The sequence below is a fragment of the Nilaparvata lugens genome, chromosome 5 (assembly GCF_014356525.2).
Source record: "Nilaparvata lugens isolate BPH chromosome 5, ASM1435652v1, whole genome shotgun sequence".
NCBI lineage: Eukaryota > Metazoa > Arthropoda > Insecta > Hemiptera > Delphacidae > Nilaparvata > Nilaparvata lugens.
The window spans coordinates 67,207,179-67,351,357 of record NC_052508.1 but is presented as its reverse complement, the minus strand read 5'-3'; the positions used below and the strand labels follow the sequence as shown (position 1 = coordinate 67,351,357).

Here is a 144,179-nt window from a genome sequence, read left to right as displayed (position 1 = left end):
TTTTTTTACTATAAGAGAGTTTCTAGGGTCTGCAGCAACTCCTCATGCGTACAGGGAAGCTTCCCTTGCATGAGAGTATTATTGTCAAGACAATTAAATGTATATAATATTCATAATTGTATTATTTTTATTATTATTAGTTTATGCTCTAGATGATTAAGTATTATTTGTATGCATTGTTTTGACAATAAAATTTATTATTATTATTATTAATCACTTAAAACTGTAAAATTTGAAAACATTATCAACTTTGAAAATTATTATATACTTTTATTTAGAATGATATACCATGTCATGTCAACAAATCAGATTATTTTCATCAAATCGATTAAAATGTCGAGATTAATATTTCTCGTGAATAAGCTGATTAATTGCAAATAGTTGAACAGCTGAACATAATTCTGTCTTTCTCCCACACAGGCACTCACATCTTTTGTTATCTACAACGACAAAATTATCATCTGTTTTTCCAATGATGGATAATTATTATCCTTTTCATGTCCTTCAGCGAGTTCTCCCTGGGATGGGACCTAGGGCAATCGAATTTTTATATCATAAGCTACTATGTTTCAAATTTCGTGAAAATCGTTAGAGCCGTTTTCGAGATCGGTTGGACATACATAACCAGATAACCAGATAACCAGATATCCAGATAACCAGATAACCATATACAGAAATTGCTCGCTTAATGATAATAGGATATGAGAGCACAAAGAATGATATCCCATAATAATATTTATGTTGAACACACAATCATTCAAGTTCAAGTTCAAGTTCAAGTTCAAGTTCAAGTTCAAGTTCAAGTTCAAGTTCAAGTTCAAGTTCAAGTTCAAGTGCTCAGTAACTCTTTGGAAATAACAACTTGTATATAGAATGCTGACTTTATATTTCAGAATACTATATTTTATAGACAAAGGATGCAAGAGACATACTTCATGTGAAAACTTGGAGGGCGGAGGCCAGGGATCGAGATATTTGTAGAGGCAGGATTGAGGAGGCCAGGGCTCGATTTGGGCTGTAGGGCCATCGAAGAAGATACTTTATAGACGCTGCTGTGACTTACGAACTAATCCCGAGTCTAAGAATAGTTCTGAGTTCAACCTCCATTCAAAAAATCTTAACTTGATGAATGAAAATATAACGGGCGATAGATTTAAGTCTACTTCAAGGTATGTGTGCTTCGAGTGAGAGAAATAGAGAAGGAGAGAAGCTCTGTGATGGCAACATAAATATATAGGAGCTGCCCGACTGGTCTGTCTTGTCGTATTCATCATTATCAACGAATCTTAACAGATTAGAACAGCCGAAATCTTTCCGTAACGAATTTCAATTCTAGAATTTACGTGACACCCGATCGCCGCGAGGAGAAATATTATGAACGTGTTGCAACCCTTATGTGTCATGAGGGGGGGGGGTGTTCAGAGAAGATTTGTGTTGGTTTCGGAAAGTTGATGATCTTGATTTAGAGCCATGATGATGACACTGACAACTTTCCAGGACCACGGAGCGTATAAATCAGTCGAGAAAGCATTTCGCTCTTTTACTTAACGTGTTTATCATCGCGGTAATGCAAGCCAACTAGGAAGAGGTTTAGTGTTGAGGTGCAGGCGAAGAGCGAGAAGGTAGATAGGAAACAAAGTGCAACAGAGAGAGATGGAACGGTGGAGAGGTCAAAGCGACGGGAAATGGCTTGATTTATTCTCTGCCGATACTGTTCCCATCTCAGCCCAGATTATGTACGGGATCTACTTCGGCGCATTTTTTATCTGTCCCACAAATACGCATCATTAGTTTAATTGAAGAGTGTTGGATTGTACTGTGCACTTGAGAGAAACAAGTGAAACCCTGCAAATCTGTATTTCCATACACTTGAAAGGAACAAGAGTGAGACCCCGCAAATCTGTATTTCCATACACTTGAAAGAAAGAAGTGCTGAATCCCTCCCAGCCTCAAAGCCCGCTCTCGCCGTATTTCAGTTTATCCGAGTCTCCACTTCAAAAGGCAGTTACATCATGTTCCATTCAGCTAGATAACTCAGGAATTTCTAGAGTTCAACTCAAAGATTTATGGCGTCCAGTAATGTAACGTTTGATCGCAAGGTGTGGGTAACTCAGCGAAATACACTTATCAATAAACTAGCCGTCAGGCTCGCCATATCCGTCTAGCCAGGGGGCTCCGCCCCCTGGACCCCCGACTGGATCGTCCAAGAATGAGATCAGCAGGCTCGCTTCGCTCGCCTGCATTTTTCATTTGAGCATTTTTATCATATTATGTTAGGACATCCAGTCGGGGGTCCAGACTAAACGTCTGGCTAAACGGATATGGCCAGCGAAGCGAGCTAGTAATATAATATTCCCAGAATTGAAGTAGCAGTGCCCAATCAATTTTTCTGCGATAAATGCATTCAAATCTTCAACTTGATGCCAACCTAACAAAGTCAACTCAACTTGATGCCAACCTGACAAAATTATTAATTTAGTTGCCAGTTAACTGTTTCGAAGAGGTACTCTATCTAGATTATAGTTCTATAGTAACATATGATATGGAAATTTCAATTATAATTTAGAGATTGGGAGAAGAAGAATATACATGCTAAAAGACAAACTTTAAACCCTTGAAAACAACCCTTAGAGTTAAAATATTGCCAAAAGATTTCTTTGTGCGCCTCTAAAGGGCCAACTGAACATACCTACCAAATTTGAACGTTTTTGGTCCGGTAGATTTTTAGTTCTGCGAGTGAGTGAGTGAGTGAGTCAGTCAGTCAGTCAGTCAGTGAGTGAGTGCCATTTCGCTTTTATATATATAGATTGGCAAGATTATCTTAGGAGAATTATTCTTCTATGCATAAAATTACATTCGCAAGTGACTCAAGTTTTTCGTGGATTGAAGGAAACTTGTTTGTTTTTCTTTTGAAAATTCAGATCACTTATCAAGAAATTGACAATCCTTGTCAATCATTGTAATGTTCAACCATTATGTTTAATGCATGTATTTGTATTACCAATTATTGTAAAAATGCAGTTAAATAAACTAATTATTATTATTATTATTATTCAACAAAGCAGATAGCGCTATCCTTTTCTAGCTCCGCCACGTTGCCCGATCATTTTTTATAAACGTGGAAGTATAATAAAATTAATTAACGAATATTTCTATCTCAATAATTGAGATAAAATGTATTTTATAATCATTGAATAATATGTTTTTTACGTTTAAAATACTAGTAGCTCTGTAAACAGTAGACCTCGCATAGTTATAAACCACAGCCTCCTCTTATACCGTCAGAGTAAATCCTGTCTGTATGTCGTGTCGGCGAGATATCGGTGTGAAAACGGCTAATGGCTGTTGGGGTTGATGTATCAGAAATGCTAACATCAAAAGCTAATTTTCTACGAGACATACTGGCAACAGGTCAGCCCGGGTTGAAAGCGGAGAAAAGTCCAGAGACAACTCTATGTTATTTTAGTTATTAATTGCATGCGTTATTGCATGGAATCAATTAGTAGTGCATTTAAAGTGCATAAAAATTGCATGCGATGAGGCATGCAATTAATAGTACACACAATATTTGATTTTTTACCAAGTTACATTGAGATATTAATTGCATGCAATAACGAATGACGCATGCAATTAACAATCCACTCGACAGCTAAATTATTATAAATAATTCTATAGTCTGCTTTTTACGGTAATATTGGCGTTAGAAGGAGACTCATTTTCTTTCTTTATTATCTTTAAAATGCAAAATTTCAAAAAAACCTTAGATATACGTCGAAGCGAAATTCAAAAAAGAGCAGACCTGTCAAATTTCATGGAAATCTATGGCTACGTTCCGCTGTGAATGCGAAACATAAATATAAACATATAAACATAAAAATATAAAAACAAATAAACATAAAGAGAAATGCAAAACCGTCGACTCGAATCTCAGACCTCACTTCGCTCGGTCAATAATAGAATAGTTTTTAACAAGAATGAACAGTTAATATAAAATCAGACATGCCGACATCAGCTATCCTCTATAGAAGGCAGTGGCAACACTGTTCTCCTGTCTTTATCCACTGCCATTATAGCATGAACCTCACTCTTGTTGGCCCGCGCTCATGGGTGCAAGCTCCCAGAGGGTGCACGATCAGAGAAAGAACAAACTCACTTAAAATAAAAATTAATAACCATAGCTCGAACTTAAGTTTCGAATTAACTGGGAAAAAGTAGGCTTAAATAAGACATTCTAAATTCAGAGCTCATTGGACCAATAATTTATTTTTGAAAACTATTTTTCTACATTCATTTAGCAATAATTTATTACGTTTTCAATAAGTCTTTTGCAATCAACAATGGTCAATGTGAGTAATTTTGAGTCAAACTCTCAAAAATAGAGAGACAGTTACAACAGTAGCCTAGTTATATAGGTAGAGGTTTCAATTTAGTTATTTCTTGCAAAATATATTCACTTCGATAGGTTAATATGGTGTTTCCCAATCATACAATTCGTCTCAAAATGAAAGAAAAATAAAAATCTTAGTACCCTTTTTGAAATATTTAATCACAACATGTTTTGGAAATTGATGTCATTTTCAAGTGATATGAAGTAAATAAATAAATACTGCTAGAAGATTCTTATTTTGATCATATGCTAGTGTATTCATATGATTTTATGAACTAAAACTATAAATATTGTGGATTTAAATTCGCATGATTCTATCAAAAATGGGGTTATTGGTGTCTGATTGGATTAAGTTTATTATTTTATCTCTGTTTAGTGTTGCCGCTTTATAAATATGAAATTCTTCTTTAACCTTCAGTTTACCACTTTTATTACCATAATTTAGTATATTGGAATTTATATCTGTAAAATTATGGCCTGAATCTATTTTAAGATTTTGATTTTTCTTTCTATTTCTGTAAAAGTAGCCCTATACAGAAAATAGATAAATTCGTCTCAACTTATAACTCTTACTATAATCCATGAACTATGATTATTCCATGATTATTCTATGATTATCCTTTAGGTACTATTAAACGAGCAATTTCTGTTTAGATGTTTATATGTCTGTATTTTACCGGATCTCGAAAACGGCTCTAACGATTCTCACGAAATTCAGAACATAGTAGGTTGATAATATGAAAATTCGATTGCACTAGGTCTCATCCCTGGGGAAACTCGCTGAAGGACATTAAAAGTTATTATTATTCATCCATGGAAAAACATCTGATAATAATTATTTCGTCGTCTGTTGATGATGGAAGTGAGTGAGCGAGTTCATGTGTGTGGGACTGTGTCAAAATTATGACTCAGCAGTTGAACTTTTGTAAGCATTTAATCAGGTACTTAGTGCCGGTTGCAAAAAAGCGGGGTTATTTTTAATCCTGATTAATTCCAGTAGAACCATCTTTTTGATATGGTCTTCTCAGGTTTGGTTCATGTGAAATTATTCAGGATTAAAATTTAGCCGGATTTGTGCAACCGGGCCTTTGTGAGGGAAATTTTTGCATTCCTCTGGGAATTAATCGGAATTCATTGTGATTAGATAGAACATTTCTGTATGAACTATGCATATTATTATAATTTCTTCTTTCGTAATACATTTTTTATTTAGCAACACCAATGTAAATTTATTTGCATAAATACACACATGGAGACAACAGGTTATGATTTTGTACTTCAGAGTGAAGCTGTGTCCTCGATATTCTGGAATAAAAGAAGGAGAAATTCAAAATCACGTATTTTTCATTGCCCAAGGTTGCAATCGGTTTTCTCAGATTTTGTTCTTGTTTCCAGTACCCATCATAGAAGAGTAAATATTAACAAAATTGTAAACATTATTTTATGAAAACTGTTTTTCACATATTATTCTACATTCAACAAGCAGTCAGCATGACTCGACAAAGTTCCCTGTAGAACTTGGACCAATTTAGTGGAATGACACAAAGTCGCTCAGTCACATTTAATGTTTTCTCAGGAAAACATCCGAGCGTCCAGCGAGAGGATTATTGCTGTCTTCAGTGGCCTCGGGCTTCCAGTCCATCTTTTTATGTCTCTAAAAATAATGGAATTTCCGTCCACCTCGTGATAATTTCATGTTGTGTGGTTAAGGGGATAGGCCGGGGTGGAGGGGGGAGGAGTAGTGCAACCCGACGTAATCTAAGGAGACGCTAATGACACTCACAACTAGTCTCTCTCCTTTTCTATCTCAGGAGAAGGACGACGTCTTCCACCGTGGTGGTGAATGGAAGACAATCAGTGTGTGTAGGTATACCTTGAGGACTGGTTACTTCCCCCTCCCCTCTACACCTCTGCCGTCAGTAGGAGGAAATTGACTGAACGAAAAAGCCTTCTTAGCTTTGTCATCACATAAAGCTTTTCTCCAAATCCCTCGTGTTCACGAACAAACAGGGTGTCATTATATAATTACGCGCTTCCATCTCGCCTCTCATTCAGGTGACCGAGCCTGAAAAATGTCACTAAAGCCGAATTGAATTCCCAAGTAGCCACGACTGAACCAATCACAGTCTTTGTCTCAAAGTCTCAAGCAAATTATCTGGGCAATGAATCTTTGAGACAATTTCCTTTCGGCCTGGTTTTATCTTTGTGTGAAGCTATTGTTGGGAACAATAATTACTGTTTGAAATAAGAAGAGGGGAAGTATGACGACTTGTGATGCAATTGTAACTGGGGAAACTCTTAGAGAAATCTCACTTTGGTTATAAAAACAGTCAATTCGATTTATAAATTTTCTTCAAATCTCAAGGTGCATGTACAGACTAGTAAAGTAAATTTGTATGGCGTTTGAATCCTTTGAACTCAAATAATAATAATAATAATAAATGGCCTTTATTCAATTATCCCACAAAAAATCAGTACACAAAGCAAATCATTGCAGGCGTTTTCATCCCATGGCATAGTACCGTCTGGGGGAGTTGATTGTAAGTAACAAATAATCTTACAAATAAAGAAGAAATCAAGAATTATGCTTTCACAAAAATTTAATAAAAATTATTATTAAAAATTAGTTCATATAATTTAAACTCAAATATTTCTCATTCAGAAATTGGTAATAGTACCAGGAAAGACTTTATTTCAGTATTTCAAATGATTGATCAATAATACCATGAGTTTGATTTTGTTTATTGGCATCACTTTATTCAATATTAATTTGTCAATAAATTTCCAATTGTTTATTATCTTCACTTCTCTAAGTGTCTATCCGTTCCGGATGTTGGCTATTGGCATGGCTATCTTCATTTTGTTGGTTGAGATTCGGAAAAGTTCTACTGATGTTTTACCGAACCACTTCCTCACATTTGCCAACCAAGATATTCTTCTTCGACCCGGTTTTCTCTTGCTGTCTATCTTGCCTTGAAGAATCTCCTGGAGTAGCCCGTACCTTTCTGTATTCCTCATTATATGTCCGAGGTATTGGAGTTTCTGGCATTTTATGGTGTTTATCAACTCTGCTCCCTTTCTCATGCGCTGCAGTACTTCTGCATTTGTGACTTTTTGTGTCCAAGATATCCTTAAAATTCTTCTGTAAAGCCATAGTTCAAATGCTTCAAGTCTCCTGGTGATTTCTTTGTTCCGAGTACAGGTTTCCACACCATACAGCAAAACAGAGAAAATGTAGCAACGCATGAGTCGGAGCTTCATTTCTAAAGACAGATTGTGGGAATTGAAGAGTGAGCACTTTTTAACAAACACTGAACGGGCTTTTTCGATGCGACACCGGATTTCTTGAGAGTTATCCCACTTCTCATTTATAATCGTTTCTAGATAATTGTACTGTTTCACTCTTTCTACCCTAACTTGATCGATGTAAAGGCTGGCTCCAGCAATTATCTCTTTACTCACTATCAACTGTTTTTAATCAGTTGTTCTAAATTCCAATTCCTTGCTTGGAACTGTTACTATAAGTTACATTTCAGGTTCTTCAGCTTGCTTAATCAAGCTTAATTACAATATATCACCTACGGAAGAGCCTATTGCCCTCATTGGTGTATTCCACCTGTGGTGATCCTCGCAACTCAACAAAAGCCTACCTATTCAGGAGCAAAAAGAGATGGATCATTACAATGAGTATGCATCCAATATACAAAACCGAGCAGATTATCTGGGTCATAGATTTAGATTACAATCTAAAACAAGCCACCTCATACACTACTACTTTATGACGATGGTGAAAAATTAAAAACCATTCAATTGAGGTTTTATTCTGAGTATGAGAGTTAAGCTACGTTTAGCCAAAGTTGACACCAAAGTTGTCAACAGAATGTTTAAATATTATTATTAAACAAAAATTCCAAATTAAATGCTGTAAATCACCCCGAAGACTTCTGCTACGGTACTGCAAATATTGACAACAGGGTAAACAGCTAGATGGAAATTCGATGAGCGCTACTATTCAAAAATTATTTGTCAGCCCTGGAATCGAACCCAGTACCTCCTAATTGCCGGTCAGGAATGCTTACCCTTACACCAAACTGACATCTCTGGATAGCAGCGCTCATTTTATACAAAGCATTAGCGGCCAGCCAGTTTATAGATGGAAATTACTGAGATATTGCAATTATTCAAATGCTAATGAATTAATTATTATTAAACGAAAAATCCAAATCAAATGCTGTAATTCTGACCGGCAATTAGGAGGTACTGGGTTCGATTCCCGGGCTGACAAATAATTTTTGAATAGTAGCGCTCATCGAATTTCCATCTAGCTGTTTACCCTGTTGTCAATATTTGCAGTAGCAGAAGTCCTCGGGGTGAATTACAGCATTTAATTTGGATTTTTTGTTTAATAATGATAATTAATTCATTAGCATTTGAATAATTGCAATATCTCAGTAATTTCCATCTATAAACTGGCTGGCCGCTAATGCTTTGTATAAAATGAGCGCTGCTATCCAGAGATGTCAGTTTGGTGTAAGGGTACTGGGTTCGATTCCCGGGCTGACAAATAATTTTTGAATACTAGCGCTCATCGAATTTCCATCTAGCTGTTTACCCTGTTGTCAATATTTGCAGTATCAGAAGTCTTCGGGGTGAATTACAGTATTTAATTTGGATTTTTCGTTTAATAATGATAATTAATTCATTAGCATTTGAATAATTGCAATATCTCAGTAATTTCCATCTTTGACAATAAACAGAATGTTTATTTTTCCGTCCTTATAGATTCTATTAGATAGAACCATAGAGAAACAATAGCGTAAGTAGATATCCCATGGTATAGGGCGTTTATGTCGCAACTTTTACTGTTATCCCAAGTCGATTACTGTCGATTATTGTTGATTTTTACAGTTTTGACCGGGTAAGAGTGTATGAACGGCACAATATGAGAGCCTACCAGCGTCATAAAGCTTCACGGGAAAGAACTACGTGGGCTATCGGCTTGAGATAACAGTAGAAGTTGCAACATAAACGCCCTATGCCATGGGATATCTACTTATGCTATTGTTTCTCTATGATAGAACAGAACTCGACAAACCCATATGCACAACATGTGTATGCTAAGTTATGTAAACGTTAAGTTATGTATGCTGGTTAAGTAAACGCAGCTTTACTTCCACACTTGAATTAAAGCTCAATTACCTTGGTCTGTTTGTAAATTGAAAGTGTAAACTGACCTGAATGGTGGTTCAATCTTATAATGAATAAGATTAAAGCTACGCTAAAATACGTCCTATCTCCCAATGTTAAATCCAAGCTACGTATCAGCGTAGCGTAATGTGAAGAGACCTTTACAAACTAATCTAAATATTGATTCGATACAGTTTGGATTGAGATCGGATCAAACTGGCATAGTGAGAGCCCAGTAACAGTGTCATAATTCTGTGAAATTGATTTCTACTTACCTGATGATAACTTACTTGTCTTCAGGATAAATAATGTTATGCGCATGGCAAAATTTTTGGTTTGATTCCAATAAACTTATAATACAGTCGTTCTAGATTCTACAAGGAATTGATTTGAATAACCTGATCAATTTTATCAAAAGTGTAGAAGTCTATAGTGTTGTCCACATTACTAGTAGCTCTGTGAACAGTAGACCTCGCGCTCAGTGAGTTACATTGTTACAACCTGTTGTTATGTTTTCTAAAAAAATAATAAATAATTTATCAATGAAAAATGTCTAGAAAAAATCCTAAATAAACATAGAGCTTTCTGTCCTATATCGTACCGTGACGTGTCGTCCCGGAATGTGAGTGTGAGCGCTGTTATCAGGTCTGGTTGCAACTGTCTACAACGTTGATGGAAAGATAAAATTTTCAAGATGTTCGATGTTTTTGAACGGGTAGTATTATAGTCAACTGTCTACTAACGTTAATGGAAGGATACATTTTCAAGATGTTCAATGTTTTTGAACGGGTAGTAGCCTATTATAGTCCACTAGACAGCTGATTTATGATGAATAATTCTATAGTCTGATTTTTACGGTAATATTGGCGTATGAAGGAGGCTCCTTTTTCCTTTTATATTATCCTTGAAATTCAAAATTTCCAAAAACCTTGTATATACATCGACGCGCAATTTAAAAAGGAACATTCCTGTCAAATTTCATGAAAATCTATTACCGCGTTTCGCCGTAAATGCGCAACATAAAAACATAAACATTCAAACATTTAACATTAAGAGAAATGCCAAACCGTCGACTTGAATCTTAAACCTCACTTCGCTCGGTCAATAATGGCAGTGGAGAAAGATAGGAGAAAAGCGTTGCCGATCTTGTCAATGCCTTCTGCAGACGGTACCTAGCAGATACAGGTTTATTGATGTAATATCAACTGTTCATTCTCGTTTAAAATAATAATCAATTATGTTTTATCAGCAAGAAAGTATATTTTTCAATATTTTATAATGAATTTTCGTAATTGAGATGGAATATTTTGTTAATTAATAATTAATTCTACATTGTTAAAAGACGATCTGGCAACAGAGCTATGCGAGAAAGAGATAGGGTTATCTGCTTTGTTGAATGATAGACAATACAATGCTAATCAAACACTGCAATTATATAACGTGGAATTCACTGTAGAAGAAATTGATTTGAATAACCTAATCAATTTTATCAAAAATGTAGAAAGTGTAGTCTGGATGATTGTCGAGACAAAATTTTAACAGTCAATTACAAAACACTTATCCAGTGAATATCTTACTGAGAATGCAGTCTCATCACCAAGGGTTGTTTAAACCCAATACATAAACAAAACAAGTAGCTTCTCCCTGTTTCCAAACGAATGTTTCGTGATGGTAATTTAGATTAGGAAGTTCTCAGCCTTCAGAAGTTTCATCCAAGCTGTGGGTGACTTCATAATCGCCCTTTACTCCAGGTTCAAAGTGTAGGAAAACGTTGGGAATCATAGTAATTTTGTTGCCTAATAACTATAATTACAATGTTCCAAACAAAGCACCCACGTATATTTTTCTGAATTTCCGTTGAAAAGTAAAAAGACCAAGAGAAAATTGATTATCTTCATCCATCTAAAACTTGGAATAGCATAAAGTTAGATTGATGACCAACTAATTTGTTCAAGGTTTTGTTGAAACCATACTTTTAGGGCCGTTTGCACAGTCAAAGCTTAAACTAAGTTCAATCACCTGGTGGGTTAAACTGAAAATGAACCACATCATGAAGAACTAGACTTGATATGAATTTAATCCAGTTCAAAATGATATTTATTTTAACTGAAGATGTGTCAACATCATAACGAACAAGACTTGATATGAATTTAATCCAGTTTAAAATTATATTCGGTTTATAAAAACATGAAAACAAATTGCACTTAGGGGGTGAATATGCGGTTTATTAGAAGATAATCTTGATAGTGTTCAATTATTTCACGTGGGTTCCTAACAAGATATATACCGTACCAGGATAGTTTATAATATCCCGTACAATCCTGCGACTAGCCAGTCCCTATTTCATAGTAATCCTCCTGTAGTGGAGGTTAGTAAACACAAGATCTGTAAACATAGTAAACACAACATCTGGAAATAAGTGACACCTTTTGAGAACGAGCACAGAGAAACATAGAAAAGGAAAAAAAAATTTTTCCTACAGTTACGTTGAAAAGTGTCCATTGCTGCACTGTTTACAGAACGCAAAGAATCACTTTTCCGCTCTAGTGCGGGAAAAATTTTTCTGCACTCCAGATTTGCAACATGGCAACGCAAAATACTTAGTAGGTTATATGGAGCAACAGTGCAGCAAAATCAAAATGAAGTTGGTAACAGTGACTGCTGTGGCTGCTATAGTGAGCAGAGGTGCAACCAAGCACAACGCGCTAATTATTACATTATATATTATAACCAAGGACAACAGGACTTTAGGATTTTAGGATTAAGGTTTTTATCAATAATAAAATTACACAGAAAAACATTTGATGGATTTCAGGCAATTTTACCCATAATTACCCACTTTTCATATTCAATGGTAACTGTAGGAAAAACTTAATGTGAAATACGTGCGCAAAGTTCCTCTGCTGCACTCAACAAACATTCCGCCCTCGCCTACGGCTCGGGCGTAAACGTTTCTTTCGGTGCAGCAAACTGTCACTTTGCGCACTAGTTGCACAAATAACTATAGTGTCGGTTTCAAAGCTTGGGATTTAGCTAAGTTCTAGACTTTAAACAGCTGGGGTCAGAAAATTAGCTTTCCAAAACAGAGCGTAGTCGCAGTTTTTATTTTATCATTTCTATAATTGGAAACGTTTTTCCTTGACGAAATTAAACATTTCTAAATAATTCAAAACAGTTGAAACTTCACACTATTCTCTCTTTATTTTATTCTGGTTTAATTCAATTTTCTAGTTTTTTTAAATTTAATTCAAACGTGACTGTGACAATGACTACGACTACGCCCCGTTTCGGAAAGCCAATTTTCTGACGCCATCTGTTTAAAGTCTGGGACTTAGTCAAATCCCGAAGGGCCGGTTTCTGAGCTTGGGATTTAGCCAAGTTCTAGACTTTAAACAGCTGGAGTCTGAAAGTTGGCTATCACTTTCGAAAAACTAGAAAATTGAAAACAAAATAAAGAGAAAATAGTGTAAATTTACAGCTATTTTGAATTATTTAGAAATGTTTCATTTCGTCAAGGAAAAACTTTTCCAATTATAGAGATGAGAAAATAAAGATTATCATAAAAACTGCGACTGCCCCGTTTCGGAAAACCAATTTTCTGGCTCCAGCTGTTTGAAGTCTAGAACTTAGCTAAATCCCGAGCTCGGAAACCAGCCATATTTATTTATTTATTATTATTTCATCCACTGACCTCCTATAAAAGGGGTATTTGGACTTGTCATTGTCGTAAGTCAATAAAATACAGAACATAAATACATAAATGATAAGTCAATACATTTTTTTTCTCTCCAAACCCCATCTCAACGCTCGTAGTTTAGAACATAAATAGGTACATGAAAAGTCAATACTTTTTTTCTATTCTCTCTAAACCCCATCTAGACGCTCGTAGTTTAGAACATAAATAGGTACATGAAAAGTCAATACATTTTTTTCTATTCTCTCTAAACCCCATCTAGACGCTCGTAGTTTAGAACATAAATAGGTACATGAAAAGTCAATACATTTTTTTCTATTCTCTCTAAACCCCATCTCGACGCTCGTAGTTTAGAACATAAATAGGTACATGAAAAGTCAATACATTTTTTTCTATTCTCTCTAAACCCCATCTAGACGCTCGTAGTTTAGAACATAAATAGGTACATGAAAAGTCAATACATTTTTTTCTATTCTCTCTAAACCCCATCTCGACGCTCGTAGTTTAGAACATAAATAGGTACATGAAAAGTCAATACATTTTTTTCTATTCTCTCTAAACCCCATCTAGACGCTCGTAGTTTAGAACATAAATAGGTACATGAAAAGTCAATACATTTTTTTCTATTCTCTCTAAACCCCATCTAGACGCTCGTAGTTTAGAACATAAATAGGTACATGAAAAGTCAATACATTTTTTTCTATTCTCTCTAAACTCCATCTCGACGCTCGTAGTTTAGAACATAAATAGGTACATGAAAAGTCAATACATTTTTTTCATTCTCTCTAAACCCCATCTCGACGCTCGTAGTACTCTCTAAACTCTTCACTCTTGAGTACGCGCATATGGACAGCAGCTCCTTCTTTAATTGATCTATGAATCTATGATCTCTATTCATAAATTAAAGCTCTCCTGAATTTGTTGGAGATGATTATTGCTCAAATAGTATTATAATGAAATGCTTTAAACAGTTTTATGAGATTATTGTAGCATTATGCTACATTCAAAATTTTCTTTCAAAAATCGGGAACAAGATTTAAAAATTTCCTATTTCTCCAATCATCTCATATTCCTCTCAAGAGTATCTCTTGTTTGTTCATCGATATTATGGAAAGTTGTAATTGGAGTTAAATAGGGGCTAAAATAATTTTTTAATCAAAACCAGAATTTAGGAACTCAAGGGCCGGTCTCCGAGCTCGAGATTTAGCTAAGTTCAAGACTTTAAACAGCTAGAGACAGAAAATAGGCTTTCCGAAACGATGCGTAGTCTAAAGCTGTAATAAAAAAATGCTAATAACTTTATACTTATAGATTTTATTAGATTGAACATAACTTATCATACACATGATGAACATAATGTGTTTGTCAAGTTCCGTTCAATCTAATAGAATCTATAAGGATCAAGCTATCAATATTTTGTTAATAACTTTGGTGTAAACGCAGCTTCAGTTTTTATGCTAATCTTTATTCTCTCATTTCTATAACATTGGAACGTTTCACCTTGACGAAATGAAACATTCCTAAATAATTTAAAATAACTGAAACTTTATAATATTTTCTCTTTATTTTATTTTGTGTTCAATTTTCTAGTTTTTCGAAATTTAATTTAAAAGTGAACTACAACTACGCCCCGTTTCGGAAAGCCAATTTTTTGACTCCAGCTGTTTAAAGTCTAGGACTTTGTCAAATCCCGAGCTCGGAAACCGGCCCTAAAAGTTTAAATTTATAAAAAGCATTAGCTGAAGGCTAATGACATAATGTCATACAACATTCAAAATTCAATTTTGCTCTAGCATGTCAGTTAAAATTTATTGACTGCGAATGCTGCATGATTAGAATAATAACCAAGTATTGGAAGATTTCTATCATAATATTTTAAATCCAGTCCATTTGATATAATCAAGTATTGGAACCTTTCTATCAATGCTCAAATCATAACATTTAAAATTCAGTGCGTTGTATCCAGTGGCTATTAACTCGCTGTTTGCCGTGTAATTGAGTAGGGATTATAGTATAGTTTTATTTTATTTTTTTGAAATTAATAATTTTTGAAACGAAAGGAAAGTGACGAGTGGCCTTGAATGATAAATAATCGAGATTCTGATCACGTCGTAGCCAGTGACTCCTGTAATGATAGACTTCTTCCACTAATTGACTCGTCCGATCTTTACTTTTAAAAAATCTATTTGACTTGCGATGAAAAAGTTGTCGGACCTCGTGGTAATTTGGTACAAGAATAATCGGATCACTCGCTCTCACTTCATCACTCTCATAACCATATTTAATTTTTCCTCCCTCTCTCTCTCTTCTCAAATAAACTTTTGTTCATAATATTGTGAATTCTCTGAGTTAGTTTGTTTAATTCTTCCAATTATTGTAACTTTTTGTTCTTAATTAGTTAGTTTTAGTTTCTTCGCCCTCCAAGGCTTAAAATAAAGGCAACAATTCAATTTAATTCTATCTCTCTTTATCTCTATCGCTCACTCTTTCTCTCTGTCTCTCTTTGTTGGTAGAGAGTTAGTGGTAAGGATATTTTGAATATTCTTTCCGAAGAATGGACATTGATATGTCCAAAGCTCCCCCAATTTATGTAGATGCATAACAATATTACCTATATTATCACGAATTCCTTTTTTCATATCATATACAGTTCATAATAATTTTCTTAGTCTATATATTATGTAAATTCATCTATAATTTTGCTGTATTGTAAGCTATTGTATATGAATGTATAAGCCAGTATATATTGTTGTAATCTACATGAATAAAGTACTCTATCAATCAATCAATCTCTCTCTCTCAACCCGGTCGAGTGTTGATTGAAAGGTCCAAGAATCGACAATTATTTGTTGAAACACCGCCGATTTATGAATTTACATCACAATAGTATAGTAGTAATATTGTATAGTAGTGCTCATCGAATTTCCATCCAGCTGTAATTATTATTAAACGAAAATTCCAATTAAATTCTGTAAATCACCCCGAAGACTTCTGCTACTGCAAATATTGACAACAGGGTAATATTCAAATTCAAATTCAAATTTATTTCTCAAAAAACATACACAATTATAATAATATAATATTATAACATCTAAAAATAATACAAGAAATTACTATTAAATATATAAAATGATCCCAAAACTGCTGTATATTTTTTTATGTCCATCTATGTTCAAGGAGTAGCCTACAAGGTAAAACCTGTGCGTAGACCTAAGTTGCAGTAATATATTTATTCAATATAAACTAAGAAATTAAACCAAAATAAGAACACAGATTAGTGGGAATTACACACAAATATAATTTTGTAGATTAGTAGATGATGAAATATATAATTAGTTTAATAATAATTGCCCTGTTGTCAATATTTGCAGTAGCAGAAGTCTTCGGGGTGATTTATAGAATTTAATTGGGATTTTCGTTTGATAATAATTAGTCTACTTCATTATAAATTAATAAATAAGTATTTGCAGCATGAGAAATATAGCCTATTATCTTGGCAAGGAAGATAGTGTGAGTGTCCCACACCAGATTTTTTCGAGTTTGTTTCGCCATCATTGTATCCTCTTAGCTTAGCCTTAGTTGCAGTCAGTGGAAATTGCAGCGAGAGAGAGAGGGTGTGAGAGAGTGAGTGAGAGAGACCAGCCTACGTGTCGATGCTCGGTGGATGCAAGGAAATCGAAGGCGTTGAACTGTGGACATGCAGAGCAGTTTAGTTGCTAACCTGTCCGCTGGCCGCGCCACCATCTGGCTTGTTCTGCCACATTCCTGGACGTCCTCTGCCATTGGTGCTCATCACCGGAATGGTTGCTGCCAAGAGGGCGGTGTACTTTTCCCCCTGCCCCTCACCACACCCAAAGTGGTCTCCAGGATCATCTTTCCTCCACCCTCCTCCCGAAGAGTAATGCCTAGTTGTTCAATGCTCATCACTGCTCGGCCTTCTAGATCTGAAACTTGACACAGACGCACGCACGCACACAGTTGCACGTCACGTACAATAGGGGCCGATCGCTTCTCCGGAAATTAGTTTTGAAAGTACCTTCTGGTGCAGCCTAAGTAAGGTCCGGCACTGCCCGGCTTGTTTCGAAAAAACCGTCTGACCATTACACGTACTTGTCTGAGCTCTCAGGCTCGGCTCACAGCTCACAATCGTCTGGTTTTTCCACCATCATTATTATCTATATATAGCATCAATATAATATACATGCAGACGACCAGAATTGGATGCCTAATATTCTCATATTATTATTAATATTTGAGATGTGAACTCATAGAAGAATCCTGAAAATATCGTGGATGAACAAAGTATCTAACAACACAGTTTTTACAAGGTTAGATTGATTGATTATTTTATTTATGTAGATTACAATATATACTAGCTTTCACACTTATATACAATAGCTTACACTACAGCAAAATTATAGATGAATTTACATAATACAGACTAAGAAAATGATTTTTGAACTGCATATGATATGAAAAAAGCAATTGGTAATAGCTATAGATAATATTGTTATACATCTACATAAATTGGCGGAGCTTTGGACATATCAATGTCCATTCTTTGGAAGAATATTCAAAATAGCCTTCCCACTAACTCTCTACCAAAAAATAGACTGAGATATATAGCATCAATATGATATACATGCAGACGACTAGAATTATTGGATGCCTGATATTTTCATATTATTATTAATATTTGAAATGTGAAGCTATAGAAGAATCCTGAAAATATCGTGGATGAACAAAGTATCTAACAACACAGTTCTTTACAAGCTTAGGCTGAGATATATAGCATCATACATGTAGACGACCAGAATTGGATGCCTAATATTTTCATATAATTGACCGAGCGAAGTGAGGTCTAAGATTCAAGTCGACGGTTTGGCATTTCTCTCAATGTTTAAATGTTTATATTTTCATATGTTGCGCATTTACAGCGAAACGCGGTGATAGATTTTCATGAAATTTGACAGGTATGTTCCTTTTTTAATTGGGGGTCGACGTATATACAAGGTCTTCGGAAATTTAGAATTTCAAGAATAATATAAAAGGAAAAAGGAGCCTTTTTCATACGCCAATATTAGAGTAAAAATCAGACTACAGAATTAATAATCATAAATCAGCTGACAAGTGATTACACAGATGTGTGGAGAAGCCAGTCTATTGCTGTATTTCCATAAGGTCTATATTTTGAATCAGGTACTTGTGGATGAGAATACTGTGTGAGATCTACTGTTCACAGAACTACTAGTTAATTATATTTGAGATGTGAACCCATAGCAGAATCTTGAAAATATCGTGGATGAACAAAGTATCTAACAACACAGTTCAAGACTGTAACAACACAAGCTTAGACTGAGATATATAGCATCAATATAATATACATGCAGACGACCAGAATTGGATGCCTAATATTTTCATATTATTATTAATATTTCAGATATGAACCCATAGAAAAATCCTGAAAATATCGTAGATGAACAAAGTATCTAAAAACACTGTTCTTTACAAGCTTGATAAGAAGACTGAGATTAATAGGCTATACTATTAAAAATCCAAATTGTAGTATCTAGGATACATCTTGAGGAATAAAGCGAAATACAAACTGCTGAAATGTGTACTGCAGAGGAAAGTTGTTGGCTGGAGAGGCGTTTGTCGGAGGCGTATAACATAATTGGTTGATGAACTTGAGAGCGTTCTTTGGGTGTCCACCCCCGAAATCTTCAGAGCAGCTGCATACAAGATCATCATTGCCAGAATTATTGCCAACATTCGTTAACGGATAGGCATCCCAAAAAAAGGAGAATATTTTCATATAAATATATGAATATCGGGGCATCGAGCTTCGCTCGTCATTTTTATTCATTGTTAAACAGAACACAATTCTCTAAAATGATCGTGTTTATATTATTTTTACAGCTGGCTATACGTCAGCTTATGAATTTCGGGGATGCAATATTTTGATTTTCCACAGAATCACTCGCTCACTTTTCACTATCCACAGACGACGAAAGTCTCAGCTGTTCCAGCCAAGGATGAATTATCCTTTTAATGTCGTTCAGCGAGTTTTCACAAGGATGAGACCTAGTGCAATCGAATTTTTATATCATAAACCTACTATATGTTCCAAATTTCGTGAAAATCGTTAGAGCCGTTTTCGAGATCCGTTGATCATAAATAACCAGATATAAAAATATAAACACTCTTGAACATTCCTCTTTTGTAATATAGAGAGGTCCACGTTATAATGGCAGTGTTTGATTAGCAATGGTATTGCTATCCTTGTCTATCATTCAGCAAAGCGGATAGCGCTATCTCTTTCTCGCTTTACTCTGTTGCCAGATCGTCTTTTAACAATGTAGAAATAATAATTAATTAACAAAATAGTATCGGGGCACCGTGCTTCGCTCGTTCCTTTTATTTATCGATAAACAGAACACAATTCTCTAAAATGATCGTGTTTATATTTACAGCTTGCTTTATGTCAGCTTATGAATCTCGGGGATGCGATATTTCGATTTTTCACAGAATCACTCGCTCACTTTTTACTATCCACAGACGACGAAAGTCTCAGCTGTTTCAGCCACGGATGAATTATCCTTTTAATGTCGTTCAGTGAGTTTTCACAAGGATGAGACCTAGTGCAATCGAATTTTTATATCATAAACCTACTATATGTTCCAAATTTCGTGAAAATCGTTAGAGCCGTTTTCGAGATCCGTTGATCATAAATAACCAGATTTAAAAATATAAACAGAAATTTCTCGCTTAATATAATAGGATTTATATATCATGACTATATTTTGACAAAGTGCTAGCTGTACGTTGTTTGGGAGTTGTAAAAAATAAAATTGATGAATCATGTTTATTCCATGAACCATTTATTCATTGGACAAAAAATTATAACATCGGTATAAAAAAACAGGCCCTAGTTCAAAACTTCTTCTAGTTCTAAATTTTGTCAAGTGGAATGTTCAGGGTTTAAGGTAGAAAGATGTCTTTACTTTTGCACTTAAAAGCATTACAAGTGTTGTGGGCGAAGTTGAGACAATAAGAGCCCCCTCTTCAAGATAACCCGCAATGGTATATTGTATATTATATAATAATTCATTCATTGATTGATTCAAGATACACGATCATTCATTAAAATAACTGGGGGAGGATTAACAGACACAGCCCAAAACTATCCTTCCCTGAATTATGATTCATTCATAATATACTAGTCCAGAAAGAAAGTTATGTTTTCCCACATTATAACATTTTTGTCCAAATATACTGAGCAAATACTTACAAACAATAAATTTTGAATCTAGAAACATTGAAAACCAAATTACATCTACATATATATGATAATTTCTGGATTTTTTTGGTCCAATTTTAATTGGTCAAGGATCCATTCCATGAAATAATCAATTTAAAATGAATGAAATTCTGTGAATATTGTTGTGGTAATAGAACGAAAGTTGTGATGAAAATAGGTCAATGTCATTACATTTAACCTACTCTAGAAGATGGTACTCCATAGTGGAGTAGGACAATTTACACACAGAAAACACTTAATATGTAGAGGGCACATTATAAGAAATTTTTATTGTAACTAACTATTGCATGTAATTGTAATTTATGTCATATTTTCTGTAATTGATGTGGTAGTTTCAGTTTTTTGGGAAATAAACATTTATTTATTTTTTCATTCATTTATTTTTCAGCAATTTATATGAATCTCACTAATTATATTACAGGTTTTTCATCTGTCAAGCGATCTGAACCGTTGCAACTACACACAGGTATCCCCTTTCAACATTTATTTTAGAAAATAATAAATTTTGTAAAGATACTTTGATTATTTGTTAGTTTATGTAGATGTAGCCCTAAACAAGAAAGTGAACAAGCTATGCATTTAGATAATAAATGAATTTTGACTTTTGGACTATTCAATTACGGTTATCACAGTATTTCTATCTTAACAATAAATGAGTATTAAATTCATAATGAATTATAGTCAGTTATTGAAGAGAAAGTTTCCTATGTGCATTTAATTGTTGCAAACTAATGATAGATATAAAACTTGACTTGAATATTTAAAGATGACAGGAGAGAAATGCAAATTTATCGAGCTGTAAATTAAGTCAGAATGAATTTCACGATCCATGAATCAATTCTTCTATAAAGATCCTTTGTCAATGAATGGAGAAGTATTAAGGAAGATGCCATCGATTAAGGATTAAACTGTCTTTCTGCATCTTATGGCTCTATCAGCACTGGAGATTACTTTTTCGATTTTTTCTCCCTGTTTTTTTTCCATCATGTTTCACTTGTTGTTGAATATTTGAAGTGAATTGATTCAGCGGCTGTCATCGCGAAGGCGCCAACGATGCTTATCTATTATCTTTGAGTGGAACTTGTTAGGAAATAATTGGTGAGCAGTCGTTCCGAATCAGTGAAAGGTCTCCTGCGATCTAGAAGGCGTTGTCAACAGATCAAAGACATTTCACCTTTATCGGCGTAAACGGTACATTGGCTACCATTTACAGTCAACGAAATTGGTTTTAGTACCGAATCAAAATCGAATTGAAATGCTACTAATCTCACTCTTCCTATATCTATAATACTATATTATTGATGGGATGATGAACCATTATACTCTATAGTAACTACATTCAGTTAAATATATATTGTTAAACATTGTTCAAGTGAATTGAGAAGGTCAGCAGTTCTATAGTGAGGTCCACGTTGTTATGACAGTGGAACAACATTGCCGATCCTCTGTCTTGTCAATGCCTTCTATAGACGGTAGCTGATACAGGCTTATTGATATAATATTAACTGTTCATTCTCGTTTAAAATAATCAATTGTGTTTTATTAAGCAAGAAATTATATTTTTCAGTAATCTCATAATGAATTTTTATTGACCGAACGAAGTGAGGTCTAAGATTAAAGTCGACGGTTTGGCATTTCTCGGTAATAGATTTAATAGAAACGCGGTAATAGATTTTCATGAAATTTGACAGGTATGTTCCTTTTTAAATTGCGCGTCGACGTATAAACAAGGTTTTTGGAAATTTTGCATTTCAAGGATAATATAAAAGAAAAATGGAGCCTCCTTCATACGCCAATATTACCGTAAAAATCAGACTATAGAATTATTCATCATAAATCAGCTGACAGTGATTACACAGATGTGTGGAGAAGCCAGTCTATTACTGTATTTGTATAAGGTCTATAGTTTCAATCAAAGACATTGAAGAGGTATGCATCTTTAAGCTTGGTTTACACCAAAGTTATTAACAAAATTTTAATAACTTAATCCTTGTAGATTCTATTAGATTGAACGGAAGTTGACAAACACATATATATGTTCATCATGTTTATGATAAGTTATGTTCAATCTAATATAATCTAAAAGGATTGAGTTATCAACATTATTTTAATAAATTTGGTCTAATCTTTAAGGTCTTTGGTTTCAATATTTTGTTTTGCAGTCATGGTATTATTATGCGTGCCCATCAGTATCAATATTCTCACATTCGAAAAAACTACTTTAATAGGTGAATCAAAATAAACAAAATGAACTAAATAATGCTGAAGAAATTATAATATTTTTAATACTGAAAAAAATAATTTTCATCAGGTAGAAAGATCATCACGGAACTGGATGAATTAGGCTATATCATAATTATGAAATACAAATTCAAACGTGAACTGAGTTTGTTAACATTTAAAACAGTTGACATCTGGTACTTGTGGATGAGAATACTGCGTGAGGTCTACTGTTCACAGAATTACTAGTTATTAATTCTACAAGACGATCTGGCAACAGAACAAAGCGAGAAAGAGATAGTGCTTTCCTCTTTGTTGAATGATAGACAAGGATAGCAATACCATTGCTAAACAAACACTGCGTGGACCTCACTATAGAAGACAATATGGGGATACAGTAGGTACTTGCAATCCACAAAATGTATATACAGTAATGGAAAGCGTAAGTAATTAAAATTGAAATTATTGATTACAAATCAATTCTTAATATTTGAATATATCAATCAGTTTTCTGAATAAAAAGACTAGACTAGAATATTGTCCAACGACAGATTTTGAAAAAATCGGGATACCGGTTTCGGTTGTTACACCGTTATCAATATCTTGTGAGCTAAAACTAAAAGTTAAGAGCAGTAGTATTTAATATACTGATGGCCGAGCACTGTAAAGCCGCGTTTACACCAAAGTTAATAACAAAAAGTTAATAACTTAATCCTTATAGATTCTATTAGATTTAACATAACTTATGACTAACAGAACATATGTGTTTGTCAAGTTCCGTTCAACTTAATAGAATCTATAAGTATTAAGTTATTAAAATTTTGTTAATAACTTTGGTGTCAACCCAGCTTTATTGGTGGAAGCCGTAACCTGTCAAGGTGAACGTCTGCCATTGGTTATCAGAAGCCCCTCCCCAACTACGGTTCAAGCAAAACAAAATGGCGATTCGAACAGCAAACACAGCAATGAAAGGTTATTGAATAGTCACATTTCACGAAATAAATATACGAAATCAAAGACAAATGTTATAGAAATAAAGGAATAAATGAATACAGTATCAAATTACTGAAAATACATGATAAAAGAAGATAGTTGGTGTTGCATTTGTTGAAATGAATCTGTTCGGTCAAATTTAACTTTGTATTATCAATAATTTTCCTATTTGTATTCTGACGTGAATTCTCTCTGATTAAACCTAATCAATCACATTGTTATAGATCCTTCAAAGCTATCATGTACGATAACTGAAAAAGCGTTAATAAATAACATTATTTATTGATTCATACAATAAGTACATCATCGAAATGATAGGGAGAGAAAAAATAAGGGGTACGCTCCACCTTAGTCCTCCGACACACCCAGAACCTGACAGGAGTGGACAGCGACAATCTCATCCATCGACACCGTACGCCAGCGACAGGGAAAGACTGTTTTGAAAGAGTCTCGAATTGGCGTGTGCGTTAGGCGACAAAACCGGACACTTTTACATTCGTACAGAAACGACAAAGTCAGACACATCGAATCTCTGACACTTCCAAAAATAAGGTAACCTTGTGCTATGCCTCTCCCAAATTTAGATAAGGTTACACAAAGTCTGAAATAGTTTAGGTCTTGTAGTTGTTCACTCCAGAAAATTTTCATTTCTTAATTATTTTCACAAAGTAGATTTCTAAATTCAGTAATTTACATTACTTCTATCTATCCTGATGTAAAGTGATCAGAGTGATATTCCAGATTTTCTGTTTTTGGTCTAAAAATGGCATGTCCTCTCTGTTTATTTAAGATCTTATTTGAAATTTATTTTCAAGGTAAATTTTCAGTGATTAGGAACCCATCGAAGACTTCCGTTATTATCCTTCTCAATAAAATCATGTGTGTTGGCAACAAATCATTTGGAATTCTTATAATAGATGCATCATTCAAAGTCCTATTTCTGGACTACTGTATCAATAATTGGGAAAGGAACAGTTTTGGGTTTTGTTTCTCCCTTTGAAAGCCTGTTGCTCCTTCTCCAGCTCATAATGATTTGAGAAAAATATGGTATCTATGAAACTCCACTAAATTGTGTGGGGAGAAGCTGAGTATAAAGTATTGACGATGAGCATAATGCACATTTGTATTTATGTTGAACAAATTAATGCTCTTTCTTACTTTCCTTGCCCTATTACCATAGGTAAGGAAAGTATTGCTTTCCGAAAAAAATTAAGGGTCCTGACTAACTAACTGGCATGAGTCTCCTCCCTGGGAAACTAACAGGGGGTCCACCCCATCCTTGAGAAATTTACTTTGTAGCCTCCTTCTCGTGCGTGAGGTAGGTAGGTAAAGCAGTTTATTCAAAAGAACACTTGTCGATATTTTATTTGTAGAACAGCTGTTTTGATAACTTTTAAAAAATCCTCAAATTTCATAATTCAAACAAAGGAAAATGTACTCTAAAAACAATAACAATAGTATAATCATAGTATTAATTATTTAGACGCCAATCGGCATAATATTATTCCCCTAAATTATTCTCGTTTAAGAATGGTGCTTACAGTTCAATGAGCAAGGAAAGTTGTGTGAGTGTACCACACCAGATTTTTATTTGTTGAACAGCTTCAGCTAGGAATTTCCGATCACATCAATGAATGTAGATATTATTTTGCTTGATGACTGATGATGCTTTTTGAAATAATTGGAATAGGTGAGAACCTCTGAAAGAGAAAAAGGACTGAAGCGTTAAAAGAATCCAACCGAAGTGCATTGTTGTGAAAGCCAGCTGTCCTAATGTGGAGAGACATATTCACTCAAGCATTCACATGAAACGTGTACATTATTTCTTCCAAGTTTATCAGCAGATAGCATTCCAATTCCCAGGGACGAATTTTTTCCTCCGAGTCGTTCCTTATGACATAGATCTCTGAACGACTAAAAAGGAATTTTCGGATAAAGTCGTATTAAGGATGTCGCCTGTCAAAGCCCTTGTAGGGTTGGTTTCAGCCATTCCGACTCTTCGTCTCCCCGTCAGTTGATTTGTTCAGTTCAGGCCAAATGGACTATTTTAGTTACCTCAATTCGATATTGGGTTGCTTGGGAATTGGATTGTATTGACTTTTATGTTAACTAAAGACTGTGAAATTTGGCATTTTTATTAGAGTAGCCTCATTTCCGAATTGGGATGCACAGTGATCCTGCCCTTCAAGATTATGAATGAAGCCCTAGCTGTAGAAGTTTGAAACTTTCACAAATCTTTAGTTGTTCCTTACTTTGTACCATACTTAAAACATGTTATAAAACACTTATTGACATGGGCTACTTTTAAATTAATAAAACAAAATAAATCTTATAGCACCCTTTATTTAAAAAAAACTTTAAAATAGTTGAACAACTAGTTTCGGTTTACATCATCTTCAGGTTATAAAATAAAACCTATTTATTTATTATATTGGGTTAATTTTATAACCTGAAGATGGTGTAAACCGAAACTAGTTGGATTTATTTTATAACCTGAAGATGGTGTGAACCGAAACTAGTTGTTCAACTATTTTAAAGTTTTTTTAAAATAAAGGGTGCTATAAGATTTATTTTGTTTTATTAAAACATGTTGTATGGTAAGGTACTAGAATGTTATAATTCTAAATAAGAACTGGAAATTTTGTGAAGTGAACAACTACAAGACTTAAGGCTGTGCAAAGGCTAAAAATAAACTTTCCACTCGTGATATTTTTCCAAGTTTTACGATTTGTATATCATCAAGCTATCAAAATGAAAAAGTTTTCTGGGAAAACATTTTTTTCTCATCATTACTTTTCAAGATATGAGCGCCTTAAGTTTAAATTTTTGGGACAGAACATTTCAAATTCGGTAAGAGATAAATCCATGAGATTCAGAGGATAGATTCTTCATGGTATTGTTGATCTAGTAAAACAAAAATTTTCTGAAAATATCAATTTTTTATAAAGTTATTCAATTTAGCAAAAATAACTTTAAGTTGAGGTACTTTTAGTAATTAGAATAACTTTCTCAAAAATTAACATTTTACGAGAATTTTTTTTTTACTAGATCAAAAATACCATGAAGAATCTATCCTTCAAATCTCATAGGTTTATCGCTTACCGAATTTGAAATGTTCTGTCCCGAAAATTTAAACTTTAGCCGCTCATATCTCAAAAACTATGATCGGGAAAAAATGTTTTCCTGAGAAAACTTTTTCATTTTGATAGCTTGATGATATACAAATCGAAAAATATCACCAGTAGGAAGTTTATTTTTAGCCTTTGCACAGCCTTAAAGATTATGTATGAAGCCCTAGCTGTAGAAGTTTGGAATTTTCGCAAATCTTTAGTTGCTCCTAACTTTGTACCATACTAATAACATGATTGTAGTATGGTATGGTACTAGAATGTTATCATTCTAAATAAGGACTGAAGATTTTGTAAAGTGAATAACTACAAGACTCAACCTATTTTGGAGTATGTGTAACCTTATCTTAATTTGGGAGAGGAATAGCACAAGGTTACCTTATTTTTTCTCTTCCCATCATTTTGATGATGAACTTACTGTATAAATCAATAAAGAATAAAAAAAATAAAAACATGGAAAGGGAATCATGCTAATCTTCATTTATTTATTCTGGCAGCGACCTCATAAATTGTTAGCTATAGTGCGATAAAATTTATTGTTGTGGATATGACAAATAAATGAATTTTGAATTTGAATCACTCCCTGTGATTCAACTGCTTGCAATTTCTTTCGATGTAGATTCATGGCGATTAAGCTTCCCCAATCAGATCTACTTGACCTATAATTATGATTGAATAATAATATTCATGTTTGAAGCATTCAAACAAAGAATATTGTGAACAATTTCCTGTTGAGAAGCTGCAAGAAATCATGCGAAATTTGCAGGTCTTACTGCAAAAACTCCACAACTGCAATTAAATGAGGGTCACAAGCCTAAATGAGGGCCACAAGCAACACGAAGCGTTTTTCAGACGAGTCGGCAGGGCAGGAAGCTCTCTGATTGGCTAGTTAGGTTCGGGAATCAGCTGATAATCAGCCAATCTGAAAGCTTCCAGTCCTGTCTACTTGTCTGAAAAACGCTTTTGTGTGGCTAGGTCCTTAGCTTAACAATATTCAATTAGAATGCTTCTCCTTATTACATGTGAAGTGATACTTTCTGTTCTTTCAATGAGAGGTAGATAAATATTCAAAATATATTTCGACAAACTTTTTCTTAATCATTTAATATCATCTCATTTCCTTAGATAACGGAATATCAATTTTTATATTAGGAGGGTGATTTTGACCCGCAGTTGAACGAATCCCAACTGATCAGCACTTTTCGTAATTTACAGGTTTAGAAGGTTGCACAAAAGTCGGTTCAATTTTAACCGTGGTTAATTTCACGAAAACCAATCAGAGAAGCCGTCTTCTCTAAAAAGCCTCCTTTGATTGGTTCTCGTGAAACATCATGGTTAAGATATAACCGGCTTCTGTGCAACCGGCACTTAGTCTATTGGAGAAATTCAATTCCTCCATTATCTGAGAACATGATATTTAACCGGTCCACAAAATAACCTATCCATCAATAATTTAGTCACAATATCCAGAAATTCTGATCTATACAACATGACGTGGGACGAATATTGGATTTTGAATGGAGCAAACAAATGCAATATTTAGAAAAGAAAAGATTGGCTTTTGTACAAAACTTCTCTATTTCTTAATTTTGTCTCAAATATTATGTAGGTTATGTTTGATACACCTTCAGGGCAAGGCCTATAGGAAATCAGCTTATTCCTGGGTACAGTGTTCTGAAATATACAGAGTGTCCCACGAAGAGGTTCACACGTTTAATTTATATTACGTGCCCATTCATGCACCGAACTTTCTCAAATTTTACACAGTTCACAAAGTGGGCTCTTAAAATATTCTGGGAAAATTTCAGCTCCCTAACCTTCGTAGAAACAAAATGGCGGCATATTGAAAATTTTACCAATTCATTGAAATTTTCAATTTCTGGGGAATTGTAATGAATTGGTAAAATTCGTAGAAACAAAATGGCGGCATATTGAAAATTTTAAAAATTTTACACAGTTTACAAAGAGTGGGTTCTTGAAATATTCTGGGAAACTTTCAGCTCCCTAAGTAGGAGCGAAATGGCGGCATATTGGAAATTTTACCAATTAATTGAAATTTTAAATTTCTGGGGAATTGTAAGGAATTGTTAAAATTTTCTATTTCTGGGAAAAGAAATTCAATCTCTGGGAAATTGAATAATTTTAAATTTCACGCAGTTTTCAAAGTAGGTGCTAGAAATATTCTGGGAAATTCAGCTCCCTAACCTTTGTAGAAACAAAATGGTGGGATATTGAAAATTTTAGCAATTCATTAAAATTTTACACAGTTTACAAAGTGGGTTCTTAAAATATTCTGGGAAAATTTCAGCTCCCTAACCTTCGTAGAAACAAAATGGCGGCATATTGAAAATTTTAGCAATTCATTAAAATTTTTAATACGCCGCCATTTTGTTCCTACGAAGGTTAGGGAGCTGAAAGTTTCCCAGAATATTTTAAGAACCCACTTTGTAAACTCTGTAAAATTTTAAAACGTTCGGTGCATGAATGGGCACGTAATAAATGAAATTAAACGTATAAACCTCTTCATGGAACACTGTTTATATTTTGTAGAATAGAACAGAATAGAATCTGAGGTCTTCTGAAGCATTACCTTCCTCACAATATAAAATTAATGTCAAACATACACTAAACAATAATCGAGAATATTTTAAAAGCGATGTATCAACGATGTGGATTAGTAAAAAGTTAGGGATAATGTTATGATTGGAGGATGGAAACCTCTTCATCCATTTGTCGAAGTTCACAGTGAGTTAAATCATAAGATAAATTCCTCGCTGATAACTTTTGATTTGAATGAGGTCTCACGGTATAAGTGAGAAAAACGCATTTAATTATTTCACTGAGAACATTATTAGCAACTTTCTCACGATTCTATTCCGAGTAAAAGCTGAAATAAAACCACGACAGATAACAATGAATTTCATAGTCGTTATTTGAAAATATTATGAGAATGGCCAACGAAAGAAATAATAAATTTGATGAAACACGCACAGATGTAACAACTATAAGTTTTAATGTCTTCGTTTCAGAGCGGAAATTATAATGATCAAATATAATTACACGGTGAGGATATTATAAGGTATTGCATTCAATAATGGACGTCCATATCGTGTGTAATTTTGTTCTTTCAATAAAGTGTATTTGGCTGCGATCTTACAATGTAGAAGCCAGCAACTGAGGATAAAATTAAAGAGCTTTCGGTGGAGTCTATAGAAACGTTTTCCTCCCATTATCGTAATATCTCAACGGGAAACTATCAGCCGGAATGGATCGCATAAAAGAAATTGCCTGAGAGAGAGAGCAACAACTGAGTTCTAGTTGGGCAACTTTTCAAAATGGAGTTGGATTTTAAATGAGGAGCGCGCCGATATTGATAAGGACAAGAAACGCGACTAACAAAGGCGGAGTCTGCAGAGGAAGTGGGTTGGTTTGTAAGCCTTTACAGCAGCCAACCTGACAACATGGTAGCCACGGCAACCAGAGAGAGAGAGAAAAAGAGAAATAATGAGAGAGATAGAGTTTGAGAGAGAGAGAGAGAGAGAGAGAACATGACAGAGTGGGAGTCCTGGAAATTAAAAATCAGAGGCAAGTTGAGAAGAAGTCCTTCAGGGGACAGGAAATCGTCAACCGTCAACCAACATAGATCTCATCCATTGCCGTCTCCGCACAGAGAGCCTGTAGTATAGAGACGGCAGTGTCTCATGTTCACCATACACCTCCGTTCCATTCCACCACAGATAAAAAATAGATATTCTCTCATCTCTCACGTTCTAGTCTTGAACAAGAGTAAACACCAAGATTCACTACTTATCAGTTGTTGTTCACCATTCTTACATCCTATTATATTAAGGAAGCAATTTCTGTATATCTGTTTATATTTTTCTATTTTTATATCTGGTTATCTGGCTATCAGGTTAAATGATTATTTATGTTCAACGGATCTCGAAAACGGCTCTAACGATTTTCACGAAATTTGGAATATAGTAGGTTTATGATAAAAAAACTCAATTGCACTAGGTTTCATCCCTGGGAAAACTCGCTGAACTACATTAAAAGGATGATTCATCCATGGCTGAAACAGCTGAGACTTTCGTAGTCTGTGGATAGTAAAAAGTGAGCGAGTGATTCTGTGGAAAATCAAAATATGGCATCCACGAAATTCATAAGCTGATGTATAGCCAGCTGTAAAATATAAACACGATCATTTTAGAGAATTGTGTTCTGTTTATCAATGAATAAAAAGAACAAGAGTAAACACCAAGAGGCACTACTTATCAGTTGTTCATCATTCTTAAATCCTATTATATTAAGCGAGCAATTTCTGTATATCTGTTTATATTTTTATATCTGGTTATCTGGCCATCTGGTTATATGGTTAGTTATTTATGTTCAAAGGATCTCGAAAACGGCTTCAACGATTTTCACGAAATTTGAAATATAGTAGGTTTGTGATATCAAAATTCGATTGCACTAGGTCTCATCTCTGGGGAAACTCGCTGAAGGACATGAAAAGGATAATTCATCCTTTGAAAAACAGATGATGATTTCGTCGTCTGTCGATAACAGAAGATGTGTGGGAGAGAGACAGAATTATGTTCAGCTGTTCAACTATTTGCAATCAATCAGCTTATCTCACGAGAAATATTAATCTTGATTTTAATCGACTTTTAAGTGATTAGTGAGTGTTTTTTTGTTATTCACTTTGGTTTGTAAACAATCTAAATTAGAACTTTTATGTTTTCGATTGTTTGGACTGAAAATTGGATCTGAATTCAAGTGTATGGAACATAACCTACTTTTTGGATTATAGTATATAAATCAAAATTCGGGGAAGGAACAGTTTTGGGCTGTGCCTGTTAGTCCTTCCCCAATCATTTTAAAGAATTGTGTTCTGTTCATCAATAAATAAATAACGCGCGAAGCTCGGTGCACCGATATCATTTATTAGCAGAGATGAAATGTATTTTAAATATATCTCATATTTTCTCTTTGTTCCAGTCTTATAGAAGAGGAAACACAAGAAGCAGTCACATCTTAGTCCAGGTAATGGACGAATGCTTGAAAAAAGGTATAGAGGGAAAAGTTTGGAAAACTATTTTTGACCCCGCATCTCTCTCAAGGATAGTAAGGGGGTAAACATATCAAAAGTCCTCACTCCTTCCCCCTGTGCTAAGTGGGTGGGGGTGGTTTGAAAGTACCATATTTTGTTCTTTTACATATATCTCGAACAAAATGCGTCTTTCGGAAAGTTTTGTCCGATAGAAAATTAAAGCTTACAAATTAGCCTAAAAGTTTTATATGTGACATTTTTCCATATATCTCATAGTTTTCTAGATATGAGCTCTCGAAAGTGTCACAATTTCAAGAAAAACCCTTCGGGCTCCGATTTTTTCATCTTATAACCTTATAAATTCTCAACGATTGATTGAAGACATCCGTGCTAATCATGAGCTCATAGAGCATCATATTCTCTCCAATTTCATATAATTATTATTCTATTATTTTACGCATCTTCTTACGATTGTCGCAGCCGTTTTAGTGCTGAGTATAAAATCTTCAGTTTAACAACAATAGATCAATTGACAGATAAATTTGGAGGGAACACAATATTTGACTCGACAGCTTTATTTGGAGTACTTAGAAGGTAAACATATCAAAAGTCCTCATCCCTACCCCTTGTGCTTAAGGGATGAGAGTGGTTTAAAGGGTGCCTCTTTTTATTTCTGGTTTACACACATGTATCTTGGAAACAATGCATTTCAGAAACATTACTGAGTAAAAATGAAGCTAGATAAATTTCCTACAAGTTTTGTTCAGTAGAGTTTTGTGATATCTCCTTTAGTTTTCTAAATATTCTCTCTCAAAAGTGTAAAATCTTGAAAAGACAGTTTTTCTTGCAGCTTTTTGCACTTTCAGGGCTTATTACTCAACAAGAATGAATCGAAAAAATAAGTACTGAACGTTTAGTTGGGTTGTAGAGCAATCAATTCTCTTCCATTTGATGTATTATTCCACTATTTTATGCTTCCCATCAATTGTTATAGCTGTTTACGAAACCGGTCTTTCTAACTTTAAATAAAATCTGTGGTTTTTGACAATTTCTTAGAATTTTAATTCAATATGAATAATTACCACAATATCAACTTCAATAAACTATTAATAAAATCTGTGTTTTTTGACAATTTTATCTTTTTATTTAATATGAATAATTACCTCAATATCAACTTCTCAACTACACAAAAAGTTCTTAATTACCTTCACCTGTTAAATTAAAAAGTACCTGTTTTATTGATACCCGTGATAACAACTTGACATCACAAACAACTGAACAGTCCCAACTTCAAAGTACAAAGTAGATGTCAATCAATACTGTTTATTGTGGCTTGATTGACCGTCACAATAATTGAAGTGAGAAATAAAGCCGGCCTTTAAAATAGATAACAATAAATAACTGCACACTATATGCAGTCTGTGGCAAACCGTTTAGTTGTGATCACGCCCTAAATAACTGGACGATATCTCTTGATCTGATGGTGACTATAATAAATTATTACCAGCCAGCAGTGTAGTGTTTGGTTACTTGGCAAGTAGGAGTTTGATGTTACTAGTATAGCTCTAGTAACTACTAACTATAGGTAACTACTTATGGTATCATAGAAGGCTGTACGGCCAGTGAAACCCTGAACCTATACAAGTATCACTCCTACTCTAGGATAGTGAGGTCCACGTTATAATGGCAGTGTTTGATTAGCAATGGTATTGCTATCCTTGTCTATCATTCAACAAAGCGGATAGCGCTATCTCTTTCTCGCTTTGCGCTGTTGCCAGATGCAACGTTGGTCTATCTTTCTCGACTACCATTATAACGTGGACCTCACTATAGAACAAAATATGAGTGATCACAAAATTACTAAATAATACGACGTTGCGGTGTAGCATCTTGCATTGGGTAAAAATTTCGTTGTTAGTCATTCTAATTGATATTTGGCAACGAAATAATGTAGATATTTGTCTTTCAACAATGTAGAATTAATAATTAATTAACAGAATATTTCAAGACAAGACAAAGAACTGAAGTCCCTCAGCCCATTAGGTCACCTGAGAACATTGGGGCAGCGAGAGTTTCAATGTTGAGATCACCACAGCGTTCTGCGCGCAAACATGCGTCAGTTCTTGGACTTTTCGATCGTTCTGTAAGAACGATCTGTAAGACGAATTCTGTAAGTTCTGTAAGATGAATTCTTCATTATGATCTTCATTCCCATCCATAGAAGATGGCAATTGTGCAGGAACATTTTGAACGTGACTTCAATTGAGGGAGCACTTTCCAGGACGCCTCATCTCAATTAGGAGCGATTTGGAGTGGCCAGCCCGATCTCCCGATTTGAACCCTTGTTATTTTTTTCTATGGGTGTTTTTGAAATCCCTTGTCTATTTGAACCGTCCAAGGACCCTACAAGATTTGAAGACCAATATCAGGGAAGAAATTGCTAACATAACGCCTGCAATGCTGGCAGGAGTCATGACAAACGCCAGAAATCGGTTTACTCAGTGTATGGAGAATGGGGGATGTCATCTACCTGATTTGATACTCAAAACTAATTGAAACAAAACTTTATATATGTGTCTATACTACACTAGTAGTTCTGTGGACAGTAGACCTCGCGCTCAGTAAGTTACATTGTCCTGTTGTTATGTTTTCTCAAAAATTAATAAATAATTTATCAATTTAAAATGTCTAGAAAAAATCCTAAATAAACATAGAGCTTTCTGTCCTATCGTACCGTGACGTGTCGTCCCGGAATGTGAGTGTGAGCGCTGTTATCAGGTCTGGCTGCCGTCGATACGCCAATCCAATCAACCCATCAGAGAACATTCTGTGTTGGCGAAAAATCGGTGTTTTGAAATTAACAAAATAAACTACCATAATGCTGATTTCCTACAAACTTCATTTCTCACTTTTCAAGATTTTAGAAATCAATTTCTTTGCAATAATATTTTTTGCAATTTTAATCATCAGATTAAAAAAGAAAAATGTAAAAAAATGTTTTCTATCAATAACTCCAAACTCCAAACTAGAATCATGGCCTCAGCTTATGGAAAAACAAAGTTAGTAGACAACTGTCCACTAACATTGATGGAAAAATACATTTTCAAGATGTTCGATGTTTTTGAACGGGTAGTATTATATAGTCCACTAGACAGCTGATTTATGATGAATAATTCTAATGTCTGATTTTTACGGTAATATTGGCGTTCAAAGGAGACTCCTTTTCCTTTTGTATTATCCTTAAAATGCAAAATTTCAAAAAACCGTATGTATACGTTGACGCGAAATTCAGAAAGGAACATACCTGTCAAATTTCATGAAAATACTGCTGCGTTTCGCTGTAAATGCGGAACATAAATATAAACATAATCATAAAGAGAAATGCAAAACCGTCGACTTGAATCTTGAGGTGCGTACAGATTTACGCGTCGCGAACATGAGCAATTCACTTTTAATCAGCTGATGCCAAGCTTTTTATATCTGTATCTTACCGTTTCTGTAAAAATACAGATATAGTCAGCTGATTAAAAGTGAATTGCTCATGTTCGCGGCGCGTATATCTGTACGCACCTTTAGACCTCACTTCACTCGGTCAAAAAAAATAAAAACAAACTTTCTGATCCATATAAAGACTTTAATTTACTTAAAAAGAAGGAAGTTTCGCTACCGCACTCTACGCTCTTTGGATCCACATTATTCTATGCTTCTACCAGTTGCACTACATACAAGAGGCTAGGTACAGCACAAAGATATGAGTGCTCACTACATATATAAACCGAAAACAATGCCTGGTGTGGTATGTACCCGACGAACATGTCCGTTTTACAGCCGAATGTCATTACAGCCATAAAACCGTTCCACTACTTTCTTATCAGTTGGCCCCAATCTCTGAGCAAAAGTGTTTTGCCTCATTATACTTTGTTTCTACGAACCAGCCCCATTGATTTTATGTATGTTTGAAATAACAATTGCATACAAACGATGTTAATTGTTGTATTGACGACAATTACTGTCACTTCTATTCTATTATTGCAGTCGTTGCCTTGTGATCTATGAGATCGACAAGGAGTGATCCAGGTTCAGTATGAGGATACAGAACTCCAATCTGAAACTGTATGTACATGGAAATGGATATGGTTATTACAGCATAATCATGTGGGTGAGAGAAGTAGACATAGTCATAGTGAAACACAGTAATGCTTGAACATTGTTCTCAATACGTAAGTAGAAGTGTGTAGCTGACTTGAAATAGATTTTACAATAATATGTTTACAACATTTAATTTGGATGCGGGTTTTCAGCTTCTCATTAAATCTTGTATTTGAGATCTAATTGAAGCAAACAAAGTAAAGCATATCGAAGAGTATTGTACCTTTATACCTACTGGTTACATTTACATTCCTAGTTCCTAACAAAGTAAAGCATATTGAAGAATATTGTACCTTTATACCTACTGGTTACATTTACATTCCGACTATAGTGAGGTCCTGGTTATAATGGCAGTGGAGGAAGATAGGAGAACAACGTTGCCAATCCTCCTCCGTCTTTACAATGCCTTCTATAGACGGTAGCTGATACAGGTTTATTGATGTAATATTAACTGTTCATCCTTGCTTAAAATGATCAATTATTTTTTATCAAGCAAGAAATTAAATTTTTCAATAATTTCATAATTATTAAGATGACATATTTTGTTAATTAACTATGTATTCTACATTGTTAAAGGACGATCTGACAATACCATTGCTAAAAAATAAAAACAAACTTTCTGATCCATATAAAGACTTTGATTTACTTAAAAAGAAGGAAGTTTCGCTACCGCACTCTACGTTCTTGGAGCCACATTATTCTATGCTTCTACCAGTTGCACTACATACAAGAGGCTAGGTACAGCACAAAGATATGAGTGCTCACTACATATATAATCCGAAAACAATGCCTGGTGTGGTATGTACCCGACGAACATGTCCGTTTTACAGCCGAATGTCATTACAGCCATAAAACCGTTCCACTACTTTCTTATCAGTTGGCCCCAATCTCTGAGCAAAAGTGTTTTGCCTCATTATACTTTGTTTCTACGAACCAGCACCATTGATTTTATGTATGTATGAAATAACAATTGCATACAAACGATGTTAATTGTTGTATTGACGACAATTACTGTCACTTCTATTCTATTATTGCAGTCGTTGCCTTGTGATCTATGAGATCGACAAGGAGTGATCCAGGTTCAGTATGGGGATACAGAACTCCAATCTGAAACTGTATGTACATGGAAATGGATATGGTTATTACAGCATAATCATGTGGGTGAGGGGAGTAGACATAGTCATAGTAAAACACAGTAATATTTGAACATTGTTCTCAAGACGTAAGTAGAAGTGTGTAGCTGACTTGAAATAGATTTTACAATAAAATGTTTACAACATTTAATTTGGATGCGGGTTTTCAGCTTCTCATTAAATCTTGTATTTGAGATCTTATTAAAGTCAACAAAGTAAAGCATATTGAAGAATATTGTACCTTTATACCTACTGGTTACATTTACATTCCTAGTATAGTGAGGTCAACGTTATGATGACAGTGGAGGAAGATAGGAGAACAACGTTGCCAATCCTCCTCCGTCTTTACAATGCCTTCTATAGACGGTAGCTGATACAGGTTTATTGATGTAATATTAACTGTTCATCCTTGTTTAAAATAATCAATTATTTTTTATCAAGCAAGAATTAAATTTTTCAATAATTTCATAATTAAGATGAAATCCCATTATATTAAGCGAGCAATAACTGTATATATTTTTACTTTCCTTGCCCTATTACCATAGGTAAGGAAAGTATTGCTTTCCGAAAAAAATAAGTTACCTCAATTTCTAAATTTCCCTACGAGTGTATGTATGTATGTCTGTGTACACGATATCTCATCTGTCAATTAACGGAATGACTGGGAATTTGGAACTTGAGGTCCTTACGCTATAACGATCCGACACTAACAATTTCGATCAAATGCAATTCAAGATAGCGGCTAAAATGGCAAAAATGATGTCAAAAACAGGGTTTTTTGCGATTTTCTCAAAAACGGCCCCAACGATTTTGATCAAATTTATACCTGAAACAGTCATTGATCAGTTCTATCAACTGCCACAAGTCCCATATCTGTAAAAATTTCAGGAGATCCATGCAAAGTTTGATTGTAGATTTCCAATTATCAGGCTTCAGATACAATTCAAACGAAAATTTTAAGTGGAATAGATTGAACATGGAAATCTCTACAATAAATGTTCAGTAACATTCTCACCTTAAATTGAAAATAAGATTGAAATTCGAGAAAATGTGATTATTCAATTGCAAACTGTTGGCAACTGTTGATTCTATTGAATCATTCACTATGAATAGACAGCAGTCCTCGTATGTCTCCAGTGTTATTGGCCTGTCACCAGCTGGCTCAGATCTTTGAATAGTAGACTTTAGATGCGCGGGAACACTAGCGTCAGGTTATCAATTTTCATAACGGCAGGGGAAGTTGTGTGAATGCGCCACACCAGATTTTTGTATATTGCGTTCTGGAGTGAACATAGAAAATAATTTATCAGAGATTGACAATAGTGTAACAACCGATACCGGTCTTTCTAACTTGCAATTAAACCTGTTTTTTTGACAATTTATCAGTCTTTTTATTTAATTTGTGAATGATTACTTTATTTCTAAATAATTTTATTCAGAAAGTTTCAGTCGAACGCACCTAGCAACAGACGGACGGATGAAAACTCCCTCCCGATGTGTTCGACTGTTGTAAAGTAACATCTTTCTGTCTGCATACGTCTGCTCACGTCTGCACGCAGACGTCTAATATTTTCTCCATCTGTCTCCATAGATCTGACTGTTGATGTGCTAAACTAACGTTTGTGTGCGGGTACTTCATGATTGTCTTCAGGTACCGTAACGTTTCACAATCAGAAAGTTGCATCTGAAAGTATATAGATGATTAATCATAATCTTTGTATGGAAATAACAACATACAATAATATTGTCTTCACATAAAACTCCTCTTCCTTTTCTATAGTACTAAAGTTGGAGTCTATTCTTCCTTATTCTCCAGGGCAACAGGTCAAGGTTCCCGTACTAGACAATAAATCACACCCAGTTACCTCCTTTATACAATTGTCAATTCTGCAATTGTTCGCAAAATCTTGAATGACAAGATAGTAAAGTCAACTGGCACTAGAATTTTTTTTAAACTTTCTCTGCAATAAATCTCAACTCGATTCTGGAGGCAGTTGACTGCAGACAGATCGAATGTACTATTATATACTATCATGTACTTTATTATTATATACTATTTGATATATGGCTGCAAACAGCTTCACTATTATTATTGAATGCCCTTCACCTCCATCCTTGTTATTTCCTTACATCTCTATCCAGATGATTGATGGTTGAAGTCTATAGTGAGGTCCACGATTTGAAACTTGGCAATTGAATGAGTTCTATTTTAGTTTGGGCTTAGGTTAGGAGGTAGATGACAATTGGTGATGTCCACGTTATAATGGCAGTGGAGAAAGATAGGAGAACAAAGTTGCCGATCCTCTGTCTTGTCAATGCCTTCTACGGACAGGTGCTGGTAGCAACATGTCAGTTCCACTTCAGCGGACAGGTAGCTGATACAGGTTTATTGATGTAATTTTAACTGATCATTCTCGTTTAAAATAATCAATTATTTCATTAAGCAAGGAATTATATTTTTCAATAAATTCGTTATTAATTTTCATGATTAAGATGAAATATTTTGTTAATTAATTATCAATTCTACATTGTTAAAAGATTATCTGGCAACAGAGCAGAGCGAGAAAGAGATGGCGCTATCCGCATTGTTGAATTATAGACAAGGACAGCAGCAATACAATTGCTAATCAAACACAGACATTATAACGTGGACGTTACTATATCAATATTACCATTAATAAAATTAGTAAAACAATATTGAAACTTGAAGTACCCTTATTATTTTAAATGTTCTTATATTTTTTACAATATTACCAGTAATTTTGAAGTACGGTACCTATTCTTTTCTCTGTGGTAGTAGAGTTGACGGGTTGGCATAGATAAAAAAATATAAATATAAAAAATATTCCTTCAATGGATAATTGAGCATCATTGAGTGAAAAATTCTGCTTGGAAACGTTGATCCAGGAAATTCAGCTTGGATTTCTCTGTCTGTGCGTATCAGATTCTATAGTGATGTCCACGTTATAATGGCAGTGGAGGAAGAGAGGTGAACAACGTTGTTCTTGTCAATGCCTTCTATAGACGGTAGCTGATACAGGTTTATTGATGTAACATTAATTGTTCATTCTCGTTTAAAATAATCAATTTTGATTTATTTAGCAATAAATTATATTTCTAAATAATGAATTCTCGTAATGAATTATTAATTCCACATTGTTAAACGACGATCTGGCAACAAAGCAAAGCGAGAAAGAGATAGCGCTATCCGCTTTGTTGAATGATAGACAAGGATAGCAATACCATTGCTAATCAAAAACTGCCATTATAACGTGGATCTCACTATAGTTGTGAATAAGCGTTTCATAACCCACGTTATCGATTTTTAGTGTATAATGTGATTGCTCGTGAATTTTACAGTATCAATCTAATACCATGGGTTGAAAACTTTTAAAATAACACGTATGAAAGATAGCAAGTAAAAAGAGGTGTCTGTTGAAATGTACCGGTGACTCAATCATGTGCCATGATTTGTAATGATTGATAACTGGGTTAATGATTGTAATGAATGGGTTTTTGACGATGTTGCAACTTTTTCCAATATTTTTAACAATAAACAATCATGGATTTTGAATGTTTTACGAGTACATACCTTTCTTGAGCAGGTAGCCTACACTCCACTCATCAATATAAACAATCATAAAGTCCATTGAATTTTCACAAAAATGTCCTTGGAATCTCTGTGGTCCGAATTGGCTCAGTATAAATAAAGTCTGTGAAACAATACAGTTTTGTCGGATGCCAAGGTGAACCTACGTCGTATAGTAAGATCCACGTCAGCCGCCATCTTGAATTGCATTTGATCGAAATTGTTCGTGTCGGATCCTTATATTGTAAGGACCTTAAGTTCCAAATTTCAAGTCATTCCGTTAATTGGAGATGAGATTTCTTGTACACAGACGCACATACACTCATACACACACACACACACCACACACACACACACACACACCACACACACACACACACCACACACACACACACACACCACACACACACACACATACAGACCAATACCCAAAAACCACTTTTTTGGACTCAGGGGACCTTGAACGTATAGAAATTTGGAAATTGGGGTACCTTAATTTTTTTCGGAAAGCAATACTTTCCTTACCTATGGTAATAGGGCAAGGAAAGTAAAAAAATTCTGTGTAGGGAACGGGGGGAGGCTGGTTACGCCTCGTCAGCCGCCAGTGCAAAAATGCCTGAAAACACCTCATGTGGCTTGGCCCCCACTGTCATGACGGGGTGAGAGTCTATGGATTGCACAGTAACAGGATAAAAGTTAAATAGCTCGTAGGAAAGTCCTCGGTTGAATTCTGCTTTGTAGTAGTAGAGGTTAAATATTACTATAAGAGTCACTAAATAATGTAATATTGAACATTACTATAGTGAGGTCCGCGTTATAATGGCAGTGGAGAAAGATATGAGAACAACGTTGTCGAACCTCTGTCTTGTCAATGCCTTCTATGGACGGTAATTGATACAGGTTTAATGATGTTATATTAACTGTTCATTCTCGTTTAAAATAATCAATTATATTTCATTAAGCAAGAAATTATATTTTTTAATAAATTCATAATGAATTTTCATAATTAAGATGAAATATTCTGTTAATTAATTATCAATTCTACATTGTTAAAAGATTATCTGGCAACAGAGCAGAGAGAGAAAGAGATGGCGCTACGATTTGTTGAATTATAGACAAGGACAGCAATACTACTGCTAATTAAACATTTCCATTATAACGTGGACCTTACTATATCAATATTACCATTAATAAAACAATATTGAAACTTGAAGTACCCTTTATTATTTAAAATATTCTAATATTTTTTACAATATTACCATTAATTTTGAAGTACGGTACCTATTATCATAGAGAAACAGTAGCGTAAGTAGATATCCCATGGTATAGGGCGTTTATGTCGCAACTTTTACTATTATCTCAAGCCAATTACTGTTGATTATTGTTGATTTTTACTGTTTTGACCGGGTAAGAGTGTACGAACGGCACAATATGAGAGATTACCAGTGTCACACAGCTTCACGGGAAAGAACTACGTGAACTATCGTCTTAAGATAACAGTAAAAGTTGCGACATAAACGCCCTATACCATGGGATATCTACTTATGCTATTGTTTCTCTATGCTATTATTTTCTCTATGGTAGTAGAGTTGACGGGTTAGCATTGAAGTCCACCATATGCAAGTCCATCGAGGCTGAAAGGATATCGATTCAATTAGGTACCTAGTTGGACCGACTAGCGTTGTCAACTTAGGAATTGTCTTTTTCCAGAAGACTGGCTGTTACATGCTGGCTTGGAGAGAGGGGTGACACAGCCATGGGTGAGAGGAGCCTTACCTCATCTGCCTCTTGTCATTCGAAACAACCATCATTTCCAATATGCGACTCAAACTGAAAATGTCATTGGCTTCGGAGGACAGGCCTGTTGTTCGAGGCAGACTAACACTAACACAGAATTAACCAAGACCAACTAACACTAACATAGGACAAGCTCAATCGGGCTGAAGCACCTGACACAGGAAATAACTGGCAAATTGTAAGGAGGTGCCTTCACCAAATATGTAAGGAGGCGGTGACACTTGCACTAAATATGTGAAGGGGAATGAAAAAACTATATGTAATATGTTTTGGTGGTTATAAGATAAAACAAAAGGTGAACAATCTACTATATGATTTAATGAATCTTTAACATATATACATTTAAACAATCAAGATTACTTTATTATAGATTACTTTATTACAAGAAAACAATATTAAAATGAAATTAATGGGGAAGCTACTTGTTGCTGCTAAAGATAGGTACAATTTTTGTGGTTATGAAAAATTAAAGAAGAAAACTCAAAAATCTGGTGTGGTACACTCACACAACTTTCCTTGATCATATTTGAAACTACTATCAGACTTCTGTATGTGTATATAATTATAATTGTTTTCAGATAACTTTTTCTTTGTGTGAATTGTGAAATTCGATGATTTTTTTTAGTCGTCATTTTTTTAAAGTCGTAAAAACAGCTGTTCTACAGATGAAATATCTCTTTTTATGAACTGCGCTACCTACCTACCTCATGCACGAGAAGGAGGTTACTAAGTCAATTTCTCAAGGATGAGGTGGACCCCCCCTTGGTTTCCCAGAAAGGAGACTCATGCCAGATGATAGAGCTGATAAATAACTATACAGGGTATTAATTTGAAAAAAATCGGTCAAGCTATTTTTGAGAAAATCGTGAAAAACATGGTTTTTTAGTAATTATCCGCAATTTTTCTCAAGGATATTACGGAGCTCGTGCAATTTTCCCAGAAATGAGACTCATGTCAGTTGATAGGGCTTATAAATAGCTATCCATGATATGAATTTGAAGAAAGTCGTTAGAGCCATTTTCGAGAAAACCGTGAAAAACATGTTTTTTTAGTAATTATCCGCCATTTTTCTCAAGAATTTTACGGAGCTCCTGTAATTTTCCCAGAAATGAGTTTCATGTCAGTTGATAGGGCTTATGAATAGGTATCTAGGGTATAAATTTGAAGAAAATCGTTAGAGCCGTTTTCGAGAAAACCGTGAAAAACATGGTTTTTTAGTCATTATCCACCATTTTTTCCGCCATTTTGAATTGAATTTTATTGAATTTCTTATTGTCGGATCCTCATGGTATAAGGACCTCAAGTCAATCGGTTAATTGGGAATGGAGTTATCGCGTTCACAGACACACACACACACCCACACTCACACACACACACACACACACACACACACCACACACACACACACACACACACACACACACACACACACACACACACACACCACACACACACACACACACACACAACACACACACACACACACACACACACACACACACACACACAACACACAGATCAACACCCAAAAATCATGTTTTTGGACTCAGGGGACCTTGAAACGTATAGAAAACATGAAATTAGGGTACCTTAAATTTTTTTGGAAAGCAATACTTTCCTTACCTATGGTAATAGGGCAAGGGCAAGGAAAGTAAAATGAAATTAATGGGGAAGCTACTTGCTTGCTGCTAAAGATAGGTACAATTTTGTGGTTATGAAAAATTAAAAAAGAAAACTCAAAAAGGATAACACCTACCTTTTGAAGATGGCTTTCTCCTTTTACATTCACTGGTTGAAACGCGATGTTAATTATTAGTTAAAAATTAAAATAACTGATCTAGTGAAATGGGTTCAGATCCCGTCTTACAATTTTCTTTTAACTGCCCGAACTGCGACAGGAAAACTTTTTTATAAAACAAGAGCAAAATCTATCCTTTTCACCAGAACAGCCGGACTTTACTCACAGTCCTAACGAACGAACTCTGCCCAAAAGATAAATTTTGGGTATTAATACAAACTCAGTCAATGCCAAACATGAAAGCCATCTCAAGTACATATTTCTATCTGTCACACAAGCGCACGTTTTTTATTAAAAACAGAGAGAAGCTAACGTTAATATTGACAACAAATAAAATAAACAATCTTTCTGTCGATGACAAAAGATTGTTCAAAGACAAAATACTGTTCATTGAACTTTTAATTTAAAAACTCTAAAATCCTGATCAATATGAGATAAATATATGATTCATATATATATATATATATATATATATATATATATATAAATGTCCCATATGACCAGGTGACACATGGTGGTCCTTGTTTCATGGCTGATTGGTCCTAAAGGATAAAATAATTACCTATTCGCCCTCCAAAAGGTGGTTGAAGCTGATTTGATTGCATCTGTTCAATTAATAGCCATTTGGTATGTATCTAAATTATCAACCATAAATGCTTCATTCACCTAATTGCTTGAGGTGTGATTCCTTAGCGACAACTCTAATATAGTGAAGTCCACGTTATAATGACTGTGGAGAAAGATAGGAGAACAACGTTGCCAATCCTCTGTCTCATCAATGCCTTCTATATGTGTTGAGCTTTGGGGTGCAACAAGTATAAAATAATTCAGAGATGTTCTGCAAAAGCGGGCAGTAAGATTTTTAGCAAATTTATAAAATAATCATCTATGCAGAAGCACTTTTCTAGATCTTAGGCTGCTCACTCTACCATCCATTTATATCTATCGCGTCCTACTTTTCACTGCAGATAGAATTGGTACCTTGAAACAGAATTCAGATGTTCATAAATATTTTACACGTGGTAGTAGAAATCCATTCATTGAACATCATAGGTTAAAATTTTCAGATAAGAGTCCGATTGTTTATGGCTTGCAACTTTTCATCAAGCTGCCAAAAATTTGTCAAAGTCCCAAAACTAGGCCTAATTTTAAAAGAGATTTGTATGCATTTCTGGTTGACAAGGCATATTATAGTGTTGAAGAGTTTTTAAATGATAGGGTGTTATAATTTGTTCAACTATAAAATTACAGTTATTTTTTGTATGTAAAGTGTAGAAGAATTTATAATATATATGTGACGTGCAATATTTTTGTAAGCTTCTGTTATTCTATTTATTTATTTAATGTATTTTTCAATACCTGTTGACATGGCCAATTGTAAAGTGTTTTGGCTTAATAAAATGAAATTGAATTTGAATTTATAGACGGTAGCTGTTATAGGTTTATTAATGTAATATTAACTGTTCATTCTAGTTTAAAATACTAAATTATATTTTATTAAGCAAGAAATTATATTTTTCAATAATTTTATAATGAATTTTAATGATTGAGATGTAATATTTTGTTAATTATTATCAATTCTACCTTGTTAAAAGATGGTCTGGCAACAGAGCAAAGCGAGAAAGAGATAGCGCTATTTGCTTTGTTGACTGATAGACAAGGATAGCAATACCATTGATAATGAAACACTGTCATTATAACGTGGACCTCACTATAGCGGCTAGACTCTATTGTGAGGTCCACGTTATAATGGTAGTAATTGATTTAACATTGGTGTTGTTATCCTTGTTTATCATTCTTCAAAGCAGATAGCGCTATTCTTTTCTAGCTCCGCATTGTTTTTTAACAATGTCATTGATCAACAAAATATTCAACTCAATTATTTGAATTTATCATTTCATCATCTGAAAAAATATATTTTTTTGAGGGATGAAATATACAGGTAATCGATTGTTGAGCAATAATGAGCATTTAATATTACATCAGATATACCCCGTCGGTATCAGCTGTTTTCTACAGTGGGTTGTGGCATGCAAAGAATCGGCAATGCTTCTTTTATCTTTCTACACTGTCATTACATTGAATATAGAAATTTGCTATTTTTTGTGTATTGCAATATGGGGTTAAGTACACTCAACAATAAATTTTCTTACAACAATGAATTTGACTTATGATGCATGGTTTTGGACCGCCTTGACGAGCCGAGAAGAATGAAGTATAGTGTAGTACGATGAAATCCGAGCATTGTGTCAAAAGTTATAAGTGTTTGAAATTTTGATCCTTGAGGTATCCTTAAGCGCGCCTCTCCACTGGGAAATACTTAAATGAAGTCCATCTAACGGGTGATTCTCATAGAACATAATCTCATGAACTTATGTCATTGTGCGATACATCAATGCTAGGACAATGTAGTTTGGTGATGATGGTTGAAGCTGAAAATTAGGTGTTTTCACAATACAAGGAGCATTGTTGTTAGGTGTACCTGGAAATCTATGAGATAGAGTGCTGTACCTGATTTCAGATTGTAGAGTACAAAATTACGCCCAGAGAGATTTTGAATTATACATCTGAATGGTAACAATCGGAAGATATTGTTGATCAAAAACTAAAATTCATCATAATTGATTTTTTTCTTCAAATTTCACTCATTTTTGAAAATTCATAGCTCAGTACTCATTGAAGATAGAGAGTTCCGAATGATCTCATTTTATTCATAATTTTATCATCTAAAAAAAGGCTACAGCAAATTTTTCTGTCTGATTACGAGATTTGGCAGAAAAGCTGAAGACTGGAAAATGAGCCGAAAATACGAGGTTTTTGGGCCACTCTGTATCTAGCACAAGGAAATTTTTGCATGAAGAAATTGGTTCTGGACTTATGATGTTATGTACCCAAATAATATATTAAAAAATCAGAACTAAAATATAAATAAAATTGCAAGCACATCCCCTTTTTATGTCTATATTGACTGGACTATTTTACAACAGAATAGAATGACAATGACAACATTATGATTCATTTACTAAGTGACAATAGCAAAATGATCAACAACAGTGTAGAGTGACAATGACAACATTATGATTCATTTATTTAGTGACAATGGCGAAATGATCAACAACAGAATAGAATGACAATGACAACATTATGATTCATTTATAGTGACAATGACAACATTATCATTTATTTATCAAGTGACAATGACAACATTATCATTTATTTATAGTGACAATGACAACATTATGTATCATTTATTAAGTGACAATGACAACATTATCAGCAACAATAGCTACTATAGTAGTATCTGCACCACCACGGTCTGCTATAGGTCCAGTAATTATTATTCCAATAGTTGTCATAATAGTAGGGACTCCTCTTTGCAATAACATGGCCTTTCACATCATCTGCATCTGAAAATAACCAACATTTATTCAGCAGCTTCTATAAGCTTGAACAGGGAATCAATAATAATAAGAATACAGTACTCACTTCTACTCTAGGCTATATTAAGGCTGTGCAAAGGATAAAAATAAACTTTCTCCTGGTGATGTTTTTCAAAGTTTTTCGATTCTTATATCATCAGCAAGCTATAAAAATGAATTTTTCCTCCACCTACTGTCTAAAGTACTTACTTTACTCCCGAACATAATACTAAAGTGTCACTTTTTCGCTCTCGGTAGTAAAAAACAGAAAAAACTCCCTAGGGAGGAAAAGTGACTCATTTAATAACATGGGAAGCATCTCTATTTTAAAAACTTACATGGTAATAGGTTAGAAGGTCTAAGCTCAGATGAGAAAGCATAATAAAGGTGTCTGTCATTGAGTCAACTGAATTCAATACCACAACCAGAAATTAATCAACTCATGAATTACATGTGTATGATATTATATTCTTAATATAGTAGACAATAAAAATTTATACAATTTTTAAAATATTTATTCTATTCAAAATACCAGCCAACAAATATTTTTGAAATCTGAACCGCGTGATCTGGAGTCAGCCATTTTTGGTAGCTGCCAGCTGATATAATGTTACAACTTTTGCCGATAGATAGCGCAATCGGCAGTGCCATCAGACGACCGGTTTTAAGTTTTAGATTTTAGGTTATGTTGTTAGGAAACATTGTCACCAATACGTGAGTTATTAGAATGATTTTATTTGCAGTTTCTATAAAAAAATGTAGCTGGAGGAAAAATGTTGTGTACATCACAAGCGAAAAATACTTTTTCTCCCTCAGGAAAATTGTTGCCCTCGGCTTCGCCTCAGGCTTCAAACTTTTTCCCACAGGGAGAAAAAAGTCGTACTTTTCACTCTAGATATACAAAAACTTTTCAGATCATTACTTTTTGAGATATGAGCGCCTAAAGTTTAAATTTTTGGGACAGAACATTTCAAATTCGATAAGAGATAAATCCATGAGATTCAGAGGATAAATTCTTCATGGTAAAGTTGATTGAATAAAACAAATTTTTCTGAAAATATCAGTTTTTGAGAAAGTTATTCAATTTATTAAAAATGGCCAAAAATAAATTTTAGTTGAGTTATTTTTGGTAAATTAAATAACATTCTCAAAAACTATTTACGAAAATATTTCGAAAAGTTTTTATTCTATTCAATCAACAATACCATAACGAATTTATCCTCTGTATATCATGGATATATCTTCTACCGTATTTGAAATGTTTTGTCCCTAAAATTTAAACTTTAGGCGCTCATATCTCAAATAGTAAATGATCGGGGGAAAACGTTTTCCTGTGAATACTTTTTCATTTTGATAGCTTGATGATATACAAATCAAAAAACTTTGAAAAATATCACCAGTAGAAATTTTATTTCTAGCCTTTGCACAGCCTTAAGGTCCACGTTATAATGGCAATGGATTTATTGTTTGTTATTTATTGATGTTTTTTCCAGTTTGACACCTTGTGAGACAGGACTCCCCAAGTGGAGCAAGATAGGAGAACAGTTTTGTCGATTCTCTGCCTTCTATAGCAAATAGCTGCTACCGGTATTGCTTCGATCTACCTAACTCTTCAGTCTTGTATAAATGATCAATTATATTTTATTCGTCAGGGAAATATATTTTGCATAGATTTTATAATAAATTTTCATGATTGAGATTCAATATTTTTTCAATTAATTATATTTATACATTGTTGAAAAACGATGCGGTAAATTTGTGGATATGGAAAAAATAGCGCTCTCTGCTTTGTCAAATGGTAGACAAGGATTGTAACTACAATGTTAATCAAATACTGCTATTGTAATGTGGACCTTAATATTTATTTATTTATTTATTTATTTATTTATTTATTTATTCAATCATCAGAATTACACAACTTATAGAAAAGTACCACAGGCTTATAAGCCCAAAACGGTTCCAATTCTAATTTATACAACAGTCTAAATGTAGCTAGGTTATGTGTCACTTAACATTATTCAATTACACACTCAATTTACAATTAAAAACACACAAAAATCATTTTTAAATTTAAAAAAAATACCAAAAATATAGTACAGTACTGTATAGCCTAAAGCTACTGAAATAATTGGAAACAATAAAAACTATTAATAAGTACCCTTTTTATTTTATCAAATCAAACTTAATGCGTTTTAATAATTTGATTGTATGGTGAGAGATATTGTGGTATTTCTCCATAATTGAAAGAATAAGACGTTGATGTTGTCAATAGGTACCACCATAGAGAAACAATAGCGTAAGTAGATATCCCATGGTATAGGGAATTTATGTCGCAACTTTTACTGTTATCTCAAGCCGATTACTGTCGATTATTGCCAATTTTTACTGTTTTGTTGGGGTGATAGTGTATGAACGGCACAATTTGAGAGACTACCAGCGTCACACAGCTGCATAGGAAAGAACTACGTGAACTATCGGCTTGGGATAACAGTAAAAGTTGCGACATAAACGCCCTATACCATGGGATATCTACTTATGCTATCGTTTCTCTATGGTACCACTATACAGAATATTAGTGTATTGACAACATCAACGCGTCTTATTCTTTCAATTAATACGATTTGATGAAATAAAATAAGAAGGGCACTTGATGACGCTTATTGTGTTCCAAGATTACAGCCTATTATTTTATTATCATATTTGTCAAGAATTGGCTACTTAGGCTAATCATATTTGTAAAAAAAATGAAATGTTCCAAAAGTTTTGCATATGGTTCCTCTCTTTAAATCACTAAAAATTTCAGGATCTAGTGATATCCACTTCAACTGACAGCATCTCACCATTGTTTCTCATATCTATTTAATCATTCAAGATATTTTATTGCCAGAACAACTTTACATTGTATAAGCACGTCAAAATAATAACAATATTATAAAACTTGTGAAAGTATAGAAGAGAAATTATGATATAATAATAGAATTCTCTTTGATATGATGTATTAATTGACTATTCCAAGCATTCCTTCCATTGTTATAGCAGCTTTAATGTAGGGGGTGAAATTTTCAAGTGTAAACTCAGCGGTTTCACACCTTCAACAGAGGAAATAAATAAGATGAGCACTGTTTACCCTCTAAATAGTCACAATTGAGCTGTAAAGTCAAAAATTGTGTTCCAGAAACCCCCTTTAAATATATTATTGTCAATCACGTAATATTTCTGGTTTCATTTCTATTCTATTCATTTCATTCTATTAATATTAACAGTTGAAAGTGGAACTGCAGGTTTTTAGAAGAATAGGATTACAAGCAAAGAAGGTATAGTGAGGTCAGGTCCACGTTAAAATGGCAGTGTTTAATTAGCAATGGTATTGTTATCCTTGTCTATCATTCAACAAAGCGGATAGCGCTACCTATCTCTTTCTCGCTTTGCTCTGTTGCCAGATCATCTTTTCACAAAGTAGAATTAATAATTAATTAACAAAATATTTCAAATTAATTATGTAAATCCATTATGAGATTATTGAAAAGTATAATTTCTTGCTTAATTAAATATAATTGATTATTTTAAACGAGAATGAATTGTTAATAATTACTTCAATAAACCTGTATCAGCTACCGTCTATAGAAGGCATACAAGACAGAGGGTTCTCCTATCTTTCTCCACTGCCATTATAACGTGGACCTCACTATAGGTCCATAATAAATCTTGCAGTAGACATTGTGGTATTCTCAAATTGTTTAGAACTCAAAATTCACAAGAAAAATATAAATCTCACAAATTAAAAATTTAAACCTCTAAAATAACAGTTTATTGGAAGTTTTTGAGAAAATGAGGGGTTGTAATATTTTGAATGTAAACACCCATTGTGTGATACATTTTTTAAAGGCCTTTTCAAAACGAGAAAGATGGCACCAATAAAAATGTTCTATGATAATTTTGATTGAAGTTTTAGTTTTTAAAGAAATAATTAATAAACTTCAATAAACCTGTATCAGCTACCGTCTATAGAAGGCATACAAGACAGAAGGTTCTCCTATATTTCTCCACTGCCATTATAACGTGAACCTCACTATAAGTCCATAATAAATCTTGCAGTAGACATTGTGGTATTCTCAAATTGTTTAGAACTCAAAATTCACAAGAAAAATATAAATCTCACAAATTAAAAATTTAAACCTCTAAAATAACAGTTTATTGGAAGTTTTTGAGAAAATGAGGGGTTGTAATATTTTGAATGTAAACACCCATTGTGTGATACATTTTTTAAAGGCCTTTTCAAAACGAGAAAGATGACACCAATAAAAATGTTCTATGATAATTTTGATTGAAGTTTTAGTTTTTAAAGAAATAATTGATAAAGTTCAATAAACCTGTATCAGCTACCGTCTATAGAAGGCATACAAGACAGAAGATTCTCCTATTATAATTACTCCACTGCCATTATAACGTGGACCTCACTACACTATAAGTCCATAATGAATCTTGCAGAAGACATTTTGGTATTCTCAAATTGTGTAAAAGCTTCAAAATTCAGTGTAAAATATAAATCTTACAAATTAAAATTTACCAAAAGTATCGGTAATTGGTTTATTCTGATGCAATCACCCTACTTCAATGTAATTGTAGCTAATCATTGCAATAAATAAGTTCGATATCCATTGTACGTACTAGTTTTTCACATTTTTAGCCCATATAAATCCTACAAATTAAAATGTATATCTATAAAATAAGTTTATTTACCAATCAGTCGATAAATTTGTCTCTGATGGAATCAACCCTACTTCAATGTAATTGTAGCTAATCATTGTAATAAATAAGTTTGATATTCATTATACGTACTAGTTTTTCACATTGGTAGCCCATATAAATCTTACAAATTAAAATGTATATCACTAAAATACCAGTTTATTTACCAAGCGATCGGTGATTGGTTCATTCTGATGCAACCACCCTATTTCAATGTAATTGTGGCTATTCATTGCAATCAATGAGTTTGATATTCATTATACTAGTTACCCATACAGTATTAAACCTAAAAATACTTCATACTTACCGATTACAACTGCTGTAATTGCTGTGAGAAAGAAACAAAAAGCTACAAAGCAAAACAAGAGTTGAAACTTTCCAAAAACCATTGTAGTTCCCGTTTGAAAAATATTCATGTATGTAGGCCCACTCAACAATGTCTAAATAATAGATTGTCACTTCTAAGTTTAATACTTGAGCCAGAAGGGAATAATTGACACATCAAATGCTTGATCACTTCTTTTGAATATCAGCCACCAGGAAAATTGAATTAGAAATGATAATCAGACACGAAAATTGTAGGCCTGGCAATGTCAATATGCTTTATTAATGAAGATTTATAAAAATGTGATTGAAGTAAAGATTGAAGATTTTTTGACGTTATCATGACAGACTTCAATCAGCCTGTCAAAATATAAGGAAACAATTGCGGTTGTCAAAATGATTTTACTAAACATTTCTCAGCCTTATCAAATAGATACTACTATCAATAGAGTGGACTACACTGATTCAAGTTCTGCAAAATATGATTTTCTAGTGAGCACCCGGTTTAGAAAACTCGCTCAAAATGAAATTCTGCCAGCATTCTCTGATTCTTCATTCATGATTCATAATTAAAATGTTACAGGTTTTTGGAAAACCTGGCCATAATCTCATAAGAATTGGAAACAGTGATTAAAACATGAAACACTCTTCGCTTACAATGAATCCATTTTGACAAACAGTAATTTTCAAACAATTTTCTATTTGTTTCAATATCCATTTACTTTTATCATCATTGTGGGACTAGCTAGTTCTTGTGGGAAAGAAACACATATGGCCTGTTATTTAGATTTTTACTTTCCTTGCCCATAGGTAAGGAAAGTATTGCTTTCCGAAAAAATTAAGGTACACCAATTTCTATACATTTCAAGGTCCCCTGAGTCCAAAAAAGTGGTTTTTGGGTATTGGTCTGTATGTGGTGTGTGTGTGTGTGTGTGTGTGTGTGTGTGTGTTGTGTGTGTGTGTGTGTGTGTGTGTGTGTGTGTGTGTGTGTGTGTGTGTGCGTCTGTGTACACGATATCTCAGCTCCCGGAATGACTTGAAATTTGGAACTTAATTTTGATGACTTGACATTTGAAATTGTGAAATGACTTGAAATTTGGAACTTTACATTTTTTTGAGTGGGTGTGTGTGTGTGTGTGTGTGTGTGTGTGTGTGTGTATGTGCGTCTAAGTACACGATATCTCAGCTCCCGGAATGACTTGAAATTTGGAACTTAATTTTCATGACTTGACATTTGAAATTGTGAAATGACTTGAAATTTGGAACTTTACTTTGTGTGTGTGTGTGTGTATGTGCGTCTGCGTACACGATATCTCAGCTCCCGGAATGACTTGAAATTTGGAACTTAAGGTCCTTACAATATAAGGATCCGACACGAACAATTTCGATCAAATGCAATTCAAGATGGTGGCTAAAGTGGAGAAAATGTTGTCAAAAACAGGGTTTTTCGCGATTTTCTCGGAAACGGCTCCAACGATTTTGATTAAATTTATACCTAAAATAGTCATTGATAAGCACTATCAACTGCCACAAGTCCCATATCTGTAAAAATTTCAGGAGCTCCGTCCCATCTATGCAAAGTTTGATTTTAGATTCCCAGGGTTCAGATACAATTTAACTAAAACATTTCGAGTGGAAAAGATTGAGCATGAAAATCTCTACAATTAATGTTTAGTAACATTTTCACCTAAAATTGAAAATAGGCACGAAATTCGAGAAAATGTGATTATCCAATTGCAAACTGTTGGCAACTGTTGATTCTATTAAATGATTCACAATGAAGAAATAACAGACCTCGTATGTCTCCAGCCTTATTGTCCTGTCACCAGCTGGCTCAGATCTTTGTTTATAAGTAGACTTGAGATGCGCGTGAACACTAGCGTCAGGTGATCAATTTTCATAACGGCAAGGAAAGTTGTGTGAGTGCGCCACACCAGATTTTTATTCTCACTTTCCCAATAGCATTCTCACCCAGTCCTACAATGATTATTAAACTATTAACTATATTATTTCTACAGTACAACAGATGATTTATCTGGTCATGGATTTTTGCAGAAATGGTCAAAAATTGAAATCTCAAACTCTCACTAATTATAGTATTTGATGAGAGGAACAATAATATGTCATCACATTGGCGAAAATCTCTCCTATTCTTGAGTTATAAGCATTTGAAGATGAGTGATTTCTCTGATCTGTGAGTGGAGGAAAGGATTTTATAGATGGAAATAAATTGGAAGTTGTATTTGTTCAAATGCTTATTAATGAATAATTATTATTAAACGAAATTTCAATTAAATGCTGTGAATCACCCCGGAAACTTCTGCTACTGCAAATATTGACAACAGGGTAAACAGCTAGATGAAATTCGATGAGCGCTACTATTAAAAATCTGGTGTGGCACACTCAAACAACTTTCCTTGCCGTTAAGAAAATTGATCACCTGACGCTAGTGTACTCGCGCATCTCAAGTCTACTATTCAAATATTTGAGCCAGCTGGTGATAGGTCAATAACGCTGGAAACACACTATATATCTGCTATCTCTTCGTAGTGAATGATTAAATAGAACCAACCAAAGACCTTAAAGATGCATAGACTCACATGCAGCGCTAGTGTCGTACTTGGAATTGAAATCCGCCATTGAGGGGGCAACCCAAAAGATTATTACATACCAATGCCACCAATGCCTTTGTGATCTATAGTATTACAAATATATATAGATATAATATCTCGTGCTAAAATGCCCCAATGGCGGCCTTCAATTTCAAGTAAGAGCTATAATTGGGAAGGCATAGGCATTGTGGGTCTATATCTCTTTAAGGTCTTTGGAACCAACAGTTGCCAACAGCTTGCAATTTAATAATCACATTTTCTCGGATTTCAAGCTTATTTTCAATTCTAGGTGGAAATGTTACTGGACATTAATTGCAGATATTTCCTTGCTCAATCTTTTCCACTTGAATTTTTTTGTTTAAATTGTATATGAAGGCTGATAATTGGGAATCTAAAATCAAACTTTGCATAGATGGGGCAAAGCTCCTGAAATTTTTACAGATATAGGACTTGTTGCAGTTGATATAGCTTATCAATGACTATTCCAGGATTAAATTTGATCAAAATCGTTGGAGCCGTTTTCGAGAAAATCGCGAAAACCCCTGTTTTTGACAACATTTTCGCCATTTTAGTCGCCATCTTGGATTGTATTTGATCGAAATTGTTCGTGTTGGATCCTTATAGTGTAAGGACCTTACGTTCCAAATTTCAAGTCATTCCGTTAACTGGGAGATGAGATATCGTGTACACAGACGCACATACACTCATACACACACACACACACACACATACAGACCAATACCCAAAAACCACTTTTTCGGACTCACGGGACCTTGAAACGTATAGAAATTTAGAAATTGGAGTACCTTATTTTTTTCGGAAAGCAATATTTTCCTTACATATGGTAATAGGGCAAGGAAAGTAAAAAATATTGAATATTCAAAAATAATTTTTGAATTTTAGCGCTCGTCGAATTTTCATCACCTCTTCGGGGTGAATTACAGCATTTAATTTTGATTTTCGTTTAATAATATTAATTCATTAGCATTTGAATAATTGCAATAACTCAGTAATTTTCATCTGTAGACTGGCTGGCCGCTATGGCTTAGTATAAAATGAGCGCTGCTATCCAGAGATTGTCAGTTTGATTGACAATCTATTCAGAGATTGTCAGTGTAATGGTAAGCATTCCTGACCGGCAATTGGGAGGTACTGGGTTCGATTCCCGGGCTGAAAAATAATTTTTGTATAGTAGCGCTCATCGAATTTCCATCTAGCTGTTTACCCTGTTGTCAATATTTGCAGTAATAATAAATAAATAAATAAATAGATTTTACTGTCGTAGACCAATATAGGTAATTGACAAAGTCATAGTAATACAATATTACAAAATAATAGAGTCAAAGCAATAGTTTAAAGTCACAAAGTAGAATAAATTACATCAAGTAGAATCGAAGAACTCTGTCAAACAATAGAAAGGTCTTAAAATCAGCCACTAAAAAAGTAATTTTTTAAAATAACAATATTTTCACAACATTTCATATCCAATGGCAACTTATTGTACATTCTCAAGCCTATGCTGTCATAGTGTTTCATGCTTATGACAAGACGTTGATATGGAATATCAATGAGGTCTTTTATCCTGGTGTTATAAGCATGGATATTGGATCTTTTATTCAAGCTATGGAGATTCTTTCTAGTGTGCATGATTACTTGAAATATATAGAGGTTTATGACAGTCAATATTTTTGTTTTTTTGAAAAGAGGTCGACAGTGCTCTAGATACCCTGCACCGGTCAATATTCTAATAGCCTTTTTCTGCAAAAGCAAGACCTTATTGATGTGACAGCTGTTTCCATATTCTAAAATTCCGTATGAAATTATGCTTTGGAAAAAAGCAAAATATGAGTTTCTGAGGTATTTTTCCGGTACAAGATTCTTCAACTGCCTTAACAGATATATAGATTTATGTGGGGTTCCCAGGTCAACCTGTGATCAAAACATTAAGCCCAAAAACTTTAAACTATTGTTATTGTTGTGTGTATAGTCCCTGAGACCAAATGTCATAAGCTGAGTTTTATCCTCGTTTAGTTTAAAGCCATTCGCTGTGAACCACTTGGAAGCCTCCGCCAAGGTATCGGCTGTCAGTAGCAGAAGTCTTCGGGGTGATTTACAGCATTTAATTGGAATTTTGTTTAATAATAAAGATTTTATGTTTGAGTGAATAACTCACCCTGTATTGTAGTGAATCGTCTCATATTATAGCACGACACTTGTTAGGTCAACCTCAACCTCTATCCATAGTCCGAAAATCAACTAAATCTGGAAGATTTGCATTTTCCATGAGATCCATCATGGATTTTTGCAAAAATGGTCAGTAATTAAAATCGCTCAGGAATGATAGTACTTGACGAAAGGAACAATAATTATGTCATCACATTGGCCAAATTCATTCCTATTCTTGAGTTATAAGCATTTGAAGATGAGCGATTTTTCTGATCTGAGAGTGGAAGTAAGATTTTATGTTTTCAGTGAATAACTCACCCTGTATTGTAGCGAATCGTCTCATATTATAGCACAACACTTGTTAGGTCAACCTCTATCCATAACCCAAATATCAACTAAATCTGGAAGGTTTGCATTTTCCAGAGGTCCATTATAGTTTGCTTTCGTTGAGGGTGAAGACAAGATAATCCCTGTCTTCTACCTACCTTTTTTATAACTGACGTTAAAATAGGCGATAGCCTAGTGACTGTTGTCAATCAAGTGACTTTGTCACCTATAAATTTGGAAAAAATAGCACAAGGACTATCTTATTAGTTTATCTTCCAATGTTATTATATTAGTGTAATTCGCATTGTAAATAAATAAAGTTTTATTCTATTACTATGAAAATCCAGCTTCTTGAAGGGGTTTATCCAATAATTTGTTTATCAGCAGAAAGTCAACATATTTTATTATATATAAAACAAAGATGTGTACAAATTGTAGGCTAAATCACAACCTTTGGCAGAAAAGACAAAGTTCGATTAATTTCAGACTACTGAGAATTTATATCCAGTAAAAAATGAAATGAAACATTTCAAATGAACTAGTTTGAACAAAAATCATATTATCAAGTCTTTTATAAAACTTTTAATTTTCTCAGTCATGTACTCTTCCATACATCTATGTCAAAAACAAAAGTGAGATATATAAAGTCAAGTATGAAAAATGAAAGAAACATAGGCCCGATTTCACCAAAAACGAAAGCTAGATTTGAACGACAGTTTGATCTAGTCAGAGATAGAACGACAGTTAGATCTGGAGAATGGGCAGATGATTTCAAGTTTGTTTTCAAAAATTATTTTTGGTTGGAATTAGAACCATCTTTCGATCAAACCCAGTTTTCATTTTTTGTGAAATCGTGCCGTAAGCTGGATTCGCACACGACAGTGAAAATATCATTCCCACGACTTAAGCTCGGCCTAATGAGTATGAATAATACAATAAGAACTTATAGGAATTATATTTTATTTATTTATTTATTCATATGCAAATACAATTCAGGTAAAAACAACAGGCATTTGCCCAAAACTGCTTCAAACCTTAATTTGGAATACACAGTTACTTTTCTCTCCTAGTTCTATTGGTACGGTACAATTCATACTCTCTCAGCCTACCTTAGAGGGAATAGTCTAATTACAACTCTATATTTTTACTACGCACTGTAAGTCATTGTTGTCTGCAAATCCAGCTTTATTCAGTGATTAATGAAATGTACAGGATGATTATAAAAATACTTTACAGCTTTGAAAGCACATAAATATTTATTGAAACTACTTACAAAATTGAGAAAGGTGTCATTTTGTTACAAAACAATTCAAGTTTAAGGTGGGGGTGTTATTTTGGTTCGATGTGACAGCCGTTGGTAATGCGACATACATTCCACCGATAATCGATTTCTTACCACACTCGTACCAGCAAATCAGGCGTAACTTGAGTAACTGCAACGATCCGAATGTGATCCGATTTCAGAGATCATTAAGATGGAGGCGGAACATAAACCTTATCCTTGATGAAACCCCACAGGAAGAAATCCATCGGTGTTAAATCCGGTTAGCGAGGTGGCTATGCAAGTTGAAATTTTCTAGAAAATTCCAAACTTTTCCGTGAAAATTAGCTGATGCACCGTCATCAGTCAAAAGGACACTTAGTCTTGTTTAGCATGACGGTGCACCAGCTCATTTCCACGGAGAAGTTTGGGAGTTTCTAGATACTTGCTTTCAACTTCGCTGGATTGGCCGAGCAGGGCCAATTGCACGGCCACCTCGCTCACCGGATTTAACACCGATGGATTTCTTCCTGTGGGGTTTCATCAAGGATAAGGTTTATGTTCCGCCTCTACCAGAAAATCTTAGTCCGGTTTCCGAGCTCGGGATTTAGTTAAGTCCTAGACTTAAAACAGCTGGAGTCAGAAAATGGGTTTTCCAAAACGGGGCGTAGTCGTAGTCATAGTCAAAGTCTCGTTTAAATTAAATCTCGAAAAAACTAGAAAATTTAACACAAAAAATGAAGAGAGAATTGTGTAAAGTTTAAGCTATTTTGAATTATTGAGGAATGTTTTATTTCGTCAAGGAAAAACGTTTCCAATTATAGAAATGAGAAAGTGAATATTTATTTGAAGATATATCTATTTACTGCGACTACGCCTCGTTTTGGAAAGCCAATTTTCTGACTCCAGCTGTTTAAAGTCTAGAGCTTACCTAAATCCCAAGCTCGTAAACCGGTCCTTAATGATCTCTGAAATTGGATCACATTCGGATCGCTGCAGTTACACAAGTTACGCCTGATATGCTGGTACAAGTGTGGCAAGAGGAAATCGATTATCGGTGGGATGTATGTCGCATTACCAACGGCTGTAACATCAAACCAAAATAACACCCCCACCTTAAACCTGAAGTGTTTTATAACAAAATGACACCTTTCTCAATTCTGTAAGTAGTTTCAATTATTATTCATGTGATTTCAAAGTTGTCAAGTCCTTTTAAGACTGTGCAAAGGCGAAAAAAAACTTTCTACTGGTTATATTTTTCAAAGTTTTTCGATTTGCATATCATCAAGCTATCAAAATGAAAAAGCTTTCTCAGAAAAACAATTTTTTTCTGATCATTACTTTTTGAGATATGAGCGACTAAAGTTTAAATTTTTGGGACAGAACATTTCAAATTTGGTAAGATATAAATCCAAGAGATTTAGAGGATAGATTCATCATGGTATTGTTGATCTAGTAAAACAAAATTGTTCTCAAAATATAGATTTTTGAGAAAGTTATTCAATTTACCAAAAATAGCTTTTAGTTGAGTTATTTTTGGTAAATTGAATAACTTTCTCAAAAATCTATATTTTGAGAACAATTTTGTCTTACTAGATCAACAATACCATGATGAATCTATCCTCTAAAATATCTATCCTCAAAATATAGATTTTTGAGAAAGTTATCCAATTTACCAAAAATAGCTTTTAGTTGAGTTATTTTTGGTAAATTGAATAACTTTCTCAAAAATCTATATTTTGAGAACAATTTTGTTTTACTAGATCAACAATACCATGAAGAATCTATCCTCTAAATCTCTTGGATTTATATCTCACGAATTTGAAATGTTCTGTCCCAAGAATTTGAACAATAGGCGTTCATATCTCAAAAAGTAATGATCGGGAAAAAATGTTTTCCTGAGAAAAATTTTTCATTTTGATAGCTTGATGATATACAAATTGACAAACTTTCAAAAATATCACCAGTAGAAAGTTTATTTTTAGCCTTTGCACAGCCTTTAAATTATCCTGTACATCAGATGTACATAAACTCATAATCCGATTCCTACACTATCAAAATTAAAAGTACGATTTTCTTCATCAGTTTGAAAATGAATACAAAATATCAACTGCAAGTATCCTAGAAAATATTTCAGTCAGTGATAAAAAATAAAAATATATATTGTCAATCAATACTTTGTGGGGCGTTTTGTGTGGCGATGAGCATTTTTGTTGAATTGAACAGCTTTCATCTGCATTGCATGAAGTAGTTGTCAATGTATCTCTTGAGTTGTGTATAGTGGAGGACGTTGTCCATGGGCTCTTCATGCCTCACTCCAACGCCGGCCTCCCAATTCCACACCCTTCTGGTCGTGAAACAGTCCCTGAAAAACACAAATTTCACGTTACAAAGTCATGACTCAGTGCTGGGTCGCCGGAGTTCCGTCTGCCCTGAAAGCCGCCACACACCAAAAAAATGGTCAGTTTTTACGAACGCTGCCGAAGTGGAACAGTGAAAGACAAACTGGGTCTATTCCTATTTTACATCTATCATTTTTTGGCAGCACTGAACCTGTATTCCTCTTAGTTTGTAGTAACATTGAAAAGGCTGGAAAGTAAATAGGCCTGTTAAAAGTGTTTTATAGGAGTCATCATTAGTTTTAGTAATATTCTTAAATTGGGGAATTCCATCATATTCATGGAATCAATAGATTCATGAAAACATAATGTTAATATCATTTTCTTTAAATCTCCTTCTAGTATCTAACTGTATTGGAAACAAAACTAAGATATTTATAGGCTCAGATCAGAGAAGGTGGTCAATTTGGGTTATCTATTTTATAGGTTAGTAATTCTAATATTATTAATGATCATCATCCTGGCTCTACTCAATAGAAAAATTCTATTAACCGAACCGTTGACTGCTTGACCAGTTACTCGAAATTGATAGTTGAATATGATGAATAAAATGGAATACTATTTATTACTTATACAAACGTTAATATTCAATGATTCTTAATAATATTGTCCTTTGTAATATTCAACCAACAATATGAATCTCAACTCATTGACAAAATAATCACCTACAGCTCTGTAAAAAGATGCCACATTCGACGAAAAACGTTGCCTGCGTTTGGTCAATAGAATTTTTCGCGTGGATTTCCGCGAGTAAACCAAGCTTGTCGTGTGCGTTAAGCGACCTAGTTTGTCGTCGTCCCAGTTTGACGAAATAGCCCAATTTTTTTGGTTGTGATGGTTTTGAGGGCTGGCGATTCTCTGCGACCCCTCAGTGCTAATGATTGGACTATGACGAGGTCCACGTTATAATGACAGTATTTGATTAACATTGGTGAGATTCTTAGAGGTCAGTAGAAATTATAAGACTACAGAGTTGCCGATTCTCTGTTACCACCGCCTTCCAAAACCAGACTTGATTCAAGTCATTCTGGTGTATTTGATGTACTAATGAACGATGATTCTTGTTAATGAAGATCAACTCTAACTCAAATATATTTTATTTGCAAAGAAAATACATTTTCCTCCACCTACTGTCTAAAGTACTTACTTAACTCCCTGAAACATAATACTAAAGTGTCACTTTTTCGCTCTCGGTAGTAAAAAACAGAAAAACTCCCTAGGGAAGAAAAGTGACTCCATTTAAATAACATGGGAAGCATATAGAGTAGTCAGTCATTGAGCCAACTAAATTCAATACCTCAACCAGATTTGATCAACATATGAAATATAAGTTTGTATGCTAAAATTATTACAAACTTCATATCACTCCACTTGAAAAATGTATAATAGCTATTTATGTATTAAGAGCGTAATACCTGACTTTATCGCTCGCGCAAAACAGTTATCACGCGACGCGAAGCGGAGCGTAATAATTTTGCAAGAGCGATAAAGAAGCATTACGCCCGAATTACATACAAAAATTTTTCTACAACTGCACAAACCTGTTAAATTACTTATATCTGGCGGATTTTATAATAATTCGTCTACACTGATATCCATCATGGCTGTAGAATCGGTACAACTACCGACTTTTTAGGTTAAGAAAGATCTGACCGAGAGTGGTTTGTCTTTTGGCGAGCTGCTTATCATCAGCTGATTAGCGAGCGTAAAGAAACTGTTCTGCGCATGCGCGAATGATTTGCAAGCGTAAAGAAAATCTACTGCGCTTGTGCAGATGGTTAGCGAGCGAAAAAGTAGATTCTCCTCAGAAATAAGCTGTTTTACGAGGAGAATTGAGTATGTAAATTCTTTCTTTACGCGCAGTTGTAGAAAAAGATTTTTTTTTATATTCCATGCTATTCAAAATACCAGCCAACGAATATTCCTTATTAACTAATCAAATTAGAAACGGGAACTTCAGCATAGCTGTAGTTGTGGCGGCAATTGTTGTTACAACTTTTGCCGACAGATAGCGCTGTCGGCGGAGAACTATGATTACAAGCCAGCTGTTTCTGTTTACTTTTTAGATTATGTTGTAACACATTGTTTGGTCACGTACGTTTTTAAAAAATATTTCATTTCGCAGTTTTTATAAAGATGTAGGTGGAGGAAAAATGTTGTGTACGGTATATCACGAGTAAAAAATGTTTATTCTCCCTCAGGGAAAAAACAGCACTTTTCACTCTAGATATACAAAAAACTATTTCTCATTATTTCAAAGGAGTTTCCTAAATATTTAGTAGTACATTATGTTTTAGATAGTTTACAAACGATCCGGCAACATTGCGAAGGATAGAGCTATCTGCTTTGTCTCAAGATAGACAAGGATATCAAACCAATGTTAATCAGGTTCTGACTTTATAACATGAATGTCACTCTAACATGAATTATGTTTATATTTTTGAAATAAATTGAACACTTAATAAATTGTTTGAAAAACAAGGTTAAGAATAGGTCTATGTGAAATATTTTTCACATTTTATATAGGATGTTTAAGACCTACTACTTTTTACTACTTCTACAACCTTTTATGTCTATGCTTGTTTGTTTAATGACGCTGTTCCTTATGTACCTGTACATGTTTATGAATAAAGATTTTTCGCCACACTGCACAGAAAGCAGCTGTTTTCCATTCCCTACGTAGATCTGAAAGACCTTGTTTGCAGAAGACTCTCGTCTGACGTAAGAAACAGGTTTCTTTTCCGGTCTCGGCCAGAAAGTGTTCTCTTTCCAGCCGCTTAGAAGTCCGTAGTTAATAAGTCATCCGCTTGATCGGGCGAGTGTCCACTTTCTTCATCAAAGTCGCCATGATTTCAGTTCCAATTTCGAATGGAACTAATTTAGCATTCGCTTCGCAACCATTTTTATTCAATTATTTATTGTTGATTAGCGCATTCCGAATTTTCAAAAATGCTTGAAGATGACGACGCCCGTGATATTCCAAGTGAAATTTCAAAAGAATCTGAAATCCTGACTGCAAATCTTCTACCACTAAAATCAAGAGAGAGGTATGATAACAAGTATTCTTTATTTATTTTGTCAGCAATACATGTAGTGTGGCGAAAAATATCGTTTGCACCACGGGCAAAAATGTTTTTCCGGCTCTCAATCTTTTCTAGTCCTCGGCCTACGGCCTCGGACTTGAAAACCGATTTCGAGCCGGAAAAATCTCATTTTCTGCTCTAGGTGCGAAATATACTATTTCAATTCAATTCAATACTCACACAGCACTTGCATTGAGACATTCTGGTGCTGTTGAATAGATTTTCCCAGTCTTGGTATTGAAATAGTCATATTTATTTCCCCTGCGTAGACACAATAGCCATGGTTCTGGAATCAATGAAAAATCAGTTGAAAAGGCAAGTGACTCAAATAGCTCATGCAAAGTTGAAGGTCACCAAGGTAAGTAAGAGTCACTTGGGGCCGGTTCCCGAGCTCGGGATTTAGCTAAGTTCTAGATTTTAAAATCTGGAGTCAGAAAATTGGCTTTCCGAAACGGGGCGTAGTCGCAGTTTTTATGATGATCTTTATTTTCTCATTCTATAATTGGGAACGTTTTTTTGACGACATGAATGAAACATTCCTAATTAATTTAAAATAGCTGAAACTACACTATTCTCTCCTTATTTTATTTTGTGTCCAATTTTCTAGATTTTCGAAATTTAATTTAAACGTGACTTTGACTATGACTACGACTACTCCCAATTTTCTGACTCCAGCTGTTTAATGTCTAGAACTTAGCTAAATCCCGAGCTCGGAAACCGGCCCATAACGCTGATTTTCACTAGTAGAGTTAGTGGTCGAGTAATTGGATACTAACTCTACCGAGCTAACTCTACTCTACTTACTTGGTCGAGTAACTGTTTTCACTACAATTGAGAAGAGTAGGTAAAGTGTGTTGTCTAGTGAACAGAACTAACCTTAAAATGTCAATACGGAACATTCATTATCGCCCTTAAGCCACAAGAGTTTTACAAAAAGCATTGATATATGCTTAAACTGATAGTTTAATATGTTTTTCAACAAATTGATAATTATGTTCTTAAACTTGATAGTCTACGGCACGACTCTACTCTACTAGCTCGAGACTGATAAATTAACAGTTAAACACTTTAATAAATTAATATTTTTCAATAAATAACAATATTTCTTAAACTTGATAGCCTATTCTACTCTACTAGCTCGAGACTTTTTTTTCATAAGCATAGCAGTGGTAGATTAGAGTGAGAAGCGGTGGTAGGGGAAGGCAAGTGGAAGAGTACTATCCCACTCTACTCTACTAAAAACTGATATTGTATGTATCATGGTAAATAGAGGAAGACGGTAGGTGTCACGCGCATGTTTGTGCTAAATTTCCGGTGTAGCTGACGTCATTTTATATCCAATCATCTGTTTTTAACAAATAAGTTTCATAAATTGCCAATAGGTGTTAAAAACCTCGGTTGGTGGCGATGACGCAATCTAACTGGCTGACCACTGCGCACACATTTCATGACCACTACCGTTTTCATCTAAATACCGTGGTATGTATCAATGTATAAATAAATGAATATACTAAAAATTTTGTATCTGGGTTGATCAGAAAGATGAAACAAATGATTAATACACTTGAAAATGAATAAATAAATTGAAAATTTTTAAAAATTTGATAAATTTGAAGGCAGAAAAATCACAAAAACTTTCACTATCAGATAAGCTAATAACGTTGCATGAGTCCAATCTCGATAATTTTAAAGCGATGAATGAGGTAAGACTGTTTTTTGGTTACATAATAAGTGGTGAACTTAGCAGCTCAAAATCCAAAACTAATTTAGAATTTAGATAAACAAAATAATAATTCCTCAGTACAGTCCAGATACAAAGTGAATAATTAAACAGTAGCATTATTAATGGGTTCAACTAGAATCAGTGGTACATCAAACTCCTTAGGAAATTCCAAACTTATCTTTATTCTTTATTGACTCATACAATAAGTACATCATCAAAAATGATAGGGAGAGAAATAATAAGGTAACCTTGTGCTATTCCTCTCCCAAATTTAGATAAGGTTACACATAGTCCGTAAGATTAAGGCCCGGTTGCACAACAGTCGGTTAAATTTTAACCGTGATTAATTTTATGAGAACCAATCAGAGAAGGCGTTTTTGAAAAGACGGCTTCTCTGATTGGTTCTCGTGGAATTAATCACGGTTAAAATTTAACCGGCTGTTGTGCAACCGGCACTGTCTTGTAATTGTTCACTTCACAAAATTATCAATTCTTAATTATTTTCACAAAGTAGATTTTTAAATTATGATAATTCAAACCCAAACAGAAGAAACATTCAACATTATTATTGCTAATATAGGAAATATTCATATTAAAGGAATAATTTTGAAGGACCAGAAAAAAATTAATCTCAAACATAGCATAGATAAATAATGGCGTATATTCACCTCTCAGAACTTTGTAGAAAATAACACCTTTTATCGGGCAGAAATAGTTCTCTGAGAAACACTCTCGTGCCTCCGAATCATCGGTAACATGATACAGAATTTCATTGGGTTTTTTGCCACAACGAATCTCTATCCTGTGAAATATGAAAAGAACGATGAAAAAATCAACAATGAAAATAGAAAATATTCCTTATAGGATTCCAAGTCCTCTACTCATAGTTCATCAAACAAAATCAAAAACTTGGCTATTAAGCCGATAGCTGAAGGAGGCTGCGGCAGCAAAACTTTCTTTTTTAAAGTGAACGTCATTCAGTCAGCTGATGCACTTCTTCTTCTTCTATATGCCGGCTCCGCGACGGAGATTGGCGATCATCAATGCAATCTGGATTCTATTGACTGCAGCTCGGAACAGAGATGTTGAGTCAATGTTGAACCACTCTCTCAGGTTCTTTAACCAGAATGTTTTCCTTCTTCCAGGCCGGCGTCTTCCTTCAATCTTGCCCTCCATTATCAACTGCAGGAATCTGTACTTCTCATTGCGCATCACATGTCCAAAATACTGAAGCTTCTGACTCTTAATACAGTAAAGAACCTCCACTGTAGTCCCAATTCGTTCTAATACCTCAGAATTCCTCACCCTTTCTGTCCATGAAATACGAAGAATGCTCCGATACAACCACAGTTCAAACGCCTGCAGCTGATGCACTACCTCCGTAAACAAAGCCGTTGTGCATTCGTGTGACGTCAACACAGGTAGGGCTCCTACACCAATAAAAATTCGTTGATTGCAGCTGATCCGTATCAGCTAGTGTTTTTATTGGTGTAGCCAATACCTGTGCTGACGTCACACGAATGCACAACGGCAGCACAGGTATTGGCTACACCAATAAAAACACTAGCTGATACGGATCAGCTGCAATCAACGAATTTTTATTGGTGTAGGAGCCCTACCTGTGTTGACGTCACACGAATGCACAACGGCTTTGTTTATGGAGGTAGTGGAGCAAATTTGCTCTCGTTAGAGCGATCAGATCATCAAGTTTTCTTCCCCACATGTTCATTCGCCATCAAGCTTTGGAACAATGAGAAGCGTGCATTTGCAGTTGAAACTCATTTTTCGAGCGGATCTTTTGTGATCACAACCCAGCGCGCATTTCGAACTCGCTTTAATCTACCCCTTTGGCTACTGTCCCGGACCAGAAATCAATTGTTACGTGGGTCACTACGTTCAGACAAACTGCAAGTGTGACAAGACGAGGAACTGGAGACCCTCGGCCCATTAGGTCACCTGAGAACATTGGGGCAGCGAGAGTTTCAATGTTGAGATCACCACAGCGTTCTGCGCGCAAACATGCGTCTGATCCTAGACTTTCCAATCGTTCTGTGAGACGAATTCTCTATGATGATCTTCATTTCCATTCATACAAGAAGGCAATTGTGCAGGAACATTCTGAACGTGACTTCAATTGAGGGAGCACTTTACAGGACGCCTCATCTCAATTAGGAGCGATTTGGAGTGGCCAGCCCGATCTCCCAATTTAGCCCTTGTGATTTTTTCTATGGGTGTTTTTTAAATCCCTTGTTTATTTGAACCGTCCAAGGACCCTACAAGATTTGAAGACCAATATCAGGGGAAAAATTGCCAACATAACGCCTGCAATGCTGGCAGGAGTCATGACAAACACCAAAAACGGTTTACTCAGTGTATGGAGAATGGGGGACGTCACCTACCTGATTTGATATTCAAAACTAATTGAAACAAAACTTTATATATGTGTCTATATTACAAAAAATAAATGGAAACTTTCTGATCCATTCAAAGAGTTTTATTTAATTTAAAAAAGAAAGTTTCGCTGCTGCACCCTGTATGTTTATTATTATTTCAGTTAATATCATATTCAATCTCAGATATAAATTTGTATTATTCAACCATTTAGCACAAGAATGAACAGTTAATAATTACATCAGATATACCGGTATCAGCTATCCTCATGCATGCATGCAGTATTTTATTTCGTGCATTAATTATGGTGTATTTTTGTAAAACAGAGTAGCTGTGCAAGATTACATTTCATCATCCTATAATGAGAATTAATACAATTAGTATTATCAGCAAATTTCATATTTATTCTGTTAAAAAGTTGTCTTAAGTATTGTTTTATTATTCTTATTTGCTATCTTTTTTTAGTTTTGTGCGCTGTTCCGTTGTTGTAAATTGGATGCGAAATAAAGAATCTTATCTTATCTTATCCTCTATAGAAAATAGTGGCAAGGTAGAGAATTGGCAACGATGTTATCCTATCTTTCTTCACTGTCATTATAACGTTTATAATAATTTGTTTTCAATACATAAAATTCCAAAAATGGATTAAAAATGAAATTTTAAACAAATTCTACAATGGATTTTAAATTTTTAATTTTTTAATCCATCAAATTTGTTTTTAATTTGAGATTTATTATCTCAAATACCACGAGATTATATAAACGTAGACCTCACTAGCTGTTCATTCATGTTTGAAATAGTCAATTATATTTTATTAATTGAGAAAAATATTCTTCAATGATTGAATAATGGATTTTATATTCGAGATTAGATGTTTCATTGATAAATTATATTTCTACCTCGGCATCGTCGCAGAGGTAGAAAAGGATAGCGTTATCTGCGTTGTCGTATGAGATAGACAAGGATAGCAGCACCTATGTTAATCAAATACTGCCATTATAACGTGGACCTTACTATGGTCCAATTATTAGCACTGAGCCATGACTTTGTAACGTAGATTATAACTCTTCCTCCACTGTATAACGTGGACCTCACTACCATTTGAAGTAGCAGAAGTCTCCGGGGTGGTTGAGAGAATTTTTTTGGAATTTCGTTTAATAATATTATTTGATATTCGTTAGCATTTGAAGGAATGCAATTTATTTTTATCTGAAGCTAGGAAGAACACGTTTAAACTCTTCCTCCACTGTATAACGTGGACCTCACTACCATTTGAAGTAGCAGAAGTCTCCGGGGTGGTTGAGAGCATTTTTTTGGAATTTCGTTTAATAATATTATTTGATATTCGTTAGCATTTGAAGGAATGCAATTTATAATTTATTTTTATCTGAAGCTAGGAAGAACACGTTTAATCAAACAAGAACTTTTGATGATGAAATAGTTATTTGTGCAACTAGTGCGCAAAGTGACAGTTTGCTGCACCGAAAGAAACGTTTACGCCCGAGCCGTAGGCGAGGGCGGAATGGTTTCTTGAGTGCAGCAGAGGAACTTTGCGCACGTATTTCACATTAAGTTTTTCCTACAGTTACCATTGAATATGAAAAGTGGGTAATTATGGGTAAAATTGCCTGAAATCCATCAAATGTTTTTCTGTGTGATGCTCTTATTAATAAAAACCTTAATTTATTGTCAAATTGGATAAAAATGTTGTCCTTGGTTATAATATATAATAGTAATAATTAGCGCGCTGTGCTTCGTTGCACCTCTGCTCACTATAGCAGCCCAGTCACTGTTACCAACTTCATTTTGATTTTGCTGCACTGTTGCTCCATATAACCTACTAAGTATTTTGCGTTGTCATGTTGAAAATCTGGAGTGCAGAAAAATTTTTCCCGCACTAGAGCGGAAAAGTGATTCTTTGCGTTCTGTAATCAGTGCAGCAATGGCCACTTTTCAACGTAACTGTAGGAAAAGTAGATTCGTATATTTATTTATTCACTCATTCAGAAATATACAACTTTCAGAAAAGTACCAAAGGCTAACTTCGCCCAAAACGGTTCCAATTCTAATTTATACAACAGTCCAAATGTAGCAAGAGGTTATGTGTCACTTCAACATTCTTCAATTACACACTCAATTTACAATCCATACGTATACATCATTTGATGAAGTAAAGTGAATTCGTAAAAGTAGTGAGGCAATGGAGAAAGATATCAGAAAACCGTAGCCGATCCTCTGTCTTGTCAATGCCTTCTATAGGTAGCTGATACATGTTTATTGATGTAATATTAACTCTTCATTCTCGTTTAAAATTATCAATTATATTTTATTAAGCAAGGAATAATATTTTCCTACTGTTACCTTGAAAAGTGGCCATTGCTGCACTGATTACAGAACGCAAAGAATCACTTTTCCGCTCTAGTGCGGGAAAAATTTTTCTGCACTCCAGATTTGCAACATGGCAACGCAAAATACTTAGTAGGTTATATGGAGCAACAGTGCAGCAAAATCAAAATGAAGTTGGTAACAGTGACTGGGCTGCTATAGTGAGCAGAGGTGCAACGAAGCACAACGAGCACAGCATTAATTAGATATTATAACCAAGGACAACATTTTTATTCAATTTGACAATAAATTAAGGTTTTTATCAATAATAAAATTACACAGAAAAACATTTGATGCATTTCAGGCAATTTTACCCATAATTACCCACTTTTCATATTCAATGGTAACTGTAGGAAAAACTTAATGTGAAATACGTGCGCAAAGTTCCTCTGCTGCACTCAAGAAACCATTCCGCCCTCGCCTACGGCTCGGGCGTAAACGTTTCTTTCGGTGCAGCAAACTGTCACTTTGCGCACTAGTTGCACAAATAACTATTTTAATTTCGTTTAATAATTATTTAATATTCGTTAGCATTTGAAGAGATGCAATTTATTATTTATTTTTATCTGAAGCTAGGAACACGTTTAATCAAACAAGAACTTTTGATGATGAAAAGTAAATTCGTATATCATTTGATGAAGTGAATTCGTATACAGTGAATTCCACGTTATAATGGCAGTGGAGAAAAATAGGAGAAAAACAATGCCTTCTATAGATGGTAGCTGATACATGTTTATTGATGTAATATTAACACTTCATTCGCATTTAAAATAATCAATTATACCCGGGTGATTCAAAAAGGACTTTACAGCTTTGAAAATTCATATAAATCTTATTAAACAAGGTACAGAACTGGCTTTGGTGTTGTTTTAAAGGAAAACATTCCAAGTTTTGACTCGCTTAGTCCAATAGAGCCTGGTCGCGCCGCACAAGCGCTAGCCGCAGTTACAACCGCTTAGTACGTCAAAGATGGCTGCCTTCACTGGACCCGAGCGTGGTAGCTGTGTATTTTAGTTTGAAAATACCGCATAGTGTACCTTGATATGTTGCAAAAATGTTTGATACCAAAGACCGATGAGGATGACCGAGAACAAAACGTTTTCTTTATGCAAGATGGTGCACCACCACACTATCTGACTGACGTCCAGGATTTTCTTAATGACCGCTTTCCGAATCAGTGGATTGGCCGTAATGCGCCAATTGCATGGCCCCCTCGTTCCCCAGACCTAACACCGTTAGATTTTTTCTTATGGGGTTTCATAAAGATATGGTGTGTACGTACCTCCTTTACTAGCCACTCTACCAGAACTGAGAGCAAGGATTTGCGCTGCTGTTGAGCAAGATACACCTGAAATGCTAGTCTGGGAAGAAATCGTCTATCGATGGGATGTCTGCAGGATAACCAACGGAAGTCACATAGAACATCTTCTTAGTTCAAGGTAAAAAACTTGAAGTGTTTTACTTTAAAACAACACCAAAACCAGCTCTGTACCTTATTTAATAAGATTTATATGAAGATTTATATCAAAGTTGTAAAGTCCTTATTGAATCACCCGGTATTTTATTAAGCAAGAAATAATATAATAATTTCATAATGGATTTTCATAATTAAGATGAAATATTTAGTTAATTATCAAATCTACATTGATGAATTTTCATAATTAAGATGAAATATTTAGTTAACTAATTAATTATCAAATCTACATTGTTAAAATATAAAAATATATACAGAAATTGCTCGCTTAATATAATAGGATAGAGCATCAAATTCTCTTCAATTTGATGTATGTTTTAAGACGATCTGGCAACAGAGCAAAGCGAGAAAGAGATAGCCCTATTCGCATTGTTGAATGATACATCATTCATGGATTTGAACATTTGGATAGCAATACCATTGCTAATCAAACACTTCCATTATAACGTGGTTCTCACTATAGTTTTAAATGAAGTAGAGTACGGCTTTTGTTGGTGAAGAGTCCCTTGCGGGAAGATCCCATCTCACCTGATGTGAAAGCAGTAAATAATCACAGAATTAAAAATCGGTAAACTTACCCTTTAAAAATATCCATAAAGTGTTTCATGTCAATGGGCTTGTTGACTCTTATCGGAATCGGATCTCTGCCATCTTTGGTCCGACTTTTATGGAGGGCTTTTGCAAACAATTTACACAATTCTATCCTGAAATTGTAAAATAAAATAAAAATTATAAATATCTATATATCTCTACGAAATATTAAGAGAGAAAGGCACCAACAAATTTATTAAATAATTCTACTCAAATTGATGAAACACCAATACCATTAAAAATGATGAAACAATGGGGAAAATACATGATTTTTCGCTATTTTTGCTCTTATAACTTCTTAAGAATCGATGGAAAAAATCCATGCTGACCATGAGCTTAACCCTTCCACTACCAAGCGGGGTAATTGGACTACCCCAACCCACATTTTCCCCATTTTTTTGTAGATAATGTTGTTGTATTTCATTGAAACCTTGAGTACTTGTTAAAAACATATCACTTTAGTTGTTTTTTCTCATAAAATCATTTCATTCCTCTTATTTTTTCAATTATTAGCAGATTTATCCTTGGGGTAACTCTATTACCCGCTTGGTATTCCATGTCATGCAATTTTTTGGTATATTCCATCCATTATCGGAATGCATAAGATATAAATTTAATGTCCAATTATCATTTTTTCGCCAAACCTGATTCATAATGATCACTTGAAATCTAAATTTGAAAAAATTGCTTCTCTATAGCCATAATTAATTATTTGACAACATTTCCCCTACATCTGTTTGATAGAATGCTCAATTTTTTTCGTCCTGTCAGTTTTTGATTGAAAACATATTTTTCAACAAAAGAAATTTATTTTTAATTATATTAAAAGCTTTTGTAATGCATTTCATAGATGAATTAATGGAAAAAATATAGAATAAAGATATAAAACAGAAATCTTGTTGGGGTGACCCAGTTACCCCAGTTGGTATTCCGTGTATGTGAAGAAGGTTGGTAGTTCAAGGGTTAATATCGGGGCACCGAGCTTCGCTCGCTATTTTTATTTATTGATAAACAGAACACAATTCTCTAAAATGATCGTGTTTATATTTTACAGCTGGCTATACGTCAGCTTTTGAATTTCGGGGATGCGATATTTTGATTTTCCACAGAATCACTCGCTCACTCACTTTCATACTATCCACAACTGTTTCAGTCAAGGATGAGTTATCCTTTTAATGTCGGTCAGCGAGTTTTCCCAAGGATGAGACCTAGTGCAATCGAATTTTTATATCCTAAACCAACTATGTTCCAAGTTTCGTGAAAATCGTTAGAGACGTTTTCGAGATAAATATAATATCATAAACATAAATAGCCAAATATAAAAAAAATAATATAAATAACCAAATATAAAAATATATACAAAAATTGCTCGCTTAATATAATAGGATAGAACATAAAATTCTCTTTAATTTGATCTATGTTTTAATATGCATAGTTTTCGAGTTATGTGAGAAAAACCAAAAAATGGTACCTTTGAACCACCCCCACCCACTTAGCACAGGGGTTGGGGGTGGGGACTTTTGATATGTTTACCTCCTTACTATAGTGAGGTCCACGTTATAATGGCAGTGTACGATTGACAATACTGTTGCTGTCCTTTTCTATCATACAACAAAACAGATATCTCTCTCTAGCATTGCAATGTTGTCAGTTGTCAGTTTGCCAGAATATTTTATTTTTACTTTTGACAGTGACTGTACAAAAGTAGACTAACAATATTCTCAGCCGCCATTTTTTTCTTCATTCTATCAAAATACTTTGGTATACAAGTCGTATAATTGATTTAAAATCTATTTTTGAAACAATTAAATAATTTTTCGACATTACCGTATGAGAAACACAAATTAAAATACCTGAAATGACATTTTAAAAGTTGATAAATAACCATCCTAGACTTTATCCATGCTTCAGTTAGCCTACACGTTTAGGTTAGACCTACTCGTACCGGTATAAATAATAATTGAAAGGTTATTTCAGAATTATTTCCAATGAAATTACTTATTTTAAAAATGATTTCTATTTTTCTATAATTTTTGAAAAAAATTGGAATGGAATACCTACCAAATAACTAAATTTATGTTGTTTTGAAATTCAGTTTGGTGTATCACAGCTTTTTACTTTCCTTGCCCATAAGTAAGGAAAGTATTGCTTTCTGCTTTCCGAAAAAATTAAGGTACACCAATTTCTAAATTTCTATACATTTCAAGGTACCCTGAGTCCAAAAAAGTGGTTTTTGAATATTGGTCTGTATGTGGTGTGTGTGTGTGTGTGTGTGTGTGTGGTGTGTGTGTGTGGTGTGTGTGTGTGTGTGTGTGTGTGTGGTGTGTGTGTGTGTTGTGTGTGTGTGTGTGTGTGAGTGTATATGCGTCTGTGTACACGATATCACACACGTATGTGTGTGTGTGTGTGTGTGTGTGTGTGTGTGTGGTGTGTGTGTGTGAGTGTATATGCGTCTGTGTACACGATATCTCATCTCCCAATTAACGGAATGACTTGAAATTTGGAACTTAAGGTCCTTACAATATAAGGATCCGACACGAATAATTTCGATCAAATGCAATTCAAGATGGCGGGTTAAATGGCAAAAATGTTGTCAAAAACAGGGTTTTTCGCGATTTTCTCAAAAACGGCTACAACGATTTCGATTAAATTTATACCAAAAATAGTAATTGATAAGCTCTATCAACTGCCACAGGTCCCATATCTGTAAAAACTTCAGGAGCTCCGCCCCATCTACGTAAAGTTCGATTTTAGATTCCCAATTATCAGGCTTAAGATAAAATTTAAACAAAAAATTTTGAGTTGAAAAGATTAAGCATGAAAATTTCTAAAATTAATGTTCAGTAACATTTTCACCTAAAATTGAAAATAGGATTGAAATTCGAGAAAATGTGATTATCCACTTGCAAACTGTTGGCAACACTGTTGATTCGATCAAATCATTCACTATGAAGAGATAGCAGACCTCGTATGTCTCCAGCGTTATTGTCCTGTCACCAGCTGGCTCAGATCTTTGTTTATAAGTAGACTTGAGATGCACGTGCACACTAGCGTCAGGTGATCAATTTTCATAACGGCAAGGAAAGTTGTGTGAGTGCGCCACACCAGATTTTTAAATTAGCCGCCATTTCAGGTTTGTATAAAAATAAAAATCTGATCTCAGTTATGGAAGCAAATTTTTGAATCAAATTATGAAAAAAGTATATTTTCTTGATTAGTTTGACATTAAATTGATTATTTTATTAAGGAAATGATAATTATTATTAGATCAAATTTAATGGGATGAATTGAGGGCTAAAGTGTACGCCCAGTGCCAACGTACCTGTCATCAAATTTTTGGTTGGGATCGATTTAGTATGTCATTTTGAACACAAAATCACAAGGAATAAACGGCGGTCACTCATCATAAATTCTTAAAAATTAATTTAGTTTTACTAACCTCACTTTGTACACAACATTTCAAACACCTCTAATGTATTAGTTTAGGATAGCTAAGGTTAGGAAAAGCTTGGTTAGGGAAAGTTATTGATTAGGAGAAGCTTTAGGTTAGAAAAGTTTTAGTTGGGAAAAGCTTTAGGTTAGGAAAGTTTAGGTTAGAAAAACGTAATTAGGAAAATCATAATTTGATGATTTCGATAGTCAAAATGGCTGCCACTTATAGGTTAAATGAATGTAAAATTGTAAATAACTTAGTTTATTTTAAAAACAATAGTGCCCGCCGTTTAATTTTTGTGATGTGCGCAAAATAACATACTAAATCGATCCCAACCAAAAATTTGATGACTTGTATGTTGGCACTGGACGTACACTTACACCTGAATTGAGTAACAGCTGTGTACACTCAGTGGTAAAATGTAGAGACTTGACAACGTTTTTCTCCTATCTTTCTTCACTGCCATTATAACGTGGACCTCACTATACCCTAAACAAAACTGCAGGGTCAAAAATTGTCTTCATAACTTTTCCCTCTATAACCCTTCCTTGACTGGACTATGATGATACAAGTGATAGTGTAATTGACCGAACGAAGTGAGGTCTAAGATTCAAGTCGACGATTTGGCATTTCTCTTAATGTTTAAATGTTTTAGGCATTTCAAGGATAATATAAAAGGAAAAAGGAGCCTCCTTCATACGCCAATATTACCGTAAAAATCAGACTATAGAATTATTCATCATAAATCAGCTGACAAGTGATTACACAGATGTGTGGAGAAGCCAGTCTACTGTTTTGTATAAGGTCTATAGTTTCAATCAAAGACCTTGAAGAGGTATGCATCTTCAAGCTGGGTTTACACCAAAGCTATTAACAAAATGGTTATAGCTTAATCCTTATAGATTCTATTAGATTGAACGGAAGTTGACAAACACATATGTTCATCATGTGTATGATGAGTTATTAATAATATAATCTATAAGGATTGAGTTATCAACATTTTTTTAATAGATTTGGTCTAATCGCAGCTTTAAGGTGTTTGGTTTCAATATTTTGTTTTGCAGTCATGGTATTATTATGCGTGCCCATCAGTATCAATATTCTCACATTCGAAAAAAACTAATTTAATAGGTGAATAAAAATAAACAAAATAATGCTGGAGAAATTATAATACTTTTGATTCTAAAAAAATTAATTTTCATCAGATAGAAAGATCATCACGGAACTGGATGAATTATATCATATGGAATACAAATTCAAACGTGAACTGAGTTTGTTAACATTTGAAACAGTTGACATCAGGTACTTGTGGATGAGAATACTGCGTGAGGTCTACTGTTCACAGAACTACTAGTAATAGAAGTACCTTGTGGAATAGCTGCGACTGGCAATGTTCTTCTTGCCGAGAGCAATGGCGTCGATGACGTGGAGGATCTTGTAGCGACGCTGACTCTTCATCTCGCCCTGGACATCATCGGTGACCTCGCCGTAGAGCAGGGTGCCCGGGCTGAGTTCCAGCTGCCACTTGTCCACTGCCGACCATCCGCCTTTGCGATTCATCTGGTACACACGCTTGCCACACCCTGCAACACAGCCAAAACAAACACTAAAAAGTCGTCAACAAATTTATTTATTACACAATTTTCACATGAAATCACTTGATAGAGCAAATCTCCAGTGATGTGTAACCGCCCTTGATGGGGGTTGAAGATATCTTATTATTACTTCAAGGGAGTCATGGGAACTGGATAGACAACAACATTGTATTACCTAAAGAATTTCTCATTTATTATGCCAATTACTTGAAACTTAAAGAACGAAATATGCAGTACATTTTATTAAAATATTATTCCTACAAAAACTACCTGCCAATAAGATACTGCTATGAATTTTACTATACAACAAGATCATCTCTAATTGACCGAGCGAAGTGAGGTCTAGGATTCAAGTCGACGGTTTGGCATTTCTCTTATGCCCCGTTTCACCAACCTTGGTCAAGGCATTTGAACATGGTTAAAGTCTATCAGCTGGTCAAATCAGAAATAATTCGTTCCACCAACACCAGTTACGTTTAACCACGGTCAAACCAATGGTTAATTTTGACTACCGCCGAACGGGCGATCAAATTATTTGAACACGGTCAAAAGACTGGCTCGATCAATTTTCTTGCTTGTTTGTAGGTTACCGTATGTTTTTGACGCAATGAAAAATTTCAAAGTTTTTAGTGCGATTGAATTTAGTTGTAGTAAGTTATTTATTAGGTTTGTTCTCGGAATCTTTTAATTATTAGTAAATTATTGTAGTATAGAAAATAAAGGAAGATTTTGAAAAAGATTTGCTTTACTCTTCTATTACACAGTAGGACTATGCTATTCAATCCTAACATCAACCAATGTATCTCATTAGACTTGGAATGTTCTTTTGTTCATAAAAAAATTGTCAAAAATGATGGTGATTTGTAAATTCTTTGTACGAAAGTATTCAATTCATATTTGAAATATTATTATAAATTAATGTGGATGTGTGATTATACAAAACGTCTGTGCCAGGGGGGATAATAAGATGGCCCAGGGGGCCTGCCTCGAAATAATGAATATGAAGAAAAATTAGTACAATAATATTACAAAAAAAGTACAGTAATATGAATTTTTGACGGCCTGACGGTAAAGTAAAAAGAGCATTCAGCGCAAATTTCCCTCTGAATATGAGCAGCGAAACTGATATTTAGTATCATGGGGTGTTACTATATTACAGAATTAAATTTGGATTTTCGTTTAATAATAATTATTAATTCATTAGCATTTGAAAAATTGCAATATCTCAGTAATTTCTATCCATAAAAATAAGATGTAGCCAATAGCAAGCCAGCAAACATGTTGGCCAACTTCAGAAAAGTGCTACAAGAGTTGACCATGTTCAAATTTGATCAACGGAGTTTTGATCAATCCCGAGGTTGGTGGAACAGTTGTATGTTTGAACGAGTGATCAAATTTTGACTATGGTCTAATTGACCATGGCTAGGCTATATTTGATCGAGGTTGGTGAAACCGGGCACAATGTTTAAATGTTTATATGTTTTTATGTTGCGCATTTACGGCGAAACGCGGTAATAGATTTTGATGAAATTTGACAGGTATGTTCCTTTTTAAATTGCGCGTCGACGTATATACAAGGTTTTGGAAATTTTGCATTTCAAGGATAATATAAAGGAAAAAGGAGCCTCCTTCATACGCCAATATTACCGTAAAAATCAGACTATAGAATTATTCATCATAAATCAGCTGTCTAGTGGACTATAATACTACCCGTTCAAAAACATCGAACATCTTGAAAATGTATCCTTCCATTAACGTTAGTAGACAGTTGACTATAATACTACCCGTTCAAAAACATCGAACATCTTGAAAATGTATCCTTCCATTAACGTTAGTAGACAGTTGACTATAATACTACCCGTTCAAAAACATCGAACATCTTGAAAATTGTATCTTTCCATCAACGTTGTAGACAGTTGCAGCCAGAACTGATAACAGCGATCACACTCACATTCCGGGACGACACGTCACGGTACGATATAGGATAGAAAGCTCCATGTTTATTTAGGATTTGTTCTAGACATTTTTAATTGATAAATTATTTATTAATTTTTGAGAAAACATAACAACAGGTCAATGTAACTCACTGAGCACGAGGTCTACTGTTCACAGAACTACTAGTTAGGGTCTCGGTCGGGTGGAAATGTTTTATCATGAGCTAGAAATTTTGGCACTCACCCACAGCTATCACTCCCACTGGTAATCCCAAAACACAGGACACTCACGTATCGCATGATGCCGGAAAACTAACTTCACTGTTTGCAATATAATTTTCCTACAGTTACGTTGAAAAGTGGCCATTGCTGCACTGATTACAGAACGCAAAGAATCACTTTTCCGCTCTAGTGCGGGAAAAATTTTTCTGCACTCCAGATTTGCAACATGGCAACGCAAAATACTTAGTAGGTTATATGGAGCAACAGTGCAGAAAAATTTTTCCCGCACAAAAGCGGAAAAGTGATTCTTTGCGTTCTGTAATCAGTGCAGCAATGGCCACTTTTCAACGTAACTGTAGGAAATAGTTATTTTTTTCACTATAGTCCAACTACGGAAATTGTTGTATTTTAATATCTGAGTCTTTTCTCCTGAAAAATCTCAAATCTAAAACACACGAAAAATCAATCAATAGAATAAGCACTTAAATCCTACCCATGTCACAGATGTATAAAACGTCAACTTAATATTGTAAGAACTGACTCGACCTTAGGGTCCTTTAAAACTCAATTCGATAAATCGGAATGGAATCACCGGTTTTTTTTAAGCCTTTGTCCCTGGATAGGAATTCTCCGGTCGAGCGTCAGTCTTTTGTCCGTCAGCCTTCCACATGTATACGCATTAAACCATTTATTCACTTCAATTAACCAATTAACCGCACACTACAACCGATTGCGAGCGAGTCCCGGAGAAGTCTAGAGAGGAGTGAACGAAAAACAAGGCGAGCTCCTTCTAAGTTGCCGGAAGAGATTCCCGTTACAACAGATAAGGCCGTAGGCCAATACTCCCCCAAAGTTATGGTGGTGGGGGGTAAGCACCCTCAATTTCAAAAGACAGAAATGTATAATCTCCGCAAACCCAAATAAGCATAGAGCTAGAGGGGTAATTCAAAGAACACCTTTCCGAGAGCGGATACAAAAATATTAAAAATAGAACTTGACAGAAAACATTATACATTTATAAAAAAACAGAATTGATATGAAATATTTATTGTATTAAAGGGAAAGTGGAGTAGCTGGCTAGCACCTTATCTTATCGATATTACTGCTCGCTATCTCACAATTCGAGCTATTGTAAGCGGGCCCGCTTACGAAATGTGTTGTCACAATATAAATGGAAACAATGAAGAATGAATGAGTAGATGAATGGATGATAATACATACTAGGATATGTATAGCATTAAGCTTCAGTGGAGATTTTTCTCCAATTTTCAAAGAATTCAAATGTTTTAGAATAATAAAAACAATTTAGTTCTTAACCTCTTCATGCATGAGTTTTTTTTAATTTTGACACAAAAACTCCTAATCAGAGCAGGGTATATAAACACAGAAAAATATTTCTAAAAAATCAAAAAAGATCCTGTGATTAGAAAAAGACAAAAATATATGATGGCATTATTTGTTGTCATGATTTTATCCTCAACATACTCTTACTTACGACCATAGAGAAACAAAGTTCTAAAATATGTACCTAGTTCTATGCTTAGAACTTATATTTAACTTACCTAAATAAAAATGGCAGTTTTCTGACTCATGAATTGGGATACATTGCCAATCTAAAATCGAAGGAAATTGCTTCTTCAACTTTTCGGCTTGGTTCAATTCAATGCCAGGATTCTTAGCAAATTCTGTAAAGTAGAAGAATGTATTACATATCACATACGGTATATATGAGAGACAAAAAAGATGCGAAAATTAAACATAAATAATTGTTATTTATTGAAACATATATGTAGAACAAAATTAATGATTACATTAATAATACGACGTTGCGGTGTAGCATCTTGCATTGGGTAAAAATTTCGTTGTAAGTCATTCTAATTGATATTTGACATAAAAAAATGTTCTAAAATATCCATATAAGCTGTCCATGAGTTTGGTAATCTTGAATAAGAGTGGCTGTTGTAGCACCCTCGAGTCCAGTGGAGCAGCTGCTCACCAAATCTCCTCTCCCAAATCTAAATTCAGATTAAAAATTCCAATTATATGATAACTAGACATTTGGAATGTAGATTAATTAAAACCAAAATCAAATTGAAATAACACCAAACACTGAAACATACTGAATTATTTGAGAATATTTTGAAATCACAAATTTTACCTTCTACTTTTTCTCAAACTTCTTTGAAACACCCTCCATTTGGTAGAGAGTTAGTGGGGAGGATATTTTTAATATTCTTTCCGAAGAATGGACATTGATATGTCCAAAGCTCCGCCAATTCATGTAGATTATCTATAGTTGTTATATTACAAATTGCTTTTTCATATCATATACAGGTCAATAATTATTTTCTTAGTCTATATTATGTAAATTCATCTATAATTTTGCTGTATTGTAAGCTATTGTATATAAGTGTATAAGCCAGTATATATTGTAATCTACATAAATAAAGTACTCAATCAACAAATAAATCTATAATAATGAACATATTAAATGTATCTGATTATTTTAAAAATACGTATCAATGTACAGTATTATAATAAATTGCAATTGTAAAGGTGAGTACAGACTTACGCGCTGTGCGACACACAAACGGAACGCGAGCAGTTCACAAGTTGATCGCAGGTCGCGCGATTCCGATTAGCGCGCAACGAACTGGCCAAGCTCTCACCGACAACAATGAAACAAGTGGCAAGCTCACGCTCTGTTCTCTTATACCCTACTATCAAAGTTAGTAGACAGAAGGTTGGTCACTCATCTATAGTATTTTCGTTGAAATGCAATTGGAGTGGGGGAACTGCAGCCGTGACGTAGGCTGTAGTACAGAGTAGGCAGAATATCGCATTCTTGAAAATCATGTGGTGTCGTATAGTCAAATTATATAACACAAACATTTTCTGACATGCAAGCTTTCTGTTTCTGCTTTACAATAATTATTAAAACATTTGAATAATACAATCATTTTGCCATATAAAAGCAAAAACCCCACCTCCTAACCTTCCCTTTCAAACCCTTAAGGTTTCTTCATCTTCTAGGTCGTGTTTATATTTTGTAGTTTGGCTATACATCAGCTTGTGAATTTCGGGGATGAGATATTTTGATTCTCGTAGAACATGTGTTCAGTGCATTTACAATGAATGAAATTCATCGGATTTATCGGGATCGGTTTATTGCGATGCATTGGTTTATCAAGATTTTTTAAGGGTTAATCTGAAATTATAATAGTATAACATTGTCTACTAACGCTTTTCCAGCTTATTAACTTTTTCGTGTCACGTTTTTAGATTCATGAAAAACTTTCAACTTCATTTTATTCATAAAAGTTGAATGAACTTGAAATATTTAACAACATCATTAGAATCGGTGATTCATTCGCTATAAGTATGGAGAATTTTAAAGTTCTAGGTCAATCTTGAGGAGATTATACGACGATATATTTGAAGATACAGTGAATAAACTGTATGCTCAGTGTGGTTACTCTAGAACATTTTTACTACACGTGACGTCACGCTGGCGTTCCCCCCACCACTTTGAATCATACACCTGTGAGTGATCAACCTTTTGTCTACTAACGTTGCCCTACTATAGTCCGGGTTCTATAGCTTTGCCTATCGGCCGAGGCCACTAGACTACAATACTACCCGTTCAAAAAGTATCTTTCCATAAAGCAACAGATAATCTTTGTATCTTCTCGAAAGCAACTTGTTGAATCTGAAAAGATACACAAGGAGCTTCAATGTATCTTTTGATAAGCAACATATGCTCTTTGTATCTTCTCAAAAGCAACGTGTTGCATCCGAAAAGATACAAAATCTGGTGTGATACACACACAACAACTTTCCTTGCTCATATTTGAAACTACGATCAGACTTCTGTATATTTGTATATACATAATTGTTTTCAGAGTACTTTTTCCTTTGTGTAAATTGTGAAATTCGATAATAATTGTTTTTAGTCGTCATTTTTTAAAGTTGTCAAAACAGCTGTTCTACAGATGAAATATCTCGACTATGTGTTATTTTTATGAACTGCGCTACCTACCTACCTCATGCACGAGAAGGAGGTTACTAAGTCCATTTCTCAAGGATGGGATGGACCCCCCATTAGTTTCCCAGAAAGGAGCCTCATGCCAGTTGATATAGCTGATAAATAACTAACTATACAGGGTATGAATTTGAAAAAAATCGGTCAAGTTATTTTTGAGAAAATCGTGAAAAACATGTTCTTTTTGTAATTATCCGCCATTTTTTTCAAGAATATTACGGAGCTCCTGCAATTTTCCCAGAAATGAGACTCATGTCAGTTGATAGGGCTTATAAATAGCTATCCATGGTATACATTTGAAGAAAATCGTTAGAGCCGTTTTTGAGAAAACCGTGAAAAACATGGTTTTTTAGTAATTATCCGCAATTTTTTCCGCCATCTTGAATTTAATTTTATTGAATTTCTTACTGTCGGATCCTCATGGTATAAGGACCCTTAAGTTTAAAATTTCAAGTCAATCGGTTGATTAGGAATGGAGTTATCGTGTTCACAGACATACACACACACACACACACACACACACACACAGACCAACACCCAAAAATCATGTTTTTGGACTCAGGGGACCTTGAAACGTATAGAAAACTTGAAATTAGAGTACCTTAATTTTTTTGGAAAGCAATACTTTCCTTACCTATGGTAATAGGTAAAAGTAACAAGGAGCTTTAATGGATCTTTCCATAAGCAACATATGCACTATAAACATGCATGTACACACATGTTCATCATGCATGTCCTAGCGTTAGTGGCCAGAGAGTTAGTATCATAGAGAAACAATAGCATAAGTAGATATCCCATGGTATAGGGCGTTTATGTCGCAACTTTTACTGTTATCTCAAGCCGATAGTCCATGTAATTCTTTCCCGTGAAGCTGTGTGACACTGGTAGGCTCTCAAATTGTGCCGTTCATACACTCTCACCCCTACAAAACAGTAAAAATTCGACAATAATCAACAGTAATCGGCTTGAGATAACAGTAAAAGTTGCGACATAAATTCCCTGTACCATGGGATATCTACTTACGCTATTGTTTCTCTATGGCAATACTTTCCTTACCTATGGTAATAGGGCAAGGAAAGTAACAAGGAGCTTTAATGGATCTTTCCATAAGCAACATTATGCACTATAAACATGCATGTACACACATGTTCACCATGCATAAACATGCATGTACACATTTGTTCATCAAGCATGAACATGCATGTACACACATGTCCATCACGCATGTCCTAGCGTTAGTGGCCAGAGAGTTAGTATGCAGCTGAAGGTGAACTTACGGGGATTGATCTGTCCAAGCACCTGACGAGCAACTAAGACGGGCAGGAAGGTCTCCTCCAGTTTGCGCGTCTCGTTCTCCACTTCCCAGTACTTGAGGCTCCTCACACAAAGGTCGGCCTGCTTCGGTTCAGTGAGATCCGTATTCTTACAGAACACTATTGTCTTCACTAAATGCAACAATTGACGCTCACCTAAACTGAAAACACACCCGACACAACATGTCAGTTAGAACGGTTATATCAGGACTTCCTATATACCTATATAGTAAAGTATATAGGAGGTCCTGGTTGCATACATAACCAGGCATCAAGTATCCTATAGTGAGGCCCAAGTTATAATGGCAGTGGAGAAAGATAGGAGAACAACGTTGGCGATCCTTTGTCTTCTATAGACGGTGGCTGATACAGGTTTATTGATGTAATATTAACTGTTCATTCTAGTTTAAAATGATCAATTATATTTTATTAAGAAAGAAATTATATTTTTCGATATTAGATAGTTGTGATTCAAGTTATTCCGGTATATCCGATGAATAAATAAATATAATTTTATTGCCGCTCAACATTACAATAGTTATGGACAACGTCAGAAATTATAGTTCAGCAAACATAGTCAATCTATATTATAACATGAAGGGTTAATGTAGGATGTAATATTAACAGCTGATTCTTGTTAATAATAATTATTATCACACTATTATCTCAAATGTGTTTTACTAGTAGTTCTGTGTACAGTAGACCTCACGCAGTATTCTCATCCACAAGTACCTGATTGAAACTATAGACCTTATGGAAATACAGCAATAGACTGGCTTCTCCACACATCTGTGTAATCACTTGTCAGCTGATTTATGATGAATAATTCTAAAGTATGATTTTTACTCTAATATTGGTGTATGAAGGCACTACCTCCGTAAACAGAGGTAGGTTTACGGAGGTAGTGATGAAGGAGGCTCCTTTTTCCTTTTATATTATCCTTCAAATGCAAAATTTCCAAAAACCTTCTATATACGTCGACGCGCAAAAAGGAACATACCTGTCAAATTTCATGAAAATCTATTACCGCGTTTCGCCGTAAATGCGCAACATATAAACTATAAACATTTAAACATTAAGAGAAATGCCAAACCGTCGACTTGAATCTTAGACCTCACTTCGCTCGGTCAATTATTTTGGCAAGAAAATATATTTCCTCATGATTTGATAATACATTTTCATAATATAGATAAAATATTCCGGTAGTTCATTATGTTTCTTCGTGCTTACAAATGATTTGACAGTGCGGAAGAGGAAGAAGAAAAAGAAAGAGAAGAAAAAGAGAGTTGCAGTGCTTAGTTGGAAAATGATGGAGCTATCTGTTCTATCTATCTAATGACAAACAAGGTCAGCAAACCAGTGTTAATAAGGTGCTGGCTTTATAACGTAAATCTCACTCTATAGTGAGGTCCACGTTATAAAGGCAGGGTTTGATTAGCAATGGTATTGCTATCCTTGTCTATCATTCAACAAAGTGGATAGCGCTATCTCTTTCTCGCTTTGCTCTGTTGCCAGATCGTCTTTTAACAATGTAGAACTAATAAGTAATTAACAAAGTATTTAATCTTGATCATGAAAATTTATTATGAAATTATTGAAAAATATAATGTCTTGCTTAATAAAATATAATTGATTATTTTAAACGAGAATGAACAGTTAATATTACATCAATAAACCTGTATTGGCTAACGTCTTTAGAAGGCATTGACAAGATCGGCAACGTCTTTCTCCGATCTTTCTCCACTGCCATTATAACGTGGACCTCACTATAGTTGAGAGAACACTGTTGTTGGTTGCACTGTCAGTTAGTGAAAAACAGACAGCAAGAGAGACAGAGAGCATGTGTAGTTGCGCATTATTCTACTCCCTTCTCACTCTGCTGCCATTTGAATCACCTCATGGTCACTCAAATATCTTTATAAAGCGCTGGTACGTTTCAAAGTATCATTCCACCTTTTGTCATATCATCTTCATCTCCAACTCTGAATAATCTATTTTCTAATAACATGTTTATAATTAATACATTAAACTAGTTATCATCTTCAACTCCAAATCTGAATCATCTATTTTCTAATAACATGTTTATAATTAATACATTAAGCTAGTTATCATCTTCATCTCCAAATCTGAATCATCTACTTTCTAATAACATGTTTATAATTAATACATTAAGCTAGTGGGCTATGTGGGCTACTATGCAATTCTTCCTCAACCAGATTCTCATCTCTTTTTTTTCATGCTTCGATAATATGCAATGGTTAAAGTAATACAAGATACTACGGTATAAATGAAAATATAAATCTAAGTACCATTTCATTGTATTTTTAGGGCAACTTGTAATATAAATAGAAATACAAATCCCAATATTTTAAATTATTTTATCACAAGATGTTTCGGACATTAATGCCATTTTCAAGATGTCCGAAACATGTTGTGATAAAATAATTTTAAAATCTGGTGTGGCGCACGAACACAACATTCCTTGCCGTTATGAAAATTGATAATTGACGCTAGTGTTCACGCGCATCTCAAGTCTGCTACTCAAAGATCTGAGCCAGCTGGTGACAGAACAATAACGCTGGAGACACACGAGATCTGCTTTCTCTTCATAGTGAATGATTTAATAGAATCAACCGTTGCCAACAGTTTGCAATTGAATAATCACATTTTCTCAAATTTCAAGATTATTTTCAATTTTTGGTAAAAAAGTTACTGGACATTAATTGAAGAGATTTTCATGCTCAATCTTCTCAACTTGAAATGTTTTGTTTAGATTGTATCTGAAGCCTGATATTTGGGAATCTTAAATCGAACTTTGCACAGATGGGGCGGAGCCCCTGAAATTTTTACAGAAATGGGCACTTGTGGCAGTAAATAGAACTTATCAATGACTATTTTAGGTATAAATTTGATCAAAACCGTTGGAGCCGTTTTCGAGAAAATCGCGAAAACCCCTGTTTTTGACAACATTTTCGCTATTTCAGCCGCCATCTTGAATTGCATTTGATCGAAATTGTTCGATGGGGATCCTTATATTGTAAGGACATCAAGTTCCAAATTTCAAGTCATTCCGTTAATTGGGAGATGAGATATCGTGTACACAGACGCACATCCACTCATACACACACACACACATACAGACCAATAACCAAAAACCACTTTTTTGGACTCAGGGGACCTTGAAACGTATAGAAATTTAGAAACTGGGGTACCTAATTTTTTTCGGAAAGCAATACTTTCCTTACCTATGGTAGTAGTGCAGGGAAAGTAAAAAAGTAATGAGATTTGTATTTCTATCCATATCTAAGTACCCTTTTTAAAATTATATTTATATTCAAGAGTAGCCCTTAGGGCAGGCACACATCAGTTAGTCAAGAGAAGACTAGTCACGATTAGTCACAATACTTCACATAGTTGCTTATGAAGCAACACACACCGATTAGTCATTGCAAAATTAGACATGTCTTCATAAGCAACTATAAGAAGTATTGTGACTAAAAGTGTCTTGTCTTGACTAACTGGTGTGTGCCTAGACTAAAGAAGAAAAGACAAGAAACGGTTGTTGATGAGCCCTCAACAAACTGAAGGTTTAGTGTACATTATTCAGTTTAAAAAATGGGCTTGGATATATTTAGAACATTCGAATAGACGGTTGTCTATTGAATAGATGCTTCATAGAAATACAAGTGTTATTTGGTGAAAATAGAGAATAATATTAGTTTCCACTTCAATTAATAAATAAATTAGAATCAATATGAGGATTACCTCAATTCAGACAGCAATTTTGAAAAGTTGCTTAACCTTCCGGTAGTCGCGCCCTACTCAATCAATCACACGAGCAGTCGCGTGTTGTAATTTTTACAACATTCAATTTTCCAAGTGTTATGTACTCTGTTTACTGTCAAAACATATTAATTAATTGTATAATTACTATTCCCATCTCATTGGATTATTTTACACCTATGAAAATTTGAATGATTACCATTTCGTAGCCCAAAAAGGCACAACAAGCAAAGCCATCAATTCTGTGTTATTGGTTCGTTTACAGTCCCCGTATACAGTCTTTCCCTATCTTATGCACAGTGCGACTATTGCACTTTCGCGACTAAATTGCACCTAAAGACTGAACCATTGCTCGGTTATTTTACTGCAACTCAGTGGAGTGATGGGGAGAAAGTTTTGGAATGCATAGGTGACTCATTCACTGACACCACCCCATACAATAGCAGCAAAAAACTGACACTGTTGTACTTTTTACAACAACGCGACTGCCGGAAGGTTAATGAAAATAAAAATGTTTAATTTTTGGGTCGGAATAAAGGATAATATTAGCATAATCAGAACGATTACCTCAATTCAGACAGCAACCATAGTATTGGCGATTGAATTGAAATCCCGAGTCCTTTTTTCTCGACTTCCTCCTGGCAAAATCACTAGACCATCCTGTTGATAATTTGCACCCACAGCTGGAAAGTCCCAATTGCTGCATTGTTGAGCAAAGCTCTTTCTCGCCTGATTGAGAGTTGACAAGGACCGTTGGGCACCTCACACTTTCGTATTAGAGGCGCCTGAAGATCTTGATATTATTAGCAGTATAACATTATGCTTTGGTTCATACAACATTGGTATACTTCTAGAACTATTTTTTCCATAAGAGTTGAACAGTTCTGATGGTGTTGGATTTTCTTGTTGAATTTGTTGGAAGTCCAAGATGGTACAGTAAACAGGCTTCGTCCACCTTTCAACTGAGAAAATTAACAACAGTTATCGACATTTTTGCAACTACTTCATGCGAGTAAAATGAGGACGGTCCCATGGATATTTAATAAATATTCATTTTGATTTCTCTCTACTACTCGAATTATTTTTCAGTGTTAAGAGTTTTTCAGTTCTTGAAAACTTTTCAGACTATTTGTCAGTGATGCTCTAGCTATAACTGTAATCAGTTGCAACTTTTCTGATATCATCCTCATGCTCACCTGATTGTATAGAGCAGAGTTCACTCACTGACCTGTGATTTGAGGTATGATTCGTCTCAATTAGCCAGGAGGAATAGTTGTATCTTTCCGACAAAATCCTCATGCTCACCTGATTGTATAGAGCAGAGTTCACTCACTAAGCTGTAAATTGAGGTATGATTCGTCTCAATTAGCCAGGAGGAATAGTTGTCTCTTTCTGACAAGATCCTCATGCTCACCTGATTGTATAGAGCAGAGTTCACTCACTGACCTGTGATTTGAGGTATGATTCGTCTCAATTAGCCAGGAGGAATAGTTGTCTCTTTCTGACAAGATCCTCATGCTCACCTGATTGTATAGAGCAGAGTTCACTCACTGACCTGTGATTTGAGGTATGATTCGTCTCAATTAGCCAGGAGGAATAGTTGTCTCTTTCTGACAAGATCCTCATGCTTACCTGATTGTAAAGAGCAGAGTTCACTCACTAAGCTGTAAATTGAGGCATAATTCGTCTCAATTAGCCAGGAGGAATAGTTGTCTCTTTCTGACAAGATCCTCATGCTCACCTGATTGTAAAGAGCAGAGTTCACTCACTGAGCTGTGATTTGAGGTATGATTCGTCTCAATTAGCCAGGAGGATGAGTTGCGGAGTTACTGACAACTTTTATTCAAGTTATGTGTAGAGCTGTGTTTTTTCTGGTAACTCAGCATTGGCTAGAGCTGTTTTTTGATAATTTTCTCAACACAAGGGAATTAAATTGTCTGAGGAGGACTGTCTTCTTGTTTCTTGCAATATACATTTTCTATGAATAGTTGTTCAGATTCGTATCCATCTAGCTTATCGAATTATCTAGATTTATCTATTTTTAAACTGTAGAAAGACAGGTTGTCCAGAAAAAAGTATTTTTTTTCACAATGTAAGGAATGATCTATTGTTCTCCTTCTAAATCTATTGTTCTCCCTCTACTATAGTGAGGTCCACGTTATGATGGCAGTATTTGATCAACACTTGCGTTGCTATAGTTTTCATTCGACAAAGAAGATAGCGCTATCCTTCACTAGCTCAGCAACGTTTCCAGATTGTTTTCAATAATGTTGAAGTATATAATCAATTAACAAAATATTTTATCTCGATTATTCAATCATTGAAAAATATACTCCCTTGACAAATAAAATATAATTAATTATTTTTGACAAGAAAGAGCAGTTAATATTACATCGGATAAACTGGTATCAGCTATCCTTTATAGAAGGCAGTGGCAAAACAGAAAATCGACCACGGTCTTCTCCTATCTTTCTCCACAACCAATATAGCGTGGATCTCTCTAAAGAATGTTTGATTAGAGTTGTTTTCCTTTTCAATGCTTGAGATGACAGAAAAAGCCAGTAATATCTGATATAGTGCGGTCCACCTTATAATGACAGTGAATAAAGATAGAAGAATAGCGATGCCGATTCTCTACATTAATTAATCATATTTCTACACTGTCAAAAACATAATTGACATCATTGTGGGCCTAGAAAAGGATAGTACCACCGGCTTTGTCGAATGATAGACAAGGATAGCAAAACCAAAGTTGATCAAATACTGTCATTATAACGTGGACCTCACTATAGGAATAGTGAAGGTGGAATACTTCCAAACCTCCCCGTAAGAGCAGTAGATTGAGAGCATGTATTACAGAATTATAATATCGCAAGAACAACAAATAATAAAAATACAATAAGAGGAAAGTCCAGCATTGTATTCAAATCTCTTAGTGGAAAATTGAAATTTACTAATAATCAATCATATCTACTGATATTGTCAAATATATAAGTCCAGAAGAAAACAATACATTGTTTGGAAACCGAAATAACTAAAGTTTATAGATTTCAAATTTCACTCACCTATTATTCGAATTGACAATGTATTCGAAAAATTTGGTATCAGCTTTCAGTTCAGACATTGGAACACATTCCAGGATATCGGTATCACTGTTATTCAACTCATCTAGGCGTAGATTCAGATCAAACATGTACTGTCTAATACCATCACAGTCACTCCGCTTATTTTTACAAATGATGTACCTGCCAACAAACAAATTGAAAATTCAGTTTTAAATAGAGAATATCTCTCTCAAAATAGATCTTATACGTGTATGTTTCAAGATAATAAAGAATTCATCTCCAAGATCCCATAATAACATTTTTTAGCTTTGAACACAACAAACTCAATCTCATTTATCAAATTTTGACATTTTAACCATCCAATTCATTATACAGGGTCTGTATAATAAGTAACCGGACTGACCTCAGGACATTTTTTATTGGCAAAATATGTACAATTTTTCTTCAGGAATCTTTAAAGTAGTCCCCATTGGAGTCAATAAAACACTGATACCGGATTTTCCAATCCCTGAACGCTCCCTGGAAGTCGGCAACCTCTATACTGTCTAGAGCCCTCGTCGTAGCACGTTGAACGTTTTCCAGAGACCTGAACCGCGTCCCCTTAAGTTGTCTCTTGATTTTGGGGAACAAAAAGATGTCCGGTGGTGCCATATCCGGGCTGTAAGGAGGATGTGGCAACGTTACCCTCTACTGGTTGGCCAACTGCTCGGTGACGAGCAAGCAGGTGTGCACCCAAGATCAAGAGACAACTTGAAGGGACGCGGTTCAGGACTCTGGAAAACATTCAACGTGCTACGACGAGGGCTCTAGACAGCATAGAGGTTGCCGACTTCCAGGGAGCGTTCAGGGATTGGAAAATCCGGTATCAGCGTGTTATCGACTCCAATGGGCACAACTTCAAAGATTCCTGAAGAAAAATTGTACATATTTTGCCAATAAAAAATGTCCTGAGGTCAGTCCGGTTACTTATTATACAGACCCTGTAAACTATCTGGCCCGGCGATCTTCGTACCGCCAAATAGTTTATGCATCTCATGACAAACTTTAGCTGGATGCACACCTGAGGAGGCGCGATGCGGCATTTTGCATCCAGGTGCTTCTTGCTTATTGGTTTGAATGGAAGCACTCACACAACGAATCGGGCATGGCGTGGTAATCAATCTCCATAAGACCAACACTCCATATCAGACAATCTCCATAAGATCAACACTTTGTATCACCAAGCCGCGCCTCCTCAGGTGTGCTTAGCCTTAGTTTTATCTGATGCACCACTATTTTTATGAAAATTATCCAACAATAAGTATTTGAACTTATATATGGACTTCCTATGTGCTTAGTTAGTTGTGCAGCAGTTTTTATTTTTTCATTACTTATTATTTGGCAAGTGATTCTATTCTCCTCGAACATTTAGTAAGTCTTCAACCTGAGGCCGCACTGCTGGATGGTTACACACAGAACAGTCATTTTGTTTTTAGTCGGGGCGTTTAAGAGTAAAATACATGGGCGGTTATGGAGCAGCACACACTCTTGTCTACTATCTACCGACGGCTGTTGGATGAAGCAATGATTATAATTAACAGCTGATTTTTACTTCTGTGTGTGGCCAGCTTACAAAAATCTTCTCCCATAAGGATTACATGAAAAACTTTGAAGGACCGTAGGAAAGAGTCCTAAAGTCGGATTATGAATTTGATAGGCCATAAACCTGGTCCTGAACATATCGAAAACAGCTAAAAAAATCATCAAATTTGGTGCTCGCATAAAAAATTATTGAATGTCAAAATTTGAGGCTCGATTTTTATTTATATAGATTAGATCTAAAAATTAATTTCCTTGACAGAACCGTCTAAATTGAAACAAGTCGCATAAAAAGTGTCAGAAATATTTAATAGAATATTTATTTTCATTTTGAAAATATACTCAAATCAAATGAATGATCAACAGGTTCAACCCAAAACTGCCACTTTCCCAAAATATAGGTTATGTTTCTTTACTTCAATCAGTTTCTGTAAAATTTTGAGTCCAAACATATTTACTTTAAATTTTGAATTCAGATAGATTGAAAACATAATAAAATTAAAAAATTGCACCCAATTATAACTGGAAATATTTTGAATCAATAATTTTATAGCAATGTGTTTCAAGTGACATACCTTTCAGAATTGGCAGGTCTACTAGAATTTGGTTTATGTATGCATATACTTTCGAACGATCTGTACATGAGATAAACCAGTCCAACGCTGAACGGTGAGAAAATGTCAAACAATTTACAAACAAAATGGCCACCGATTCGAACGATGAACAATGCAACAAGGAACTGACACAGGTACAGTCTTTTAGAGAGAATCTCTTGAATATTTTCTTGGCCCTGCACGGAAAATCCCTGAAACAGAACAATTAGATTGATAAATATCAAGTGAAGACAATATGAATAGCCACTACTACACCTTTTCCAACTGTATTTGAGAAAGTATCAAATGTAATTGAGAATAGTCATATTTGTATTTGAGAAAACGTCAGATGTGAATGAGAATAGTCAATTGTATTTGAGAAGTCATTACTTGTAATTGAGAATAGTCAATTGTTTTCGAGAAGTCATCACTTTTAATTGAGAATAGTCAATTTTATTTGAGAAAGTATCATTTCAATTTGAGAACATACGATTTGAAATCGAGAAGTTGTCAGTTGTAATTGGGAAATGATTTTAAAAACCAGTAATTCCAGTACTTATATTTTTTATAACTCAATTCAAATTTTAAAAAGTTATTTATTTCATAAGTCGTACAAGCAATTACAGTGGTAGCCTACATCATAAAATAAGAATACACTTTACAATAAAAATAAGACAATGTCAGCACCACAGAAATGACAGCGATATACAACCCTCCACTGCACAGATTTATTTTTTATTCCAATTTTATTTGATATGCATTTTTTTTTGTTACTTACCTTCAGTTTGAACCAGAAATAATAAAATTTCATCAAAGTATTCACCAGTATTGTAGAAAACCAATGTGTCCATATGGACAAGCTGGGCAGTTACATAAGCTAGAAATAGGCTATCCTAGAGCATATCACTCAGGATGAATTGATGAACTTCAGATAGCTTTTAACACTTTATTTTTACAAATTATGATTAATATTTATTGTAGAAAATTGGAAAGTATTAATGTTAGCAAAATTATTTAATATTTACTCTCGCAGAGGCATTACTGCCTGCGTGCGATAATGAGTCTAAGGTAGAATAGGCATATATATATATATATATATATATATATATATAATATATATATATATATTTCGCAGTACTTGCATAGATCGGTTAAGCTTGTTGACATTTCAATAATAGTGACACTAAACCCCCCATGAGAATGAAACTACATTTCTCCCCCCTATCCCTATGCCACCCCCTAGAAACCCAAGAAACCCCTTCCGCCCCCATAAGTGACGTTCCCCCCATCCAAACCCAACAAACAGCCGAAGAAACAGATCACCCACACATATACACACACCACACACACACACACACACACACACACACACACACACACACACACACACTCACACACTTAAAAAAGAGAGAATCAAGAGATTCAGAAAAATAGCCAGTATAATGATTAAAATTTGTAATAGTGACCGGTGATAGAATGTGTAAAGACTTATGATTTTATTAGTTTTTTAGCTCATTTGAATCCAGCCTAAACAGTAAACTTTACTCATATAAAATAATATGAGAATATATTGAATATTCCAATTCCAATAAAACGTTTAGTTTTTGGAAAAAAATTTCAAGTCCTAAAATCCATTGAAGAATTGCCGAATTGTTTGATCAAGAGATTCAATTAATTGATGATAAAGTTCAATTGCTCCATAAACATAGAGAATTTAATCTTCACCAAGTGCAATATTTCACAAAATGTTTGGAGAAAATAGTCGCGTTGCCAATACATACACAGAAATGATACTCATAAATCATTAGTAAACAGTACAGGGGAAATACTTTCACCATTGAAAATATTAATTTGCCCTCATGCAAAACATATGGTAGTAATTGGATTACTGTATACGTAATCATCCTGTGCACTTTTAACTAAGTACACTCCGGCTAAAATCAAACCTGTACTGTGGACTACAGAAGAGTCAAGACATGTCAATTGGAAAATTTTCTCATTTTCAATTGATATCTTCTCATTTACATTTGACGATTTCTCAAATACAATTCACTATTCTCAATTACATGTGATGACTTCCCAAATACAATTGACTATCCTCATCTACATCTGACATTCTCTCAATTACAAGTGACTATTCTCAAATACAATTGATACATTCTCAAATTAACTTGATAATTTCTCAAATACAAATGGAAAAGGTGTAGTGACATAGCCACCTCTAATACAAGGCCGCGGCCTACGATATTGCAACGTCGTAGTGTAGGCCTAGAATCTAATACATGATTGGTTAAAAAGATCAGCTGGTATTTTTTTAAATCTTTTCCACCAATCATTTATTAGATTCTAGGCCTACACTTCGATGTTGCAATATCGCCTACACTGCGATGTTGCAATATCGTAGGCCGCGGCCTTGAATTAGAGGTGGCTATGGTAGTGATTGACAACATTCGCCAACTTTAGAGAAAGCACAGAATATGTTAGCACTGATTACCTACCATAAATAGATAATTAAAAAAAAATGGGAATTTGAAAATGACTTACTCCGTCTGCCATCATGAAATGAACACCAACACCGTCGGTTTTCATCATGACAAATTCTGTTAAACTGGTTATATTCTCTGGATCGTATACATTGCCATCTCCTTTCGCTCCTGCAAAAAATATTTTATCATTCCACTGCTCCACTTAAAAAAAATCATATAAAAAGAATAGATTATAAAAAACATGAGCTGAGACGGACAACAAGGAACCAATTCAAGATGCCCCCTTGAATCACACTAATTCGCTGATGATGACGCTGTTCATCTCATCAAATCCCCACGCACAAACAAAACGCTCATGTAGGCATCATCCGCAATATCAATTTCGACTTTGAGCCGACTTGTGAATTTAATGATAACATAAGAATTTGGTCCCAAAATTTTATAGTTTTTTCAAAGTTTGGAATTTTCCAATTATTTGTAATTAATTTAATTAAATTTAGAAGTATTTCACAATTTAAAAATTATTTTTGTGTGTATGGATTGTAAATTGAGTGCCTAACTGAAGAATTTTGAAGTAACACACATAACCTCTAACTACATTTGGACTGTTGTATAGATTAGAATTGGAACCGTTTTGGACGTATGTTAGCCTGTAGTACTTTTCTGCAAGTTGTATAATTATTCTGACTGATTGAATAAATAAATAAATAAAATAAGTCTAATACATAAATGAAACAAACACACACAGATCAGGTTGCACTACACGAAAAAATAACAGTTTTATCTGTTATGTAGATCATTCATACATAGCAACGTATTCTTGCAAGTGTTATTCATTCGAAGAATGCAATCATACAAAACTAACAATAAATAGAAACTTACAAAAAATAGAATAAATTAAATTTGATTTAAGCTACAATCAATAGCAACATTTATATTTGAGACCTGTTCTTTTCTTTCCTATTGGTGAGCATAAAGAAGATGGTAATAATGATAATAATGATTGTATCAAGTACAGCTATCCACTTGAGCGCTCTGAGATCACAGGGCTTATCATTTTGGGCCGGTTTTCGATCTAAGGATTCAGCTAAGTTCTAGACTTCAAACAGCTGGAGTCAGAAAATAGGCTTTCCAAAACGGGGCGTAGTCGCAGTTTTTTATGATAATCTTTATTTTCTCATAACTATAATTGGAAACGTTTTTCCTGTTTACAAAACATCCCACGGCGTGCTTTGCTTTTCGTGGATTAACGTGGGTCTACTTTGCGGCGGGCCTACAACTCCTCAATTCACTAAAACCTCATCAACTAGGAACAATGAACTAATTGAAAATGTATTGAATCAACATTAATATATAGTTTTAAAATATTTTTCAATACGATTGAAAATTGTAAATGATGAGAGAAAAAATATGAAATTCTCTGTTGATTTTTTAATGCATTTTGTGAAATAAATTATGCAATATCAGAGGATTGAGCTCTTTCCAGATCAATAATACCATAGATAAACAATAGATATCCCATGGTATAGGGCGTTTATGTCGCGACTTTTACTGTTAACTCAAGCCGATTATTGTCGATTTTTACTGTTTTGGCTGGGTGCGAGTGTATGAGCGGCACAATATGAAAGACTACCAGCGTCGGGTCGCCGTCTAGGTGTCACCCCGACTACCTGACACCTGGTCATTTTGGCCATAGGCGACTACTTGTACCCTCGTAAAAATACCATTGCCGTCAAGATGTCCCCCCGACTACTTGTCACCTACTGGACCAAAGGTGCCAATTAGTCATAACCGTAAACGACAAATTGACACCTCACACCCTCGCGTCAGAGTGTCCCCCCGACTAGTTGTCAACTCCTTAGAAAGGAGACAAGTAGACGGGGATGGCTCACATCAACTTTTCCCCTAAAAACCGGTTTTAAAAGGGGACAGGTTGACGGGGTGTCAAGTGGGTGTCAAGTCGGGGTGGCACCTAGACGCGTTCCCCCAGCGTCACACTGCTTCACAGTAAAGAAAAACGTGGACTATCGGCTTGAGATAACAGTAAATGATAATACATCAACAACCAATTTATTAATATTGATATTGAATACAAGACCAGGTTTATTCAAACCCTTATTGTGAAGACAGTACTTGAAAAATCTTGTCAAATATTGTTCGAAAAATCTGGTGTGGCGCACTCACACAACTTTCCTTGCCGTTATGAAAATTGACCACCTGACGCTAGTGTTCCCGCGCATCTCAAGTCTACTATTCAAAGATTTTAGCCAGCTGGTGACATGACAGGACAATAATGCTGGAGACACACAATGTCTGCTATCTCTTCATAGTGAATGATCTAATAGAATCAACTGTTGCCAACAGTTTGCAATTAAATAATCACATTTTTTTCGAATTTCGAGCTTATTTTTAATTTTAGGTGAAAATGTTACTGGACATTAATTGTAGAGATTCTAAAATCAAACTTTGCATAGATGGGGCGGAGCTCCTGAAATTTTTACAGATATAAGACTTGTGGTAGTTGATAGAGCTTATCAATGACTATCTTAGGTATGGATTTGATCAAAATCGTTGGAGCCGTTTTTGAAAAAATCGCGAAAAACCCTGTTTTTGACAACATTTTCGTTATTTTAGCCGCCATCTTGAATTGCATTTTATCGAAAATGTTCGTGTCGGATCCTTATAGTGTAAGGACCTTAAGTTCCAAATTTCAAGTCATTCCGTTAATTGGGAGATGAGATATCGTGTACACAGACGCACATACACTCATACACACCCACACACACACACCACCACACACACACACACAACACACACACACACACACACACACACACACACACACACCACACACACACACATTCAGACCATACCCAAAAACCACTTTTTTGGACCCAGGGGACCTTGAAACGTATAGAAATTTAGAAATTTGGGTACCTTAATTTTTTTCGGAAAGCAATACTTTCCTTACCTATGGTAATAGGGCAAGGAAAGTAAAAATAGAAACTTCATTGCTATTGTACTTACCATAGTAAGTTTCAAACGATTCTGGAGTGCCAGCCATGAAATCAGCCAGCTTAAAATCGTTAGTCTCATTGGCCAAAGTGAAGCCAATACCTTTCGCCTGCCAATTCTTTCTGTAGAGCACATATTCTGAAAACCCTCCAGGCCCGGCACAAACGTCGGCAAAATATAGCAGGTCCTTTTCTCCTACCAATGGTTTCTGCAATTCAACAACATTCTTCTAATTCGAGTCATCACTTACGCTCATTGATGAATCTTATAAACAGAATATTAAGTTTTTTTTTGGCCCTGCATAATTCTTGCTCATATTAAAATACAAAAATACAATAGTTTTTGGCGTGACTGGAATAAAAAGCCTTGAGCTCCAGCCACGAGTTCTAAAAATGAGAAATATTTTTTTTTAAATCTAATAACAGCAGTTCAAATTAAATAATTCTGTTGATGGATGATAATCTATGGATGTTGAATTTTATCAATAATACAAATACTTGATAAACAAAATATAAATGCACAAAAAATTAATATAATAATAATAATTGTCGAGTTTTTATAAACTTACACAACAATAAATAATTAATATTGCCAAAATTGGTGATTCAGCCAACTCAGTTCTCAATTTTAAAATAATAGTTTTGTTTTACCCACGATTTTATTAATCTCAATTATTTGGTTTTTGCTATTTTATCCTATTCTGAAATTTTATTAATTAGTTCTTTACTGTGATATTTAAATTGATTGATTGATTGATTGATTGAGTACTTTATTTATGTAGATTACAATATATACTGGCTTATACACTTATATACAATAGCTTACAATACAGCAAATTATAGATGAATTTACATAATATAGACTAAGAAAATAATTATAGAACTGTATATGATATGAAAAAGCAGTTTGTAATATAATAACTATAGATAATAATCATTGTTATGCATCTACATAAATTGGCGGAGCTTTGGACATATCAATGTCCATTCTTCGGAAAGAATATTAAAAATATCCTCCCCACTAACTCTCTACCAAAATTGGTGTTTACTAGATGTTAATGAAGTAAAATTGATATTGAAAGCATTTACTATAGTTGAACGTATATTATAAGGGATTGTGCGACGGGTAAATTGATGTGTATTTTTATTAATAAAAAGAATTAAATTAGTCACAAAAGTTTGACGTAACGTTGGTAGATCTATCTCTTCAAATATTAATCTGCTGGGATAGAGTCTGGGTCTTCCAAGCGCAGCTCTAATAATATGCTTTTGTATTATAAAAAGTTTTTTTAAAATGAGTGTCATACGCTGCTCCCCATAATTCTATATTATAATGGAAAAGTGAATGAGCATAATAAATCATTTAAGCGTAGTAAATCGTTCTCAAACTATTCGAGTCTTTCAATTGGTTAATCCTGTAAAAAATTGTTATTAAATATTTCAGTTTGAAGCTTAGATTCTGAATGTGTATTTATTTATTTATTTGTTTATACATTAATAGATACAATCATTCTCAACTATGAATGATTGGGAAAGGAACAACAGGCTTAAAGCCCAAAACTGTTCCTTTCCCAAATTTAGATAGAAATTGTCCAAAAATAGGTTATGTTTACACTACACGTTTTTTGTCCAATTTTGAGTCCAAAATATTTATAAACTAGGAATTTAGAATTTAGGAAAGTTGTAAACCAAATTAAATAATAATACTTCACTAAATCATCACTAATAACTGAAAATACTGTATTAATAATTGAAAATTTTAAAACTCGAAAAGAAACTCAAACGTACTCCTAAAACAACAGCTTTATGTATGTCCCATTTAATATGCTGATTCACGGAAACACCTAAATATTTGATTGATTTAACTCTTTCTTTAAATTATTTCTTAAATATGTGAATATTTCCTATTTTAGTGATAACAATGTGATATGTTTCTTCCATATTTGGTTTTGAAGCATCTAAATTTAAAAATATACTTTGTGAAAATAATTAAGGACTGAACATTTTGTGAAGTGAACAACTACAAGACTTAACCTATTTCGGACTATGTGTAACCTTATCTGAATTTGGAAGAGGAATAGCAAAAGGTTACCTTATTTTTTCTCTTCCCATCATTTTCATGATGTACTTATTGTATCAATCAATAAAGAATAAAGTAAGTAATTGTGTTCTGATGGATAAATTACATAATAAGTATGTGTTAACCTATTTCGAACTATGTGTAACCTTATCTAAATTTGGAAGAGGAATAGCAAAAGGTTACCTTATTTTTTTTCTCTTCCTATCACTTTGATGATGTACTTATTGTATGAATCAATAAAGAATAAAGATGGAAATGAAGTAAAAGAACGTTTAAAACTGATAATTCTTTCAAACTTACACCTTTGTGATCCAGTGGTTCCGTAAACATTTTTCCAAATACTTTATCCATATTGGCCATTTTCATAGCAGCTCTATTTTGAAAAATACCATGTCTAATAGTTTCGAAAGGATTAGCTCGTTTCACAGCCATATTTAACGACATGGGATCCAAATCATCGAATACCGTCTGTAACAAGAATTTGAATATTATTATTATTATTATTATTATTATTATTATTATTATTAGTTATGCTCAAAAAATGAGTGAGAAATTAGCAACACTATAGAATGCTTCACTTGAAACGGAACGCTCTCAACTTATTGCTTTAATTGAAAAAATCAGGTGTGGCGCACTCACACAACTTTCCTTGCCGTTATGAAAATTGATCACCTGACGCTAGTGTTCCCGCGCATCTCAAGTCTACTATTCAAAGATTTGAGCCAGCTGGTGACAGGGCAATAACGCTGGAGACACACATGAGGTCTGCTATCTCTTCATAGTGAATGATTTAATAGAATCAACAATAATTAGCAATTGAATAATCTCATTTTCTCGAATTTAAAGCTTATTTTCAATTTTAGGTGAAAATGTTAGTGAACATTAATTGTAGAGATTTTCATGCTCAATCTACTCCACTTGATTTTTTTTGTTTCAATTGTATCTGAAGCCTGATAATTGAGAATCTATCTGCATTGATGAGGCGAAGCTCCTGAAATGATTACAGATATGGGACTTGTGGCAGTTGATAGAGCTTATCGATGACTATTTTAGGTATAAATTTGATCAAAATCGTTGGAGCCGTTTCCGAGAAAATCACGAAAAACCCTGTTTTTGACAAAATTTTCGCCATTTTAGCCGCCATCTTGAATTGCATTTGATCGAAGTTGTTCGGGTCGGATCCTTATAGTGAAAGGACCTTAAGTTCCAAATTTCAAGTCATTCCGTTAATTGGGAGATGAGATATCGTGTACACAGACGCACATACACTTATACACACACACACACACACACACACACACACACACACATACAGACCAATACCCAAAAACCACTTTTTTGGACTCAGGGCACCTTGAAACGTATAGAAATTGGGGTACCTTAATTTTTTCCGGAAAGCAATACTTTCCTTACCTATGGTAATAGGGCAAGGAAAGTAAAAATATGATTTGATACTATGAAGCATGCAAAGCGAGTCTATGTAAAAATGAATGATATCTCTATAAAACCTCTATTAATTTGTAATTCATGGATTGAAATAAATGCTTCACAATGTGAATGTAACGAGATTGCCTTGTTAAACCCCAAGAAAAACAATTGGCCATGTTACCCAATTGCAAGGTAACAAAGAATTAAATACAAGACTTTGATGCTTGTTGTAGTTATAATACAGGGCCCGGCATAAAATAGCGCTATGCGCTTTAAGGCTGTGCAAAGGCTAAAAATAAACTTTCTACTGGTGAAATTTTTCAATGTTTCTCGATTTGTATTATCATCAAGCTATCAAAATGAAAAGGTTTTCTCAGGAAAACATTATTTTTACGATCATTACTTTTCGAGATATGAGCGCCTGAAGTTTACATTTTTGGGACAGAACATTTCAAATTCGGTAAGAGATAACTCCATAAAATTTGGAGGATAAATTCTTCATAGTATTTTTGATTGAATAAAACAAAAATTTTCTAAAAATATAAATTCTTGAGGAAGTTATTCAATTTACTAAAAATAGCAAAAAATAACTTTTGTTGAGTTATTTTGGTCATTTTTGGTAAATTGAATAACTTTCTCAAGAAACGATATTTTCAGAAAATTTTGTTTTATTCAATCAATAATACCATGAAGAATTTATCCTCTAAATTTTATGGGGTTATCTCTTACCGAATTTGAAATATTCTGTCCCAAAAATTTAAACTTTAGGCGCTCATATCTCAAAAAGTAATGATCGAAAAAATAATGTTTTCGTGAGAAAAGTTTTTCATTTTGATAGCTTGATGATATACAAATCGAAAAACATTGAAAAATATCACGAGTAGAAATTTTATTTCTAGTCTTTGCACAGCTTTAAATTATTTCTTTAATATGTGAATATTTCCTATTTTAGTGTTAACAATGTGATATGTTTCTTCCATATTTGATTTTGAAGCATCAAAATTTAAAAATCTACTTTGTGAAATAATTAAGGACTGAAAATTTTGTGAAGTGAACAACCACAAGACTTAACCTATTTCGGACTATGTGTAACCTTATCTGAATTTGGAAGAGGAATAGCACAAGGTTACCTTATTTTTTCTCTCCTATCATTTTGATGATGTACTTATTGTATCAATCAATAAAGAATAAAGTAAGTAATTGTGTACTGATGGATAAATTACATAATAAGTATGTGTTAACCTATTTCGAACTATGTGTAACCTTATCTAAATTTGGAAGAGGAATAGCACAAGGTTACCTTATTTTTTCTCTTCCTATCATTTTGATGATGTACTTATTGTATGAATCAATAAAGAATAAAGAATGAAACTGAAGTAAAACAACGTTTAAAACTGATAATTAATTTCAAACTTACACCTTTGTGATCCAGTGGTTCCGTAAACATTTTTCCAAATACTTTATCCATATTGGCCATTTTCATAGCAGCTCTATTTTGAAAAATACCATGTCTAATAGTTTCGAAAGGATTAGCTCGTTTCACAGCCATATTTAACGACATGGGATCCAAATCATCGAATACCGACTGTAACAAGAATTTGAATATTATTATTATTATTATTATTATTATTATTATTAGTTATGCTCAAAAAATGAGTGAGAAATGAGAAACACTATAGAATGCTTCACTTGAAACGGAACGCTCTCAACTTATTGCTTTAATTGAAAAAATCTGGTGTGGCGCACTCACACAACTTTCCTTGCCGTTATGAAAATTGATCACCTGACGCTAGTGTTCCCGCGCATCTCAAGTCTACTATTCAAAGATTTGAGCCAGCTGGTGACAGGGCAATAACGCTGGAGACACACATGAGGTCTGCTATCTCTTCATAGTGAATGATTTAATAGAATCAACAATAATTAGCATGAATAATCACATTTTCTCGAATTTAAAGCTTATTTTCAATTTTAGGTGAAAATGTTACTGAACATTAATTGTAGAGATTTTCATGCTCAATCTACTCCACTTGATTTTTTTTGTTTAAATTGTATCTGAAGCCTGATAATTGAGAATCTATCTGCATTGATGAGGCGAAGCTCCTGAAATTATTACAGATATGGGACTTGTGGCAGTTAATAGAGCTTATCGATGACTATTTTAGGTATAAATTTGATTAAAATCGTTGGAGCCGTTTCCGAGAAAATCACGAAAAAACCCTGCTTTTGACAAAATTTTCGCCATTTTAGCCGCCATCTTGAATTGCATTTGATCGAAGTTGTTCGTGTCGGATCCTTATAGTGAAAGGACCTTAAGTTCCAAATTTCAAGTCATTCCGTTAATTGGGAGATGAGATATCGTGTACACAGACGCACATACACTTATATACACACACACACACACATACAGACCAATACCCAAAAACCACTTTTTTGGACTCAGGGCACCTTGAAACGTATAGAAATTGGGGTACCTTAATTTTTTCCGGAAAGCAATACTTTCCTTACCTATGGTAATAGGGCAAGGAAAGTAAAAATATGATTTGATACTATGAAGCATGCAAAGCGAGTCTATGTAAAATTAATGATATCTCTATAAAACCTCCATTAATTTGTAATTCATGGATTGAAATAAATGCTTCACAATGTGAATGTAACGAGATTGCCTTGTAAAAACAATTGGTTTCCCAATAAAAACAATTGGCCATGTTACCCAATTGCAAGGTAACAAAAAATTAAATACAAGACTTTGATGCTTGTTGTAGTTATAATACAGGGCCCGGCATAAAATAGCGCTATGCGCTTTAAGGCTGTGCAAAGGCTAAAAATGAACTTTCTACTGGTGAAGTTTTTCAATGTTTCTCGATTTGTGTATCATCAAGCTATCAAAATGAAAAGTTTCTCAGGAAAACATTATTTTTCCGATCATCACTTTTTGAAATATGAGCGCCTGAAGTTTAAATTTTGGGACAGAACATTTCAAATTCGGTAAGAGATAACTCCATAAAATTTGGAGGATAAATCTTCATAGTATTTTTGATTGAATAAAACAAAAATTTTCTAAAAATATAAATTCTTGAGGAAGTTATTCAATTTACTAAAAATAGCAGAAAATAACTTTTGTTGAGTTATTTTGGTAATTGAATAACTTTCTCAAGAAACGATATTTTCAGAAAATTTTGTTTTATTAAATCAATAATACCATGAAGAATTTATCCTCTAAATTTTATGGGGTTATCTCTTACCGAATTTGAAATATTCTGTCCCAAAAATTTAAACTTTAGGCGCTCATTTCAATTATCTTGGCAATGATCTAACCTATGATACGGATAAAGATATTCATAACAAAGTATCAAAGTTACAACTAATATGTGGCAATATTCATAGAAACCTCAAAAATAAAACAAGGCAGGATACTAGAATCAAATTCTTCAATACCATCGCTGTACCAACGCTGCTTTACGGAAGTGAGAATTGGATCCACACACGTAGAGTAGACAGCAAGATTCAAGCTGCAGAAATGAGGTTTCTAAGAAGTGTGTTTGGCTGCACTAGAGCAGATAGAATCAGAAATGAGGAGATAAGAAGAGCTTTATCTGTTACACCTTACATGGAAAAATCATTCAAAACAGAATAAATGGTGCAGTCATTTGAATAGAATGCCTCCTGGACGAATACCTTTGGAGGCTAAATGCTATAAACTACTGGGAAAAGAGACGTGGGAAGACCGAGGAAAAGATGGGTGCCGGAACAGGTTCTTTAACAAACCTAATCCTTGAAGTGAAGAAGAAGAAGAAGAGAAGAAGAAGAAGAAGAAGAAGAAGAAGAAGAAGAGAAGAAGAAGAAGAAGAAGGCGCTCATATCTCAAAAAGTAATGATCGAAAAAAAAAATGTTTTCGTGAGAAAAGTTTTTCATTTTGATAGCTTGATGATACACAAATCGAAAAACATTGAAAAATATCACCAGTAGAAATTTTATTTCTAGTCTTTGCACAGCCTTAAATGATTGGGTGGCTCGTTAGAGTGAGTGATAACGCGCCGGTCTAATAATCAAGAGAACTCGAGTTCGAATCTCGACCGGAGCAAAAGGTTTTTGACCACAGCACAATCACATAGAAACGGCCACCCCGTCTTTCGGAGGAGACGATAAGCCACTGGTCCCGACTCCCTAAAAAGTAGTCGCCATCTCTCATCATCATCCCTCTCACGCACAAGCTTATGTGGGCATCACCTCAGTATTATTATTATATTATTATTATTATTATTATTATTAATCAAGATTTAGAGCAGTTCTGAGCAAATACCTGTTGTTTTTACCCACAATCTTGTACTGAATATGAATAAATAATTACAAATTCTGATTTCAATATCACAAGTTTCAATCGAAACAGTGCAGTTTGAGAAATGAGATTGACTTACCTTTTTCTCGAGAATTTTAAATAGGAGATCCGGATCGACAAAATCAGAAAATGAGTCCATAACTAGGATTTTCTCGCCTTCTTTGGGCCAGTCTCGCATGCTTTCTTCAGTCAATTCAGCCATGAAGCAGTGCAGCCAATCCGGTTTCTCCTCCACACTCACAACCTGTTCAACAATTCATTCATAATTTACTAAAATCTTGATCGATTCTTCAAATCACAACTAGATTGTATATAGTGAGGTCCACGTTATAATGGCAGTGTTTGATTAGCCATGGTATTGCTGGAAGTACTGGTTTTTTAAAACCATTTCCCAATTACAACTGACAACTTCTCGATTTCAAATCGTACGTTCTCAAATTGAAATGATACTTTCTCAAATAAAATTCACTATTCTCAATTACAAGTGATGACTTCTCAAATACAATAATTGATTATTCTCATTTACATCTGACGTTTTCTCAAATACAAATGACTATTCTCAATTACATTTGATACTTTCTCAAATACAGTTGGAAAAGGTGTAGATGATTTCCAAAACTTGGAAGAGGTATAAAATTGAATCGATAAATAAATAATGATGGAAATTAATAAAATATTGCATTAATTCATAAGCTAATGGATAATGATAATGTCTTCCTCTTCTTTTAGGTGGCTCGTTGGAGTAAGTGATAACGCGCCGGTCTAATAATCAAGAGAACCCGAGTTCGAATCTCGACCGAGGCAAAAAGTATTTTACCACAGCACAATCACATGAATACGGCTTCCACCCCATCTTTCGGAGGAGACGATAAGCCGTCGGTCCCGACTCCCTAAAAAGTAGTCATCTCTCATCATCACTCTCACTCATTACCCACGCACAAGCCTTAGAGCTTATGTGGGCATCACCCTCAGTATTATTATTATTTGGCTAAGTCTTATCAAAATCATATATGGGGTCGGCATTTCCCTCCTTCAGCCGTCTCCTCCACAAAATCCTGTACATCTCCTCGCCGTGTCTCCAACCCTTCTCCCGCGGATCAGCCTCCACTCTGTCTCTTCACCTTATCCTTAGATTTCCTCGCTCTCTCGTGCCACCCAGATCCAAATCCTACACCCTCCGTCCCATATAATACTCCTCACGTCTCCTCACATGACCAAACCACCTCATCCTGGCCTCCTGCATCTTCGTCCCCAATGAATAATGCTATAGTGAGGTCCACGTTATACTGGCAGAGGAGAAAGATACGACAACAACGTTGCCGATCCTCAGTCTTGTCAATGCCTTCTAAAGACGGTAGCTGATATAGGTTTATTTATGTAATATTAACTGTTCATTCTTGTTTAAAATAATAATTATATTTTATTAAGCAATAAATTATATTTTTCAATAATTTCATAATTAAGATGATATATTTTGTTAATTATCAATTCTAATATTGTTGAAAGACGATCTGGCAACAGAGCAAAGCGAGAGATAGTGCTATCCGCTTTGTTGAATGAAAGACAAGGATAGCAATACCATTGCTACACAAACACTGCCATTATAACATGGACCTTACTATAATGTGAATCATTATCATTAAACAAAATATTTGCAGTAACATAAGTCTTCGGAGTGGTTTACAGCGTTCAACTTTGTATTATAATCATTATATTTTTTATTAAGCAAGAAACTATATTTTTCAATAATTCATAATTAAGATGAAATATTTTGTTAATTAATTATCAATTCTACATTGTTGAAAGACGATCTGGCAACAGAGCAAAGCAAGAAAGAGATAGTGCTATCCGCTTTGTTGAATGAAAGACAAGGATAGCAATACAATTGCTAAATAAAGACTGCCATTATAACATGGACCTCACTATAATGTGAATCATTATCATTAAACAAAATATTTGCAGTAACAGAAGTCTTCGGAGTGGTTTACAGCGTTCAACTTTGTATTTTCGTTTAATAATAATTATTGAATAAATGATACTCGTAGTTCCTGTCAATTCATTGAAACTTGCAAACTCAGCTGAAAAATTACCTAACTAAAACCATAGAGAAACAATAGCATAAGTAGATATCCCATGCTATACGGCGTTTATGTCGCAACTTTTACTGTTATCTCCGATAAGTTCATGTAATTCTTTCCCGTGAAGCTGTGTGACACTGGTAGTCTCTCATATTGTGCCGTTCATACACTCTCACCCCAAAAAAACAGTAAAATTCGACAATAATCATCAGTAATCGGCTTGAGATAACAGTAAAAGTTGCGACGTAAACGCCCTATACCATGGGATATCTACTTACGCTATTGTTTCTCTATGCTAAAACTTACAAACTAACCTAAAACTTACCTCGAGTGACGAGTCCCAAGTCAAACTCTCTGCTTGCAATCCCTTGACAATTCGACCCAAACCACTTCTGCCTTTCTGCTTCGACAACTCAATTGGGTCAAGTCGACCTTGTTCATGTTTTCCCAAACCTTTTCCTCTGTAGCCCATTCCTGCCTGAAAAATAAATGGAAAAAATAGCAAGTCCCTGCTTGTTCTTCCAAAAAATATATTAAATTACAATATATTACAATGTATAACTGAAAATAGTGGAAAAATATTGCTTTAAACAACAAAAATAAAACAGCAGAGCTCTGCATGAATAGAAACGTAAATATAAACTATAAATATAATGCCTTCAATATGAATAGTAAATATGATCAGATCCAGTACTAGAAGCTATCAAGTTAAAATCTGAACAATAATGAGAGAGAATGCTAAATAAAACTGTAATTAGATAAAGCTATGAAATATAAGAAATGAATTTAGCTGAATTGAACTCTTGAGCTTAAATAATGCAATCTGGTAATTTGAGCGTGTTGAAATGCCATACATACATAATAAAATTACTAAATTAATCTACTGAGATAAAATTTATTGAAACAATGTTTCTACTTTATTCCTCTCCAATAGCCAACTCTTGGTCAAGTGTCTGAATCTATTCAAGCGTAATGCATCCTTTATTTCGACAAACTTAATATGAATGGACGTTCAAATATGGGTATTCAATTTTCACGTGAATTATCTTTCAATATCGTTAAGATCCTTCTTCGAGTACCTTCTCCATTAAGTCTGGTTTTCATTAGTAGAGTTAGGCTCGACTCACACTTACGCGACTCAGGTCGAGAAGAGACTCGACTCTAGTCGAGAGCATGTGTTTCAAATGGTGACAGTCGCGGAGACTAGAATCGACTGGTCTGAGTGTCCCCATTTGGAAACACATGCTTTCGACAAGAGTCAAGTCTCTTCTCGACCTGAGTCGCGTAAGTGTGAGTCGAGCCTAACTCTACTAATGAAAACCAGACTTAATGGAGAAGGTACTCTCCAGTCTAAACAACTGGGGATTTGTTTTCTAAATGAAAGGCTGAAAAGACATAACTTCACTAATCATGGGTTGCATCTAAATCGATCTGGCAAAGTAATCTTTTGTAATAGATTGGCAGAGCTGATTGAAAGCCGTTTGCAATCCTCTGGTTTAAAAACAGTAAAAAAAAACAAATAACGATTTTTTAGTAAATTGGCTCAAAACAGGGAAAGGGAAATAGCTACAAATGCTAGAGATAGAGTAGCACAAGATGGTAAGGTTTTTAGTATTTATCATCAAAATATTCAGTATCTTCGCAACAAAATTGACAGATTAGAAGTATTTCTTAAACAGGAGGATCCTGACATTGTTATTTTCACAGAGCATGGCTTAAAAATAAAGGAAATAAATCAAGTTAGGATTCCAGGCTATTCACTGAGATCAGAATTTTGTAGAATAGCTCATAGAAGTGGTGGTGTATGTATATTCACTAGCAATGCTAAACATACCCAAACTTATGAACTGGATTTTGTTAAGAGATTTTCTGTTGAGATGGATTTAGAGGTGACGGGACTAAGGTTAAAAATTGATGATCGATTTGAGGTAGCAGTATTAGGTATCTATATGTCACCAAATGGAGACTGGCAAAAATTTTGTGAGCTGCTCCATACACTTTTGGAAATTACAATCGCTCGTTTCACAAATGTTATAGTAGTAGGAGATTTCAATACCGATTTTGCCAGGCAGGATAAAATGACAGAGGATATTAGAGATATTATTAATATGAATAATTTAGAAATTAAGGTCCACGAATATACAAGAGTAACTCGAACTTCACAGACAATTATTGATAATATCCTCACAAATATAGAAGGTTGTAATGTCAGGTTACGTAGCTCAGATCTATCAGATCATAACTATCAAATTTTAGATGTTAAGTTGCAGGGCCAGAATCCAAGCAGAAAAAAAACTTTTGTGAAAGAAATTCAGCAATATGAGCTAGGAAATATAAATTGTTTGAAGCAGGAACTGCTTCAAGAAAATTGGAGTAGTGTTTATAACAGTTGTAACCTAAATTACAAATATAAGCAATTCATTGATACTCTAAGATTTCACATTAGTGTATGCTGTCCAATAAAAAAAGTCAAAGTAAAAAGTAAATTAAACAAAGTAGATGAATGGATAACTGAAGATATTCTTACTCAAAGAAATATTGTTAGGGAAGCTTATGAGGAATTTAAATTAGTGAGGGATGTTCCAAGTGAAGTCAAATACAAATGTCTAAAGAAAAACTATGCAAAAGAAGTGAGGAAAGCTAAGTGTAAGAAAACAGCTGAAATATTAACAACTAGTACCAATTTTAACTCTGCTGTTTGGGAGGTAATTAATAGAAATAGGAGAGCAGCTCAAAAAGATACAGTTAATAATGTCCCTAGGATAATCGATGAACATGGAAATTATTTGGATGATAGTATAGACATTTGTAACTTTTTCAATAAGTATTATCAACAGGTTGCATATAATCTCCAAAAGTCACTGAACACTAATACTTATAATACAACTACATTAAATGCTGAGCCAATTGAAAAGGTATTCAAATTTCATCCATTATCAAGAGATGAGTTGTCAAGAATAATAAAAAATTTGAATAACAAAAAAACAGTAGGATTGGATGGGGTCTCAAGCAAAATTCTAAAAGAATGTGAAAATGAATTACTGGACCCTTTATTGCATCTCCTTAATACTTCACTAGAGCAGGGTATTTTCCCTGATGATCTGAAACAAGGAAAAATTTTGCCAATTTTCAAGAGCGGTGATTCTGAAAGAGTTGAAAATTATAGACCCATTAGTATTCTAAATGTAATAAGTAAATTTTTGAAAGAGTAGTTTTAAATAGGCTATTGATGCACCTGGAAGAAATTAATTTCATATGTGATGAACAGCATGGGTTCCAGAAAGGGAAATCTACTAAGACTGCAATAGTATCCCTTGTTGAAAGACTAATAGATATAATAGATTCAGGTGAGAAGGCAGCCGCAATATTTCTTGATTTATCCAAAGCTTTTGATTGTGTGAACCATAGAATATTATTGGAAATACTAAAAACTGTAGGTGTGAATGGTATAGAACTAAAATGGTTTGAATCATATCTCATAGGTAGAAACCAGTGTGTTGAGCTTACCAAGGTGGATGGGAATGGAATAGTAAAAATTAAATCTCAAAAACTGGAGGTCCAGGCTGGAGTACCTCAAGGCTCAATTCTGGGTCCCTTACTGTTTCTGTTGTATGTGAACCAATTACCAAAAGAGTTAAAAGATCACAGAGCTCTGTTGTTTGCTGATGACACATCGCTTATCTTTAACAATTATTATTAGATAGTCTAGAAATAAATGCTTTTACTGGAGTACAGTCAATTGTCCAATTCTTGAAGCAAAGGCAATTAACAATAAATAGTAAGAAATGTCAATTCCTACAATTCAAAAGTAAATATAATTCAGTAGAGGATAGAGAAATAAATGTGTTTGTAGAGGAAAATGAATTAGACCAAGAAGAGAAAGTAGCATTCTTGGGAATTTTATTGGACAGGAAATTAACATGGCATCCTTACATTGAGAGGATATGTAATAAGATATCATCTGGGGTATTTGTCCTGCGGCAGCTTGCTAGGCTGAATGATAAAAAACTACTGTTAACTGCTTACCATGGACTTATACTATCTCATATTAGGTATGCTATTTTAGTATGGGGTAATTCATCTCAACAAAATATGGACAGGGTGTTTAAGATTCAAAAGAAGGCACTCAGATGTATAGAGAAAGTGAATAGGTTAGACTCTTGTAGGCCTTTATTTAAAAAGCTTGGTCAATTAACTGTGCCATCTTTGTATGTATATGAAGTTGTAATGCATGTGAAAACGAGTGGTGTGATCCAGAATTCAGATGTTCATGAGTATAATACGCGAAACAGAGCAGATTATCATATAATGGGTCACAATAGTAGGTTATTTGAACAAAAACCAGATTATATTGGTAGGAAATTTTATAACAAGCTACCTCAAATCTTGAAAAGTAATGATGATTTGAAGATTTTCAAAAAACAAATTAAAAAATATTTAGTTGATAGAGCTTTTTATAGTGTACAAGAATTCCTTTCAAACCTAAACTAGGTTGAACTACTTAGTGTTCAATATTATGTAATAACATGATTTGTCTTATACTCCATGACTGGAGTCTTTAGGACGTAATCTTGAAAAAAAAGAAAGAAAAAAAAAAAAAGAGTCGAGTCTCTTCTCGACCTGAGTCACGTATGTGTGAGTTGAGCCTTAGTGGTAGATTTCCCCTGGACAAGTACTAGCTATCTTGTGAACTCTCTCAATGTAAAAGTTCATGGTAGAGAACTAGTTTTTAGTAGAGTAGAGTAGGATAGTACTCTACCACTTGCTTTCCCCCACCACCGCTTCACACTCTACTCTACCACTACTATGCTAAATATGAAAAAAGTTACATCAAGATAAAACTAGGAGAGAAAATCGTTTCTCGTTATTCGTTGAAACAGTTTATACAACTGTTTCATTAGTTGAATAACTGAATTGAATTCGTATAGAAAGAATGCAACTTGGAAGTGAAGTACAATAATATGTGGAAGAGGTAAAGGGACAGAAAATAAACTTAAAGCAGAGAACTGAGAGAGAGAGAGGCTGTGAGTAGGTAAAGCGGCCGGCCGGGGAAAGCCCTATACCATGGGATATCTTCTTATGATATATTTTCTCTTTCTCTATGGTACTAGTTATTTTTCATGATTGAACAAATAGCCCTAAAAACAGCCCTATTGAATACTTTATCAGGAAGTATAGCCGATCAAAATGTAGGTGATTCAAATGGTAGCAGAGTGAGAAGGGAATAGAATAATGCGCAACTACACATGCTCTCTGTTCCTCTTGCTGTCTGTTTTCCAATAACTGACAGTGCAATCAAAAACAGTGTCCTCTCAACTATAGTGAGGTTCACGTTATAATGGCAGTGGAGAAAGATCGGAGAAAAACATTGCCGATCCTTTGTCTTGTCAATGCCACGTATAGACGGTAGCTGATACAGGTTTATTAATGTAATATTAACGGTTCATTCTCGTTTAAAATAATCAATTATATTTTATTAAGCAATTATATTTTTCAATAATTTCATAATGAATTTACATAATGAAGATGATATATTTTTTTGATTAATTATTGTTAAAAGACGATCTGGCAACAGAGCAAAGCGAGAAAGAGATAGCGCTATCTGCTTTGTTGAATGATAGACAAGGATAGCAATACCATTGCTAATCAAACACTGTCATTATAACGTGGACCTCACTATAGTTATTTTTCATGATTGAACAAATAGCCCTATTGAATACTTTAGCAGGAAGTATACAATTCACATTGTGTAATAATAATTACATTATTCATTTACACCTCGAGGTGTGTCCATCTTTTATTTCGCTTTATCTTTTTGTCCTCTAAAGCAAAACAGAAAGAGTTAAAATAAGTTGTTTTTCATAGTTGATTTTCATTAGTATTTTTAGCCGGCACAATGTTTTGTAATAATATTTTGTGTGAAATAAATTAATATTTAAATTGTAAAAAAATTGAATGTAGCTATCAACTCACCATCATACTCTCAACTTTTGGATTGGCTTGATAAACGGTTTCCGTTTTTTGTGCGTACGATTCGAAATCATATTTGCCCTTTTTGGCCGGATTGTCCGTTCCGCTGCTGAACCGTTTCATGGGTTCGCCGAAACCGTCGTCATCATCATCATCATCGTTATCGTCATCATCCACACCATTGTCGGCGAACGAGCGATACTGTGGCGGACTGTTGTAGTCGGAGAAACTGGCACGAGGTGGCTCCGGTGAGACGGGTCCCCCCGAGTCGTAGAGCGAGGGCATCTGGGGGTGATAGTTGGAGGTGGAGTAGTGGGGGTAGGAGGAGGCCGAGGAGGAGTATCCAGATGAGGAGGAGGTGGCCTGTGAGGTGGCGGAGTAACTGGAGGCCACCGATTGCACCTCCACATGGCTGCCTGTCTCGTCGCCGCTCTCCGCGCTGCTCTTTGCCCCCAAATTGTAGGGTGGCGGTGAGTAGGGGAAGCCCACCTGAGGGTTGTCATCGTCGCTCGAGTCTACAGCACAATAAACACTAGGAATTAGTATAAAAAGAGAAATGAACCGAAAATTAGTAGGCTTACGGTATACAAAGAGTTAATATTGTAAAAATGTACAGAATTGCCAACATTTCTCGAAATATCTGCCCATAATATAATGACTCATATTGAATTGTATTAGCAACTCTCACCTGCGCACAGGTGAGCATTTACTTGCAGGTGATTGGTTTCTTATATTTTTGCTGAACGTTTTGTTTTTTTGTTTAGTTATTGTATTGAAGAACTAATAAAATAATTTTTGATTGATTTTGATTTGATCTCAAAAACTAGTAAAGATATATGAACTTTGGATCGATTGAATTGAAATCCAATTTCAATTTCACATAAAGCTGGCCAATAACGGTGGGACATGCATGATTAAAATATATGTGTATATGTTTATCATGCACACACACACACACACACACACACACACACACACACACATGTTCAACATGCATGTTTTGTCATCAGCAAGAGGCTTCTAAAATAAAATAAACAACCAATAACAATAGATAAACCACTGGAACAATACCTACAAATTATAATGATAGATAATAATTCCACCTCAAATAGAGTGACGATGAAAAAATGAACAATCATTGGAGCTACAAAAAACTAACCTAACCATATTAGATTTTGTTCGAAGCCTTTCGCTGTGGTAATGTATGACAACATGTTTATCATGCATGTACTACCGTTAGTGGATAGCCTAAAATTCGAACATTTTAGAATAGGAAAACTATTTAGCCAATGGTTATTGAGATTTTTCGAAAATATGGAACATATTTCATGAAATGTTCTGAATTTTGCTAATTTCATAGAAATATCTCAAAAAGCTTTGAAGATTTGAACTTGGACAGTTGCATTGGACTCCAAATTTAATCTAAGATTTGACTATTTTAAAACATATTGGTGCAACCAATATGATATTGTATACTTACTTGATACTAGATAGCTTAGATTATGTATATATCCAATTGTATTTGAGGTTCCATGATCCTCTACAAAAATACAAATAAATTTGACAAGAGCCTTTGAGTTTTTATTTTATTAGCCTAACTTGAAATATGTTTTACTCAGTGAGGAGTAGCCTAATAGATAAACTTTGCAAACATTAGATAATAAAATATAAACACAGGTTATTTCAATTCCACTGGTATTTTTCGGTTCTATGGTGCTGTACCCAAAAATACGACTGAATTTGAAAGATTTTTTATGTTTTTATTTCATTATGAGATGTTTTATACTCAGTGAGCTTTAATAGATTAACTTATAAGGTCATACCACAAGTGCTTGAAATGTTTGAGAATTTGCTTACTGATTTCTGTAGTCTATGGAATGTTTAAGCATGGCCTACTCAACTCATGGCCAGTACATACAGCCGATCAGCTGTTCAAAAGCGTACACTTCAACCCGTGTTTACATTGAAATCCCTATGTCGAATGGAATTTTTCATGAATAAACGTTAATAATTCAACTGATAACTACTTTTTCGAATAAGGGGTTGTTATTTTATTTTACCAATACAATTTTTATCTCTCATCATGAATTTCAAGGGTAGTAATCATTGAGTTCTCTTAATATTCTTAGTTATTGGTTAACCAATGTGTAGGTTACCCATGTTTTAAATTAGCTTTTTCAAATTCAAACATGTATTTTAATTATTGTAAAAAAATATAGTAATATAGTGTAAAGTTGAGTTGCTTGAGCTTTGAATTAGGCCTACCTATTGTTTTTTTTAATTTTGATTACAGTATTGCTCAATTTCTACGAGAGGAATTACAACCATGTCTTTTGTAATATGCTAATATTTATAGCTTTATTAGATTTAAGGAATTTTTAGATTAAACATAATTTTTTTGAAAAGGTAAATTGGTAGGCTATTACTCATTTTATTATATAAGTCACTATTGTAATAAGAATTCTTATCAAATCATAACAAGAATGGCTTGAAGTAGAAAAATTTTGCAGTGTAGGTTATCTTTAGTATTAAAACAGAACATACATTACGGTATCTCTAACAATATTATTATAAACGAATAGGCTATATGTGATCAATGATAATACTGCTAGCTTACTCAGTAAAGGATTTCAATATTCAGCCTGATCCAGTAACTTACATGAATCATTTTTATCTAATCTGTTTCTACTCTTAACAAAGTGAGTTTGGCACAATTTGAAAATTTGACGATTCCCCGATCCAGGACCGTGAGGAATACAGTACATCTTACTCATCGGAAGTAAGTACTGTACCGGTAAGTAAGTAAAGTGTTCTTTATGGGTTACGGCTGATCGATACAGTGTAAATAATAATTTATTGCAGAGTGAGATATCAGAGTTTTTATATTTATATCATATGTAAGACCATGTCATATCATGAAAAATCTATGCATATTCTTCAATAGCGCTAATGAACCAATGATATGTCTATTGACGCTCTGGTAGGATACTACTTGAAAGATTTATTCTTGGTCACAACAGTAATAATATGAATAATATCCTGATACATGAGAATAATTGTATGATCACATTGAATGGATATGTGCAAATTTACGTAGAATCATGCATGACCCAGAAAACAAAATTTGAAAAGTGCTATTGAAACACGATGTTTACACTGAACGCAACCAAGCACGCTTTCAGTGTGAGCTAGTGTTCCTTTTGCTCTTTTCAGATATTGTACGTTTCTTGTCTGCACGCTTGGTTATGCATAATTAAGCGCGCTCTTGCACAAATTATATTAATATTCATGATGGTCTCTTCTAACATGCAAAGGCTAGAGTCCCCCAGCTGAGTTAAGATTATCTGCTAAATGGCAGGGGAATCATAGCGCAATTAATAACCCAATTCAGTGTTGCTATAAATTTGTCATTTCATTCATTGAACTGTTATTTCATATGCTAAAAATGTGTATAAAATTTGAACATTTTCTGCTCATTTGGTTTTGAAAATCCTGATAAAACACAGATAAACACTGGAAACGCCAATTTCTAGCACACCTTCTAAGCCCTTTCAATAGCCTACATAACTAATACACCTCAAGTTACCTGAAATTTTGTACCAAACGTAAGAAGTTTCTCTTGAAAGCTAAGAAAACGCTGGTAAGAGCAGAAAAATCGCCTATTCTGGGCGATATAGAAGTCAATAAGGTTTAGTTATTTTAAATTTCTAGACCCTATAACTGAACAACATTAACAACATTTTTCTGTCAATTCTTGAAAAAGCGCATACCGTATTGGTCGTCTTTGAAATTTTTTTCAATTACGGTCTCAGTCACTACACCTCCGAGTTTACGGAGGTAGTGTCTTAGTGCGCCACTAGAAGGTTGAACATTAACTATATTTCATTTTGATAACTTTAAAGGGAAAAAACACTCACATTCTTTTGGTGTGGCGACGACCGTTTCGAGTTTCTGTTTGGCTTGAGAATGTACAACACCAGCACTAAACGGTCGTCGTTACACCAAAAGAATGTGCTTTTTCAGTTAAAGTTATCAAAATACAATACATTGTAATAATATTGGTAATAAATATGGATAATCAACAACGAATCAACTGAAACACGACTTTCTTACTTATCGGGTGAGTAAATAGATTAATGGGTGAAAGAATGAGTGTCATTTTACTTCTACCTAATATATATTAATATAAAATATAATGTCAAAAACTGATATGTTCATACTTCATTCAGTTTTGAAGCTCTGCTATTTGAATTACAGCACGATCTTCAATAACTTCTCCTTTATCAATTACCCACAGTTGTGGGGTCAGAGGAAACACATACCGTAATCCAAAACACTACTGGCAGTTTAATGATTCTAAACTTTGAAGAAAGTATAGGTATATACAGTAGTTCAATTGAAATATTATTCATGATTGTAAATGTCATAATTTCAATAAAAAAAATTACGGTGTTAAACTATACAGTTAATTTTGTAGACCTACCAGGGTACACTATTTTATAAATTGTAACTCATTCTCTATTAAATGTATGCCAGCCATGAATCATATATACGGTATATGTATATATATATATATATATAATATTTATCCTACACGATTTAAAATCAACACTTTTTTACTTGGAAGTTTTGAAATAATAATGAATTTAGTCTTAAACTCCAGAATAGAGTTGAGCGCAACCGTAAATACATTGTACTTAAATTCGTTTAGAAAGAAACTAATTTAGTTTATCAACAATGTTTTTATAATTTATTTTTGTTCAATAACATGATAATTCTTATTTATAAACCATGCCTCTGCTAAACTTGATACTTTTGTAAAAAGAAGTAAGTTTGAATTTGAATAAGCTATCTTGAAACAAGTAACCTAGAAATTGCTTAACAAACAACTAAAAATATTAATATAATTCAATGATTACTACCCTTGAAATTTATGATGTAGGTTAAAATTTGAATTGGAAAAATAAAATAACAAGTCTTTATTCGAAAAGAGTGATTATCAGTTGAATTATTAACGTTTATTCACGAAAAATTCCATTCAACATAGGGTTTTCAATGTAAACACGGGTTGAAGTGTACGCTTTTGAACAGCTGATCACCTGAGTGTTCTAGCCTTGTAGTTCCGTAAGCAACGGTTTAAGTTTAAATACGTGGAATAGTTTACTGGGGTTGCTAAATGGAAGGTATAGAAATATTGCAAATTGTAGGCCAAACTGCCCATTAAAAAACTATCTAGGTTACAAAGTATTGGAAATATGAGAAATTATTTTAAATCCAAAATAAGGGAAACAAAAATTAATAGAGCACAGTACTATTTATTTCATACATCTTATTAAAGAGAAATTTACAAAACCAGAAATAAAATTACTACAATAAAGCCTACTCTCTACGGTACTGTTGTCAATATTGAGGTTATATACAGTACCTGAGTCTGATATGAAAGCTTCCATATTACAAGTCAATTAAGCGCACTCTGACATATTATTATTGTAGGATTGAACAATTATTATAAATACAAAGCAATATAATTTAAATTCAACCATACAATTTTTGAAAATAAACTTTCACAAACAATTCAGATTGCACAGGTGGTTAAAATCGTCGTCGCGTCGGCTGTATGTCAGCCATTTTGATATAATTTTCTGCTCTTCTCAGGTGACCTATCATATTTTGACAAAGATATTTAGATGGAATGAGTTTGTAATGAGAATACTTACAAAGAAATTATATAAAAAATATACATACGAAGAGATAATATAGAAAACATACTCAAACCACTTCAAATTTAACTTTTAATGGATTAATAAAAATTCGAAGATACCTACCACAGAGCTATTGTCTATACGTAACAAATATGTAACAGGAAAATTGCTCATTTGAGAGTAGACGACTTTACTGTTACTCGAAGAATCTACTTCCTCTACTGTGAATAAAATTATCAACAATTGTGTTAATAAAGCTGGATACCAACATGTGACAGTGAACGTGACCGGTACAGTAAGAATATTACTCCCATAAGTTGTAGTGTAACTATTCAAACTCACTCAGCGGTGCTGGGTGAGAACAGTTCAATCACTGTTTCACTGTGCCGGTTATTTCCTCTGTCACATAGGCTATATATAGTGGGAATCCAGCTTTAGCCTACTTGTTGATTGAGGTCAAAATCAATAATATGTGGTTGAACAGTAGCCAAATTTAATTTTACATAGCATTTTTTATGCCACCTATAAATTATTAGACAATGGTTATCAAGATATCCTAAATTTGGGAGAGAAATAGTAGAAGGAGTATCCTTAATTTTTCTCTCCCATTCAGTGCTTCTTGTAAAAATTATAATAATTAAATAAATAAATATCAGCCTTATCATTGTTACCCACAAAATATGTAAACTCAGGCCAGTACAGATCAACGCAATACTAGGCATCGATAGGTGTTGAACATTCCCAGGTTTCGCCTTCAGAGATTGCCGATGTACTGCTATTTCAAGAAGTAGGTACAAATAATCTGTTTATTCATTTATTGAAAAGTTACAGTATATGTAGCTCACAAGTCACAACAGTTACACGCTTCAGTACCTTTTCACAACAAGCTATTTGCTGTAAACTTTGTGTTTTATTTGATTAATTTTATAAAAATGATGCGATGAATCTAGAAATGTGAGTTTAGTATTGGAAGTGGTTCATTAAATTACAGTTTGTTGTTAGTTTTATACTTGTTTAATTCCTTGGATTGAAAACAATTAGGGCCGGTTTCCGAGCTCGGGATTTAGCTAAGTTCTAGATTTTAACATCTCGAGTCAGAAAATTGGCTTTCCGAAACGGGGCGTAGTCGTAGTCCACGTTTAAATAAAATTTCGAAAAGCTAGAAAATTGAACACAAAATAAAGAGAAAGTAGTGTAAAGTTTCAGCTATTTTGAACCATTTAGGAATGTTTCATTTCGTCATGGAAAAACGTTTCTAATGATCATAGAAATGAGAAAATGAAGATATCATAAAAACGGTGACTACACCCCGCTTTGGAAAGCCAATTTTCTGACTCCAGCTGTTTAAAGTCTAGAACTTAGCTAAATCCCGAGCTCGGAAACCGGCCTCTGGTGTCCATATGAATACGATACAATCAACAAAAAAACATCAAAGCTCAAGGAAGTCAAATATTTTCATCATTTCCTAGATCAAATGGCGAAATCTATTCACTCCAGCATCCTCAGATTCCGTAATGCACTCTCTGAGTTTGGATTCAATTCCAGGGCTCTATAATACATGAGCTTTGCCTTCTCAAGTTTCTTCCAACGATGGTAGAGAACTCCTGAAAATATTTTACAGATTTTAATGTCATATAAAATTAGTAAAGAAAGTAAAATCGTATGGCTTTTGATGGTGGATCATGATGACGATTATGATTACTACTGTATGATCATGGTATAATTATAATTACGGGTTATAACATTAATTAAATTAACAACCAATTTTCAAGAAACCAAATAATATGAAGATTTATACAACTGCAAAAATATTGATGATAGTAGAGACAAGTAGTATAGCCATGATTATTATTATTCAACATTAAATTTTTATAATTTTTTTTTTTTTTTTTTAAACATCTTTATTGCCCATAAAAACAAAATACAAAATAAAAAACTTACAAAAGAAATATTCTAGATTATATTAATATATTATGCTATTTTACATATAAATTAAAATTACATGGCACCACCCAGCAAGGGCAAAACCCTGACCGCTGAGTGAGAGTATCAGCTGTTAGACAATATAAAAAATTTATTTACTTATAATCAAAGCTACAAAAAAAATCGAAGTTAACAATAAATTACTAGTCTTGTAATTATAATATTTGACTGATGTCGAAGAAAAATTTTTGTATCACCCACTTATTTATCTGTTCCATCCTCTGTCTACCCTATTAGAAAGATATTCTGACAATGCATTTGGCATTATATTTATTATTTTTGAGCTAAGATACCCCAATTGTCTTCTCACTATTGTCAAATCTGAATAGTTAATATTATAAATGTTATGAGATGTAACTCTCAGGTTATACATAGAAACGTTATTATTCACTGTAAATTCCTCCTTCCTCATCCATGCATAATAGAGAAGTTTCTTTATATAAATTTGACGTACTGTCATCACTTTAAATTCGGCAAATGTTTCACTACTAGAAAAAGCCCTTGGCTTATTAAGAATTGCTTTTATTATCATTTTTTGAAATGTAAAAATTTTATTCATGAAAACATCATACGCTCCTCCCCATACCACTAACCCATATTGCAGCACCGATTGAACATAGGCAAAGTAAAGGACCCTAAGTAATTTAATGTCTAATATTTTACGGACTTTATAAAAGATAAAGGAAATAAATTTTAAGCGTTTACAAATATATTCTATATGAGGCTCCCACTTAAGGTTACAATCAACCATGATGCCCAGATACTTTATAGATTTTTCATTTTTTAGTTTAGGGCATAATTGAAATGATATATTTCTGTAGTTAATTATGTTTATTCATAGATAACAAACGATTTGGCAACAATGCGGATGTAGAGAAGGATAGAACTATCAGCTATGTCTAATGTCAGATAAGGATAGCAAAACCATTTCAATCAGGTGACTATAGCCTGAATCTCACTACACATAACTATAGTCAGGTACACCTTATAATGCCAGTGTTTGATTAGCAATGGTATTGCTATCCTTGTCCATCATTCAACAAAGCGGATAGCGCTACCTCTTTCTCGCTTTGCTCTGTTGCCAGATCGTCTTTTAACAATGTAGAATGGATAATTATAAAAATATTTCATATTAATTATGAAAATTCATTTTGAAAAATGTATTCTCTTGATAAATAAAATATAATTGATTATTTTAAACGAGAATGACCAGTTAATATTACATCAATAAACCTATATTAGCTACCTTCTATAGAAGGCATTGACGATCTCCTTGTTCTCTGTTGCCAGATCGTCTTCCAACAATGTAGAATTAATAATTTATTCACAAAATATTCTGTCTTAAACATGAAAGTTCATTTTGAAATTATTGAAAAATATTATTTCTTGCTTAGAAAATATAATAATAATTTTTATACAGCTAATTTTTATAACCTGTATCAGCTACCGTCTATAGAAGGCTTTGACAAGACAGAGGATCGGCAACGTTGTTCTCCTATCTTTCTCCAATGCCATTATAATGTGGACCTTACTATAATAGTTAGTAATAATATACAAGGGTTATTATTTCAACCTCTGATTGGCCATAAAGAAAAAACAAATGTATATAAAATAAGTTTTTTCACCAAAAGAACGGGTCATTTCAGAAACAACATAAGTCGTTATAACGATTTGTTGTTGTAACGACAACATAAGTTGTTATAAGCTACTTACACTTATGATTACCAACGGTCTCTTCATGAAATGCTGCCGGCAAATGAGTTTAAGAAAGCTATGACGTTGTTTTGGACGTTGCTTCTCGTTAGTATGAAGTTCTGCCCTCAATGTCTTGAGTTTGGGGAATAGGTATGAGTTACTAGAGGCCAAGTCAGGTTTGTATGATCAGGTTTGGTTGATCGAAATTATCCCATTTGATTTGTTGGAGAAGCCGTTTGCTTGAGTCAGCACTGGTAGTCCGAATTTTCATGCATTACGACGATTTGGTAAGTCATTACAGCTGACATCTTTCATTTTCCGAGACAATTCACGCACAACATCATCACAGTGTGAAATTGAATCATTTTTCGTTCGATTTATGCTGAATTATTGCATTTTGCTTGTAAAACCTAATAACGCTATGTAAAGGTGCGTACAGACTTTCACTCTGCTCCGCAACCGAACGTCACTCCAGCAGAGCGATTGATGATCGACCGGGGAGCAAGAGTAGTTCGACCGGGGAACGCGAGAAGATCTAACATCTTCCGTTACGTTCATGATGGGTGCGTGGGAGGAGCGACTGTGGTTCGATGGTGGTACGAGGGAGGAGCGTGCTCGGTGAGTGTTGGAAGCGCGAATATGTGTACGCAGCTTAACTTGTACATGGCGGCAGACTCAAGTGAGGCGTCCATGTTTGTGGGTCTATAACTCGACAACAATTGACGACCTGGCCGCACCTATCACAGAGCGTTTGGTGGGAATGATAAGCTGTCCAGCTCTGTCAAAGTCGCCACTCTACTACTTGTCTGTATCTTATGATATGAGATTGGTGGTTGAAAAAAATGACCCTCGTACATTTTAGTACCTGTAACTCCATATGTACAATAGTGACAGTAAACATATACAAAGTCTACTGTGTGAGACAAACTCACCTAGATTAACATAATATATTGTTTGATCCGGCTTCAGACGTATTGCTTCCAAGAAGCTTTCTTCGGATTCTTCAAATCTGGAAAGTTTTCCTAGTGCATTGGCCAAGTTGAAACGAACTCCAGCATCATCAGGAACCATCTTTAAAGCTTCATTGGCAGTTTCCTCTGCTTTTCCATATTCACCTGAAAGTAAAGGATTAAGAATGAGATGGAATGAAACAATAAACTGTATATTTTACTTATATTGTGGTTGAATATTCCTTGACAATAATAATAACATCGAGTGACCTCGTATAGTAATAATATCTGGTGTGAGAGTTTTCAGGTCGCAACTGATCAATTTCAGGGCATCTGACATGACCTAACGACTGCTTTTAGGTAGCCGGGACCGAAGATTTAACGTGTCCATCCGAAACACGGGAGTGGCACGAGATAAATATCTTGCCCGGGCTGGGATTTGAACCCGGGCCTCTGAATCATAAAGCCGGCATCTGATCCACTCGACTATTGCCACTCCCTGTGAGGAATATCTTTTCACCATTTCACAGAAGATCCGAGGAATTAATAAGGGAGTGTCTCGATTAGACCAAGTTTCGTTTACACCAGGTACTATTCTACAATGAAGCGCAAAACCTGGTCTAAACGCACACCTGGCTAAATGATACGGAATGGTTCGATTAACCCAGTAGTTCGATTACACCAGGTGGTCTAAACGATACCTGGTCTAATCGAGACACAGGACCTGGTCTAATCAAGAAATGCGCTAAATGATACGGAAAGCTTCGTTTAGCCCAGTAGTTCGATTACACCAGGTGTCATATATGCTCCAATGGCAACTGGTCTAATGGTATACTGTAGCGAAACCTGGTCTAATCGAGACATGGGCTAAACGATACGGAATGCTTCGATTAACCCAGTAGTTCGTTTACACCAGGTCCTGTGTCTCGATTAGACCAAGTATCGTTACAGTATACCATTAGACCAGTTGCCATTGCAGTATATATGACACCTGGTGTAATCGGACTACTGGGCTAATCGAAGCATTCCGTCTCGTTTAGCACATGTCTAGATTAGACCAGGTGTACTTTATCTCAATCGGACCAGGTCCTGAGTCTCGTTTAGACCACCTTGTGTGGTCTAAATCGAACACCTGGAGTAATCGAAACATTCCGTCTCGTTTAGCCCGTGTCTGGGCGAGGTGTGCGTTTAGACCAGGTCCTGGTCTGAGCGGAAATGTCCGACCTCGAGTGATCGAACAACTAGACTAATCGAGCACCTGGATTAAATAACAATGAATAACAAGGATATCTGAAAGGTGAACAAGTAAATAGAAACATAATTATATTGACCTGATATGGAAATTTTTATTAGCTAAGATGACAATTATAATCCTTAACTGTAATGCCTTGATTAATCCAAGGAACCAGTTCAGGTGTACTGCTTCTCTAGGTGGAATATCAGCAGTAAATTATCACTATCAGGTTTACATTTTTCTATAGTCTGAGCAAACCTTAGATTGTAGCATTACTCTTATGAAGTACAGTGTTGCCAGATTTCACAGAATCCGAATAGCCTATGAGCTGTGTGAGAGAAAGAGAGAGGGTGGGCCTTTTTCGTAGGATCAGCATAAAAAACGGCAACAGTGTGCTGCTATTGTTATTTGTTTATACATTTATACATACAATATAATTCTCAACTATGAATGATTGGGAAAGGAACAACAGGATTAAAGCCCAAAACTGTTTCTTTCCCAAATTTAGATTGAAATAGTCCAAATTTGATATATTGAAATAGCATTGACCATAAAGACCCGTACTGAAAACTAAGGTTTGCACGGACTATAGTTATCTTATTTCAAGAGAGAAACACTTCGATACACTACAATTATGATAACGATTTATCAGAAACCTGATAGAAAAGGTTTTTTGATTAGACGATTCTCATTTATGGAAAGTTTCTTATGAAAAACATCAGTTTTAGATCATATTTAATTGGGATGAAAATTACACTTCAACACTCATTATTACAAATTAGGAAAAATAGACTCTCTTTACCCTTAGAAATTTACTTTTGAAAATATGGACGTGTTTGAACGATTTGTACTTGATCTGGAGTTGAGAGAAATTTCTAAAGATTACTAATGAAATTCAAATTAACTTCTCAAATCCATCAGAAGTGATTTGTTGTTTCTAGGTATAATATCCAATAGAGATATATTGAGGTCCACGTTATAATGGAAGTGGAAAAGATAGGAGAAAAACGTTGTCAATGCCTTCTATAGACGGTAGCTGATAAAGGTTTATTGATGTATTGATGTTTATTCTCGTTTGAAATAACCAATTATATTTTATTGAGCAAGACATTATATTTTTCAATAATTTCATAATGAATTTTCATAATTGAGATGGAAATATCGGGGGACCGAGCTTTGCTCTGGAGTGTAGCATAGAATATTTGTGACTAAAGATTGAATTTATAGTTTATATTTATTTATTCATTTTCTCAGTCGTACAATTATTTTCACAGTTATATGAGGAGGCACAACAGGCTTATGCCCAAAACTGCCCCTTTTCAAATTTATACTACATTTCAAATCAAGATGCAGGTTAAGCTACTATCATTCATCAAAATAACAATTTATTCACACTTCAAAAAACAAACACATCATCAATTAAAAATAGATATACTATGAATTCGATTTAGAATGATATACTATGTTTGCTACAATATTTTTGTTAATATACTGTATACTATTCTACACTAACAGCATCTAGTTACTATTTTGGACTTTCTGAAGTAAACATGTTTTCTAAAAAAAGAGAAATAAACAAAATTAATTTTGTGTATCGACAGACGACAAAATTTTCAGCTGTTTTTCCAAGGACATATCTAACCTTTTAATGTCCTTCAGCGAGTTATCCCAGGGTTGAGACCTAGTGCAATCGAATATTCATATCATAAACCTACTATGATCTAAATTTCGTGAGAATCGTTAGAGCCGTTTTCGAGATCCGGTCACATACAGATATATAAACATATAAACATCTAAACATATAAACAGAAATTGCTCGTTAAATATAGTATAGGATATTTTGCTAATTAATTATATTTCTACATTGTTAAAAGACGATCTGGCAACAGAACAAAGCGGGAAAAAGATAGCGCTTCTGCTTTGTTGAATGATGGACAAGGATAGCAATACCATTGCTGAACAGATACTGCCATTACAACGTGGACCTCACTATATTATTAATGAGATAATATAAATTAAAAAAATCTGGTGTGGCGCACTCACACAACTTTCCTTGCCGTTATGAAAATTGATCACCTGTCGCTAGTGTTCCCGCGCATACTAGTTTACTATTCAAAGATCTGAGCCAGCTGGTGACAGGACAATAACGCTCGATACACACGAGATCTGCTATCTCTTCATAGTGAATGATTTAATAGAATCAACAGTTGCCAACAGTTTGCAATTGAATAAACACATTTTCTCGAATTTCGAGCTTATTTTGAATTTTAGGTTAAAATGTTACTGAACATTAATTGTAGAGATTTTTATGCTCAATCTTTTCCACTTGGAATTTTTGTTTTAATTGTATCTGAAGCCTGATAATTGGGAATCTAAAATCAAACTTTGCATAGATGGGGCGGAGCTCCTGGAATTTTCACAGATATGTGACTTGTGTCAGTTGATAGAGCTTATCAATGACTATTTCAGGTATAACTTTGATCAAAATCGTTGGAGCCATTTTCGAGAAAATTGCGAAAAACCCTGTTTTTGACAACATTTTCGCCATTTTAGCCGCCATCTTAAATTGCATTTGATCGAAATTGTTCGTGTCGGAACCTTATAGTGTAAGGACCTTTAGTTCCAAATTTCAAGTCATTCCGTTAATTGGGAGATGAGATATCGTGTACACAGACGCACATACACTCATACACACACTCACACACGCATACAGACCAATACCCAAAAACCACTTTTTTGGACTCAGGGGACCTTGAAACGTATAGAAATTTAGAAATTGGGGTAACTTAATTTTTTTTTCGGAAAGCAATACTTTCCTTACCTATGGTAATAGGGCAAGGAAAGTAAAAAATAACGACTTACCAAGAGAATCCAGCATGATAATGATATTATTCCAAGCAACCACGTGTTTTGGATTTTGAGATATTGCCTTCTGCCAAGCATTGTGAGCATCCGAGAACATTTTCTTACCAAGGTACTGTAATCAAAGATAATGGAATTATTTAACTTTGTTGTGGTTAAGACACTGTGTTACTAGAAAATATTTGAAAAAAAAACACTTACTTTTCTTGGAGTAATGAGGAATGCATTTCACTCCTGAAGAGAAGCTTCATCAGCCTCATTATAGAAAATAAATAAACAAATAATTTTATTTCCATCATAAATTTCACTTGACATTCATTTCAAGTTTTGGAAATTATATGACCACTTTGACAAGTTGTGTGGTCATTGTTAGTAATGTATTTGATTCAGTGATAATGATTGTAACAGCTAAGAAAATTGAAACCTACAAGATTTTCAATTAAAAAGTTGTTCAAAGCAATTGGAATAAATGAGATGATTTTATCAGAGACGGAAAGCTCGTGTGATTTTCTCATTATATCCTATCTATAAGATACCAAACTATTTAAAAAGATTATATGCAAAGAGTGTTAGTATCTGTCTATTCGTATTTCAAAAGTGAAATGGACTTTTAGATGATAGAGCATGAAATGAACAAAGCTAATTTCACAGATGGAAATTGATGAGATATTGCATTTCTACCTATAGTGAGGTCCACGTTATAATGGCAGTGTTTGATTAGCAATGATAGTATTGCTATCCTTGTCAACAAAGCGGATAGCGCTATCTCTTTCCCGCTTTGCTCTGTTGCCACATCGTTTTTTAACAATGTAGAATTGATAATTCATTGACAAAATATTTCATCTCAATTATGAAAATTCATTATGAAATTATTGAAAAATATAATTTCTTGCTTGATAAAATATAATTGATTATTTTAAACGAGAATGAACAGTAAATATTACATCAATAATGAATGAAAAAGACTAAGAAATTGTCAAAAAACCACAGATTTATTTATACTTAGAAAGACCGGTTTTGGTTATTACACTATTGTCTGATAAACCTGTATCATCTACCACCTATAGAAGGCATTGACAAGACAGAGGGTCGGCAACGTTGTTCTTCTATCTTACTCCACTGTTATTATAACGTGGACCTCACTATAGCTGTTAACCCTGATGTCAATATTAGAAGTCTCCGGGGTGATTTAAAGCATCTAATTTAAATTTCCGTTTAATAATAATATTGAAGCTAATAAATTTATATTTTATTTCTCTGTGGATATAATGGAATTTATTTCTGTACTACAGGTAAATGAAGCAAATTGAATTATGCGACCATACCTTTCTTATTAATATTCATTATATTCATCGTAAATGACCCTATTTTTGGATAATTTCTATCCAAATTTGGGAAAGGAACAGTTTTGGGCTTTAAGCCTGTTGTTCCTCTCCCAATCATTCATAGTTGAGAATTATATTGTATCTATCAATCTATAAATAAATGAATAAATAATGAATGATTCACCAGGTTTCCAAGATTGTAATAGCAGTCAGGATAATGACTCCGATATTTCAAAGCACTGAGGAAACATTTCTCCGCCTCGTCATACTGCTCCTTATTGGATAGGACAATACCAAGGTTCATCCAAGCTGCTGCAAAATCAGTCCTGTTGTAGTGAGAAAAAAGTGTGAAAGATATATGTTGTTTTTGAAATAGACCGATAAACTTAGTGAGTGGTTTCCTCACATCATGATAAAGAAAAAAGTTCTAATAATCATGGGTTTTGAATTGCTTTGTTGCCGGGATAATGATCAAATCAAATCAAATTCTTTATTTACACATTGTTGTACAAAAAGTAAATTGTATCGAATTGTGTATCGTCAAAAATAAAATCAAAACATAAAACATATATGCTATACAGTAGGCCACTACATCAATAATGTAAAGTATGAGTAATTTATTATATCAATAATGTAAAGTATGAGTAATTTATTATATTATTGTAAGGCTCCATTATCAAAAAACTAGTCAACACTATAAAATGCCCCTTTCACCAAAAAAGAAAAGACATCTTTCTTGAAATATCTGCGATTTCTACACTTGATTGCAGATGGCAGGTGATTAAAGAGCTCGACTCCCATGTAACTAGGCTTCTTCTCGAAAAGCCTTAACCTATGTGAGACAACACACAAATTACCCTTGCCTCTAGTATTGTGTTGGTGAACCTGTGAGTTTGTTGAAAACTTTTCTTTATTATAATATGTTAGCAAGAGTAATTGATAAATATAGATGCAAGGCACAGTCAGAATACCCTGAGCAAAAACCTTAAAGATGCATAGACTCACATGCAGCGCTAGTGTCGTACTTGAAATTGAAATCCGCCATTGAGGGGGCAACCCATAAGATTATTACATACCAATGCCATCAATGCCTTTGTGATCTATAGTATTACAAATATATTATAATATATAATATCTCGTGCTAAAATACCCCAATGGCGGCCTTCAATTTCAAGTAAGAGCTATCATTGGGAAGGCATAGGCATTGTGGGTCTATATCTCTTTAAGGTCTTTGACCCTGAGTTACGAAAGCTCCTCTACAAGATTGACCAAAATCAAGTCCAGCAAGGCATCTAACAGCTTTTTTCTGTATGAGAAAAATGTTATCTAAATTTGTTTTACTGGCGCTACCCCAGAATAATGATGCCAATGATGGCAAATACCGCAATTCTTCTTCAAATTCTAAATTTTATAAATTTGACAAACTTGGTGAAGATTACCTTAGATCAAAATAGAGAAACTATGATCTAGTTATCATGGGTTCTGAATTGCTTTGTTGCCGAGTTTATGATGGCGAAAGATTGCTCTTTTTTCTACAAAATTTCAATTTATGAATTTGTAGCGGCCCCATGAGAGTTCTAGAATGGTCTATTCTCATGCGAAATTAGCTGATAAATTGAGCAAAACCATAACAGCCGGTTTCCGAGCTCGGGATTAAGCCAAGTTCTACACTTCAGACAGCTGGAGTCAGAAAATTGGCTTTCCAAAACGGAGCGTAGTCGTAGTTTTTATGATAATCTTCATTTTCTCATTTCCTTGATTATTGGAAACGTTTTTCCTTGACGAAATGAAACATTTCTAAATGATTCAAAATATCTGAAACTTTACACTACTTTCTGTTTATTTTTTGTTCAATTTTCTAGCGTTTTGAAATTTAATTGGAACGTATACTACGACTACGCCCCGTTTTGGAAAGCCAATTTTCTGACTCCAGCTGTTTAAAGTCTAGAACAAGCTAAATCCCGAGTTCGGAAACCGGACCTTAAGCCGCGTCCAAACTATGCCGATCGACAAAGTCGATCGACATGTTCATTATTTGGATGTGGACTAGTAAATGTAAACTAGTCGGAACCGACTTGATTCGGGTTGAATTCGGTTCGGGCCGACATGATTCGACAAAGCCGGGCGACATGTCCACACTTGATCGACAGTGTCGATCGAACGTGTCGATCGACACAATTCGGCATAGTGTGAACGCGGCTTTAGACTAATGTAGCTTCAATGATTGTTGATACAATGGGGAAAATATGTCAAAATCTGTAACTTTCAATTTAATAGGAACATTGACATAACTACTAGTAGTTCTGTGAACAGTAGGCCTCGCGCAGTTATAAACTACAGCCTCCTCTGTCCATCAGAGTAAATTCTGTCCTGTCCTGATCTGTCGGCGAGATATCGGTGTGAAAACGACTAATGACTGTTAGGATTGGTGTAACAAAAATGCTAACATTTCAGCTAACCTCCTTCAAGATAGAGTGGCAACAGGTCAGCCTGAGTTGAAAGCAGAGAAAGGTCGACAGAAAATACTATGTTACTTTCAGTTATTAATTGCATGCGTCATTGCATGTAACTAACAGTCCAAACAACAGCTGATTCTATACTAAGTTACATAATAAAGAAACATTATTATGCTATTGTTTCTCTATGGTTACTTTAAGATATAAATTGCATGCGTCATTGCATGCAAATAATAATCCACTTGACAGCTGATATAATTATATGAATAATTCTATAGTCCAATTTTTACGGTAATATTGGCGTTCGAAGGAGACTTTTTTTGCATTATCCTCAGAATGCAAAATTAAAAAACTTATACATACGTTGACGCACCTTGTTTCAAAGTACTTGTATACCAAATTTTATCCAAATCGGACAATAATTGCGGTACAAACAAACAAAAGCCGATCGAGTCGAAACTAAGACCTCAGCTTCGCTTCGGTCAAAAATATACTTGTATTTTGAATTAGAGGAAATTGTATATAATTCGATTTTGAAGAGCAAATGTTCAGTTACTTTTTTATCTAAAACATATATGTCCATACAATATGGCCGCCCCATCATCAATATGCACCGCGTTAGATCAGCGATCAGTCATTCGTTTATTGAGCAGTGAAGGTGTCAAACCAATGGAAATTCATCGCAGGATGACAGTACAGTATGGTGATTCATGTTTGTCCAGGAACAAACATCTCTATCAACCAGAAAGAAATAAAGGAATGGCACCATAGCTCATCGCCAAAATCAATAAAATCAACTCAGCAATCAGCAGGAAAACTCTTGCTGATGACTCCGTTCTGCGATGTGAACGGAGTAATTTTGGAGCTTAAATTGACAGGGGAATGATAGTAAACATGAATTCTTATTCAAATCTCTTGAAAAATCAACTACAAGCCAGCAATCAGGAGTAAACGGCGAGGACTTCTCCCTTCAGGTGTGTTGTTACAGCATGACAACGCCCGACCATATACAGGCCGTCTTTCGGTTCAAACTATCCAGAACATAACATTTGAATGCCTCATTCACCCACCTTATTCTCCAGGCCTCGCCCCCAATGAATTTCATGTGTTCGGAAAGCTTGAAGATGCAATGGATGACAAGCATTTCCAAAGTGATGAAGAAGTGAAAACCGCGGTGCACGAGTGGCTACAGGTACAACCAAAAGTATTCATAAAACGTGGTATTCATGCGCTTCCAAAGCGGTGGAACCTTGCATAACATTTCAAGGAGACTATTTCAAGAAATGATAAATGTCACTTAGTTGTCAAAATAAATAATATACAAAACTTTTAAGGTTTTCATTTGATTCACCGTCTTACCTGAGCCGCACAGCTGTCCGCAAGTACATTTCGGCCTCATCCAAATCGCCGATATCCTTGAGGATATTTGCCAGATTGTTCATGGCCTGGCCGTAGTTTGGATTGAGAGAGATGGCGTCGCGATAGTGCTTCACCGCCATGGCTCTGTTGTCAGCAACTTTTCCCATGTTATAGTGCACTTTGGCATTCAACGGGCAAACGCGCTCTCCTGATCGAAACAGGTCTTTTTCAGTTCTCCATTCCGTACTCCGGCGCACGGAACGTGCAAACAACACAACGATCAGTAGGCACACGCAAGTTCTCAAGATCTGGAAAACGAAAAGAGAACTTATTATCTTATTGAGCTTGACAATCATCAGCACTACGGAAGTTCTAAAGATCTTTCTCTTCCCTCCCTCACTCACTCTTCCTCTTCCCTATTTCTTAATAATATCCCATTATTATTTTCTTGTACTGTTAAGCATTGAACACTCGGCCTCTGCGCTCAAGTTCCTTGCAGGGACTTCCCGTTTTTAATATAGTTATGTACAATCTTATTAATGGTATTTTTCTTTTTCATTTTATATTGTACTTTACTTTTTTCATTTATAACCATTTTTGTCATTGTGATTATGTTTTTGGGACAAATAAAGATTTGATTTGATCTGGAATACGAAAAGAGAACTTATTATCTTAATGAGATTGACGATCATCAGCACCACGGAAGTTCTCAACATCTGGAAAACGATAAGAAAACAACAATTTCTAACTGAGCTTGAGTAGAATTGAATTGAGGCCGCATAAAGTTTGGAAAATGCATTGATATGTCCTCTACTTTATTTCTAGATTATTCATCAACAGAGAATGTTCATCAGAAGTTACGGAAGCAATTTTTAGGTACCTAAATGTTGAGTAAATAAATTTGAAAGTGCATTAATTTTTTACCTACTTTATTTCTAGATTATTCATCAACAGAGAATGTTCATCAGAAGTTACGGAAGCAATTTTTAGGTAAATGTTGAGTAAATAAATTTGAAAGTGCATTAATTTTTTACCTACTTTATTTCTAGATTATTCATCAACAGAGAATGTCCATCAGAAGTTACGAAAGCAATTTTTAGGTAAACGATGAGTAAATAAATTTGAAAGTGTATTAATTTTTCACCTACTTTATTTCTAGATTATTCATCATCAGAGAATGTTCATCTTTAGTTACGGAAGCAATTTTTAGGTAAATGTTGAGTAAATAAATTTGAAAGTGCATTAATTTTTCACCTACTTTATTTCTAGATTATTCATCAACAGAGAATGTTCATCAGAAGTTACGGAAGCAATTTTTAGGTAAATGTTGAGTAAATAAATTTGAAAGTGCATTAATTTTTTACCTACTTTATTTCTAGATTATTCATCAACATAGAATGTTCATCAGAAATTACGGAAGCAAATTTTAGGTAAATGTTGAGTAAATAAAATTGAAAGTGCATTAATTTTCCACCTACTTTATTTCTAAATTATTCATCAACAGAGAATGTTAATCTTTAGTTACGGAAGCAATTTTTAGGTAAATGTTGAGTAAATAAATTTGAAAGTGCATTAATTTTTCACCTACTTTATTTCTAAATTATTCATCAACAGAGAATGTCCATCAGAAGTTACGGAAGCAATTTTTAGGTAAATGTTGAGTAAATAAATTTGAAAGTGCATTAATTTTTTACCTACTTTATTTCTAGATTATTCATCAACAGAGAATGTTCATCAGAAGTTACGGAAGCAATTTTTAGGTAAATGTTGAGTAAATAAATTTGAAAGTGCATTAATTTTTCACCGACTTTATTTCTAAATTATTCATCAACAGAGAATGTTCATCAGAAGTTACGGAAGCAATTTTTAGGTAAATGTTGAGTAAATAAAATTGAAAGTGCATTAATTTTTCACCTACTTTATTTCTAGATTATTCATCAACATAGAATGTTCATCAGAAATTACGGAAGCAATTTTTAGGTAAATGTTGAGTAAATAAAATTGAAAGTGCATTAATTTTTCACCTACTTTATTTCTATATTATTCGTCATCAGAGAATGTTCATCAGAAGTTACAGAAGCAATTTTTAGGTACCTAAATGTTGAGTAAATAAATTTGAAAGTGCATTAATTTTTCACCTACTTTATTTCTAAATTATTCATCAACAGAGAATGTACAGCAGAAGTTACGGATGTAGCTCTTGAGTACACAGAGCTTTTAAACAAATTCCAGTTTTCAAATTATTTAAATGAGAAGCACACAAATCTAAGTAGGGGCTCCAAGTGAAATTATGAACACAAAACTTCAAATTGGAACACAACAGGACAGAATTCAGAAAGAAACACTTGAAGAGCTTTTGAGCAAGTTTCAGTTTTCAAATTATTTAAATGAAAAACACACAAATCTGAGTAGGGGCGCCAAGTGAAATTAGGAACACAAAACTTCAAGTTAGAACACAAGAGGACGAAATTCGGGAAGCAGAAGAACACTTGAGGAGTATCATCAGGCCTTAAAACGAAAATTTGAAGTTGCCAATTATTTCACTTACTTCTTACTTCCGGTGTCTTCCTCATGGTCCTAGGATCAGGGAATCGTCAAAAGTTTTGATCTCCTCTATTGGGGTCGTCATCAGGTGTGTAGAGTATTCTATACTCTAAACAATAGAGTATATGTTCACTTGGGCTCCAACTAGACGGGTGTCTTAAGGTGCCTACAGTCTTCAGCGCCACGAACACGCGCATTTCACTTTTCATCAGCTGATTATATCTATATTTGTACAGAAACAGTAAGGTACAGTTATAATAAGCGTAGCATCAGCTGATGAAGAGTGAAATGCGAGTGTTCGTGGTGCTCTTGTCAGTACACAGCTCAAGACGTGCTATTTTTTCATTCGTTAACCGGATGCATTGTCTCTTAAGCCTGGTTTTCACTAGTAGAGTTAGTGGCCGAGAAACTGGCATACTAACTAATTTATAATTCTCTACCGGCCAACCTAAGAGATTTGGACATCAGGAATTTCAAAATTAAACTCAGAGATTGGCTGGTTGAGAGACAATTTTATTCATTAGATGAGTTTTATAATTGGACTGCCTAACTATGTCCTGTATGTGATTAAGTAGGCTAAAGCAGGAGTACTAGTCTGAGTGATCTATACGACTGATTTTCCTGTTTAAACATTTGATTATGTGTTTTTTATCTAACCTATATAAGTTGAATGTTGACCCATCCCCTGTCCACTATTGTGGATGTTCAGGACATGATAAAAATCTAATCTAATCCGGATGCATTGTCTCTTAAGTCTGGTTTTCACTAGTAGAGTAAGTGGTCAATAACTGGCATACTAACTCTACCGAGCTAACTCTACTCTACTTACTTGGTCGAGTAACTGTTTTCACTACAATTGAGAATAGTAGGTAAAGTGTGTTGTCTAGTGAACAGAACTAACCTTAAAATGTCAATACTATTCTCTACTCTACTAGCTCGAAACTGTTTTCATTAGCATCAGTGGTGGAGTAGAGTGAAAAGCGGTGGTGTGGGAAGGCAAGTGGTAGAGTACTATACCACTCTGCTCTACTAAAAACTAGTACTCTACCATGAACGTTTTCATTGAGAGAGTTTACGAGATAGTTAGTACTTGCCCAGGGAACTCTACCACTAACTCTACTAATGAAAACTAGGATACTTGATGCCTGGCTGTATATGCAACCGTTCTAACTGACATGATTGTGTTGGGTGTGTTTTCAGTTTAGGTGAGCGTCAATTGTTGCATTTAGTGAAGACAATAGTGTTCTGTAAGAATACGGATCTCACTGAACTGAAGCAGGCCGACCTAAGGTGGAGTAGAGTGAGAAGCGGTGGTGGGGGAAGGCGAGTGGTAGAGTACTATCCCACTCTACTAAAAAATAGTACTCTACCATGTCTCTACATCCCATGAACGTTTTCATTGGGAGAGTTCACGAGATAGTTGGTACTTGCCCAGGGAAATCTACCGCTAACTCCACTAATGAAAACCATGCTTTATGGGGTAACTATGATAGATTATGATCAAATTGGATGCACGTATGTGCAAGTGCACGCTAGACCATGCATGACCAAGCGAGCAGATGAGAAAAAATCTGGTGTGGCGCACTCACACAATTTTCCTTGCCGTTATGAAAATTGATCACCTGACGGCTGACGCTAGTGTTCACGCGCATCTCAAGTCTACTATTCAAAGATCTGAGCCAGCTGGTGACAGGACAATAACTCTGGAGCACTAGAGGCACAGTATTCATACAGTATGGAAACTTGGCTAGTACCCTGACGCTAAAATCCGCCATCTTGTTAGGAAGCGCCGCATTGTAATAGTATTGATTGTAGGTTCGGATCACTTTAATGATCCGGATCAATTGATCTCATTCACTGCCACGAGCCAATCAGAAGACCAGGATTGGAACTTCCCAAGGTCACGTGACGTGTTTAGTATTGGCGTCATGTAAAAAGCATTGGTTAGATAAGCGATTGATTACAAGTTTCCATTCTGTTCCTATTCTGTGCTAGAGGTCTGCTATCTCTTCATAGTGAATGATTTAATAGAATCAACAATTTATTGCCAACAGTTTGCAATTGAATAATCATATTTTCTAAAATTTCAAGCTTATTTTCAATTTTAGGTGAAAATGTTAGGTTAACATTTATTGTAGAGATTTCCATGCTCAATCTTTTACACTTGAAATGTTGTGTTTAAATTGTATCTGAAGACTGATAATTGGAGATCTAAAATCAAACTTTGCATAGATGGGGCGGAACTCCTGTTTTTTTACGATTTTTACAGATATGGGACTAGTGACGGTTGATAGAGCTTATCAATGACTATTTTTAGGTATGAATTTGATCAAAATCGTTGGACCCGTTTTCGATAAAATCGCGAAAAACCCTGCTTTTGACAACATTTTCGCCATTTTAGCCGCCATCTTGAATTGCATTTGATTGAAATTGTTCGTGTCCAATCCTAATAGTGTGAGGACCTCAAGTTCCAAATTTCAAGTCATTCCGTTATTTGGGAGATGAGATATCGTGTACACAGACGCACATACACTCATACACACACACACACACACATACAGACCAATACCCCCCAAAAATCACTTTTTTGGAGTCAGGGGACCTTGAAACGTATAGAAATTTAGAAATTGGGTACCTTAATTTTTTCGGAAAGCAATACTTTCCTTACCTATGGTAATAGGGCAAGGAAAGTAAAAAATCTGGAAGGGATATAGAAACCTGTAAAGATGCCTGTAGCTAACTAATTGCCACCAGCAAGTACACGAGCTCAGTGTGAATGTTCATAAGGTTTTTTCAGATTTTTTCTCATCTGCGTGCTTGAACTGGCGTGCACTTGCACATATGTGCAATTTATTAATTCTATGTAATAATAGGAACTCACCACAATCTGTCTATTTGATGAAAATGACCAGCCAATTTGTGGAATCCGATTGATACAAGCAAACAATATCCAATCGATGGCAGGTAGAGTACTCTTTCAGCCACGACAAAGCCAACTCTGAAGAAGAGATTGCTTGCTGGCAGAAACGTCAACAAAATAATGCTCAATGCCAGTAAGGAAGCCCTCTGCAATTTGTTGTTCTCAAATCTCACCACACTCAGACACACACTGGATAATACAAAAATAAATAAAACAACTGCAAATATTCTCGAATCACTCAAAGACGTTATTAAAGGCACACATCCCATGGACCAATCAAAGCACAGCCAATCTGGACAAAGCAGCAGCCACGCATTTAACGAATAAATGTAAAAGTAGTTCATAGTTTTCAATGCACTATTTTCAAGAAAAGATGCTGGATTGTCAACTTCCTGGAAGGTGGGCAGTGAACCCATAATTTTTAATCGCAAATACATAAATGCAACACCACTCGCTCCTATTAAGATTGTTCTTATACATAAAAACCTGAATTGTCTCTCACTTATGTTCAATAACTCCACCATCTTCGTTTTCTGATATGATTCATGTTGATTTGATCTGAAATTAATCGCTATAAATTGAGCAATATCCTTAATCCGAATTCTATTGACAATAATGAGATCATACAATATACAAATACTGAAAATTGTAATACCTTGTTCTTTGCTAAACATAGACAGTCCAACAAATAAGATGCTAATGAAAGTCCACAGTATATTTGTGAAGTAATTCTCTACATATCTTGTTTTACAAAAAAATAAAAAACCCAAGAGTCCAAAAATTGTGCATAATAGTTCTGCTCTTCCGACAACGTTTGCTACGGCTTCCGTATGTATTGGATGTATTGCAAATAATATCGCTGATAGAAACACTATTTTTGGTTGGGACCCATCGAGAAGCTTTTCATACATTGTGAAACAAAATAAACAAGCTATCACATGTAAAAGAAGATTAGTCAGTTTGAATTTGAATGGTGTTAACTCTCCATCACTAAGAAGCAAGTTCATTTTGTATGTAATAACTGTAACAGGTCGGTACGATTTATGACTTTTATTGTGCAGCATGTTTGTCCCCCAGAAGTCATTTTGTAAAACTTGTAGTAATGGAGTCGTAAGTTTGATATCTTTGTTGTTAACGATGGCTTCGGAATCATCGAAAACAAAATCTCCATCAAGAGAAATGGCAAATGATAATGAAGCAACTATTATAATCAAAATGCATTGAGATTTACGTGAGATTGTGGGCGATTGAAATCCGAGACCGGCACTCATGATAACATTCACTCAAGTTAAAAAATCACAGTAGAGATGTAAAAATCATTGTAGAAATCACAGAGAAGGCATCATTCAAACATTGCAAGTGAATTAAATTCTGTTAAATATAGCTCAAGGTATGCAATTGGTCTTTTGTTTGAATATCCATTGAAAACAGAGTTTGATTCCGAGTACATATACAGTAGCAATATGTTTCGATTCGTAGCTTTTGATTGTTGGAAACAATGTAACACTGGCCTAGCAAATTCGGCAATGCTTCATACAACTGTTCAATTTGGAGAGGAAAATCCCACTCTCACTAAGGACCTTGAAAAGAAAATCGTCGAAACGATTAGTTCAGAATTTCCTCACTGGCCAAATCCTGCAATAACTCGTTTTCATAGATGGGAACAATCTCAGGTGCAAGAACCGTATATTTCTAGACCAGGAGCTGTGGTTGTTTCAGAAAAGCCTTTGTTAATACTGGGAGGAGATGGATTTGTTGGATCTACTTTTGATCAATGCCTTTATTCAGCTAAAAAAATATTCAATTCATTGAAATGATAAAATTTATTGATATTTGATACAGGAATTATGTTCAAGCGGAGGGTTTCTTTGATACTGTGGTGGTGAAATATCATCACTTCTTTTAAACTACATACTATCATCTTGATTATTTCAAATATAATTAATAAAAAATTGTAAATATAAGTATGATGAGTTATCTTGTTACTTACTTACTTGTTACTTGTATTTGTCCTCCTGACAGTCTGAAGGCTGGGGAGTCGTCATTATTTTTCACGGCAGGTGATTTCCTCCATGAGCATGTCGTATATGTTGAAATGTATGCTCTTCAACATACTCTGATACTGCATAGTAGGGTCGGGCCAATAGGTATGACTTCAGGCCTCTGGCAAATGCTGCCTCGTCATCCATGTCCTTCAGGTCACGCGGCAGTAAATTGAAAAAGTATGATCCTGCATACGTTGGTGAGCAGCTGTATTTCTTCAGTCTATGTTGTGGCAAGTCAAGATTCTCGTTGTTTCGAAGGTCATAGCAGTGTTTTTCCTGTCTTGTGGTAAGGCCTTTCCTCTTAACCAGATTTATTGTTTCGAGCAGGTACAATGAGACTACTGTGAGTATTTTACTCTCCACAAATAATGGTTTACAGTGCTCCATCATGTTTTTCTCCAATATCGTCCTCAAGGCCCACTTTTGTATTCTCAGGACTCTGTCAAGGTGTGTCTGGGATGCCGATCTTACTTTTAAAGTCAACATGAAAGTGAATCCTACAAGTTGTGAGATATACTTATTTTTTATACTTATACTTATTTTTATATACTTATCTTACTTTTAAAGTCAACATGAAAGTGAATCCTACAAGTTGTGAGATATAAGTTGCTGTTGATGAATGGCTCAAGTCTGAAGCTTTCTATTCTGTTAATGAATCCCTGGAATATTTCAATGTGTATGTGTAAATTTAATTTGATCTTTTGTATAGTCTATCTTGTAATATTTTACCTATTATTGGTAAAGCTCGATTGTACTAATGATTGTAAATGGGAGGCTTCCTCATCTAGTGGTAAAGTTGAGTTATT

The 144,179-nt window shown here is 34.5% G+C and overlaps 2 protein-coding genes across 4 annotated transcripts; both read right to left on the bottom strand.

Moving 5' to 3' along the window:
* Nucleotides 1-61,506: 61,506 nt before the first annotated feature.
* LOC111046709 (cap-specific mRNA (nucleoside-2'-O-)-methyltransferase 1) lies at nucleotides 61,507-121,927 on the bottom strand. 2 transcript variants are annotated; one of them, XM_039429131.1, is made up of 16 exons: nucleotides 121,724-121,927; nucleotides 116,302-116,813; nucleotides 110,654-110,806; nucleotides 108,330-108,494; nucleotides 105,331-105,498; nucleotides 100,419-100,614; nucleotides 97,450-97,559; nucleotides 94,888-95,117; nucleotides 92,735-92,914; nucleotides 85,851-86,047; nucleotides 82,094-82,216; nucleotides 78,147-78,363; nucleotides 73,335-73,460; nucleotides 67,175-67,308; nucleotides 64,964-65,069; nucleotides 61,507-61,666 (listed from the first exon to the last, which is right to left on the bottom strand). In XM_039429131.1, exons 1-16 carry the CDS (start codon nucleotides 121,746-121,748, stop codon nucleotides 61,531-61,533), a joined length of 2,778 nt encoding a protein of 925 aa, XP_039285065.1. In that variant the 5' UTR covers nucleotides 121,749-121,927; the 3' UTR covers nucleotides 61,507-61,530. The 2 variants fall into 2 exon arrangements, with proteins under 2 accessions (XP_039285065.1, XP_039285064.1); XM_039429130.1 differs by lacking the exon at nucleotides 105,331-105,498 and adding an exon at nucleotides 102,786-102,953 and having other exon boundaries at nucleotides 121,724-121,924.
* A 1,018-nt stretch (nucleotides 121,928-122,945) lies between these two features.
* LOC111046711 (protein O-mannosyl-transferase TMTC4) lies at nucleotides 122,946-142,668 on the bottom strand. Of its 2 annotated transcripts, XM_022332330.2 has the most exons (6): nucleotides 141,290-142,668; nucleotides 135,865-136,172; nucleotides 132,234-132,375; nucleotides 130,725-130,839; nucleotides 126,611-126,793; nucleotides 122,946-123,604 (listed from the first exon to the last, which is right to left on the bottom strand). In XM_022332330.2, the coding sequence occupies exons 2-6, from the start codon at nucleotides 136,029-136,031 to the stop codon at nucleotides 123,489-123,491; spliced, it is 723 nt and encodes a 240-aa protein (XP_022188022.2). In that variant the 5' UTR covers nucleotides 136,032-136,172; nucleotides 141,290-142,668; the 3' UTR covers nucleotides 122,946-123,488. The 2 variants fall into 2 exon arrangements, with proteins under 2 accessions (XP_022188022.2, XP_039285062.1); XM_039429128.1 differs by lacking the exons at nucleotides 122,946-123,604; nucleotides 126,611-126,793; nucleotides 130,725-130,839; nucleotides 132,234-132,375 and having other exon boundaries at nucleotides 136,035-136,172.
* Nucleotides 142,669-144,179: the final 1,511 nt, after the last annotated feature.

Bases quoted from the DNA above. Each gene is read 5' to 3' on its own strand.
- LOC111046711 (XM_039429128.1), bottom strand. From the start codon at position 142,599: ATGAGTGCCGGTCTCGGATTTCAATCGCCCACAATCTCACGTAAATCT.
- LOC111046709 (XM_039429131.1), bottom strand. From the start codon at position 121,748: ATGGAAGCTTTCATATCAGACTCAG. The intron at 116,814-121,723 runs GTACTGTATATA...ATTGTGCTGTAG, and splicing joins AGCTTTCATATCAGACTCAG to ACTCGAGCGACGATGACAAC. The intron at 78,364-82,093 runs GTAAGTTAAATA...GCTGTGTTGCAG, and splicing joins AAACTGCCATTTTTATTTAG to GGTGTGGCAAGCGTGTGTAC.